This window comes from Metopolophium dirhodum, chromosome 8, assembly GCF_019925205.1.
Source record: "Metopolophium dirhodum isolate CAU chromosome 8, ASM1992520v1, whole genome shotgun sequence".
Lineage (NCBI taxonomy): Eukaryota > Metazoa > Arthropoda > Insecta > Hemiptera > Aphididae > Metopolophium > Metopolophium dirhodum.
In genome coordinates, this window is record NC_083567.1 from 15,758,095 (window position 1) to 15,902,273 (window position 144,179).

At 29.5% G+C, this 144,179-nt stretch overlaps 7 protein-coding genes and 1 pseudogene across 16 annotated transcripts; 4 read left to right on the forward strand and 4 right to left on the reverse strand.

The window, feature by feature from the left end:
* Positions 1-741: 741 nt before the first annotated feature.
* Positions 742-26,414, reverse strand: LOC132950285 (uncharacterized). 3 transcript variants are annotated; one of them, XM_061021645.1, is made up of 3 exons: positions 25,151-26,414; positions 7,800-7,850; positions 742-1,592 (listed from the first exon to the last, which is right to left on the reverse strand). In XM_061021645.1, the coding sequence occupies exons 1-3, from the start codon at positions 25,541-25,543 to the stop codon at positions 1,053-1,055; spliced, it is 984 nt and encodes a 327-aa protein (XP_060877628.1). In that variant the 5' UTR covers positions 25,544-26,414; the 3' UTR covers positions 742-1,052. The 3 variants fall into 3 exon arrangements, with proteins under 3 accessions (XP_060877628.1, XP_060877627.1, XP_060877629.1); XM_061021644.1 differs by lacking the exons at positions 7,800-7,850; positions 25,151-26,414 and adding exons at positions 4,995-5,236; positions 5,502-6,166; XM_061021646.1 differs by lacking the exon at positions 7,800-7,850 and having other exon boundaries at positions 25,151-26,294.
* Positions 26,415-29,968: 3,554 nt separating this feature from the next.
* LOC132950200 (calcium release-activated calcium channel protein 1-like) lies at positions 29,969-33,942 on the reverse strand. Of its 7 annotated transcripts, XM_061021499.1 has the most exons (5): positions 33,766-33,942; positions 33,545-33,683; positions 33,227-33,398; positions 32,433-32,582; positions 29,969-32,369 (listed from the first exon to the last, which is right to left on the reverse strand). In XM_061021499.1, exons 3-5 carry the CDS (start codon positions 33,338-33,340, stop codon positions 31,845-31,847), a joined length of 789 nt encoding a protein of 262 aa, XP_060877482.1. In that variant the 5' UTR covers positions 33,341-33,398; positions 33,545-33,683; positions 33,766-33,942; the 3' UTR covers positions 29,969-31,844. The 7 variants fall into 7 exon arrangements, with proteins under 7 accessions (XP_060877482.1, XP_060877481.1, XP_060877483.1 ...); XM_061021498.1 differs by lacking the exon at positions 33,545-33,683; XM_061021500.1 differs by lacking the exon at positions 33,766-33,942 and having other exon boundaries at positions 33,227-33,351; positions 33,545-33,759.
* A 176-nt stretch (positions 33,943-34,118) lies between these two features.
* Positions 34,119-36,689, forward strand: LOC132950203 (thioredoxin domain-containing protein 17-like). The gene is made up of 4 exons (XM_061021507.1): positions 34,119-34,364; positions 34,440-34,628; positions 34,743-34,833; positions 36,464-36,689. Exons 2-4 carry the CDS (start codon positions 34,484-34,486, stop codon positions 36,627-36,629), a joined length of 402 nt encoding a protein of 133 aa, XP_060877490.1. The 5' UTR covers positions 34,119-34,364; positions 34,440-34,483; the 3' UTR covers positions 36,630-36,689.
* A 922-nt stretch (positions 36,690-37,611) lies between these two features.
* On the reverse strand, positions 37,612-44,615 carry LOC132950202 (calcium release-activated calcium channel protein 1-like). 2 transcript variants are annotated; one of them, XM_061021505.1, is made up of 3 exons: positions 44,531-44,615; positions 43,055-43,204; positions 37,612-42,991 (listed from the first exon to the last, which is right to left on the reverse strand). In XM_061021505.1, exons 2-3 carry the CDS (start codon positions 43,190-43,192, stop codon positions 42,467-42,469), a joined length of 663 nt encoding a protein of 220 aa, XP_060877488.1. In that variant the 5' UTR covers positions 43,193-43,204; positions 44,531-44,615; the 3' UTR covers positions 37,612-42,466. The 2 variants fall into 2 exon arrangements, with proteins under 2 accessions (XP_060877488.1, XP_060877489.1); XM_061021506.1 differs by lacking the exon at positions 44,531-44,615 and adding an exon at positions 44,310-44,516.
* A 4,304-nt stretch (positions 44,616-48,919) lies between these two features.
* LOC132951327 (uncharacterized) lies at positions 48,920-75,118 on the forward strand. Its single transcript, XM_061023151.1, has 4 exons — positions 48,920-49,064; positions 50,804-50,931; positions 52,610-52,732; positions 74,214-75,118. The coding sequence occupies exon 4, from the start codon at positions 74,285-74,287 to the stop codon at positions 75,116-75,118; it is 834 nt and encodes a 277-aa protein (XP_060879134.1). The 5' UTR covers positions 48,920-49,064; positions 50,804-50,931; positions 52,610-52,732; positions 74,214-74,284.
* A 14,374-nt stretch (positions 75,119-89,492) lies between these two features.
* LOC132951328 (probable cytochrome P450 6a13) lies at positions 89,493-92,338 on the forward strand (annotated as a pseudogene).
* Positions 92,339-94,851: 2,513 nt separating this feature from the next.
* On the forward strand, positions 94,852-97,429 carry LOC132950924 (probable cytochrome P450 6a13). Its single transcript, XM_061022552.1, has 4 exons — positions 94,852-95,908; positions 96,010-96,234; positions 96,373-96,624; positions 96,686-97,429. The coding sequence occupies exons 1-4, from the start codon at positions 95,020-95,022 to the stop codon at positions 96,853-96,855; spliced, it is 1,536 nt and encodes a 511-aa protein (XP_060878535.1). The 5' UTR covers positions 94,852-95,019; the 3' UTR covers positions 96,856-97,429.
* A 5,009-nt stretch (positions 97,430-102,438) lies between these two features.
* Positions 102,439-128,165, reverse strand: LOC132949895 (SEC14-like protein 2). The gene is made up of 10 exons (XM_061021018.1): positions 128,030-128,165; positions 121,436-121,743; positions 111,864-111,936; positions 109,944-109,987; positions 108,797-109,124; positions 107,297-107,377; positions 106,978-107,177; positions 104,512-104,660; positions 104,105-104,256; positions 102,439-103,655 (listed from the first exon to the last, which is right to left on the reverse strand). The coding sequence occupies exons 2-10, from the start codon at positions 121,490-121,492 to the stop codon at positions 103,525-103,527; spliced, it is 1,215 nt and encodes a 404-aa protein (XP_060877001.1). The 5' UTR covers positions 121,493-121,743; positions 128,030-128,165; the 3' UTR covers positions 102,439-103,524.
* Between the last annotated feature and the right edge of the window lie 16,014 nt (positions 128,166-144,179).

The window sequence follows — 144,179 nt, forward strand, 5'->3', positions numbered from 1 at the left end:
TTTTTTAGTGTTGATGCAACCTTTTGTTAGTTACTCCATGTAAGGCTAACAATAAAAACAATAATATTGATTTTAATTTTACTCTGTTTTATTAATTTATAAAATAAACTCTAGTTTTCTGTTTTTTAAGCACAACTCATCAATTACTTCATCTGTTGTAATTTCAACCTCTCTGTGACAAGAAAGCATAGCCAACCCATTAAGTCTAGTCTATAATCACAAAACACATACATTTTTTAATATTTATTTTAAAATTTACGAATTCCTTATCGTTTTCTGTCCGCTGTCGCAATTAGTTTCGTGTTCTTCGTATATAACAGTATAATAGGTTAGGTACTAGCGGGTTTTACCCGACTTCTCTCGAATATAGTCCTATTTTAATTTTGTTGTTATTGTTGGGTAATATCACTCGCAGCCCACAGGATAACAAAATTATAAAATATAAATAGCAACAGTACTGCAGCTTAAACTTTATACCTAAACTAAAAAAAAGGTCAAGGGAGGGGATCTATCCCCCATATCCCCCCCCATAAATACGTCACTGCTCCTCAGCCTCATGCGGCTATGCCTCTGCGTCCCGGCTAGTATAAATATGAATACAGTTGAGATTTTTTTTCATGTTTTAAATATTGTCTGTTAATAAAAAAATTCAATATTAAGCCACACAAGAAACTAGATAATTGAGATTTCAGAGTGGGCCTAATTGATTAGATCATTTTTGCATGTAATCAAAACATTCTCTTAAAGTGTAAAATGTTTTATTAGAAATACATACATTTAATAATAATAGAAATATATAGGAATCAATATTATGTATATAAATTGTCTTTAAGTTTACATAGTAACATAAACAAAACTGTTGGCTGTATACAAATGTTTAAAATATAATATGTATAACTTCAGGGTTAACGTGAGCATTAATAGTTCTCCCTGTAGCATTATTCAATATTAATATTATTATTTTAAACAATGTACAGAAATGGATGCTGGTCCTGAAAGACTAGTTGTAATCACCTAGTAAACACTGTCATATATATAAATATAATTAAGGTCTACTGTTGTTCTAAGTCACTGACAGGTGATGGTGAAATGGACTTTGACGTAGTTGCCGCCTCAGTGTCGGGTTGTTGGTGTTGTTGTGAATCTCTCTTCTGCTCCAACAACTTCATTTCATACTTGAACAATACTTGTTCAATGTCTCGTCGAGCCATTAGTTGTAGAGCTTTGTCGGCTTTAAGGTTACGCATCCGTTCAGCCACATAGTCTGAGAATGTATTAAACTCATCAGATGGTGCATCAGGCCTAGACATTCGCATCATCTTCCTGCTACTGTAGCCTCCACCATCATCGTCTGAATAATCTCCGCCAGTTACTGGCTGCATACCGCGGTATTTTCTACACGATGACCATGTTTGTGGCTCCTGGACGTCCACAATTGGTTCCTGGTTGTGGTAATCGTCCATGGACTCATGCATCATTGAAGCCAGCACACTGTCCGCCTCATAGCCACTTGCATTTGTGTCATTTGCTTCTGCATAACTGTCCTCAGAGGTTTGACTCCAATTAAAATGTTGATTTTCTGCGTCCGCTTGCTAAAACATAACATTAATACATTTTTTAATATGACATTTACAATCTTTATATAAGGTAAAACAGAATGACCGACAAATAAAATAACTTTTGTTCTAATCAATATTTATAATTTGTTATTTATACATGTTGACACTTGTGCTTAGGTACAGTACACAATTTTTATTTTATTTTATAATACTGAAAAAAAAAAAAACTAATTTAATTAATTATTTTTTCAAAATAGACAATTTGCAAATCTAACTTTTAGATAATATTATATGGTAAAACCGTTATTACTTTACTCGTATTACTAATAGTAAAATAAATTATATTAATAGCAATAATATTATAAAACATACTTAGTAATATACTAATATAGGCAATAGGCTGACAGGCTGTCTTCGCTTAAAATTGTTTTTCTTATATTATGATTTAATAGTGACCCACATGCCCACCTTTTTCATTTTTCATCTGTTATGTCTTTTTGTTACACTATGTATAATATATTATAAGTATACAGTATGTAAATTAATTTGATATATTGTTTACTAACAAAATCACTGCGGGGGTTTTTTTTAACGATTATGGATCAATGACATAGAATTTCGTTAAAACAAAAAAAGACGTGTTTCTTTATTTTTAACAGACAATTTTTTTATAATAATTTTTAAATTTTTTAACTCGCAGGTGCACCAAAACTTTATTTTTTCAAATGGCAACTATTATATTTTTTAATGGATTCTAGTAAAGCTTTTTTTTCTGAAAATGTTGATAGTCAAATCATCAATTTTGGTTCGCTAGTTTATTAACTATAGCCCTCTAAAGTTTAGTAAAATCTGCATTAATACTTTTAATTGAAATAATTGGTATAGGTTTAATTTACAAGAGTTAAATACATTTTTCTTATAACTAACTTTTATAACTTGAAAATTGAACTATAAGGTATTGCATGTAAAGTATGTATTTAGCAGTTGAAATTCTTTAAGAATTATTTAATAATCGTGATTTTAAATAAACTATGTGCAAGATATTTAGATAAATAGTCAATCTTAATATAGGTTTGTAACCTAACTAGTTTGTAACTTAACTTAGGCATACTTTTAATCTAAGTTAATTACAGATTTTTAATATTATTATAACAAGAATCAAATACCATTAGGTACCCATTACCTTAGACCTTAGCCGCCTAATAAAGAATCCAAATTAATGCTATTGTAAGAAAAGTACGAAATAAAATTTAAATGTCCAAAACTAAAAAATAAGAAGGGTTATGAATTTCAACTCCTAAATTCATACTTTGCATGCGATACCTACCAATATAGGCCTACCAATAAGTATATTAACCTATATGGTTCAAATTTCAAGTTTATCCCACTACGAGAAGAGTACCACAAAACATTGCACTTTTTTCATTACACATTTTTCTTAACCCCCATACATACCTAAGACATTAATGTTAACAATCGAATACCATTTACCAATTAACCATTATCACTTTAGCCACCTAATAAAGAATCCAAATTTATGATATTGTAAGAAAAGTAACCGTGAAGTAATTAATTACGATTACTTATAATAACAAATTAAAATAATAATATTGATTTTGATGATTGTATGTTAAAATAAAAATAATGAACTATGTTTGCCAAAAATTTTGTTTATGTTTTTTTTTTTTTTTTTGAGTGTCATTAGATTACCAATTAAACTACTTATAAGTGTACAAAAAGGTAGTTCAAAGAAAAAATTATTTAGCTCTTGTAAATTAAACCTATACCAATTATTTCAATAAAAAGTATGAATGCAGATTTTACTAAACTTTAGAGGATCATAGTTAATAAACTAGCAAACCAAAATTGATGATTTGATTATCAAAATTTTCAGAAAAAAAAGCTTAAACAGAATTCATTAAAAAATATAGTAGTTGCTTTTTGAAAAAATAAAATTGATTTTGTTATTGGTACACTTGTGTGCTTAAAAATTTTGAAATTGTTATGAAAAAATTGCCTGTTAAAAATAAAAAACGTCTTTTTTCGTTTTAACGAAATTCCATGTCATTGATCCATAATCGTTAAAAAACCCCGCGTACAATGACATAAGATACACCCTGTATATATATATATATAATCTATTTCTTACTTTACTTAAAATACCAAAAATAGAAAATATATGTTTATTCCTCAAACATAGCCAAGTGTAGCAATTTGTTTAATTAGAACATATGTTCATTTATCTGTTTAGTTATTCCAATGGTTTATAGTTCACACTAATATACCACACAAACATTTTTACATATTTTTTTTATTACAATTTGCAATACTATAAACATAATAATATCATGAAATAGATTATAGGGCATTAATTTAGGATATGACATATCTATATTATATTCTAAGGATTTATGTCTTTATTGAATTGACAACTTTCTAGTTTCTCCTCTTCAAATCATCATAGGCGTAACCATGACAAAATAGATGGATCGTATCATTACAGTTGTAATAGTTTTTTCAGTTTGCGCATCTTTTTCACAGCCCATGTTGTAGTTCTCCACTTCTGATTGGTTGATTCTTTTTCCATGTTATATATTATGGATGTATATGATTGATAGACAATAAGAAGTGGAGAACCACAAAATAGGTGAAGTAAAGAGCAGAGAATGCATATCAAAAAACTGTGATAATACCAGTTAACTATTTTGTCATGGGGCTAACATTTTTAACATCAATATGAGCTGTGGGAGGGGGATTTGATCCTACACAGTTAAAAAACTGAATATTTTTGGGGGGCTAATGGGAAATTTGGGTTCCCTGTGATTTGCACTTATGCAAATCATTGATATAAAATGTTCATTAAATAATGTTCAGATGTAATAGCCATTTAAAATCTTATCTTCCTAATGTTGCATTGTCTTAACTTAGAAAAAAAAATGTATGACATATTTGTGAAATTGTGCGATTTTAAGTGACTTAATAAACGATATGAACACTCTTGAAGAATAAGGCTGGTATTTGATAATCTTTTGCAATAAAAATTCAATGTATATATATAAAACACATGTGTAGGTATGAATATCAATGCTTTCCAAATTGGCATGTTGAGCTAGATTTTATGCATTTCATGCATTTGCCTATACCGGTTACCAAAGTAGTTTTCAATTTATTATGAACATTTTGCATATAGATTTTGCAGCTAGATCACAAAGATGATATGCTCGAGACTGAATGCAGATTTATATGTATATATAGTAGACATGCTTTAGGTCTTTTCACTTTTGTGTCAAAATTCTCAATCAGGTGTGAAGTTTGTTTCTCAGTATTACAAATTGTCAATTATAAAAGTACAACAAATTATTGACCAATGAGTATTCATAAAGATTTATACAAAAAGCATGCATCATGCGAATGTTTGTTATGGATTTTACTTACTAACTTGTTAGCTATATTGAAACCATTTGGTAATTTATACTCGGGCCGTAACATTTCAATCATTGCCCTGAATTTTGGGGGTTTGATTATTTTCAAAGAATTAGTTGTATAAATCATCCTGGCCACCTGACCATCAAGTCTTTTTTTTTCTGAATTTGTAATACTACTACATGTTTCAAATTCCTCTTTATCAGATTGATTTATCGGCAATGACAAAGGTACATATTTTGTACTTTTGGCCACTGTAAATAAAATAATTAAACATACAATTTTGTATTGCATAAGATGATTATCATTGGTTTTATAACAGACTATTACTATTATAATATCAATGATTGAATGATACTACTCATATGTGTGTTCCATATCTATATTGTCTTAACGAGTAGGTATTCTAACCTAACCTTTTAAGGCAATATAAAAATAAATATACAGATATTAACTTCAGGTCCTATAATACTGCTTACTGGTAACTTCTAATGTTTTCATTTTTATCATTCAAGTTACCGTGTTCAAAATTAGAATCCGATGATGAGTCTTTCCATAAATTTGTAGTTGCTATGCTATTATTTTCCACAGGATCATAGATGCTATACTTTTTTTCAAAAGTTTTGTTTTCATTAACGAGCGGTGTACAGGCAATCTTGTGTTTTATCATCCTTTCGACTAATGCTACTATTGACAGTTTACAGTCCTTACACATAGCTCGTTTCGATTTTCCAACCGAGGTAATTTCATCGAAATGAGTCCACACGGGGTGTTTTCTTCTACCGGTCATTTTCATGACCATTCGTTGTGGTTGATTCCTTTGTAAAGTGTTCATTTGGAACCTGATCTGATGACGACCACAATAAAAGCCGCAGCTGTCTCAAAACAATGGTTTAAGGCCGCAACTTGCGACACCGATACTCGTATATTCGTAGTAGTAAAAAATAGTCCTGAATACCTCCAGGCTCCAGATACCAAAGAACAATGTTGATGTTCTATGAGAAATGGGAATACCGTCTTATCGGTTGAAAAAGAAACGTTATCAATTGAAAGCACTTGATAATTCTGTGCACGATTTAAGATAATATACAGGTTTCTCGACGAAACTTTTTTTTTTGGTGCTCGAAAAGATCTTGTCATAGCAAGAACTACAGTTTTTCAGTTTCAGTTTACAGCTTTTGAATTAAAAGTGATTCCTCTTGGTACTACAAAATATATGAATATATAGATATACAATATTACGTCTTGGAGCGCTAGTAGCTTTTCTCATATCGTTGATCAGCTGTTAGAACCAACATTTTCGCGCACCACTTTTGTCGTGTATGAGCATATAGGGTCGTTGAGTAACCTGTGTATCTTAAATCGTGATTTTGGGCTTAATTTATCGGCCGTGTTTGGACCATTGATATATACAACAACTAGATAGCCGTCTTTATACTACAGTAGTTGTGAGTTGTGACCAATGTTGAAGTCGGCTGCCATTTATAAATCAGGCAATTTTTATATTTATATACATAATATACTGTGATAATATTATTTTGTAAGCATTGCCTGCTTTGAAACGGCGGCCGACTTCAATGATAAGAAAGAGACTGATGTCTAGTCTGTTGTTGTATACAAGGTCAAGGTGTAACAGAAAGACTTGACGAACAAAAAAAAAATTATGTGTAATGATATGCTCACCATTATAATAAACTAAAATTTTACAGAATAATAAACAACGGCCAGACTGTCGTTTGTAGAAATCGGTCGCATCAAATAAAACCATTAACAACGACAATATTAAGATATCGGCACGCACTTATAACGGTGTAACGTAGGATGTGTGTGACTTTATTTTATGCTGACGCCAAAGAATAATCTATTTCCCAGGCTCACGATAACTTTTTGATAAAGCCGCCTACCACTCTCTGGTCAGCATCCTCGCGTCGTCCCTTAAACCAGTACATGAGCACCAACCACCTGAGTAACAACCTCTCAAGTCTCAAAAAACCGATTTCAACGAGCGACAACTGCTAATGCGAGCAATAATCAGTGCGTTCTTTAATTCAATTTGTGTATTTGAAGTATTACTCTGTTTTATCTAAAACCTAAAACTCCTACAATATTATCTACAAACAACTGCGAATCAGGTAAGGCATATATATAATATAATATTTTATGTTGATTTCAGTTAATATATTCTATGTGCTTTTTTTTTTTTCATAAAATTATATTGTACGGTGTATCTAATTCTCGAATACACGATCTCGAGAGCCCTCCGAACACCTTGAGGAAGGTAATAGCGTAATTTTACTATTTTAATATAACTATCGACAGGAGTCGTCCTATATTTAACTTATTTCTACGTTATTACAGATGCTACTTAAACGTATGACAAAAATTGTTAACATTTTATGATTAGTAAATAATTTAAGAAATATACTCATGTTAGCAAATTCCCAAAAAAAATATTTTGAAAAAAGTTATTACGTTCCAAATTCATTTAATCAAAAAAATATTGATATTTTAAAAAATTCTAAAAATAAACTACTTGACTTAGATAAATTTTTTTACTATCAAAATTGTTCTTATACTCAGATTCACAAATTGGATATTTTGAATATATCCAAAAAAATTTAAATCAAATTTAAAATTTTTTATTTTCAGTGTTTAAAATTAAAAATAATTTTGTATAATATATGTGTAGCGGAAATAATTATAATTTAAATATTAATTAGAACAAAAGTTATTTTAAAAGTCAGTTCTATCTGTTACACTCTGTATATCTATGGTATGGACTACACATCAGCTGTAGGACGTGCTATCAATTATTACCATGCAGCAGTGATCAGCTGTAACCGCGCGGTACTGCGGTAGTCGGGAAAACTGTGAAAAAAATAGAACTCCACTTTATTTTCACTTATTAACATTTTCTAAAACCTATCCATGTTAGGCCCAAGCTTTTAGAAAAACTCTAAATATTGAATGTTTATTCGTATTATAATCGTATATAAGAAACGGTGCAGTACAACAGTAAAACAGTATCAATGACTGTTATTATTAATTTATTGATTTAAATAAATTAGGCAAAATTAAAATAAAAAAAACTTTTTAATGCGTTTTAAATAAATTACTTTTGAGTTTTGAGCAATTATTGTTCATAAACATGCTTTCGTATTTCCAACATACCTAATCTAGATGACTTATGCCGGGTTCCACAAAACATTTAATGAATCAATAGTGAGATAATGGTCCCTTAAACAAGATATAGTGGGCCACGATTGGGCCATTAAATTTTTAGTGAACCATTAAATTTAATAAATTGTTTATGCAACCCAGCATTAATGATAATGATGGTCTGTCTCATCTTGCATGGTCGTAGAAACAAATGGACAAGTTTTAAAAAAGTGTCGCATTGTATTAACAGTGTAAACTTATAATTAATATCATAAATTTAATTTTAATATATTTAAAAAAAATTAAAAACTTCATTCATTTGAACTTTGCATTTAAAATTTCTCATATAATTGTTGACGTAACTGCCTAAGTCTTAGAACGTTTTACGAATGTCGTAAAAAATATTTAAATTTCATCCATGTTGTAGCGATCTCTTAAAACAAATCTAATGTTTAATTGTCCTATCGATTATATATTTTAATTGCGTTTAGTATAGTCGGTCTAATGGTTATAAATCGATAAGGTTTTTAGAAAAACTTATGTGACGCCACAACGGTGGAGACACTACTAAAATGTATTTCCCACCGATTCTTATTACAGCCGCCCCGCGGCAAGTAATTTTATTAATTATATTTTTAGTGTTATGCCTATAGGTATCGTATTTTTTGTTTATAAATTAGGATCGTTACATTAGTTTTATACGGTTGATATAAAAATAGAAGCAATAAAGGTCACGTAATGTAGTGAAATAAATTATGAACTAACATAAATATATATATTATAATTTATTAATATACCTACTATAATAAATAATAATTACTACATACTTTAAAGCAAAAGTGAAATAAAATAAAGTATCGACCAAATTAAACTGCTGGAAATCGTTAAAACAAGTGAAGCCTATAGGTACTTCTCCACAATGGAAAAAAATGTTTTTTAAGATTTCCATACAATTTGAATTATTTTAAGTGGGTCATTATGCAGACATTTATCTGCATTCCTCGACCATATTCATACTTGTTATCGTTTTGTATGCGTTATAATATGATGACTTTAGAAGTTGAAAGTCATATTATCGTTGTTATATTACATGACATACAAAGTATTTATTTCAAGTTTAAACTATAGGTCAATAATATCCATTAATTATTAAAATAGAAACATAAATACTATAGAAACAAAATTATTTCAAACTCTTATATCAACAAATACATTTCCCAAACCTACAATTATTCTCGTTGAATTGTACTATCAAATTTATCATGCATCAAGTCATTAACAGATTTCGATGACTGAGCTTAAACATGTTTATCACGCTATAGGTTTGATATATATTCGTAATTATTTTAGGTATTTATAGCAATTTTCGTAAATATCGAAAATATTTTATAATTTATTATATATTTTCATAATTAACCTACCAAAGTGTTATAGGTACAAGGATTGTTTTCAAACATTAAAATAAATGGTAACATTTATTGAAGAATATGCGTGTGTCGGCACTAGAAGATTTATATAACTGGGAATTCCGTACGTGAATTATATCAATAAACAATAGGTTCTGAAAATATATGTGGGTCTGGGAGTAAACTCTACATAAGAAATTACAATAGGTGGATGTGATTTTCTTTCATATAAATTTGCTTTTAGTTAAAAAATTACAGAAACAGGCACCAACCCACGATAGCTTTAGTTGGTAAACCAATTTTAATTGTAATATTATATTATATTGTTATTATTGGTAAAATTAAGTTATTATTATTAGTTCTTCTTCTTCTTGTAAGATAGACCATCCCTGCAAACAGATTTACCACCATCTATCTCTATCTCCTGCAACTTCTCTTCATTGTACATTTAGTTCTACTGCCTTAACATATTATTTTATGATACGATCCTCCCATCGTAACCGTGGTCTACCTAACGATCTTTTCCCAATCGGATTTTCTTTAATAACCGCCATAATAAATGAACCCCCTTTCCTCCAAGCGTGCCCAGCCCACATTAATCTTTTCCTTGAGTAAATATAATTCATTACTATGATTCTTATTATTAATTATGAATCATAAATTATATATGTGTATCAATAAAATGTCAATATTCTACATAGTATACATAATATTTTAAAAGGCCCTGTGCCAGTGTGATATTTTATTCAGCATGTCTAGTATTAGAACAATTGTTCACTAGTATAGTATTACTGAATTTGTATTATTTTAAAAATCACATAATATCTTACATGTAAAAATAATTACAATTGAGCACCTACCTAATATATTATTATGAAATAAAATTAATTATATTGTAATTATTGTAACATTTTTTTTTTTTAATTCGTTTATAATTTAAATATGCCCATTTCACGCAATGAAAAAAAATATCATGTGAATATATTTATGCAGTTATTATGAATTTAGTAAGTTTAGAATAATTGTTAATTATTAAATATTAAATGAAATAGGGTTTTCACTCATACAAATACGAAATCTAAGTAAATAAAAGTTTTAATAAAACGAGTACCTAAACGCTAAATTGTAGGTTACTGCCGAATGAAAATTATTATTATATTAACAAATAACAAGCTATTGACGCACAAACAATTAACTATTACCTCAAAAACATTTTTTTATTTTTTTTTTAAACCATTTGTTCTGATAAACAAAGTATGCATTGCTGATTTAATTATTTAAATCATGTAGTTGCCAATTGGTAGCTTCATTTCGCAGCAAACAAGGACTGAAGGACTGTATAAATATATAGAAACATTTATAAAAACTATACAGTATGTACAATACAGTATTACAGTATACAAAAACAGCCTATGGAAATATTACATCCAAAACAATTAAACATCACCAATAAAAGATAAGTTAGTTTTAAATGATAATTAGACATAAAGTATAGTTTAAGAAAGAATTAATATAATATTGTAATAATTTGATAAAATTGATTTTTGTTAATCGTACTTTTTAAGCACTTAGTAAGATGAAATTAATATTAACATTAAACAAAAAAACTGCATGGTTTAGAGTCCAGTTATTTTAAATCATAACTCATAATACGTATACGTTTATAAATTATAACTTATAAGTTATAACTTTAGAAATACCGCACACGAAATTGCTATAACGATTAATATTGATTCAAATGCTGAACAAAAATGTTCATATTATGATAATTAATTGACGAGTTGTTGTTTTCGTATAGAAAATTCATTTATACACAGAACGGTGAATCGAAAGAATGATAAAAAACGAATAATTTTCGGTGTGACGAATTTAGAAGAATATACGTTTTGATAATGCGTTAGACAACATAATGTGTACAAAAAATAATATCGGATATTACTATATTAGCGTGTTTACATATTGACATATTGTTATTCGCGTTATCTATATAGAAGAGGTATACCTACCATACAAGTAATTTCTGACTTCTGTGGTATGATAATGGTACATTATATCGAACCTTTTACAATTAGTTGATGATAGGACGCATTTGTTTTATAAATCATTACAGTTTGTTAAATTACGAGAAAACAATGAATAAGCGATGAAAAGGCATTGTTTATAGTTTTAAATGACTATTGCAGTATTGCTGTTATAAAATCATTATCCTTCGATTTTCGAACAGTTCATAATAATATGATGCGTGCCTTACTGAAAAATATTCTGGAATAGGTATAGAATGTAATAAATTAAAGTAAAAGACTAAATCTAAAAAGAGAATAGTAAAGGAAAATAAATAATAATACTTCTTATTGCTTCTAAACCGATTCTAAACATTATGATGAATTCTCGTGGTCTGTCTATCTACCGGGCAATAACGTAGTCACGAATATGGAATGAGGCCCCCCTCAAAACACCCAAACCCCCCTAGCTACTGCCTACTGGTTATTTTCGACCACAACTTTACACATCAAATATTGTTGGTCCGTTGAATATGGATAAAAAGAAACCTGTTGAACACTTGTAGAGCAAAGAGTGGTAAAGTGAACAATTTATAATTTTGTTTTTAAATGGAATATTTGGAAAAATGAATATTCTTTTAATTAAACAATTTAAATTTATTTTAAATAACAAATAGGCTACCTATGTAGCTTTATTATAAATTATTATTTATTAATGTTTATTATCATATTACAACATTTATTATAATACAATATATATAATGCATTTGTGTAAGAAATGAATTATTTTAATTATGTTATTAACGATATCAGGAAATAATACAGCAGAGTAACTATTGTCAATATGAGTCATTCCCCATTAAGTTCAGTCAAGGTTATTAAATTATAAAAAATTTCGGTTGGATTTTCTAAAATATAATATATGCAATAGCGATAATTAATTATAATTTATAAGTACCTATTTACATTTACATTTTTTTTTTTGTATATTGAGATCTGATTGAATATATTACATAAAATTAATTACAATATATAACTTATTAATTTAATTTATAAGTATCTATAGTGTCCTAGCAGCGGTGGTAAAACGAAGAGAGTGGTGGTGATGAGGGGGATAGATCCGCCTCCCATAACATTTTTTTCAATGTTTAAGAGCTGATAACCATACATTATACTTTTAATAATCAAATGGTGCATGTTAAAAAATCAGCTATATCTCCCCCACCCCTTGATAAAATCATTTGACCGCCACTGTGTCCTAGTATAAATACCTATTATAATTAATAACTTCTAAGTTTGCTGCAGGTATGTTGATGTAAAATTAAATTTATCTAATCCTATATTCCTATATTAAATTTATATTCTTGAGGGTTCCTCTATATATATAATATTTTACTTAGAAATCGATTAATACCTATTGTTATATTGGCAGGTACCCAAGTCGACATCCAACACCATAGAGACAAGCATCATAGGGACTGTCAACCATAGGGATGCATAAATTTGAAATTGTGGAGCAGAAATATAATTATTTTTCCGTTGTTATCATGACAGTACCTAATAAAATATTAAAATCAACGTGTAAACTGTTTACAAACAGAGGAAAAGTCTTTTTTTTTATATAAATTATAAAAATATATTATGCTAATATTATTTTGATAACAATAATGATAATTCAACAGAATTGTCAAACTCCTCACTATATAAAAAAACTCTAATAAAAAATCATTAATAATAAATAAGGTAGGTATAGTGAAGTTTTAGTAGTTTCATATTTTGCTAATTTTACCTCCTGATTCCTTATAGGTAATTTATCCACCCTACAAATATACAATAATATAAGTATAAAGTATATGCCGACTTGAAAAGTATTTAAAATATTACAAGTAAATTTTTATTTTATCAACAAAAACATAATTTTACTTTAGTATGTTTCGAAAAACATGACAAATCAAATATACAATATACACATTATAACATGTATATAATATTATATAACATTAAAAAATAACAACAGTCGTTATATAATATATAGATATTATAACACTATTAAACAGCTCAAGTAATAAGTATTAAGTAAAAAGTAAAGTAATAAGGCTATAAGTAAAAGGGTGATGGACTAAAGTTATAGAATAAATAATAATTAATAGTACTAAAGGTAACTATAGATACTATACGTACAGTAGAAATCGTTATAATGACGTTCAAGGGACCAAGGGAAATAGGTCGTAATAACCGATAGTTATAACTACCGATAACATTTTACATATAAAACGTATCTACCTCTGCATTTTCGGGTCCTTTACTTTGAGGTCATACAACCCAAAATGTTAATCGGTATATTACAACCGGTGTCATTATAAACGATTTCTACTGTATAACTTATTGGCAGCATCATTAGTGTTCGGTATTGTTTGTCGAGTAACGTAGGTACCTACTGTTTGTATATAAATATATAATAATTAACGTTAAGCTTTACATTTTTATTACGATTTAACGTTCAAAGTATAAAAATTACCTAAAACAAATAAATGAGCCTAGGACATAGGTAATATGTTCTAGTCTAATTTTGTACAATATACAATTTAAAGAAGCTGTTTATTAACTGGGTGAAAAAAAATTGTTTAAAACTGCTGCAAGTTGTTAAAAATATACTTACAAATTACAGTTTAGTAGGTTTTACTGTATAAAATATAAATTGTAATGTTAAAATGAAAATAAAAAGCGGGTAAGTGAGTGTCGCTCTGCTGTACAGAATAGGTTACAAGTGGCCAGTGGGTCATTGTAATGGATGGTGTTAAATTTGAATTCAACGATATAAAATCATTGTGTATACGAAAAAGTATTCTGAGTGAAGACAGTCTAGAATCTTACGGTATATTTGGTCTATCAGCCAATTACAACAAAATAACTTAAACCGTTATCGTTGGTTTAATAATATAAGTAATTTTGTGCAAATTTGAATTTAAAATGTCAGTGAATAATAACTGTGTTTACATATTTGTTGGTTACAGTATGAACTATTTATGAGAATCTTTGTTTTACATTTTCAATCCTTAGCTATAAAAATTGAGCATTTCATAATTTTTTAATTACAATAATTGATAATTTTCGAGATTTTGATAAATGTTGTCAACATTTGAACTTTAAATAATTATAAAAAAAAAAATGCCTATGGATCTTTAATATTTATCAATAGCTATTATAACAACTTATAAGAAACTTTGTATTAATTATACAAATATTTAAAAAATGTATTGACATTCATAGAATAAAAAACTAAAGATTTTGAAAATGTCATCATGTATAAAAAATGATAAAATAAACATTTGATGAAAATGTCAAGCACTTACGGTTATTTGTTTTTGAATAACAACAAAATAAGAAAATTGTTTGGTCAAAAATCGGTCGATTATTTTTTTAGTTCATAAACTATAATATAATATACAGTTTACATGTTGCCCCTATAATATACAATAACTACTATTACACACTTTTACATTTTACATTTTAATAGCTATATTAGCCTAAATGACAAGATATAATACATTAATACAATACAGAAAATTATATGCAATCAATAATAAGTAATAACTATTTTATTATCTATAACCAACAGGAACCATTTGAATAAACAAAATAATATTCAATTAGCGTGAGCCAAAATTAAATGCTTGCGTGAGCCACCATACTATATACTCAGTATATAGCACATCTAGGGGTTTAAAAAATAATATATATAAGCACTCCCCGAGTCTCTAGGAATCTATTGATATAACTTTTGTTGAAAACTTCTTAGCAGTTTCTAAGTCTATATAGAGGACAAACAGACAAACATTAATAAAAAAAAGTTAAAAAACATAGTGATTTCCTGGGTCTTGAAGCCAGCAACAAATAGGAACCACAGGGAAAATTCCTATTCACACTCTGTTTGGTATACCAACGATGCAGACGCGCGTCTTGCGTTTATTGTTGATAAAATAGTATTTTTTAAACTCGTTCAAAATTTAAAAAAAAATTAGTAAAATCACATTTACAATATTGTTAAGAGTCCGTTAAAATCGTACAAAATATATTTATGAGCTACGGCTGGTACACAAGATTTGAAATTAAATAAGAAACCATCTGCAACTCTTCAAAAAAATTAAGGACTCCTAGTAATAGAAAAAATAGTTTGTTTTTCTGAGGAATAGACAAGTAGTTACGTGTTTTTAATTTTAAAAACTTTTGGCAAATATAATTATACGAATAATTATATTAATATCTATAGGTATATACTAAAAAAGAAATATTAAAAAAAATTAGTCAATTAGTCTTTTACCCACACTTAAAATGTGTAAAATAGGGTTTTAGTAAAAATATTAGTAAATAATAATAACCAAATATTTTTGTGGTGCAAGCAAACAGTTCAGCACTACGAGTAACTCATAAACTGGAAATCATTCGGCCTACGTTAAAAATATTAAAAACCTCATTTTGATAATAATATGGCAATTCGCAAACAAAACAACATTGGTTCTTATGAACGAAAATTTGCTATGTTGACTATGTTGTACGTTTGTAATACGGAAACAACTCAAGCTAGTATAGCATTCTCTTCATCAGTCATCACCTTGTCATCACTCATCAGTGAGCCAAAAAAGAAGATTAAATTATAGTGCGAAGTATAATAAATAATAATATATTGTAATACTGTGTCTTAACTATTAACTGGGCTTCAGCCTTTAACCATCCATACGATTGCAGTTTTTGTTTAACTATAATTGCATAAATAAACATAACAAAGGTAATAGTATTAATTGATCTAGTTTCGTTGTATTCATCCCAACCTACGCTATCATAAATTATAATATACTCATATAGGTAATTGATAACTGTCATATTATCTTATTTATAATCACCCGCAAAGAGTGGATTATGAAGAACGCCCAGTATGGTTTTTGTAGTCGAGTATTAAGGTTAATACATTGTTGGACTAAGTACCTATGATTTTTGTGTATTTGTTTTTAATTGATATTGGTTTAAGGCATTTGAGACAACGTATAAAGATGACACTAAAAAAACAACGAATAATGTAATACACATAAAATTATAAAAAAAATGGTATCGGTCATTATTATATATAGATTACTTATGCATACTATCCATAAAAGAATAAAAAAGAAAGTTATTATGGCCGCAGAAAAATATGTAAATAAATTTAAGGCTCGTGTTATGTATTTGGTATTATATATAAATATATAATAGTCCAATGGTCCATTAAAACTAAGATTTTGTGTGAGATTGAGCCAACTTTTATAGAGTATCCAGATAACAATAAAACATTTATATGAAAACATTATAGATGTGCATAGGTAAGTGATGTATATCAACGACGGAGTATAAAAAGAAACATAAAAAAAAAAATCCAGTCTCTTATTATTTTCAGTTGTATAATAAACGTTAGTTATCATATTATACTGTACCTATGTCTATAATCTATATAATTCGGAACTAGATAAAAATAATACCGCCGATGTCAAATAATTAGTTTAATAAATAGTTTTAGTAATGTAAGTATACCCACGTATATCTCACGCGTTTGAACGCTTTAACTACACAGAGTCACACATTTTATAATATTAAATTTTTCAAACAATATTAGTAGTTCGACCAGAGGTCAAGTATACAGCAATGATTCATCATAAATAGATCTCTCAAAACCGTGTATACTTTATAGAGTATACAATGATTTAATGATTAGTTAATTGCATGTGATGTTTTTAACAGAAAAAATAATAGAAACCAAACAAACCTAATTTGTTTATTCAAGCGAACAGTATAGTAATGCGTAATGACTGTATATAAATGAGGATCCCAACAACAGTTTTTAAATTATATTACATTTTTATTTATTTAATTTTAACAAATCAAGGAAGTATGACATTGAAATTAATTTGAAGCGAATAAGAAGTAAAAAGAAGTGGCGTGGTCAACAATAGATCTTTAGACAACGTAATTAAAAAAATTATTTATTATTTTTTTTAAACATTTTTTATATAGAACAAGAATTTAGGATGTACGAAAATACAAAAACTTATTTAGCTAAACAAACTCAGTTTAAACTTAAACTATAGCTAATGCAACAACTGATGGAGTGAAATTTTGTAAGCGTGTGTTAAAACTTAAAATATATATCTATATTTCATTAAATTGTTATTTACTTATAGATAGTTAGTAGGCACCTAATAGTTACAATTAATAACTCAAACAAACTTAGGCATACCGAAATACTTGACCCATGATGCAAACAATTATTTATTTATGAATCGAACCAATGGCCGTTGATTATTAATAAGTAAATAGTAACCATCAATTTCAATAAACTTTAGGATAGGTATCTAATAATTAAGACGACGCTGCCGCCGCATATTGTATTGTCTCCGTCTTACAAATGTACAACATAACAAAAACTGTTTTGCGCGGGAAAGAACCGAGAAGGCTATAATATAGTCATAACTAAGAAACGAGATTTTCGCCACATAAAAAGAAGAACTTTGGCTGCGCAATCTCGTTTTTATTTTTTTCATATCACTTATACGAAAAAAGTTCTTATTGTTTGTGTTTTTCAACCTTGAATAACTTTTCTTATAAATTCAAATATTATACCTACCTTTATGAACACTGTAAATTGTCTTAAATATAATATTTTCAATAATATTGAATCTGCCTGATACCCAATTCGGGTTTCGTGTTTCTCATTCGACTTTACATCAAGTGCACAGATTAGTTGACAACTTGATGCTATTTCATATTCCGTGGAACGAAAATTATTTTGTACGTGTATTTTTACTTTTTAGAAATCTATCAAGCTTTTGATCACGTTTGGCACGATGGCCTTCTGTATAAGCTTAAAAGATTCCTCCAACTTGCTTACTACCTAATTATAAAATCGTATCTCACAGAACGTCGCTTGTTATGCTGCTAACAAAGCGATAATTTCCATCAACAATGATCCTCTCACTGCCTCTACAAATCTGCAAGATCACCTTGTCCATATTAGAAACTGATTTACCAAATAGCGTTTTAAAGTTAATCAAAGCCTTAGACAGGCTCCGTATCATAATGTTTCTCTATATGGTACTTAAATTCCTTGCTCTAATACTTTTAAATATCTTGGTCTAACACTCGATCAAAGACTTACTTGGGCCCACCATATAAGAACTAAAATACTAGTTCTAAATAATCACCTACGCATGCTAAAAACTGTAATATGCAATAATAAATACACCTCCATGGGGTGCGGGTGTAAGGCCCTCTTAACAGAACCAGCTGGTACCTACATAGATGTAGAGGCAACTAAAATATATTATGTACCCTCATTGCGTCATAAGCATAAGTTAAAGGTGCGACGAACGACCTCGGCATGAAATATTGTTTTCTTGGAAAAATTAAAGTTTACACTAATTCATATTCTAAAATAGGTTAGGTTAGAGTCACTTTAATGTTATAGGAGTACAGGACACACTGTATAGTATAGTATATGTTTAGTTTTATATCATCAAAACGAAGACAACACAATTTAACGACCATCAAAATCTATATAAAACTCGTTTGTTATTTGCTAAAATAAATTGCAATGGTCGGAAACTTAAATCATATATATATAGCCAACCATATGTTAAAATTTAATGGGCAGCAATTTTATAAGGGACACCCTTTAAAGGGAAATAAATAAACCAGTATATTATGTGTCTGACGAAACGAATAAAAAATATCGTCTTAGATAATATACTTTGCATTCAAAAACTTTTATGGTATTAATTAATTATTGATTTCATCTATAAATATAATTCCGAAAGTTTGTCTGTTTGCGAAATTGCAAGGAATAGCTGTTATTTAATATACGAACGGCTTAACTGAGCGACACAACATTTTTCAAGCCTTCAAGTTCTCCATTCTCCTGAAAACGTTATAGAAACATTTTTTAAAAAAATGTCGTCACAGCAAAAGGAAGTAAGTACTAGTAAATAAAAAAAAATATCAATATTTTTTTTATTAAGAAAAGTGCATACAATATTGCAATATTGATGATTTCCTGATAACTACAGTGGTAAAAGTAATGATATTATATAATAAGAAATTTTTGATGAAGACATGAAGACGTGTTTTATGATCTATATGTAATTTCGACATTAACATATTTATGAGAATGACAATTATTGAATAAATTGACTAAGAAGATACGAATTTATATAGTCTTTACTTAATTTTGACCGTTATTTGAGCAATATACTATTGTCTATTATAATTCATTACGGAATTTTTTTTTTTTATTTTTTATTAATATTATGAAATATTTATTTTCCTCAATCTTCCTCTATAACAATATAATAAAAATATAAATATAGGTACTACTACTGTAAGCATAGCTTGTGACGGAGTAGGAGTTAACATTATTTTGTATATAATATAATAATAACAAATGAATACAATTAATACAATAAAACATTTCATTTAAAAATCAATAAAAAATAATGTGGTACAAAATAGATACAAAAAAATTATTTGTGTATTTTACTGGAATGCACGAATTTTGAGCAAACTAAATTACATCTATATTATGAGATCATGTTCGTATAAGAATATCAAATTAAGACAATTTATAGCTTGGACATAGTACTATATTACTATTGACGGAAATCTAGTTTCAAGAATAATTGACAAAATAATTACAGAAATAGACAACGATACATTTAAAATGAAAATAATAAAAATGGAGACAAGTTTAATAGAAGCAGCACAGAGAAGATGAGCTGTTTAACCAGCTGTTTTAGTTTATCTTTGTACTACCTATCCAAAATCCTATTTAAACTAATACATAATATTACGTATTATAAATATTTATAGAAAGACAATGTCATATATTTTTACATATAAATTGTGGACCGGCGTGCGGCACAATGATTATTGCCTATTGCAGTTGAAGTTTATTGAACTCATGTCCACCGACACTAAAGGTGCACTTCAACCGATGAACCAGGGCGCAATAAGGAACCTGAAAACTCATTACTGGAATCATTCGATAATGAGAAACACAGCCTACATTTTAGGTGTTATCATATGCACAGGAATTGGCTATTTCTTCTTAACAATATTGACACTATAGGCAACCTATGACGCGCAGTCCGATAATAAGGATAAACAGACAAAGTAAAAATGCCAATTTTTTTCTATTTTGTTTAATTACCTACATACTTTGTAACATAATTTAAAATTATTTTTATTGGATTTAATAATTTATATTATAAAATATGTTATAAATTTAAAACACTATGGAGAATGGTGACAATTGTGTGAGACTATGTAAATGTAATACTACGCATACCTAACGTAAGTATTTTAAATAACAGTTTAATCTTAACCTTAGAAAGGTACCAAGGAAATTTTCTTAGCAAAATGCCAACAAATGTAATTTATTTATTTTATAACAAAACGAGCCGTGGCCTAAAGTACAGAACAATATATATAATATATATATATACAAGAAAAATATAAACTCAAGACATTGTTTACATATTATTAACAGAAAGAAAACAAATAAATTTAAATTATGGCTTACACCTTTTAATACAAGGGGATTTTTTTTTAAACGTAAAATCGTTAATATTATTATCGTATGGTAAAAAGCGGTGACGGATTTAGGATTTTTTATGGGGGTGCTAGGGTTAAGGTCTCGTATTCTGTATACTCCATCCTGGTGACAAGACATTTTTTTAGTACTCAAAATGAATATGCTAAATATTTGTTTTCCTGGAAGCAGTATGCCAAGGGGGTGCTATAGAACCCTCCTCTGGATCCACGCCGGGTAAACGTAATTACGTAATGTACCTAGTAAAAAATATTTACTTTAAGTTTCAGTGCGTTTTCCATAAGTGAAGATTATATTATGTCTTAGGTTACATACATGCATACACGGACACAGATTGTCTATATTCTACCATAAAATATAACACCTTATTTAGTAATTCACCACCTATATTTACTTAATATTTTTCATTTATTAAAACTTTTAGGATAAAAAAAATCATTAGTATAAGATTATAATATATGACTCAATTACTATAAAATTAGTTTAGTTATTATACTATAGTAATTATAGAATTAATAATATAATTTATATTAGATAATTAGCAAAACTTATTATAATTAATTTTTATAGATAAGTAATAAGTTAGTTTTGTTTAGTGTGGCTATTTTCTTAGATTCTTACAGTCCATTAATTTATATGTCTATGATTGAAACACAATGTTATTTTTAAATACTAATTTACTGCGGAGTGCAAAATCTGATTATCTAAATGAGGGGATAATTAATATTTTTGCGTCAGGGAGAGAATAATGCGGTTGAGTAGCAATTTACTATTTTTACTTAAAGTTTTTAAAATTTTACGACACGTAATGACGTAAATCTGAATTCAAGTATACATGTATACTACTTATATATACATATAATTTAACTATTATATCTAATTGGCTTGAAATTTGAATCAAAATTGTATCGATGATCGTTTCTACGTTTCCACGTATTAATAATTAATGATCATCGAAGGAATTACAATAATAATATCGTATATTTGTCGACATCAAACATTTAACCAAACATAAATTATATTATAAATGTAGACATTATACATTGATAAACGTCATAAATCATTATACAATAAAGTTTAAAAAAATTGTGCGAGAAATATGATAAATAAAAAACCGATGGTAGATTGCACACTTCCCCAGTTAGTACTATAGAATGAATTATAACACTAAACTCCTTTGTCGGTTATAGATTTTAAACTGCATTATCAAAATAATGGTATTTCGAACAAAACGAACGAGTGGAAATAATGTTATTTTTCTAAAAAGTAGGACGCAATGATTTCATCGTATTTTGTACCAAAATATTCTAACTTACAGTCCAACGACACGTTTAACGCGTTTATCATTTAGGTTATACATTTTTTTTTATTGTAAGAACCTAAATTACACTTTCGAGCCGTCAAATTATGCGTGCAAAGGCAAGAATACTTTTCACCGCTTATTGTTTTTAGAATAATTACGTGTTTTTATTACAGTTAAATAGAAGTAAATCATAATTCATAGTTAGTCAGCTAGTATACTGTAGGTTGGCGACTATACATAATATTAATTTTAACTTTTAAGGGTTGAAAGACATTGAACAGTTTTGCGTAAGATATTGAAATTGTACATTAGATTACGGTAGTTGCTTTAAGCGTATTCGTATACCGGTATTCGGTAAGGTAAAACAGTAAAAGACCATAGTGGTATACTCGCAACTGGGTCACCTGTTTAATTTTATTCCTACAGATATAATTTAGTAAATTTGAAACTACCAGAAGTTTGACGAATATTCCAGTTTTTATTTAATTATTGTAATTCAAAACAACATAGTATATCTAGGTATCAACAATGTAATTTAGAGACTTGACATTTACCCTAATTACTAATTATAAATTATATTTATAGTATACAATATTAATTAGTTTAATTAATTAGTAATAACAAATTAGTATAAAAGCTAGAACATTCTTTTTTTCTATTTTATTACAATTTGAATTACAAAATAAACTTGTGAAGTGGACCCAAGGGGGGAAAATGATATATAGGTATTATTATTTATTTTTTATATAATAAATAGATCTTACGTCTTAAAATCCACACATTTATAATACAAATAAAATTGTAAATATTGTTATCAAATCTTATCTATAATAAATAATATAATATATTACCCAAAGTTATAATAATATGTAACTGTATTTGTATTAAAAAAATACGTAACTTCCCCTATTTAATATTTGTAGATCCGCGCCTAGCTAAGTTTAATTTAAACACATACATAAAAATGTACTGAAAAATAAAATAAACTCCTTGCAAATTTCTAATTATATAATAATATAATAATTAAAAAATCTCAAAACTCAACCGGGCAACCTGGCTTTTTGGAAATTTTTTTATCGACTATATTATGAAAAATTACTAATTATCTGAACAATTGAAAGTGGTTATACGCAAAAAATATCACCATTATAAAAACTCTATTTGGCCAAGTTAACAATTAACAATTAATATTATATGTATTAACAACCCCCCCCCCCATTAGACCAACTTCTGCGGGCGCCTATGTAACACATATTTACGAGAGGGGTTTAAAGTTTGATGTAAGTACAACGTTCACTGATTAAAAGTAAAGTATAATTAAAAGTAAAAACCGTAAGACAACGTAGTTTTTATATCTATACAAATATAATTCGTGATCCCACATATATATCTTAATAACAAATTATAATAATAATCATATATTACGTCATTGAAGTATAGGTATACAAAATACATATTTTACAATTTAACAATAAAGCAAAATTATGACACCCCCCCCCCCCTCCCCTAAAAAATGCGAGACTAATACATTTGTCGGGATGATGACCACATGCACAGAGACGAATAAGTCATAACAATTATCTTCTATTATAATAAATTACGTATAATATGGTCTTGGTACAGACGGTTTTCAAACTCGAGAGTAAAAACTTGGCGCGCGTGGCGTATCGCCCTGATCCGAACGAACCCCGCGGTGCTCGTCAAGCGGACGGAGCAATCATCATGCACCAGCGGTGGGCGGGCGTTAGGGGCGGCGTGATACTATATACCGTCAAGCGCAAGCGTCGCGCCGTCTACGCTGAGCGATAAGCGTCGCCAACTCGCAACGGTAACGTTAACAACGTACACAACAAAGCAGTGCGCCCCACGATGCAAGCAGCGAGCGCTTATTCACGTCTCGGCCGCCGGTTTTACGTGATTCCGAAATCATATCCAGTTTTCGTTGTAGTAATCAACCCCTGAAGGTTGAAAAAGCAGCTGAAACCGATAATGATACATATTTGCATCTATCTAACTACAGTTTTATAGACTCGAAAATGCTAGAAATAGATCAAAACTGTTGGCATTAAAATATTCTCACAAGATGTCACAAACCGTAGGTAGAATGCACAGATTTTTGAAGAAACAGATTTCAATATTACTGTATTGTAGGGCATATAGGGTATTAGTAGGGCCATGTATCCTCCGGGGTAGGGGCACACAATTCAAATTAGCACGGGTACCATATTACACGTAGGTATATCATATAATATCATCATGATTATCCTATTGTTACTTATCGAAAGTCGTAAACTATTTAACTATATTTCGATTAGACAATCACTATAATATTACTGTCATAGCTTAAGCGACTTACAAACGTAACACGATATTCGTAAAGGATTGCGCAAACGTCATGTCTATAAATGGCGGGAGGGGATAAACCATAAGCAAGCTCTGTAATAGATTCACCACCGCTGTTCCCACCTACAACTATTGGAACTAACCGGTTGATACTCGTCGAAATATCTATCCACCACATTGTACGTAGATCAACGGACGGAGTTACACCGTAGCACATCATCAATGCCTTTGTAGAAATTATTTTTAGTTAAATAATAACGGTCAACAAAAAGTAATGACATCGTCGAAATAGTAATAATATTACATTAACACACTATATTACTCACGTTTTGCGCGACCATGCCACTCAACATGGCTCCGGACGCCCCCGGAGCAGTGGCGACGCCCGGCGAACAGTTGTTGATCGGCTGCGACGTGTACCGGGACTGATCGTTCAGGAAACAGAGCAGCTGGTAGCCGAACCACTTGGGGTTGTAAACGGTGCCACCGGATTCCCGGGCCCGTTTCACTTTGACGTTCTCCCGGCTGAACTGCACGCGCAACGTGCATATCTTCTTGGCGATCTCCTCCTTGGGACACTTGAGCTTGACGCTGATTTGCTCCAGGGACTCATTCTTCATACGTTTGTTACGGTAGTGCACCGAACTAGTGTCCCACAGAGCCGGACGGTTCCGGAACAAGTCGATCAGCTGGATGGTCTGCTCCCGGTACCACTCCATAGCCGCCTCAGCACAGGGTTCGCGGACCACCACCACCGCCGCCGCAGCCCCTCGACCTCGCTCGAAGTGCGACGGACGAGAGTGGAAAACCGTTGGGTTTTCGTTTCGAATTTCGGACGGTTCGAGTGGTAGTGACGCGCATGCGGGGTCGGTCGACGGTGTTAAACCAACAAATAACAAACGCCAGATAAACAAATGACAATAATAATACCGTCGGCGGCGGGGGATTTTTTAAATAATAATAACAATTATTATTGTAAAAATAGTATAATATTATTGTGCCGGCCGGCCGACAACGAAGAAGACGCAAGAGGAGCACAGTAGGAGAACAAACGACGGCGGAAACGGGCGCGCGTTTCGATGGTTGATGGCAAACTGCACCGGCCTTGGGTTTAGTTCACGTTATAAAACAATGTTTAGTGAACAACTGCCGGCCGCGGCGCGTTGTTGCCGCGGCGCATGCGCACCGGATTTCGATCAACAAAATAATGTTTTCCGTTTGTACATCGGGAAAAACAAAAACCCGGTCGTCGTCGTCGTCGTCGCCGCCGCCGCCGCTTCCCAAGGTTGCGTCGAAAAAAACACTCGCCGTGTCACACGCACGCACAAAGCGGCGGGCCGGGCGACAACAATGACATCAACACGGCGACGACGACCGAGTGGCGGCGTCGGCGCGACGCGCAGTAGTATTCCAACAATGCTCATTACTCGCCGCTCGGGCGTCGGGCCGGCCGCTCCGCCGCACAAGCGTTTTATTATTGTCGCCGCCGCCGCTGAAGAGGCAGCGTTCTCACCGGGGCGTTTATCTCCCAAAATATTCACACCCCCTCCGCCGGCGTTACAGCCACCGTCACGACCACGGTCAATGGCGTACTAGTTGTAGATACTAGAGAGCGCGCCCAGCATCAGCGTTTTATAGCTGCCTATAACCATTTTTTTTTTTTTGTCATAAATGTTTTCGGAAATCCTTGAGGACTCCGGCAACCCTGAGAATATTTTTATTATTATTATTATTATTATTGTTATATCGCGTTTTACCCTTTTCGGCCCGTCGGCGGGGAGTCCTAGCAGCAGCACAACGCGCGTTATTATTACTTTATCACACAACAATAGGTACCACCGGCTTGGAAAGAATAAAAACCTAGAGACGTATATTATTTTTTATTATTATATTCGCACGCAGATATACAATTACCTACCGCTTCGACGTGCGGGCAGGCAACCCCCCGCTAATAATAATCGAGATCCACACACAATATTATAACGACGACATTGAGAATGGCGGGCGAACAAAAAATAATCGATATCGACGAAATTTTCGAACGACGCAGCGTCCGTCGCCTGCAACCGACCGCCGTTTAAAACTATAAAACTTGTTTTATTCGTCGTATATTATTATATTTTAATGACGATTATAAATACTAATAATAATAATAATATTGTAATTTTTAGATTGTTTACCGAGCGAGGTATAAGGGCGGCGACTGCGAACCGACAGACGGCGACGAATCGAACACGATTTTAGAATTCTTTTTTTCGTAAAACGGGTTTTTGAATTCTGTTTTTTAACGTCCCGTTTAGTTTTGTCGAACCATTATATTATTATTATTCATACGAACCGATTAACCGAATAATACATTTTACACCGTACGTCCGTGCCCGTGCGTATTCGATTATTGTCGTAATAACTAAATGAATAAAGGTTAAATATCAAATCTTACCTCAAAGTAAGAGCTAGTTTTTCCTCTGGTTGGCTCAGGTACACGTAATGTCGGTTTCTTTGTTATTTCTTCATGAACCAAAGATAAAATAAAATTGAACTGTTCACGATTTAGACGAAAAAAATCCAGGAATTTTTCATCGACGTTATTAAGATGTCTATTAATTACATTTTTAAAGAATCCTTCGGAGTCCCTTGTGGAAAACAAACTGTTGAAAGGTTTTCTTTTTTTTGGAATTAAGGTCATAACTCATAAGTAACTCAATTTCAATTTCTTCATCACAAAGCAACAATTCACAAATAATATTGTTCAAATTTAAATTTTGATTAATTTTGAAAAATTAAAACTTATGCGTGTAAACTACGTATGAAAGAGACAACGGTCACAGTGCTCATGATATAAAAACAAGGTATGATCATAACTTTTTGACGGTCAGATCCTTCGGTAAGCACGTGACGTAGAGTAGTGTATAGTAGTAATAATTTAATGACAATATGATAATACGGGTAAGCAAGTGACGTATTGTGCGGACTTGAACCAAATCTGGACTTTTGCGATCATACCATGTTGCTTATATCATGGCAGTGCTTATGATTTAATTTTGTAAAATCAAACTTAGAGAGTGGGATAAAATAATAAAATCTACGGCGTCTGACGCTACAGGGAAATCTGAGTGAACGCGCGTCTTGACGTCGTGTCTGGACGCCGCAGGGAAACCGTACTTATAAGTCCAACAATTGGTCTCTCGTTTGGTCACCGATTTCCAGTTTTGGTTTTATGCGATTTGAATAGGCATATCTCAGTCAGCGAGTTAGTGGGCAGAAAACTTGTAGCTCTAAAAAAACACTAAATAGTAAATATGCAACTTCCGCACTTAAAGTTATACCTAGTATTACGCACCTATTATAATATATGCACTAAAAATTGTTTTCTAGCGATTAATTAAAAAATATTAATAGTTAACAAAATGCCTAAAATAAGAAATAACAATAACAATAAAAATATAAATAAAATAAATCACAAACAGAAGGCGTAGTTGACCGCTTAGAAACACACATAATGTAAAATGTGAATATGTCGGGTATCTGGTGGCTGACCTGTATGGTCGCGTACTCGCGTATCGTTCATATTTGTGCCGTGACAATTATCTATCTATAAATAAAATTAATAAACAGAAAAATGAAACTAACAGGCCAACCGCTTCTAAGAAATCATTAGGTGGATAATATTATGATAAAAATGACAAATATATTTAAGAGGACGTCGCACCCACAATGTGTTGACGTGTTGTCTCCGTCTGACATACATACGACATAGCAAATGTTCGTTCACCAGTTTCAATAATGTGCTGTTTATCTTGATATTAGAGTGAATTGACCTATTATAAATGTATTAAAATTTAAAGGTAAGGGCCCAACGAAGCCTTTTATTGATATTATTAATAAGTAAGGTATGATAATTTTGAAATGTACAGTTTCAAAAATGTCATTAACTCATAACTCACTAAAAAATTAAAATATCGTACAAAACCAACGAGAGAACACAGATACTTAAAAGTTTGATAATGGGTCAATTCACTCTTAAATCAAAACTGACAGCACCCTATATCCCTATTGAAACCATGATTAAAGATAAATCACGGTATATCTTTAACCGTGATTGAAACTAGCGAACGAAAATTGTCTATGTCGCACGTGTCACGTGTGTAAGACCGAGACAACACATACGGGTGTGACGTCCTCTTAACTAAAATACCTTATATGAAAACATATTGATTTTAAACAGTATGATTAGAAATTGAAAGAAAAAAGCAAAATATGCATTTATATGCAGAATAAAATTACAAAACTAGCTTTGTCTTAGCATAAAAACGTATTTGTTTCTTACTCTGCCATTTTTGCGATTGTGTAAATCAAATATGCAAATGCAGTCCTCTGCTGTACGCATAAGTATTACACATTTACACAAGAGAGAAGATCTGTATTATTTCTATATCGTCTGAATGTCAAAACAAACCCAGCAATGGTATATGAATTTAACATTTATAAACTATAAGATAAATAAACGTATAATGACAATAATAATTAATAACTAATAATGTTAAAAATACCATAAAAACGACGATTAAAATGTTTTGTAATATTATAATAAGCACTGTAGGCAGTTAAGATTGTCGATAATGTTTGTTAAGAGTCACGGCATTTATCAACGGGAGAACAAAAACCAATCTTATTGTTGTAATGTGAAAAAATGTTACACAACATCAACCTAATACTAACTTAAAACGTTTTTTCTGGAAATGTGATTAATTACACAGTAATACTATTTTAACGTAGCAATACGTAGGGTTATTAGCAGCACTATTAGTTCTAATGATAGTTAATAACACGGTTCATACTCTTGCATCTTGCATTTTAAACAAAACCAATCTTCTTAATTTTCATAACAATATGTCAATACTTATATAGTTAAAACAACACGCTGCAACAATATTATATTATATACATCATTATTTAGTATTTACTACATCAGTCATCAATTCATGAATCATGACAGTTGACAATTCAAAGCAGTCACACGGACTGATTGAAATTATTGGGAATATTAATTGTAAACAATATAAGCGAATGCGATTAAAATAATTGTTTTTAGGTTCTTAAGAAATAATAAATAAGAAAAACACATACGGGCTGATCTACGTTCTATTTAACAACTACATTTATTGTCCAAGTAGATTTTTGTGTAGCTGAAACTTGAAGCGTAACTTATTACATATTTATATTTTACTAAATTACATTTAAAGAAAACAAGTAATTATTTTATTATTTTTATCAGTGTACAGTGATTTTTAATTTTTCTAATTTTTATTTCATAAGATGAATAATAAATTTCTAAACTAAAGATGTAGAATATATAGGTACTAAATATCTACAATTCTTTCGTGAAAAAGCGTTTCAAAACATAAAACGGTTAGTTTAGTAGAGTACTAACCATTAGTCAGTAGATCATACATTTTGCAGGATACCACTTACCATTTTTTTGTTCAATCTTATATCCGATGTCTATATGCCATAAAAATTACTTTTTTGGAAAAGCATTTTGCTTCTAAATATGAATAAAAATAATTGTCAACAAAAGACCATTGTGATAAATTAAATTAATACTTTAAACTATTTTTTTTTTTTTGTTATTGAAGTAATCTACAATCTATACATGTTCAAGTATAATAAATAGGTTTGATGAGTGACGAGTAAGAATGATATGATAATGAAATATATAACTATGTCATAAATAACTAATAGGATAGCCAGTTAAATGGATCACTCTGTATTTAAACGCACTAAACAATTGTTTATTATAAAAAAATGGAAAGAAAACTATTTCATAAAGTGTTATTAATATCGTGTCATAATATCATGTATCGATTAACTGATCAAGGTTGTACTCTTCATAGCAAAAACAGCAATTTAAATATTTTAACATTTATTATTGCTTACCGTCTGTATATAAAAATACATCACAATCTTGAAAAGTGTACAGAATTCTAATAAGTACATATACATTACATACATTAAGCATTAACATAAATGTCGTTAGAGACAAGTATAGAATTGTTACGGATAATTTTAACAAATAGAATGAGTTGAAATCATTGTTTTTCTTATAAATATATATATATATATATTATGCATATATAATTTAACACAGAACTATCTGAACAATATTATTATAAATGTCCACATGAAAAAAACAATGAATAAGTAAAAAAAAAAAAATAATAACAATAATAATATAAAACAATTGTTATAAGTTAAATAAAAAAAAATGCTATAAATCTTTTTTGTGTAGAAGATGAAAAACACGTGACAGGCAAAATATTCATCGATAAAAATTATATAAAAAATATATGGTGAGAAATACAAACTAAAAATAGGCTTTACCTAATATATTATGTTATAATTAAAAATATTAAACCAAACTGAAGAGTTCTTAAAACTGTATTAAACTGCATCAAAATAATATAGTTAAAATACCTAAAGGCTTCACTTTTTTAAGTTAGTATAATTATAACATTCTTTATTTTGATGTAGCATATTTGATCACAGGCCAATAAATGTCAGGGTAAATAGTAACATATTATGGAAAAAATAATAACAATGTTACTAGATAATGCTTAATTTGTAGATTGGCAAAGTAATATAGATTATATTACACTGTTAAAGTTAAAATATATACAATTTAACATAAAAGTTTATTCATGTAAAACTTAAAACTTTATAATTAGTCTAGGAAATGTTGAGCTCCGTAAAGAAAAATAATATAAAATATAATATAATATACTATGTGTAGCTTGTATTCATTAAATCTTTATAATAACAAGATTAATTTATAGGATAAGTTAGATTTATGGCAAATGGTAAAAAAAAACTTTATAGGCAACAGTCAAGATAATAAGTCAAACACAGTAACACATCATGTGAACATTTTTCAAAGTTTTGTTTAATAAAGCACCATTAAAGTTATATTTATTATAAGAACTGAAGGGTTATTTAGAACATTTGCCTCACTTGAAGGTACTGTCAAACAATTTGTGTGCCTGACGTATTCAGTAACAATCCATTTGTGCGTTCTAAGTCACCAGCTTCAATCTGTTCTTTCAGAAGCTCTAATTGTCTAATACCACTCACAGTCACTTCATACTTATGGGCTACCATAGATTGATAGAAGTGTATTGCAAATGCTAAAAATATCACTAGGACAGGGATCAACATAATAACGGCAGACCATGCTGCATATTTAGATATATCATAAAATTTAACCCAACATAATATAGCAATTTCAGCTAGGAACAATAAAAGACCAAGAAGTGTTGAAAACGCCCATGCAGTTTCTATATACCAATGTAGGCGTTCATGTGGAGCTTCATGTACGAGACTTACCGAATGGAGATTACATACGGCATCAATGTTTGGTAAAATACATGTACTTATCATTAGAGCCAACATGTGAACAGCAACTAAAAGGGTGGTACATATAGCAAATGCTATAAGCATTCCTTCTGGTACCGTAGAGTCTTCGCTAATTTGCATCTCTACCATTGCCACCTATAGAATGGTATTTGATTATAATTAAAAGATTATTTTATAGGACAAAATATTTTAACATACCATAGCAAAACCTGATAAAAGCGCTGATGTTTTGCTTGAAGCCTTGAGTTTAGCTCTACTTAATTGAAGTTTACGCCAAGAAAGAAAAGCAGGAGAGTTGAGAGGGACACCGGCTTCTGTAACGTCGCACTGCGACATGTTATTGCCCTTCTAAAAATAATATACATCAAGTTAGATTATGATTTTCTTAATGATAATAAGCTAATTGATATTTAAATACCAACACCGTAGGTATGTATTATATTCAGTAATAATGAAATACTAATGCATTACAATATCCAAAAACAATTTAGAACTAGTTTATTAGTCACTTAGTCTAATTTAGATTTTTAATATTTGATTAAAAACATTTTTTTCAACAACAACAGGATTGTGAAGACCACCTGAAATTGGTTTTGTAGTTGTTTATGGTTAAAAATTAGTTCAAAAAAATTCGCAGACCATGGTTATATAGGTATTTGGTATAAGTTAACCACACCTCAAATATTGTTTTTACATTTGCATGTTGTTAACAAAATATATAAATATATATTTTTTAGGTAGGTATATAAAATTAAGTTAAAAAAAAAAATGCCAACTATTGATAAATAGTTTTTTGCGGCCAATGTCTTATTATTATACATCATAAACCAACTGAAATCAATCCATTCATGCATGAAGAAAATTAGGCTGCATCATATCCAATTTCGAAGCGCATCAAGGACTGTAGACATCATTACCAACATATGTTAGATTAAAATGTTAACGTCAGTGACAATTTTACATTTCAAATTGTTGGTAGTATATTAACGAACCTTTTGATGGTTGTTAAAGTTATTATAACAATGCCAATTAAAGTCTTGGTCCACCAAGTTATCTTTGGTGCCGTACAACGTGTGGTGTCCGGAACTGATCGAGAATGATGACATCAAGAACTGAGCTAAGTGCCGCGTACCCAAATATGTATATAATGTATATATATATTATCTACATATAATATTATATTAATCAATAAATTACGGTAGTCTAATGTAAACAATAATAAAAATAAAAATTTAAAAAAACTGATGCAACATGAATTAATGCAGACTGGACTGACGAGTATTAGGATTAAGCCTTTAAAATTCACCTACGTGTGTGTATTCACTGGTGATTCGTCAAAATATCAGCGATTAATGTTATAATCGTAGTCTGGTATTAAAACATTGTCGCGCGACGAGGTCTGTCGGGACTCGGATAATGTGGAACCAATTATCGAGTGTGATTAAAAAACTATTGCATTTATGTGTAACGATTTCCAATTAAAAAAAAATGTAAAATCAAACAATATAAACAATGAATTTTTATTACTCACGAGTCTGTAAAGGACATATGTAGAGATCTGAAGAAAATAGAACTGGTGCACCGCTGGACGTAGCGATTAGTGTCGTTATCACACGCACACTAACGAACAAACGGCCACTGTAACACGACAGTATGGTGGCGAGGGCCGAGCAGAGAAAATTTCACAGTCGTCTCTCTGTTGTGCGAAAATTTTTTGATAACCCCAGTAACAATCACAAACGAATGGGGGAAAGGCCACGGAATTAGATAGTGGCCCAAGCATGTTCAAGGTCAGCTGTGAGCCGCACGAATGCTCCTCACCCAATCGTCGGACGTCACTGCTATCACCACGAGAGTTGGGAGATAACAACGAAAACTACAACAGCAGCAACAACAACAACAACAACATGTAACAACTAACAAGCAATGTTGATGTCGAAGTGTTGAACATACCATAATACTATATTATTTTATGTTGTATAAATTGTATATAATATTTCAGTCTTCAATACTTGTATTAGTTGTAAATTGTAACAAGTACTAACAACCACGAGCCACGTCGACGATTGCGAAAATATTCATAATTCTACTTGATACCAGCTCTAATAATAATATGTCCTATAAATTATAGTAATATAATTGTCGATTGATAACTCACTTGTGTTTACTCACTTAAAGTTGTATACTTCTACTACTCTTCTGTAGGTTTTTGTGTGTAATATTGTATAATTCTGTTTGAAATACTGAACATGGTCCACTCGCACCGTACAAAAAACTATGATGAGTTTATTGCGCTCATGAAAACATTGGAGGAATCAAAACAGCAGACTTTTGTTGTTTTCACGGGTACGCCCAATGAGAGTGGTGAGAGTTGGTGTTCAGACTGCGTTTTAGGTATGTGATCGATAGTTATTGCTTGATACACTCATTTTTGGCCATAACAGTAAAATAACAAGTTTTAATGATGTTTTTTTGTTCTTTTTTTCAACAATAATTTAATTGTTACAGCCGATCCAGTCATCAAGAAACAGATTGAACACAATGAGGAACATCTAAAAGACACAAATATTGTATATGCTCAAGTTGGCACAAGAGAAGAGTGAGTTATATGCTAAGCATCTTTTTATAGTGTATTTTTGCTCAATATTAGGTATATATATATTACAACATAATAAACCTGCAAATATCTACTATGTACTAACATTGATTAAATATTCTTATATTGTTGTATATTTAAACAATGGTAATGGTACTCATAAGTACTTGAAAAGAGAATAAACCATTTTAACTATTATTTGTAATGAAATACCAAAGTAGGTGTTGTTAGAACATTTAGGTTATCTTTATACTTAGATTTTAGTATATTATGCATTTTAAACCAATAATTAAACAGTGACAAATAACTGATTCCATTAATAATGTAAAAAATAAGTGGCTACTGCTCTGCTCAGTTGCGTATTTAGGTTTATGTAATTTGGGGGAGGGGGAATCGGATTTTAATGATTTTATCCAGTTGCACCGCTTATAAAGGCCTTAAGTTAGGACTCCGAAAACATTTGCATATAATATACAGCCTATGAGGGGGGGGGGGGGAATGGGGAAATCATGAAAATAATAAGTTCAAACACTCATAAAAAATGTATGTTCCTTTAGGTAAACTTTTTTTTTTTATTTGTAGAAAAACTTTTGTAAAATCTTCTATTAAAATTTTTAATCTTAGCTATGAAAAGAAAACTTTTATGAATTTCTAACTTAAAAATAATTTACAAAATAACTAGCTCAAAAATAGTAAAAATGTTATAAATTATACAAAATGCTAAAATAAAAATTTAGTTGAAAATTTCAAGGGTACGGTTATTCAGTTTTAAGTTACAGAAAAAAAAAAAAAATCGATTTTTTTCAAAATCATAAAAACTACCTGTTTTTTTTGTTTTTCTTGACACTTTCTTAAAGTACTTAAAATTATCAATTTTTACCTCTTAAAAGTACAAACTAGAATCACTTTTCTATCAGAAAAGATGCAATCTCAAAAATCGGAAGATTTTTACTACTTTGAATGTCGCTGAAAGACAAAAAAAAAAAAATTTTAAATCAATACTTTCTTTTGCTCCTCTCAGAATCTAAATTGTATTAACCTGAATTTTATAAAGATGTATAATATATTATGTTTTATGAATAAAAAATAACTTAGGTATATGGGTACAAAATAAATATAAAATATTACCTGGTAGCTGTTGAGCGAACCACTATATTATTCTCAAATAATGACGGGTTAAAAATTGTGTTATTAACAACTCATTTATTATACTGCAACAATTATTATTTATTATCATTATATTATTATAGCTTGAACTCCTAATTTTTTCAAATTTCTAATTAAAAAGTTAAAGTCTCGTTTGAAATAAAATCAGGATTAATATTGGTAATAAAGTTATTTAAATGTTAGTGTAATTAATACTGTTAGTGTAATTCAATCATTAAAATTCATTAAAGTGAATTTAATTTCATATTAAATAGTTAATACAAATTAAAAGACATTTATACTCACATAAATCTTATGTAATTAACGATTATTTATAAATATGGGCACATGGTATTAAAAAAGTAAAAAGTAAATTAATTTAATAAAAATTAATAATTCTATGTACATTAATAAAATATTATTTTTTTTTTAAAACTAAAATTTAAATGTCAATAATTATTAATTGTATGTGTTATTTTTCTTACAGATGGAAGAATATCAATGACAATCCATTTAAATTGGACAAAAAAATACGGTTGCAGTTCTTACCTACGCTGCTTAGATGGGGTACATTGCATAAACTCCAAGTGGAAGAATGTTTAAAACCTGATTTACTTAACATGATCTTCGAAGACACAGAAGATGATTCTTAAGATATACACAACTTATTAAAAAATATTGTTAACTATAATATAAATGTATTTATTTATTTATTATTATTTTTATTGATCTTAAGCATCGGCAACTATAGCCATTGGCATTTTGTGGGGGGGTTCCGGTTGTTTGAAGAATGCGTGTATGTGGGGCTAGGATTCATCAGTTGAAACCCGAGTAGTCACCCATCAGGGAACTATCAAGGCGGCTGATGCCTCTAATGTCTAAATGTCCTACCTATATTTCTTCTTTCAATACCCATCTACGATCTACAATTTTTCTAAAAATGAAATTTTCCCTGAATGTTTATATTAAGATTTTCTATACACCACCAAAATATTTTGACTTGTTTAAGCTGTTTGTGGGCATTTTCAGTTTCCATTTTTTAAGTTTTTTTTTTCTAGAAATGTCAATAAAATGTTAGTTGTTGGGTCAAAAAGCATGAACATAAATACAAGACTCCTGATATATTGTTACAATAACAGTTGAAAATTTTAAAATAGATAGGCACAATTTTTGAAATTGAAAATTGAAAAATGATTTTTCTACTTTATAACTAATAACTTTATACTTTTTTTTGAAAAACATATTATTATGCAATATATTTAACGAAGAAATGTTATACATTTTATAAAACTAGCTCATAAATTGAATATTTGATATTTATTTATTGTTCATACTGATATTATGCGGATATATATATAATTCATAATTCTTTTTTGATTGTAATTGGGTAAAAAATTGAATTAAACAATTAGGTATCACTGACATACATTTTATTCCATTATGTCTAGGGTCACTGGTGCAAGGTATATAAAATAATGTTGTAATAGAAGCTGGAAACTGCAGTCTATTCTAATTTATAATCCAATTATTGTACTAACTGTTAAATTCATCATTGAATGATTATTCAGAGGTCACTTGGGGATAAATGCCAAAAGTACAAATGTAAATTTAATTTAATTAATTAAAAAAACATTTAGTGCAAAAGAATTACTGCTAATATTAAAGTCTGAATTATTATAAATAAATAAATACAAATAATGGATGTTTTAAAAGCTTTCAAGTTTCAACTATTAACATTCATTGTAAATAGTTTTGATTGACTTATATGTAAGTACCTTGTACCTAACTACTATAAAGTTATTATTTCTGAAAAAAAATCTGAAGAATATAATACAAGGATTCTCATAAACTGATCTTACAGTAGACTGAAAATAGGTACCAAAAATAAATTTGTACAACATTTATACACCTCCCAAATACAAACGTTGACAAAATTTGGTATTTTAACAAGATATAACGATTTTAATTCTCTGGTGTAGGTTCTATATCCGATTTACTGTATAACCTATATGACATTAAATCTAAAAACCAGTACTTAATCATATTTTTTTATAATCAAATTTTTATTCCATAAAAAAATTTTCCATATATTTTGAGCTGTTTACAGCCACTTTCAGTTTCCATGTTTTTTAGTTTTTTTTTCTATAAATATCAATAAAATTTTATTTGTTGATTAAAAAAGCTTGACATTTTAATAGAAGGATCCTAGTATATTGCTTCAAAGGCAGATGAAAAAAATTAAAAATCCATAGTCACAATTTTTTTATAAGCATTTAAAGTTCAAATATTGACAAAATAAGTAAAAATGACGAAAATTTGCAAATTATTTTGAGTTAGCAGTTGTCGCAGTTCACACACGTCACGAATTCTGCCGAAAGAGTTGATAATTAAAGTAAGTTTGTTTTCATATTGTTTTGGGGCTTAAATTTTCTTTTAAGGCTTAAAATAAATATTTAATGTCACGAAAAATGTGCTATCCAAGTGTCATAAACGCATATTTTAATTCCAAACTAGAAATGTATAAAATACAGCGTCGTCGTTTTTCCAGTCTCCGGTCGTAGAATATTTATAATTAATAGGTGCATACGTACCTAAAATAGACATACCTATACATATCGTATGTTTTGGTTTAATTTAAATAAATAAATATTATACGCGTTTTAAGTTAAAGGTAAATATTAATTTAGTGTAACATACTTAAACTTATATTGTTCACCTAATATCTATATTCTATATCATAGGTAGGTATTATTAGGAACGTATAAGTGTATAACCATGTAGTACACCTAAACAAATTTTTCACGGAATGGTCCACTGTCTAACTTATAATGTCTCTAAAAAATTACTGTGTTTATAATGGATTTTTTATAATTTTTGGTTACTGTATGAACTATCTATGAAAATCCTTGTTTTGTATTTCCGATATTTAACAATAAAAGTTGAATATTTTATACATTTTTAACTACTAAGTAATTTGGAATTTTTCAATTTGATAAATTTTGTCAAAAATATGAACTTTAAATGTCTATAAAAAAATCATGCCTATGATGTAGTTTTAATATTTATTTTGTCAACTGCTATTATAAAACTCTTGAGGAACTTAGTATTAATTTTAGCTTTTTGACCCAACAAATACAATTGTATTGACATTTATAGAATGAAAAACTAAAAACATTTCAAATCATCATTAGATAGAAATTAAAATTTTTTTTTGAATTTAGAAACACTTAAGGGGATTTTGTATGAAAATGTCAATTCTTAGATATGAATAGAAATATTTTTATGAAATTCTTACTCGAAAATGTACTATATTTTCAAGTATTTTGACAGACCAAATAATTTTGTATCGACGATAATTTTAAAATAAAACTAATAAGCCTCGAAATTGTTTATTCCTATAAATAGCTCAAAAAGAGTCGCAATATTTCAAAAAAGTTATAGTGCATATAAATTGCTAATATAAACATTCGTTGACAATTTCATCTATATTCAGTTATTTTTCAAAAAAAATGGAAATTGACAATGTCCGTAAACAGCTCAAAATAAGTCAAAATATTTGGAAAATGTTATGGTGTATAGGAAATGCAATTATAAACATTCAGTCAAAATTTCACGTCCCTACGGTCATTTGTTTTAGAGTTACACCAAAAACTAAAATCGATTTTCTCAAAAACAGATTTTGCGTAAAATTTCCCGTTTTTCCTTAATTTTTCTTTTGTTTTTCTCGTCACTTTTGAAAACTACTGGGAAATTTTTACCTTTGATCCCCAAAGTAACTAACTAACTAACTAGATTCACTTTCCTATCAGAAAAGTTACTGTTGAAGAAAATTCAAGCACTTTTACTGTCCTAAAAGGTGATGACACACAAAAATAAAAAAATATGTGTTGAAATACATCTGTCAAAAACGCAATAGTTGCTACGTTACTGTTATTACTGATAAATTTGTGATAGTCTTTGGCAGGCAAATGTGTACTCTGAATTAAAAATAGTTTAACTTCATTCAGTTAGTTAAAAAACCTTTGCAAAACATTTCCTTTGCTCAGCCATCTCACATTATTATGAAGTAATAAATCGTCAAACTGAGCATCATTTTCTTGAAGAAGTGCCTTAAATAGTCTGTGCTGGAATGAAGATTTTGCACGTATAAAATTAACAATACTCATTACTGTTTTCATAATATTTTCCAAACACGAATCCAGTTTGCAGCAAAGGACGCTTTGATGAATGATACAATGGTACGACAAAAGATCGGAGTTGCCTGCAACATTTATTATTACAACAGTCACCCTTAATAATTAAATAAAATTATTGGCTTTTTCTCTCAGTCTGCGGGCCGGTTAAAATGCATTCGCGGGCCGCCATTTGGTGACCCCTGCTCTAGACGTTCCGAAATTATCAATACCAGAACAAGAATCGGTCATACCAACCTCATCCACATACATATCATAAAACACGAAGAACAACCTTTCTGAAGCCAATGCAACGAACCGCTCTCAATCAAACACGTAGACGTAGTCCTAGACTGCCCGCTATATGTCAACGCAAGAAACATCCTCAACCAACCTTCATCGATGGAGGAAGCACTAGGAGAACACAACACGCACTTAATCCAAAGCTTCTTCAAATCAATCGGCATCGACACAAAAATGTAATATTAAAATAAAACACAAAACTAACAAATATAATGTAAATATATAATTCTGTAAAAACCACTTATCCCATAACTATGTAACCTTAATTCATAACTCAATTATCTATCCATTATGTAACCACAACCACAGGCTAATGACCTAACTGTTGAAGCCTTTATTCTCAATAATAAAAAAAAAAAATTAATATAATAATATTCAGATAAAATAATAAAGATAGAGTTTCTATAGCATACTCTAACCTAACATTGGTTATTATACAAGATTTATTGAATGCTTCAAGGAAATTCTGATGAGTACTCGGCATCTATAACGATGGAATGATAAAAGTGGTTTTAGATTTAAAAGCTGTAGAGTGGTTGTAAATAATATAATATTATTGCTGTCGTTAATGCCCACAGATAAATCTTTGGAAATGTGTACCTATATTATTATAAGCCATGTCTTATTTTCGTTAGACAGGAGTAGAATAATAATTAATAACAGCTCGCTCTTAAAATCATGTCATGCTGATATAGGCGGGTGTATGTTTCTATAATTATGCACTTCCGCGAATTCGGTTTTTTTTTTAATATTTTAATTTCAAAACTAATAAATATATACTTATCATTCTAAAATATATTATTATAGTTGATATTCAAATATGATAACAAATTATTAATTTATATAAACAAATAATAATAATGTATTCAACTTAACCGACTACCTTATTAATAATAACATTATTGCAATATACAATACTAGCTGATCCCGCGCACTTTGTTGCCCGTAAAAAATGACAACTCTTAAAAAAATTGTGATTGTTCAACTCCTTTCGGGTGTAACTCGTTGCAGTAAGGGAAACTTAGACATCCTGATAGGCAATCCGACTATTTCGGATCGCGGACAATGTGTGACAGCATATTATTATCAAGTAGGTAACGACACGCTGAAGAGCGGCTGTAAGTGAAACCCAGCTGCCTGTGTAGGCAATGTGCGAAAATTCGATTTGATACTTGCTTTTACCTGATTCGCCCGATAACCAATGGCAACCAATAAAATAATAAATACTAATTTATACTAATTATTACTCCTATAAGGAGCAACCATATTTTATAAACAAAAATTTCCGTCGTAAATCTCAAAATTCCTATTTGAGCACCTCCTCGGGTTGGACCACTTGTACCTACCGGGTCCAATTATGAATCTAAACCTTCCTCTTGAATCACTCTATCAAAATCCGTTGCGTATTTTTAAGGATCTAAGCATACAGACAGACAGCGGGACTTTGTTTAATACTATGTTAAGATAATATACAATATCCTAATTCCTATCCGCTCAAAATCGTTTTTCGTATGCAAATATACAATAAGTAATAATATTATATAATGATTGAATTCAAATTCAACACCATCCATTACAGTCACCCACTTCTAACATACTGTATAGCAGGGCGACTTCCACTTTTTTTTTTAATTGATCACCCTTTTAAATTCTAAGCGGTATTGGTTTTACAATGATGTGTTTTTTTTTGTTTTTTCTGTCTGTCAGCAACATTTTGGATAGTAAGCATGCTTTGATTTTTGAGATCAGCATCTTTTCTGATGGAAAAGTGAACCTAGTTGGTACTTTTGAGAGGTATATTTGTAGCTTGTATTCATTAAATCTTTATAATAACAATATTAATTTATAGTATAGGTACGTTGGATTTATAGAGAATGGTAAAAAAAATGTATAGGTCAAAGATAATAAGTCAAACAACATTTTTCAAAGTTTTGTTTAATAAAGCACCATTAAAATTATATATATTATAAGAACTGAACGGTTATTTTGGACATATGCCTCACTTGAAGGTACTGTCAAACAATTTGTGTGCTTGACGTATTCAGTAACAATCTATTTGTGCGTTCTAAGTTATCAGTTTCAATCTGCTCTTTCAGAAGCTCTAATTCTCTAATACCACTCACAGTCACTTCATACTTATGGGTTACCATAGATTGATAGAAGTGTATTGCAAATGCGAAAAATATCACTAGGACAGGGATCAACATAATAAGGGCAGACCATGCTGCATATTTAGATATATCATAAAATTTAACCCAACATAATATAGCAATTTCAGCTAGGAACAATAAAAGACCAAGAAGTGTTGAAAACGCCCATGCAGTTTCTATATACCAATGTAGACGTTCATGTGGAGCTTCATGTGCGAGACTTACCGAATGGAGATTACATACGGCATCAATGTTTGGTAAAATACATGTACTTATCATTAGAGCCAACATGTGAACAGCAACTAAAAGGGTGGTACATATAGCAAATGCTATAAACATTCCTTCTGGTACCCTAGGTTTGTCGCTAATTTGCATCTCTACCATTGCTACCTATAGAATGGTATTTGATTATAATTAAAAGATTATTTTATAGAACAAAATATTTTAACATACCATAGCAAAACCTGATAAAAGCGCTGATGTTTTGTTTGAAGCCTTGAGTTTAGCTCTACTTAATTGAAGTTTACGCCAAGAAATAAAAGCAGGAGAGTTGAAAGGGACACCGGCTTTTGTAACGTCGCACTGCGACATGTTATTGCCCTTCTATAAAATAATCATCAAGTTAGATTATGATTTTCTTAATGATAATTGATAATAAACTAATTGATATTTTTAATACCAACACCGTAAGTATTATTATATTTAGTAATTAGTAATTTCAGGTGGTTTTCACAAACCAGGCTTTTTTTCAGTAGGGCTATCTAAAAACTATAGCCCTACCGAAAAGACGCCACCCGGGGCGCTACAATCGCAGCTCATTTTTTCGCTGGTCGTACTATTATACTAATTACAATATAAATAAATTTGAAATAAATAAATAAATAAATATCCAAAAACGATTTAGAACTAGTTTATTAATCACCAAGTCTAATTTAGATCTTTAATATTTGATTAAGAATTTTTTTTATCAACAGGTTTGTGAAAACCACCTGAAATTGGTCTTGTAGTTGTTTATAGTTAAAGGTTAAAAATTAGTTAAAAAAAATTCTCAGACCATGGTTGTATAGATATTTGGTACGAGTTAACCACACCTCAAGTATTGTATTTAGTATAATACATATAAATATATAATACATATTATATAGGTAGGTATATAAAATTAAGTTAAAAATTAATGCCAACTATTGATAAATAGTTTTTTGCGGCTAATGACTTATTATTATACATCATAAACCAACTGAAATCAATCCATTCATGAATGAAGAAAATTAGACTACATCAAATCCAATTTCGAAGCACATCAAGGACTGTAGACATCATTACCAACATATGTTAGATTAAAATGTTAACGTCAGTGACAATTTTACATTTCAAATTGTTGGTAGTATATTAACGAACCTTTATTTATGGTTGTTAAAGTTATTATAACAATGCCAATTAAAGTCTTGGTCCACCAAGTTATTTTTGGTGCCGTACAACGTGTGGTTGAGAATGATGACATCAAGTGCCACGTACCCAAATATGAAATATGTATATATATATATATATATTATCTACATATAACATTATATTAGTCAATAAATTACGGCAGTCTAATGAAAACAATAATAAAAAGTAAAAAGTAAAATCTTAAAAAAAACTGATGCAACATGAATTAATGCAGACTGGACTGACGAGTATTAGGATTAAGCCTTTAAAATTCACCTACGTGTGTGTATTCACTGGTGATTCGTCAAAATATCAGCGATTAATGTTATAATCGTAGTCTGGTATTAAAACATTGTCGCGCGACAAGGTCTGTCGGGACTCGGGTAATGTGGAACCAATTATCGAGTGTGATTAAAAAACTATTGCATTTATGTGTAACGATTTCCAATTAAAAAAAAATGTAAAATCAAACATTATAAACAATGAATTTTTAATACTCACGAGTCTGTAAACGCTCGTTTACACGTGATGAGGATCGCACAGCCGAGAAACTAGTTTTGTTGCTCAGCCTAGTACTGAATTTGACAGAGTCAGCGTTTACATACATTTTATTCGATGGACCAAGCGACTTCCCCCACAACCATGAGTAAATTACATGATCTACTCGTCTTCACTACTGGGGGGGGGGTTAAATTGTCACGTATACCTCTACTACTCTTCAGGTAGGTTTTTGTGTGTAATATTACATAATTATATTTAAAATACTGAACGTCTGAACATGGTCCACTCGCACCGTACAAAAAACTATGATGAGTTTATTGCGCTCATGAAAACATTGGAGGAATCAAAACAGCAGACTTTTGTTGTTTTCACGGGTACGCCCAATGAGAGTGGTGAGAGTTGGTGTTCAGACTGCGTTTTAGGTATGTGATCGATAGTTATTGCTTGATACACTCATTTTTGGCCATACCAGTAAAATAACAAGTTTTAATGATGTTTTTTTGTTCTTTTTTTCAACAATAATTTAATTGTTACAGCCGATCCAGTCATCAAGAAACAGATTGAACACAATGAGGAACATCTAAAAGACACAAATATTGTATATGCTCAAGTTGACACAAGATAAGAGTGAGTTTTATGCTAAGCATCTTTTTATAGTGTATTTTTGCCGAATCTTAGGTATATATTATATTACAACATAATAAACCTGCAAATATCTACTAGGTATGTACTAACATTGATTAAATATTCTTATATAGATGTATATTTAATCAATGGTAATGGTACTTGACTAATTTCTAACTTAAAAATAATTTACAAAATTTTTAAATTTTCTTATGGCTATAACTAGCTCAAAAAGAGTAAAAATATTTCGAAAATGTTACAAATTATGTAAAATGCTACAAATTATGTAAAATGCTAATATAGTTTGTTAGTTGCTAATTTAATTGAAAATTTCAAGAGTACGGTTATTCATTTTTAAGTTACAGACAAAAAAATCAATTTTTTTCAAAAATTGGTTTTGCATAAAAATTACCTAGTTATTTTGTTTTTCTTGACACTTTCTAAAAGTACTTAGAATTATCAATTTTGACCTCCCAAAAGAACAAACTAGAATCACTTTTCTATTAGAAAAGATGCAGATCTTGAAAATTGAAGGATTTTTACTACTTTTAATGTCGCTAAAAGACAAAAAAAAAAAAATTAAAATCAATACTTATTCTTTTGCTCCTCTTAGAATCTAAATTGTATTAATCTGAATTTTATAAAGATGTATAATAATATAATATATTATGTTTTTTGAATAAAAAGAAACTTATATGGGTACAAAATAAATATTTTTACTTTAATTGTATTAAATTACTAAAACCTAAAATTATAACTAATATTTTGTAGGTAGGTATCTAATTAAAGTTGTTAATATAATTATAAAAGCTATATAGTATTATAATTGGTCAGCTCCCATTTCGCCGCCATTTAATTTCGCCGCGGTACCGTTTCGCCGAATTTATTTTTTAAGTAACTCTTTAACTCTCAACTTAAGATTACTCAACAATTATTCATTGTGTTTAATTAAATAACTAATATTGAACTGTCATGGTCTTAAAATATAAAATGTGCCTAATTTAAAATATTGACGATGAAAATCATTAATTCATCAATTGATAATACTCATAATAATATTATCCCAAATCTGCTAAATAATTTGATTTTTTATACTATTTTTTTTTTAAATATTCCTATTGTAATGACGTGAAGTGTGAACTATGAGATTGTGATGCGTGGTAGATAACACCAGTGATTTGAACGCATTGATATTTGCATAAATGCATAATAATCATGACTGTCAGAACTAGTAAAAACTCTTTTCTTCCACACCTCAACTAAGAAGAAAAATATATATTTATATAATATATTATACTTGCCTATAGTTTAGTATTACCTATTAATTGTTATACCTTTACGTTTTATAATATACGTATTGAAATTTTTTGTTTAATCCTACATAAATTATTGTATTTAAAAAAGTTAAATATATCTTCAATAATTATATATAAAAAAAAAATTGTTTTCTAAATATTCTGATTTTTTTATTTGCTTAACTATTATACAAGGTGTAACAGAAAGACATGACAAAACAAAAATAAAACTATGCTTTACTATGATTACTCAACAGTTATTCATTGTGTTTAATTAAATAACTAATATTGTCCAAATAATTAATCCATTTCATTTGCGGAGGATCGCTCGTCACTCTTTCTTTAAGACTACAAATTCTTTGTTCCAACTTAACATATTTGTTGTAAATTCTTTTTACTTTTTTTCCACGTTGAAGAAGTTTCATGTCATCCTCAATTTTGGCGTGTTCTTTTTGTAATATAACTATAAATTCAAATATACTGGGATGATTTCGACCTGCTGCTTTATTTAATGCATAATGCCAACCTTCTAAATTATTCGTTGTCCGTCTATCTGTATTAGTCCAGTGGTTCCAAATATATCGGCTAAATCTAGGTGTTAAATCGTCTAACCATGTTTCAATATAATAATTTAACAATTCTTCCACTTTTTCATTATTTTCTGGTTTTTTACTCTCTATTATTAACCATTAATCGTCTAACTGTTCAAAGTCTAATTGAAAAGTTGTTGGCAATAGACATTTTCCTAAGCTATTAGCTTTTGCTATTAAAAGGTCAATCATTCGATTATATTTAGTTTCAGATTTATTTGGAAGTAAAGCATACATTCCTGGGAATACTACATCAAAATATACAAAATGTAAAGTATATAATTGTAAAAATATGTTTGGTACACTTTTAAAAGTACCATCCATAAACAGAGTTTTATGGTCACACATTTTAGAAAAAATTTCTGGCGTTCCAAAAATTAAAATTTTATCATCTAAACCATCGTCACATAAAATAAAATTTCTTCCATCTAATGTTTGACGCCATAAACCTGGTATATGTAGGTCTTTTCTATTTTCAGGTTGTGGAGGCACTTTCTTACGTTTATTTCGATGAATACTTGATTTTACTGATTGATATGTTGCTACTGCTTCTTCTCTTTCATTTTGGGTTACACAATTAGTGATTTATAAATCTATTGAAATAAATAAGTAAATTTATACTTAGCGTAGGTATCTACTACCAGGCGCGGACTGGTAAAATAGGGCACGGGATGCTACACAATTTAAAGGGCAAATAACATAAATTGTTGGGGTGAATTTAATACATGTAGATTATTTATAAAATATTAATATATTTTATTTTGTTTTGAAAAAATATTGAATGTACGTTAAACACGTAAATAAATACCAAGTTACAAAAAACTTTCAATCAAAGTTGTATAATATTATAGATTACTAGTAATCGTAAGTTGGTAACAATCTGTTGTTCTGTGTTCATTAGGTGTCTAGAGTCTTTAAATATAATATAATAAATAATATTAGGCAAATATATTTTAGGGCATCCCAGCCAGTCCGCGCCTGGACCAGTTTGTATAGTTAAATTTGGCATGCGAACTATAATTGAAATAGAAAACCAGAATAGGTGCATTGCAGATGACAAAGATTTCTGTAAAAGAACATACGAATTATCAATATACCGTATAGGTACTAAGGATTCTCATAAATTGATCTTACAGCAGCCTTAAAACACCAAAAATACATTTGTACATCATTTACAAAATTTTAGTTCCCTATTATGGTGTAGGTACTAATACAAACAATAAATTGCTATTCGAAAAAACAATTTCGTATACCTATTATTATTTACTAAATACCTACAACTAAACTAAAAATAAACATATGATTACATATACTGAGTGCCTATAAAATAATATTATATATGAAAATTGAATCTTTATTACGAATACTTATCGTTTACACAGACCACCAAGAAAAAATAATTAAAAATATTAAAAAATAAAGAACACATCATTGTAAAATTAATACAGTCATCGATCCGCTCAGAATCTAGAATAATGGACTCGGAGTTTTAGAAATCTAGTTGGTATTATAGTATTTGATGAATTTACTATACCTCTAAAATCCAGTAATAACATTTTTATTTAATAATTCATAAAATACAATATGCTCTTAAAAAAATATTATTGTGCTTCTGATATCTATTCACCACCTTAATCAATAATTAAATTGATAAACGAAAATAATAATTTAAATAATACCCATATCATATTATTATAATCAAAATTATAAACTATTTTGGTTCATTGTCATATCAAATTTCAATGAACAAATTGTTCCTTAACACGGAACTCTTTGATACAAAAAGTTGCATTATATTATATCCGTGGATTCATCATATTGATGTACCTAGTATAATATCTATCATTTATTTATTTATCTATGGCAAATCTCAGAGTCGTTGCAGAAGACACATTCGACTAAAAATTCTAAAATTTCAATAAGCAAAGAAGATATTCTAAGTTCTGGCTGTATTCTGGAGCGTTTCCTCATGGGCGTCGCAATTCACACACGTCACGGATTCCGCCGAAGGAGTCGATAATTAAAGTAAGTTTGTTTTTATATTCTTTTGGGGCTTAAATTTACTTTTAAAACTTAAAACAAATATTTAATGTCACGAAAAATGTGCTATCCAAGTGTTGTAGGCGCATATTTTAGTTCCGGACTAGAAATGTATAAAATACGCGAGATATAAACGTCGTCGTCGTTTTTCCAGTCCCTGTTCGTAGAATAATTATAATTAATAGGTGCATACCTTTATAGGGTACTCAATATATATAAATATATATATATGTTTTGGTTTAATTTATAGAAATATATGTTATAACTTATAACTGATAATAGTCATAAGATACAATTTTAATTAATAACTGGTATTTTTTTTCCAAATACAACGTTATAAGTTAAAGGTAGCTATTAATTAGTGTCACATACTTAACTTCTATTGTTCACCTAATATCTATATTCTATATCATAGGGATTAGGGCCGTATAACCATGCACACATAAAAGTAATATTCACGGAATGGTCAACTGCTTAACCTGACGTGTGCGCACTTATGAATAACATACCTCCTCATATACTCGTATAGGTATATAAATATACCTATATAAATAGTGTAATACTACATACACGAATGTGTTACCTATTATGTCCCTAAAAGTTCAATAGTTATTATTATATTTATTTATTTTTTACATATAGGTAGGTACATTACAAGACTAATTAAAATCACATTTATTTTTATTTTTTCGAACACAATGTTTCAAAAATTATTAATTAATATATAATTTATTGGTATAGTATTAAATTGATTAATGAAATAAAACAAACACACCTACTATAATTATTAGTTATAATAATATATCTATGTATAAATTATTAAAATACAAAACGAACAAACGAAAAACGATTCTGAGCAAAGACATCGTTAACTAATAAATAATATTGAGATTAAAGTAATTTATTTTACTATTAGACATTAGCACCTACAATAGTAGGTTAAAGTCATTTTTGCCCAAATAATAACATTTGAAAGTGTCATCGTGTCTATAAATTATAATAATATTAAATATACTCTAAATGTTTCATAAATCCGCGAATACTTACTATTTTTAAATTACAACAAAATAACTAAAATCGTTATTTTTGGTTTTAATATGTAATTTCGTCCAAATTTTAACTTATAATATCTGTAAAAAGTAACTGTGAATACACTACCTATACACCTATCTAAATTATATTTTATATTCGTTTAAATTGGACTTTTAATTTTTCTGGACATTTTATTAAGCTACGATTTTATTTAGTTATTTTGTTATTTAGGTAATACATATTAATTAATAGGTATTTCTTAAATTTTTTTTATTATTTTATTTGAAACATTATTTTTAAATATTGGGATCAATAAAACTATTTTTATTCAATTACTATTTTATATCAATTAGAATTTGTTAATAAACCAAGTAATAAATGAATGGTTACCAAGTAAAAAAAACCATTATCTATATTATAAATTTGAATTCAATTTACCGCATTTGCGTCTAGTAGAAACAAATAAATGTTTTTTTGAAGATAATGTAAAAATATCCATCATCCATCGGTTAGGACCATATATATATTTTCTATGATTAGGACGGTGAGGTTATAATTATAAATAATCTATGGCAAATGACAATCGTCTGAGACGAACAGCGATTCCAATACGTACTCACATATTTCGTTCCATTCTGGTTATTAAACTAGGTGCCTATTTTTAAAAATGTCATTAATCTCAATACTTCCAGACTGAACTTTTGGATCGGAGATATGAAGACGCGCGCTGCATTTTCCTTGGCGGAGATGCACAGCTCTGACACTAGACAATATTATACACTCGAAGGGAACGCGTTTCGCCGGAAGAATAAATAATTACGTAAGTCTTGTCCTTCTATTCTGTTGAGGCGGTAGACCTAATGTAAATATTTATTGTCAGACAAACTTATATACCCGCTAGACGTAGAGTAGTTTTTAAAATCCAGTTGTTATAGGTGTACAAAAATTAGGATATTATGAAAAATACCTTAAATTATAATACTTTGCCTACAACTGTTAACTTATTGTTATAGTAGAATAATTTTTAAAATTTTAAATCAATGATTAGGTAATGCTTTTATAAGTTGGAAGGTAGGTTTTTATACCTACCTAACAAAATAAGAAAATACATAATGATTGATGTTATTTAATATGATTTGTAAGTACATAGCAGATCATACCTATAACTTGGTGACGATTATTTTTGTTTTATACGTTCTTCGTAATTCAGTTCCGTCACGATAGTTTTAGTTTTCGTTAAATGTGAAACATACATTTTTTATGCATACGGGATACGAGCATTAAATATTTGGGTTTTAAGAGAACACTTCAAACGTACGTTTTATTTTGGGGGTTTTACGGGATATACCTATAGGAAATTTTCTTCAAATTTTCACATTTCACTATTTGATATTGTGATATTATTTGTACCTAGGTTAAGTTTCTGTTTTAGAATCGATCGATATGTTACCTAGGTATATCACATTCTTTAATTTAAATTCTGGTAGTCGAGTATTGGACAAGTACCTACGTAACTTATAATTCGTATCGTAATTTAATTATTAAAGAAATGTAATTTCCCCAACAGTGTCTAGGGCCACCGGCAGCTGCAGAATGCATTATAGAATGTCTATAAACTTGTGGTCTAGTATATGGTTAAAATTGGCATGCGACCAACAACTGGGGGCTTGTTTTGGAAAATTTAAATGATCTAATAAGGTATATCTCATTATTTGAATTAAATTAATTTTTAACCGATTGTTGTGTTAATCAATTTTTTAATTTATTTTATTCAACACACTCGTCTCAGTTTTCTAGTACCTCTAGATTTCTCACAAAATTCATATCGATCATCTCAAAGCAGTCATATTCAAAACCAAAAAAATATGTATTTTTATCTTATTTCAATCTTTTTCATCGAACACCAGAATATATTACACATCATAAAGGTACTAGTATTGTATACTAGATAAGTTTCAATTAGCGAGATGTAGAGAGAGATGGAGATGGAGCGAGATGTAGACGGATGAAGATAGCTGTTTCTTCGACGACAGCGTGTGCTGCAGTACAGCTAGGTTTCACTGGCAGAGTCGATGTTTATGCATAAGTTTGTTTTTATATTATTTTGGTCTTACATTTACTTTTTAGACTTGAATTGAATATTTATTGTCGCGGAAAATCTGTTAACTAAGTAACGTAGAAGCATATACGTTTACTACTGCCTACCAAAGGCGCAATGTATAATAATAATAAATTATACGCCAGTCCGAACAATCCAAACGCTGTCTTACTCGTAGTCGAGTTCTAGTTGATAACTGACTTGTGAATAAATGTAATTTTTGTTAGGTATAAAAATAAAACTAATAAATCCTTAAATACAACATTTAAAAATACAAACTCTGTGTAATAAAAATTAATATTAGGTATTTATTGGTAGGTTTATATAATATCTGTAGACTGTAACTAGGTCATTAGAATATTGTAGAACATTTTACTGCATAAGATGCGTGTTATTTCAGAAATGGTATTCGTCAGTGAACATTTTCAAACTGGGAACAATATATCATAAGCAGATTGAAATGTGTGAACGTTTCAGTGTTTTGAAGACTAAGTTTCGTAGCAGATTTTGATTCCGTCACGGGGTATGTATTTTCTTATTTCTCAGTAGGTTTTTTTTTTATTATAGTTAATTGATCAGTGGATGTATTGCCCGAAAATTTTTAATATTTGTATTGTAACTATACCGGTATAACACTATTTGGGCTATCAATAAAGTCGTGTTCAAAATTAGAAAATTGGTGAGGTATAATATTTTTTTAAGCAATTCTTTCGAGTAGGGAATTCGCTCAATGATATTTAAATATTTTCACCGATAATCAAGTACGATGACTTGTAGGTAACTAGAAACTGGGTGAATAGGAATTAGGTAGTGTGTAATATGGCGAAGATAAGGAAATGGGTCAACAGGATTTCAGAATGTTTGGTGTATGAAAGGGAAAGATGAAAAATAAATGTAATGTTAGGGTAGGTAAGTGGAGTGAGGGTAGCAGATATGAGAATAATAAGTAAGGTGTTAAGGTACAAAAGAGGATAGAATAAGAAACTAATCAATTAAGGGTAGTGTAGGGTAGTGTACATATTGTAGTGAAAACAAGAGAGAATAGGTTTAGGTGGTTCGGCCACTGTATGATAAGAGATAGTGTGAGTGTCTATAGAAGTTAGTTAATTTAGGTGGGAAATGAGGGGCGAGAAGACTGAAGAAGAGATGGATAGACAGAATACCGATCATATGGAGGTGTGGAATGAGAGTGGCTAAACCTGTATATAGCTGTGAGAGACGGGGGAAGAAAAAGTGTAAAGGTAGAATAGTTATGTTAACAATGCCGAATACGTAGGATAAGATCTTGAATTGCAAAGGCCACTAGCTTCAACTAACCATAGGTTTACCTAACTAACCTTCTTATGACTCATTAGTACACTTTGAATAAAAAGATCCTGAGTTGCTGCAGGTTGCCGAACTTGGTTGCCGTGTTTGATTATCAAGTTGATCCTCTGATTGTTGACACCATGGATAGTCCACGCCTATGTTAAATACATTTGAGGCCGCGTTCCCGGAGGGGAAGGCAATTGAGGCTCCTTTATATTGATAGTAGATACTCGATATGAGTATACTTTATTTGGCCTCAATTGTTCCCCTCGAAGGACGAAGACCGCTGATAAGACCATTATGTCCTATCCATATCTTTATTATCTATGATGGAGCCATACCCAGCTCACTCGTGTAAACTTGTTGCTAGTTGGGATGTCAGCGCACTATTTGTTTTCCATCTTTGACCCACGCGTAGCATACCAAATGTACGATTAAGAAAACACTAAAATGATTGTGCGTGGGTCGGAGAGAGAAATAAATGGTGCGCTAAAAATCTGACATCCTCTTAAGTGTTAAATATTTGCCTGCATGTATGCACTAAAAACAGGCAAATATATGCACTGAAATATTCAAAAATATTAAAAATAATAAAATATTCAAAAAAATACTGAATGAAAACGTTTTTATTAAAATTTTTTAAATTAATAAATAATAATTCAAATTAGTTTACAAAAAAAATTCTTTATTTACACACTTGGTAGGTAGGGTAACGGATGAACCGAAAATATAAAAACATTTTAAGAAAATAAGCATAAATACGAAGAAATCATGAAAACATGCAATTATATTAACTAACCAGAAAAAAACGCATATTGGTAACGGTGTTGTAATAATAGGGATCTCCCCAAAATAATACGTACTAATAGTTCAAACAAATCATAAAAGCCAACTGTAATAAATATTAATTTATGAAAAAGTATATTAAAAAGCATTATAATTATAAATGAAACAAAACTATCAACTATGGACCGTGACATAATATAGGTATTTCTATATTTTTAGCTCCATAATTTCTGTTAAAATATTAGGAAAATGTATTAAGTACCGTAAATGTGCTAAATTTGAGTTATTACTTAAAATATTATATTCATAACAAATTATAATAGAAGGTTAGGTACTGTTATTCCACATACCTATATTATAGTTTAATTTAACTACAACATTCTATAGTAGAGTCTGATAAAATTTGGTTCCACGACTTTGATCATACAAACTTTAAATACTAAACTATTGGTCTGAAATTTAGTTTATATAGATCTAAATAATCCAAAACATATAATGTTGCTTCAAAATATAAAAATAAAGTGTCTTGTATTGTAGTAGGTAGGTAACTAGCAAAAAAAAAAACTAAAAAAAATCATACTTGAAATCTATGTATAATATATATATATTGTAATAAACGTTCAAATGTTTACTTAGTACATTATAAAAAATTAACTTAAGTTCATTATAATACATTATAACAGGTGTTCAAATAAACATTTCATACCACAAATTTTGTTAATTCACACAGTCTCTCTTCAATTTTAAATTTTTCTTCAAATTATCTACAAAACATAAATGTTTAAAATTATCATTTATCTAAAAGAGATGTGCCGGGTCGCCACATTACTATATCGAGGGGCCATGGTGCAAGTGTCGTCCATAAATATCATAACATATATTATATTAGTTACAAACTCTTGAATTAAGAGTTATGTTTGAGAATTTAATTAATTTCCTAAAAGGAAATGCCTCAAGGTTGCCTTAGTAGATCGAGGGACCGTTGTTAAAGTGCCGTCCACCAATAAAGTACCGGGAAAAAAACGAAGAATTCAAATATAGAAGGTACTTATATCATATACTTTTATCAAAGTATGATTGTGTTAGTCACAGTCTTGTAAATGATATTGTCTTATGTTTTCCCAATCTAATTATACAAAATACTGAAAATTAATGAAATCACAAATATTAGTACAATAGAGAGACTGTGCATTGATTTACAAATTTGTCTTAAATTTACTTTTTGCATAGAGAATATGAAGGTGGGCAGGGCTCTTAATATCAGAGTGTGGGGGACAGGTCTGGGATTTCATATTATCAGACTCGTTAATCGCTTTTATGTGCTTCAAATTGTTTACACGAGTGAGCTGGGCATGGCTCCATCATAGATAATATAGATATAAAATAATGGATAGGACATAATAGTCTTACCAGCGGTCTTCGAGGGGAACTAAGGTGTCAACAATCTAAGGATCAACTTGATAATCAATCACTTATAAGTTCGGCAACCTGCAACTCAGGAACTTTTTATTCAAAGTGTCCTAATGTAATTAGTCATAAGAAGCTAGTTTGGTAAACCTAAGATTAGTTGAAGCTATGATGATGATAGACGACTACAATCACTAGTCGAGAGCTTTGCGATGATGTTTTCCTACTAACTATAAAGGTATTCGATATTGTAAACATAACAATGAAAGAAAATATTTAAATATTATTAATTTGGTTATGTTAGGTTAGGTTAGGATAGGACAGTAAATTAGACGTTAACTAATTATTATAGTTTTTAACACGGTCTTAAAGACTGTCAGCTAGAGTTGTACCAGTATAGTTATTAAAAACTTAAATACAGCCAACATTAAATAATGATTTTTTTAACACAACAAATTATAAAATGTATTTTAAAATATAACAAAATATAATTTTTTTTAGGATTTTATAAGGTTTTCAATACTTATGAGCTTTTGTAAATAGAAAATGTATAAAATCAATAGTTTTAATTTAATATATAGTTTTGTGTTTTATTATCCTACTGTCAAAGAATTCTCAGGGTTTTCTTTCCACATTTTTTTACATTGTACTATATCTAATTTTTTTCCACACATATTTACAAAGACTAAAACAGATATCTGACTATGTTTTTATTTGCATTTAGACTTTATAGTTTTTTATTTAATATTGACTGTAGACCCAGCCAAACACAATATTATTTTAAATTAAACATTATTTTGTGTCCTTCATAAATTACAATCACATAATAGAGTCCGTGCAGGACCTTTTTCTGATTTAATTTTTTTGCATCCTTTATAAATTACATTCGTTTTTATACATTTTCTAATACATATATTACGGTGATACACCTCTGATCATAATAACTGTTCGTATTATTATAGTGTAAACAATACCTACCTAGTTTTTGGATTGTAGTTAATATGTATTGCAGTATTTAGCTTCCAGCGTATTCTTTTGTTTAGTGTTATTTCACACAGATTTCTCACACAATTTTTTTTTCAATTCATTGAACTCTAGTAGATTTTTTTGTATAAATATTTTTCAAGATTAACCGGCTATACCTGGGAGTACGCTGAGTACCCGTGTACTCATAAAGCGTATTCCTACAGTCAAATTTTTTCCACATTTTTTTTTTGTTTTCTAAAATCAATTTGCCTGCAGGCGCCAACACCTCCCTTCAATTTTTTTTTTAGTACTGTAACTCTAGTTGAATATTTTGTGTTGACTTGAAAATTGATAACTTGGTGCCCCATGAATAATCATACTTTAACGAACTAAATATTTTGAATAGTTTTTTCTAAATTTTTTTCCAAATTTTTTTTTGTTTTCTAAAATCGATTTGCCTGCGGGCGCCAACACCTCCCTTCAATTTTTTTTTTATGATTTTAACTCTAGCCAAATTTTTTTAACATTGAAAATCTGCTACCCTTTGAGTAATTCTTTAATGAACTAAATATTTTGAATAGTTTTTTCTGTTTAAGATTCTGGGCATTTTAGTTTGTACTTTATAATGCGTAATCATACAGTAAAATCTATTTGCCCGCGGGCGCCAACCCCTCCCTTCAATTTTTTTTTTTTTGTACTGTAACTCTAGTTGAATATTTTGTATAGACTTGAAAATTGATAACTTGGTGCCCCATGAATAATCATTCTCTAATGAACTAAATGTTTTGAATAGTTTTTTCTAAATTTTTTTCCAAATTTTTTTTTTGTTTTCTATAAACGATTTGCCCGCAGGCGCCAACCCCTCCCTTCAATTTTTTTTTTTTTTAGTATTGTAACTCTAGTTGAATATTTTGTGTTGACTTGAAAATTGATAACTTGGTGCCCCATGAATAATCATACTTTAACGAACTAAATATTTTGAATAGTTTTTTCTAAATTTTTTTCCAAATTTTTTTTTGTTTTCTAAAATCGATTTGCCTGCGGGCGCCAACACCTCCCTTCAATTTTTTTTTTATGATTTTAACTCTAGCCAAATTTTTTTAACATTGAAAATCTGCTACCCTTTGAGTAATTCTTTAATGAACTAAATATTTTGAATAGTTTTTTCTGTTTAAGATTCTGGGCATTTTAGTTTGTACTTTATAATGCGTAATCATACAGTAAAATCTATTTGCCCGCGGGCGCCAACCCCTCCCTTCAATTTTTTTTTTTTGTACTGTAACTCTAGTTGAATATTTTGTATAGACTTGAAAATTGATAACTTGGTGCCCCATGAATAATCATTCTTTAATGAACTAAATATTTTGAATAGTTTTTTCTAAATTCTTTTCCAAATTTTTTTTTTGTTTTCTAAAATCGATTTGCCTGCGGGCGCCAACACCTCCCTTCATTTTTTTTTTCATGATTTTAACTCTAGCCAAATTATTTGAACATTGACAATCTGTTACCCTTTGAATAATTCTTTAATGAACTAAATATTTTAAATAGTTTTTTCTGTTTAAGATTTGGTTAGGACATTTTAGTTTGAACTTCGTAATGTGTGTTTCTAATTTAATTATTTTTCAAGATTAACCGGCTATACCTGGGAGTACGCTGAGTACCCGTGTACTCATAAAGCGTGTTCCTACAGTCAAATTTTTTTCAATTTTTTTTTTTGTTTTCTAAAATCAATTTGCCTGCAGGCGCCAACACCTCCCTTCATTTTTTTTTTTATGATTTTTACTCTAGCCAAATTTTTTAAACATTGACAATCTGTTACCCTTTGAATAATTCTTTAATGAACTAAATATTTTAAATAGTTTTTTCTGTTTAAGATTCTGAGGATTTTAGTTTGTACTTTATAATGAGTATTCATACAGTAAAATCTATTTGCCTGCGGGCGCCAACCCCCACCTTCAATTTTTTTTTTGTTATGTGAGTGATGTGACTAGTTGAATTTTTTGTATAGACTTTGAAATGTGCATTCCTACAATAATATTTTTTTTTAAATTTTTTTTTGTTTTCTAAATTGCATTTGCTTGCGAGCGCCAACACCCTCTTTCAATTTTTATTTTTGTTATGTAACTCTAGTTGAATTTTTTGTATATACTTTTTGAACATTGATAACCTGGTGCACTTTGAATAATCCATCATTAATGAACTAAATATTTTGAATGGTTTTTTTCTGTTTAAGATTCTGGACATTTTAGTTTGAAGTTTTTAATTTCCATTTTTTTTTATTTCCTTAAATTCTTTTGCCTTCGGCTGCCAACACCCTCTTTCAATTTTTATTTTTGTTATATAATTCTAGTTGAATTTTTTGTATATACTTTTTGAACATTGATAACCTGGTGCACTTTGAATAATCCATCATTAATGAACTAAATATTTTGAATGGTTTTTTTCTGTTTAAGATTCTGGACATTTTAGTTTGAAGTTTTTAATTTCAATTTTTTTTTATTTTCTAAAATTCTTTTGCCTTCGGGCGCCAACACTCTCCTTCAATTTTTTTTTTAGTTATGTGACTAGTTGAATTTTTTGTATAGACTCAAATGTGCATTCCTACAGTAATATATTTTTTAAATTTTTTTTTGTTTTCTAAAATGCTTTTGCCTGCGGGCGCCCACACCCACCTTCAATTTTTTTTTTGTTATATGACTAGTTGAATTTTTTGTATAGACTTTGTAATGTCTATTCCTACGATAATATTTTTTTTTAAATTTTTTTTTTGTTTTCTAAAATCGATTTGCTTGCGGGCGCCAACACCTCCCTTCATTTTTTTTTTTATGATTTTAACTCTAGCCAAATTTTTTAAACATTGACAATCTGTTACCCTTTGAATAATTCTTTAATGAACTAAATATTTTAAATAGTTTTTTCTGTTTAAGATTCTAAGGATTTTGGTTTGTACTTTATAATGAGTATTCATACAGTAAAATCTATTTGCCTGTTGGCGCCAACCCCTCCCTTCAATTTTTTTTTTTTGTACTGTAACTCTAGTTGAATTTTTTGTATTGACTTGAAAATTGATAACTTGGTGCCCCATGAATAATCATTCTTTAATGAACTTAATATTTTGAATTGTTTCTTCTAAATTTTTTTCCAATTTTTTTTTTTGTTTTCTAAAATCTATTTGCCTGCGGGCGCCAACCCCCACCTTCAATTTTTTTTTTGTTATGTGACTAGTTGAATTTTTTGTATAGACTTTGTAATGTGTATTCCTACAATAATATTTTTTTTTAAATTTTTTTTTGTTTTCTAAAATGCTTTTGCCTGCGGGCGCCAACACCCTCCTCCAATTTTTTTTTAGTTATGTGACTAGTTGAATTTTTTGTATAGACTTTGTAATGTGTATTCCTACAATAATATATTTTTTAAATTTTTTTTTTGTTTTCTAAAATGCATTTGCCTGCGGGCGCCAACACCCTCTTTCAATTTTTTTTTGTTATGTGACTAGTTGAATTTTTTGTATATACTTTTTGAACATTGATAACCTGGTGCACTTTGAATAATCCATCATTAATGAACTAAATATTTTGAATGGTTTTTTTCTGTTTAAGATTCTGGACATTTTAGTTTGAAGTTTTTAATTTCAATTTTTTTTTATTTTCTAAAATTCTTTTGCCTTCGGGCGCCAACACTCTCCTTCAATTTTTTTTTTAGTTATGTGACTAGTTGAATTTTTTGTATAGACTCAAATGTGCATTCCTACAGTAATATATTTTTTAAATTTTTTTTTGTTTTCTAAAATGCTTTTGCCTGCGGGCGCCCACACCCACCTTCAATTTTTTTTTTGTTATATGACTAGTTGAATTTTTTGTATAGACTTTGTAATGTCTATTCCTACGATAATATTTTTTTTTAAATTTTTTTTTTGTTTTCTAAAATCGATTTGCTTGCGGGCGCCAACACCTCCCTTCATTTTTTTTTTTATGATTTTAACTCTAGCCAAATTTTTTAAACATTGACAATCTGTTACCCTTTGAATAATTCTTTAATGAACTAAATATTTTAAATAGTTTTTTCTGTTTAAGATTCTAAGGATTTTGGTTTGTACTTTATAATGAGTATTCATACAGTAAAATCTATTTGCCTGTTGGCGCCAACCCCTCCCTTCAATTTTTTTTTTTTGTACTGTAACTCTAGTTGAATTTTTTGTATTGACTTGAAAATTGATAACTTGGTGCCCCATGAATAATCATTCTTTAATGAACTTAATATTTTGAATTGTTTCTTCTAAATTTTTTTCCAATTTTTTTTTTTGTTTTCTAAAATCTATTTGCCTGCGGGCGCCAACCCCCACCTTCAATTTTTTTTTTGTTATGTGACTAGTTGAATTTTTTGTATAGACTTTGTAATGTGTATTCCTACAATAATATTTTTTTTTAAATTTTTTTTTGTTTTCTAAAATGCTTTTGCCTGCGGGCGCCAACACCCTCCTCCAATTTTTTTTTAGTTATGTGACTAGTTGAATTTTTTGTATAGACTTTGTAATGTGTATTCCTACAATAATATATTTTTTAAATTTTTTTTTTGTTTTCTAAAATGCATTTGCCTGCGGGCGCCAACACCCTCTTTCAATTTTTTTTTGTTATGTGACTAGTTGAATTTTTTGTATATACTTTTTGAACATTGAAAATCTGGTGCACTTTGAATAATCCATCATTAATGAACTAAATATTTTGAATAGTTTTTTTCTGTTTAAGATTCTGGACATTTTAGTTTGAAGTTATTAATTTCAATTTTTTTTTGTTTTCTAAAATGATTTGCCTGCAGGCGCCCACACCCACCTTCAATTTTTTTTTTGTTATGTGACTAGTTGAATTTTTTGTATAGACTTTGTAATGTGTATTCCTACAAAAATATATTTTTTAAATTTTTTTTTGTTTTCTAAATTGCATTTGCCTGCGGGTGCCAACACCCTCTTTCAATTTTTTTTTTTTTGTTATGTGACTAGTTGAATTTTTTGTATAGACTTTGAAATGTGCATTCCTACAATAATATTTTTTTTTAAATTTTTTTTTGTTTTCTAAACTGCATTTGCCTGCGGGCGCCAACACCCTCCTTCAATATTTTTTTTTGTTATGTGACTAGTTGTATTTTTTGTATCGACTTTTTAATGTGTATTCCTACAATAATATTTTTTCTAAAATTTTTTTTTGTTTTCTAAAATGCATTTGCCTGCGGGTGCCAACACCATCTTTCAATTTTTTTTTTTTGTTATGTGACTCTAGTTGAATTTTTTGTATATACTTTTTGAACATTGATAACCTGGTGCACTTTGAATAATCCATCATTAATGAACTAAATATTTTGAATAGTTTTTTTCTGTTTAAGATTCTGTACATTTTAGTTTGAAGTTTTTAATTTCAATTTTATTTTGTTTTCTAAAATGCTTTTGCCTCTGGGCGCCCACACCCACCTTCAATTTTTTTTTTGTTTAATGATTAGTTGAATTTTTTGTATAGACTTTGTAATGTCTATTCCTACAATAATATTTTTTTTTAAATTAATTTTTGTTTTCTAAAATGCATTTGCTTGTGGGCGTTAACACCCTCTTTCAATTTTTATTTTTGGTATGTAACTCTAGTTGAATTTTTTAAAATTAATTATGCATAGATATTTTTTTTTATAGAAACACAATTTTGTGTTTTGGTAATTTGGCTGAAGCCAATAGTGTCAATTAATTTTTATGTTCTCATATACTTTTGTAGTTTTGTACATTAATACTCAATATATTTATTCTATACTTTTATAAATCTTTATTAAATCTAACAGACAAACGTATAAATGTATAATATATACTTAAACATTTTACACTTAGTATCTAACCAAATAAAATATTATTATTTTTCCAAATGTGTTGTGTTTATGAATGTTTCCAATACTATTATTATGTATTATGCATACAGCAGTATTATTATTATTATTATGAACCTTTTACATAAAAACATAAATAATACACAAATACTACCAAATATGTTTAGGTAGTTATTTATTATTTTGTAAGATATCATTAAGATTAAAGATCATTTAGATAATCTTTACATTTGTAATTAGTAATTACCGAATAAACCTTGGACAAATTACCTAACAAAAAAAATTATTTATACATGCATCTTTTTTTTGTCATTCAGTACAACATTGAAGTATTAATAATAAAAAAGGTGGGCTAGTGGATGTCGCTCTGCTGTACAGTAGGTTACAAGTGGATCACTGTATAATGGATGGGATTAAATTTGAATTCAATGATATAATATCATTGTGTAAGAAAAACGATTCTGAGCGGAGACGGTATGTCAGTCTAGGTTTAAGACATTATATAGGTACTTATGTATAGTATTAAAAAAAATAGTTGACCTATAATAAATTCCAAATTAATCATATCACAATATCCATTAGGTACTTATAACGCGTTATACATCAACAAAAAACCGTGATACTATCATAGATATAATATATTAGTATACTTTAGAAGTTTCAAGTACCCACGAATAATATTATACAATCTCAACAAAATAACCGAAAAAATATTCTAAGTTTTTTCTTAACTCAAAATAATTTGCTAATTTTCGTGATTTTTCATTATTTTGTCAATTTTTGAACTTTAAATGCTTAACCACCAACAATATTCACTTTCTAATCGAACAAGATACTGAAGTTGAAAATCGAAGCATTATTTCGAATACTTATTGTGTACATAGACAAAAAAAAATTTAAAAAAAACACATCATTTTAAAATCAATACATTCATCGTTCCACTCAGAATCTAAAAACTAAATTATCAGTTTGTTTTATCTTATTTTTCTATTTTACAAAAATAATAGCTTTAATAAATTCAAAACATGACATGGTGTCTGTAATAGTCAGTGTCAATGTTTGTTTTATTGTAATGACCAATTAATTAAATAATACCATTGAATATGAATTATGAACTTAATTTTAAAAAATATTAACAATAATTGTAAATAACTTAAAACACTCACAAAAACATATGAGGAACCCTCAACTTTTTTTTTCTTCCAATAATAAGAACTAATGTTACACTTTGTATTAAATGTTCAATGTTTTTGACAAAGCAAAAGTTTTTTATCAACAATTATTAAAAAAACAACAAAAAAATTCAAAAATTTAAAATTTCTAAAGTTCTCAAAAAGAGTTAAAATATTTTGAAAATTATTCCATGCATAAAAATTGCTAATATAAACATATTTTGGTGAACAGTTCAAGATATACGGTTATTGGTTTTTTAATTTAAAAAAATAAGAGAATAGATTTTGTCGAAAACTTGGTTACTTATTAATTAAAACTATTAAAACAAGTACGGAGAATATGTTACTTTTTGACACTACAAACTACCAACTAGAAAAGATATTAAAGTTGAAAATCTTGGTATTTTTACTGCTCCGAAATATGACGACAGACCCAAAAATAAAGTCCAATTAGTCTAAAATTAATTTTTATGCCTCATAAAAATTATCAGTGTTTAAACTTATTTAAATATTGGTGTTAAATTAAAATAATAATATTCAAAAGTATGCGTTTAATTTAACTTGTGGTTAAATTATTTTTGTCTATATATTTAAAATAGATACTATTTTAGATTCTGAGCGAAGCGATGAATGTATTGATTTTACAATGTGTGTGTTTTTTTTTTTTAATTTTTTTAATTTTTTTTTGTGCCTGTCATCGATTCGAGTTATCGAGATTTCACTGCATACCTATGCAAAGTGCAAAGGCAAACGACGACTAAATTGAGTATTGACACATAAAATCGAATGGCATTTATTTTGACATACAAAACGTTTATAGCGATAACAAAAAAATAATATAATGACTTGTAAAGGTGCGTAGGTATACAATTAATAGATAATACATTAATCAATAATAACAGGCATATTATATTCTATATGATTACGTTTCAGTACAGAATAAGACAAGTAGGTATAATTAGTGATAGTAGGTATATTAATTGGCCAGAATGCTTTGGCGAACTATACAAAATTAAATTAAGAAAGTTATGAATTGTTAATGATTGTAAACGCGATGGACATTATTTATATTGACAAAACAAGGGAGTAGGGACTAAGGGAATTTGGAGTGAATGGCACTCCAGTAAGTTTAAATCATTTGTATGAACTGAAATCGACAAATTTTACTTAAATTTTTTTCTTTTAATAAATAAAGAAGTAAAGTTTATAAAAAAAGCAAAAAGTGCCAACGGCATGTAGTGTTGTTCCCAAGCGGTCACCCATCCAAGTACTAACTACGCCCGACTTCAGTGATCGGACGAGATCTTGTGTATTCAACGTGGTATGGTCGTTGGCGAATGTAAGTCGAAAAATTATAATATTTAAATAAACTATCTAACAAAATGTTATTCATGTTTTTATATTATTTTACAATAATATAAGTTAATTATAAGTAAATAATGGATTATTAGGTTTAAAATATGATTCTAATATGTTCTAAAAAATCCAAAAATATTCTCTCAATAATCCTTAAACTATAGTAATATATAATATATTGCTTTACTGCTCTAGTTATATGCTTTTTTTCTTCAAATAGTATAAATATATATTATAATATCAATAACTGAATTACCAGTTATAACAGTGCCGCAACAACCGCAGGGGCAGCCGGGTCAATGCCCCTGTAGAGGGCTGCTAATCGTTGGCTCATGGGGCCCCGAAGGCGCACAGCATCTACTTTAAATTTTTAAATAATTGCATTGTAATCTAATGTTTAAATCAAATAAAATATATTAAATAAAAATATCTATTTTTATAATTTATCATGTTATCTAATTTGTTGTCGAAGAACAAGGGGCCCCTATTTATCCATAATAATACCTATATTTATCTTTAAAATTATATTTTTATAGTGTTTTATTGTTTTATTGTTATTGAGTTACTTTTATGTGTGGAAAGCATTAATTAATATTTATAATAAAAAAAAGAACACTAAAAGTGTAGTTATATTTTAATAACAATACACTGGTCAGCGGGCCTTCACATAAAATTTTTTAGGTTTTTAAAAAAAAAATCACCATCATTATTTATTTTTGTATAGGTAACCTATAAACAAATATTGTATACATATACCTCAGGGTCCAATACATTGACTTTGTCCGGGACCCCAAGAATCCTAATTGTTTTACTGGCCGTAGACAGTGCCGTATATACTTAACCAAAACTCGTTTGTCAGAATTTAAATAAGAAGGGAGGTCAATTAAAAAAAATTAAAATTTGGAAGTGACTCTGCTGAACAGTAGGGTACAAGTGGGTGACTGTTATGGATAGTGTTACATTTGAATTCAATGATATAATATCATTGTATACGAAAAACGATTCCAAGTGGAGACGATTTGACAGCCTAGGATATTGTATACTATACTTATATTGATATTATTAAATATTATTAATACCGTAGCCGGTTAAGTTGAGTTATTATTATTTGTTTATTATCATATTTGTATATAATAATACATTTTAGACGTTTCAATTACCCACGAATAATATTAAGTTACAACGAATTATGAACGATATTTCAAAAATTAATTGCCGAAAATCATTAGTTTTTAACTGAAAACGACAGAGAAGTCTGAATTTGGCGGTCAGTCTTATTTTTAAGTCATATTATAGCTAATTGAACTTTTTGGTATTTTCAAATAATATATCCGGTGTAGTCACTCGCACACTGCGCTTGCTCGAACAATTAAAATCAAAAACATCCCTCGACTTGTTATGTAAATCCACCATGGGTGGGTGTCAGAATTATTTTTGCATCATCAATTTTAAAACGTTGATTTACCTAGATTAAAAAAAAAATTAATTTGTTGTACTTAAGCTCGGTAAACTTTAAGCGTTGTACGGGTGCGTAAAACACCGAAAATCGTGAACTTCGTAAGGCTGTACCATAAATACCAATGGCTTCCCGGTAGTAGAGTTTTGGACAAGTACCTACATAGGTAACTTATAATAATTCATATTGTAAATGAATTAGGTACCAAAAAAATATAACTTCTCAAACACTGTATCTATTGACACTGCCGGGAGAATGTATTAGAATGTCTATAAACTTACGGACCAGTTCAGGCGTGGACTGGTAAAATAGGGCACGGGATGCTACACAATTTAAAGGGCAAATAACAAAAATTGTAGGGGCGAATTTAATACATGTAGATTATTTATAAAATATTAATATATTTTATTTTGTATTGAAAAAATATTGAATATACGCTAAACACGTAAATAAGTACCAAGTTACAAAAAACTTTCAATCAAAGTTGTACAATATTATAGATTACTAGTAATCGTAAGTTGGTAACAATCTGTTGTTCATTAGGTGTCTAGAGTCTTTAAATATATAATAAATAATATTAGGCAAATATATTTTAGGACAAGGGATGCTGTAGCATCCCAGCATACCAGCCAGTCCGCGCCTGTCTATTACAGTTATCTATATATATATATAATTATTATTTTAAATTATTATTATTCTTTATTTTGAATAAATAAATAAATAAGAGTGGTCAATAAGTAACTCTTAGCTATTTGCACAAAATTTTTATGAATTATACCTACAAAATAAATAAAATACATATTATACAAAAATAATAAACAAAAACGAATATTTCAAATGCCTATAAACAGCATTAAAATATGTGAAATATTTCGAAAATTATTTATTAAAATTTTTATAATTACCTTCGGAATTGGTTCAAGAGGGTTTTCTTTTGCTCTCAAACGAAGTTTGGCCTTAAAACGTTTTTCTTCAATTTTAACTGGACGAGGACTGTGGTTATGATTACAAAACTTATCGGAATGTACAGTGAATTCATAACTACCGCTTATAAATTATAACCACAGGTTAGCAATACTAACTTAAAAATAAAAAGTTATAAATTAATATAATAATTGCTTAAGTCGTATACAACCGAACGCAACTTAACCTAATAACTATTAGTTGTTACATCTTATAATACGTATTTTGGGTATAACATTTAATTTTACACTTTTAATTTAATTCTGAATTGAAAATGTATCCCTCATACAGTTTTTTACTGTTACTAAAATAAACATTATTGTTTATATGTAATATTATACCCACTCAGCACTCAATATTTTTATAATTGGCAAGAAAACATACATTTGCACCACTAAACACATTATCTTTCTGGAATTATTGTTAGAAGCAATCATAATAAAATATACAGCAAGTTTATAATTTAAGTTAATTTTTTTAAAAAATATTAAAAATATTATCGATTTCTTGTTGTAAATTAACAAAATTGTTTTAATACTATATTAATTAAACAAACAAATCTGAATTCTTTCAGTACACACTATACCAGTGGTCGGCAACCGGCGGCCCGCTTTACATTCTACGACAACGACATTTAATCGAATATTATATCAAAAAAATCATATTGTATAAAATATATAATTGAACGTTTCTATCAGTCATATTTTATAATGGTAGATATACCTTGACAGTTACCGATAAGATACCTAGAGTAGATACGACGAGTGTATTTGGATTATAATATTAATTTTCTATTCTGTTCAGTAAAGTAAAACGTTGCGTTTTTCAACTACTCGCCAATCCATTTAATATTGATTATGAAGATGTTGATGTTGAGCTTCAAATGGAAATAATAGATTTGCAGTCACAAGATATCTTAAAAGACTCATTCAAAGCATCTCCTTTAATTTTTTTCGTTGAACTTCCGGCATCATTTTCAAAAATTAAAAATATGGCTGCAAAATACTTCAGTATGTTTGGATCCACTTACGTGTGTGAACAGGCCTTTTCTCATATGAAAAAATTAAAAATCCATACCGTTCACGTTTAATTAATGACCATCTCCACCATGTACTTCGAGCCAGCACAAGAAATTTTAATATGGAAATTTAAAAAATAATAAACAATACCCAACAACAAAAATCAAATTAAGCCTAAAGCAGTTGTAATTTCTATACTTTTATATTATAATTATTATATTATTAAAAACTGTAATTTTTATGCTCTATTATTTTAAAGTTTTAAACGGTTATTTTTTTCTTTTTACCTTCTTCAAAAGGTTGCCAACCGCTGCACTGTACTATATTAATAACTATCAGGCACATCATAAGAATTTTTTTTCAGGGTGTTCTGAGTGGTTCAGATACATTTTGTACATGAACAATGCCACAACAGACTGTTTTTTTCATAAGCTACAGTGATTACTTAGATAAATAATTTAATTTATTTTAACACAACATAGGTAGAGTAGCACTGCACGTACTATGTTTTAAATGTATATTCTAAGTTATAAATAGATATTATATAATATGAACTTTTAATTAATTAACAATGTTTAAATAATACTACCTATATGGCTATATAATGTTTTTTTCATATAAATAAGGAAATATTTTAACACAGACGTTTAACGACTACATTAACAATGAAGTACAATTTTGACAATTTTATTTTAAATATAACTACTGTTAATGTAAATTTTGAAAATAGTTAACAAATAAGTAATAACAATGGTTATGATTTATTAACATAATTTTAAATTAACTATGTGAATACCTAATTTATCCAAAAGGTATTATTTGTTGACTAAAATAAACAAGAAAATCAAATAAATAAATATAAGTCTTGTAAATATATTATAACTTATAAGTGTAACATAAGTCGTAAATGTATCCATATATAATACACTATAATATATTATATTCTGTATTCTGGAACACAGTTGATAAATTATTATTTAAATCTATAATCTATTATAATGTTAGTGTCGCACAAAGTCCTTACTGCCGACCCAGAGGCATCGACCGACTCGGCTACACTTAAATAATATTTTATCGTGTTGTATTGCTCCACGCTCTGACTGAACAAAATGATAGCGCTAAGCACCACCACGCAAGGCACGGATGAGAGTGGGTCCTTTATACGTAACGTCAATATAAATAAGAATGAAGAACTCAAGGTAATATGTTCTAATGGCGAGCCAGAAGCACCGCCCTAAAATTAATATGTAAGATTACAATGTTTTACATTCATATGAAATGGATGGGCGCCCACTAATGGATATACATAGGTAAAATTAACACGTAGGTACAAATGATACAAAATAATAATATAATGATACAATCACCGGTCTCCCTGGTACCCGCAATGTTGCCACTCGTTCACCTTCCGACTGCTTAATTGGTCCATACGGCGAGTCGACGCTGGTGGACTGGGAATCCCAACGATGGCCACTGACGGGTGGCGCACACTAATAATTCGGACGTCGCCGATACTCCACGCAACACAATGGCGACGGCCAACAACCAGATACCTGCCCGCGTACACCACGAGACAACGTACCACAGGTGATCGACGGGTAACTAATATGGACGGATTGACTTAACACAAGCGAAACGCCACGGCCGATGAATACTTAACACGACACATTCACAACATCGATCACGCAGAAAAATAGTCTGTCGCGCAACACGCGGACGTGACAAAGGTGCCGGGGCCGTTGCAACAGTTGCAACGAACAGACAGAGGGTCACTGACTAGACGTTGACGGGTTCGCGGTGAGACGGCAGGCAGTGACCGAGATGGCACAGGCGGGGCGGGGGTATCGAATATTCTCGACGTGGAGTCTACCGTAATGACCGACGACAATTATTGTAGATAACAGGCCGGCGGCCAAATAACGTTATCGAGGATTTTACAGATATCCGACAGTTAGTTTAACAATTAATATAATACTTACTAGAAAAAATACTTTTTAAGAGTATTCAAATACAGATACCTGTTTTAAAAAGTATGTAAAATACGCGTATTTAAGTGATTAAGAAGTATTTGAATACTTTTGCTCAAGTAGGTACTTAATGAGAATTTATCATAGCTGATCTGAGTTCCAAAAATTGAACTTTAGATTTATAGTTTTCTTAAAAATACTTGAAATCCTAACTTCATCAATATTAGTCTTATCGACTTGAAGTCTTTCAGATACAAAGCAGTCAAGCCTTTTAAATTGTTTGATATGTTTTTCAAATTCGTATTATATCGAAAACGTAAATCATTCAATATTGGTCGTATCGACTTAGTCTTCAAGATTCAACGCAGCCAAGCCTTGAAATCAAATTTATATTCTCAAAAAAGCATCGACATTAAGATTGACAAAAGGAAATTTCCCGTCAAATTAATTTTTGAATAATTTAAATTTTGAAAACATTTTTGAATTTATCATGTATTAAAAAACTAAAATACCCAACCAAATGTACCAACATTCCCTACTAATCATACGAATGGCGATACCAATATAAAAATTAATTTATGTAGGTATTCTATGAAAAATATCTATTTCCATATTCAAATATTATTGAATAATTCAAAAAAACTTCAAAATCAATATTTAATATTCAATATTTATAAAGGCAACTGCCTTTTAAGAAACCAAAAAAAAATTTTGAAAAAATTTAACTGTAGGACTACACATTACAAAGTACCTAAAAACTAAAATGCCCAGAATATTAAACAGAAAAAAATATTTAAAATATTTATTTCATTAAACAAGGATTATTCAAGGGAACCCGATTGTCAAAGTTTAAAAAATTTGGCTAGAGGTAATATCATAAAAAAAAAAATTGAAGGAGGGTGTTGGCACCCGCAGGAAAATGCTTTTTAGAAAACCAAAAGAAAATTTGGAAAAAATTTTACAGAAAAAAATACATTTCAAAGTTCAAACTAAAATGCCCAGAATATTAAACAGAAAAAACCATTTAAAATATTTATTTCATGAAACAAGGATTTTTCAAAAGGTACCAGATTGTCAATGTTTAAAAATTTTGGCTAGAATAAAAATCATAAAAAAAAAATTGAAGGAGGGTATTGGCGCCCGCAGGCAAATGCATTTTAGAAAACAAAAAAATAAATTTGGAAAAAATTTACTGTAGGAATACACATTACAAATTTCAAACGAAAATGCCCAGAATCTTAAACAGAAAAAACTATTTATTTCATGAAACAAGGATTATTCAAAGGGTACCAGATTGTCAATGTTTAAAAAATTTGGCTAGAGTTAAAATCATAAAAAAAAAATGAAGGGAGGTGTTGGCACCCGCAGGCAAATCGATTTTAGAAAACAAAAAAAAAATTTTCAAAAAAATTTAGAAAAAACTATTCAAAATATTTAGTTAATTAAAGAATTATTATTCATGGGGCACCAAGTTATCAATTTTCAAGTCAATACAAAATATTCAACTACAGTTACAGTACTAAAAAAAAAAAATTGAAGGGAGGGGTTGGCGCCCGCAGGCAAATCGATTTTCGAAAACAAAAAAAAAAATTTGGAAAAAAATTTAGAAAAAACTATTCAAAATATTTAGTTCATTAAAGAATGATTATTCATGGGGCACCAAGTTATCAATTTTCAAGTCAATACAAAATAATCAACTAGAGTTACAGTACTAAAAAAAAAAAAATTGAAGGGAGGGGTTGGCGCCCGCAGGCAAATAGATTTTACTGTATGAATACTCATTATAAAGTACAAACTAAAATGCCCAGAATCTTAAACAGAAAAAACTATTCAAAATATTTAGTTCATTAAAAAATTACTCAAAGGGTACCAGATTTTCAATGTTTAAAAAATTTGGATAGAGTTAAAATCATAAAAAAAAAATTTAAGGGAGGTGTTGGCGCCCGCAGGCAAATCGATTTTAGAAAACAAAAAAAAAATTTGGAAAAAAATTTAGAAAAAACTATTCAAAATATTTAGTTCATTAAAGAATGATTATTCGTGGGGCACCAAGTTATCAATTTTCAAGTCAATACAAAATATTCAACTAGAGTTACAGTACTAAAAAAAAAATTGAAGGGAGGGGTTGGCGCCCGCGGGCAAATAGATTTTAGAAAACAAAAAAAAAAATTGGAAAAAATTTGACTGTAGGAACACGCTTTATGAGTACACGGGTACTCAGCGTACTCCCAGGTATAGCCGGTTAATCTTGAAAAATATTTATACAAAAAAATCTACTAGAGTTCAATGAATTGAAAAAAAAATTGTTTGAGAAATCTGTGTGAAATAACACTAAACAAAAGAATACGCTGGAAGCTAAATACTGCAATACATATTAACTACAATCCAAAAACTAGGTGTTGTTTACATTATAATAATGCGAACAGTTATTATGATCAGAGGTGTATCACGGTAAGATATGTATTAGAAAATGTATAAAAACGAATGTAATTTATAAAGGATGCAAAAAAATTAAATCAGAAAAAGGTCCTGCACGGACTCTATTATGTGATTGTAATTTATGAAGGACACAAAATAATGTTTAATTTAAAATAATATTGTGTTTGGCTGGGTCTACAGTCAATATTAAATAACAAACTATTAAGTCTAAATGCAAATAAAAACATAGTCAGATATCTGTTTTAGTCTTTGTAAATATGTGCGGAAAAAAGTTAGATTTAGTACAATGTAAAAAAATGTGGAAAGGAAACCCTGAGAATTCTTTGACAATAGTATATTAAAACACAAAACCATATATTAAATTAAAACTATTGATTTTATACATTTTCTATTTACAAAAACTCATCAGTATTGAAAATCTTATAAAACCCTAATAAAATAATATTTTGTTATATTTTAAAATACATTTTATAATTTTTTGTGGTAAAAAAATCATTATTTATTGTTGGATGTATTTAAGTTTTTAATAACTATACTGGTACAACTCTAGCTGACAGTCTTTAAGACCGTGTTAAAAACTATGATAAGTAGTGAACATCTAATTTCCTGCCCTATCCCAACCTAACCTAACCTAACCAAATTAATAATATTTAAATATTTTCTTTCATTGTTATGTTTACAATATCGAATACCTTAATAGTTAGTAGGAAAAGATCATCGCAAAGCTCATGACCGGTGATGGTAGTCGTCTATCATTACCATAGCTTCAACTAACTATAGGTTTACCTAACTAATTTTCTTATGACTTATTAGTACACTTTGAATAAAAAGATCCTGATTTGCAGGTTGCTGAACTTATGTGTTTGATTATTAAGTTGATCCTTAGATTGTTGACACCTTAATCCATGTTATGGATGAAGCCCATAGATAATAAAGATATGGATAGTCCACGCCTATGTTAAATACATTTGAGGTTGCGTTCCCGCGGAAGGCAATTGAGGCTCCTTTATATTGATAGTCGATACTCGATATAGGTATACTTTATTTGGCCTCAATTGTTCCCCTCGAAGACCGCTGATAAGACCATTATGTTATATCTTTATTATCTATGATGGAGCCATACCCAGCTCACTCGTGTAAACAGTGTGGGTCTGGGCACCATACTCTGATATTAAAAGCCCAGCCCACCTTCATATTATTGTCTATGCAAAAAGTAAATTTAAGACAAATTTGTAAATCAATGCACAGTCTCTCTATTGTACTAATATTTGTGATTTCATTAATTTTCAGTATTTTTTATTATTAGATTGGGAAAACCTAAGACAATATAATTTTTCGGGGAAGGCGTCCCAGGCAGCGCTGGCTATAGGACGGCTCATGCCCAACCTTGGAGGACCCTCACAGTTTAAGAGAACGCTGCTAATGTTTGTGGTGAACAGCAGACTGCTGTACGCCTGTCCAACGTGGGCGGAAAGAGCATGCAAGTACGCTATCTGTCGAAACCTTATGATCCGGGCACAGAGGATTGCGGCTCTCAGAGTCACGAGGGCGTACCGCACCGTCTCGGCTGAGGCAGCCTTATTCCTGGCGGGAACTCCTCCGGGTGATCTTCTTGCTTCGGAACGCAAAAGAGTCCGAAGTAAACTTGACGATCCGGACAGAGCTGATTCAAAGGATGAGATCCGGAGAGCAGAGCAAGACATCTTGCTTGCTGCCTGGTCGAACAGATGGAGTCGGGGCGTTAGAGGAGCCTGGACGCGCACGATTCTTCCGGACCTGATAAGATGGACGAAAAGATGCCCCAAAGACCTCACGTTTCATGTAACGCAGGCCCTTACGGGACACAGGTGTTTCAGGTACTACCTACACAGGATGAAGCGCGCCCCTGATGCGGCTTGCCTGTACTGCCAACACCCTGAGGACACTGCGGAACACACGATATTTGATTGTGCTTACTGGGATCCGCTTCGGCTGCCAGTGAAGATGTTTGTTGGTAACCGAAATATAACCCCGAGAGACGTCCAGGATTTGTTGTGTGGCTCCTCTGATGTCCCGTTCAGCGAGAACGACCGGCTACGGGCTGCCTCCCAACGTGCCACTCAGTCCTTTTATGACAAGGTTGACAACATTTTAAGCTGCAAGGAGCATGATGAAAGGATAGCTGAGACCGAACGAAGAGCGAATGCAGTGGCAGCCGCTCCAACTGACTGACTTTATTATTTATTGTATCGCATTGTATTGCATTGTATTGTACCTATTGTATTAATGTTTATTTTCAAGGTGAAGATACCATAATTAGTTATGTGTTAAGAATGTGCATGTATTAACGTTTTTATTAAACATTAATAAACGATACGGAAAAAAAAAAAAAAAGACAATATAATTTACACAAGACTGTGGTTAACACAATCATACTTTGATAAAAGTATATGATATAAGTACCTTCTATATTCGAATTAATCGTTTTTTTTTTCGGGTACTTTATTGGTGGACGGCACTTTAACTACCGTCCCTCAACTTACTGAGGCAACCTTGAGGCATTTCCTTTTAGGAAATTAATTAAATCCTCAAACATAACTCTTAATTCAAGAGTTTGTAACTAATACAATCATAATATAATATGAGTATAGTACATTTCGTAATATTTTTTTATAATATTTACTGTTAGTGAAATATTAAGTTTGTATTTCTAATATAATATATGTTATGATATTTATGGACGACATTTGCACCATGGCCCCTCGATATAGTAATGTGGTGACCCGGCACATCTCTTTTAGATAAATGATTAAATACTTAATCAAGTCTTCCAATTTACTAAACATTTATATTTTGTAGATAATTTGAAGAAAAATTTAAAATTGAAGAGAGACTGTGTGAATTAACAAAATTTTTGGTATGGAATGTTTATTTGAACACCTGTTATAATGTATTATATTGAACTTAAGTTAATTTTTCATAATGTACTATAGTAAACATTTGAACATTTATTACAATATACGTATATTATACATAGATTTCAAGTATGATTTTTTTAGTTTTTTTTTCTGAAAGTTACCTACCTACTACAATACAAGACACTTTATTTTTATATTTTGAAGCAACATTATATGTTTTGGATTATTTAGATCTATATAAACTAAATTTCAGACCCATAGTTTAGTATTTAAAGTTTGTATGATCAAAGTCGTGGAACCAAATTTTATCAGACTCTACTAGAATGTTGTAGTTAAATTAAACTATAATATAGGTATGTGGAATAACAGTACCTAACCTTCTATTATAATTTGTTATGAATATAATATTTTAAGTAATAGCTCAAATTTAGCACTTTTACGGTATTAATACATTTTCCTAATATTTTAACAGAAATTATGGAGATAAAAATATAGAAATACCTATATTACGTCACGGTCCATAGTTCATAGTTTTGTTTCATTTATAATAATAATGCTTTTCAATATACTTTTTCATAAATGAATATTTATTACAGTTGGCTTTTATGATTTGTTTGAACTATTAGTACGTATTTTTTTGGGAGATCCCTATTATTACAACACCGTTACCAATATGCGTTTTTTTTGGGTTAGTTAATATAATTGCATGTTTTCATGATTTCTTCGTATTTATGCTTATTTTCTTAAAATGTTTTTATATTTTCGGTTCATCCGTTACCTACCTACATACCTACCTACCAAGTGTGTAAATAAAGAATTTTTTTTGTAAACCAATTTGAATTATTATTTATTAATTTAAACAAATTTTAATAAAAACGTTTTCATTCAGTATTTTTTTGAATTTTAAGTGCATATTTTTGAATATTTCAGTGCATATATTTGCCTGTTTTTAGTGCATACATGCAGGCAAATATTTAACACTTTTTCATTGCATTAAATTCACAGCCCTGCTAATTACTTTTATACTTTTACTTCCAATCATAATAACTACCACAGTTAATGTTAAATGTCAAATTGTCAACAATCAACTGCTTCTTCAACTTGATAACACTAAGAGGATGTCAGATTTTTAGCGCACCATTTATTTCTCTCTCTGACCCAATCATTTTAGTGTTTTCTTAATCGTACATTTGGTATGCTACGCGTGGGTCAAAGATGGAAAACAAATAGTGCGCTGACATCCCAACCGGCAACAAGTTTACACGAGTGAGCTGGGTATGGCTCCATCATTATGGATAGGACATAATGGTCTTATCAGCGGACTTCGAGGGGAACAATAAATTGAGGCCTAATAAAGTATACTTATATCGAGTATCGACTATCGACTATCAATATAAAGGAGCCTCAAATGTATTTAACATAGGCGTGGACTATCCATATCTTTATTATCTATGGGCTTCATCCATAGCATGGATTAAGGTGTCAACAATCAAAGGATCAACTTGATAATCAAACACTAAAGTTCGGCAACCTGCAACTCAGGATATTTTTATTCAAAGTGTCCTAATGAGTCATAAGAAGGTTAGTTAGGTAAACCTATGGTTAGTTGAAGCCAAAGAGTCAATAGGACCTTTGCAATTTAAGATCTTTTCCTACGTATTCGGCATTGTTAACATAACTTTTCTACCTTTACACTTTTTCTTCCCCCGTCTCTCACAGCTATATACAGGTTCAGCCACTCTCATTCCACACCTCCATATGATCGGTATTCTGTCTATCCATCTCTTCTTCAGTCTTCTCGTCCATCATTTCTCCCCTAAATTAACTTCTATAGCCACTCTCACTATCTCTTATCATACAGTGACCGAACCACCTAAACCTATTCTCTCTTGTTTTCACTACAATATGTACACTACCCTACACTACCCTTAATTATTTAATTTCTTATTCTATCCTCTTTTGTACCTTAACACCTTACTTATTATTGTCATATCTGCTACTCTCACTTCACTTACCTACCCTAACCTTACATTTCTTTTTCATCTTTCCCTTTCATACACCAAACATTCTGAAATCCTGTTGACCCATTTCCTTATCTTTGCCATATCACACACTTCCTTATTCCTATTCACTCAGTCTCTAGTTACCTACAAGTCATCGTACTTGATTATCGGTGAAAATATTTAAATATCATTGAGCAAATTTCCTACTCGAAAGAATTGCTTAAAAAAATATCATACCTCACCAATTTTCTAATTTTGAACACGACTTTATTGATAGCCCGAGTAGTGTTATACCAGTATAGTTACAATACAAATATTGAAAATGTTCGGGCAATACATCCCTTGATCAATTAACTATAATAAAAAAAAAACCTACTGAGAAATAAGAAAATACATACCCCGTGATGGAATCAAAATCTGCTACGAAACTTAGTCTTCAAAACACTGAAACGTTCACACATTTCAATCTGCTTATGATATATTATTCCCAGTTTGAAAATGTTCACTGATGAATACTATTTCTGAAATAACACGCATCTTATGCAGTAAAATGTTCTACAATATTCTAATGGCCTATGCGTTACAGTCTACAGAAATTATATAAACCTACCAATAAATACTTAATATTAATTTTTATTACACAGAGTTTGTCTTTTTAAATGTTGTATTCAAGGATTTATTAGTTTTATTTTTATACCTAACAAAAATTACATTTATTCACAAGTCAGTTATCAACTAGAACTCGACTACGAGTAAGACAGGATTGTTCGGACTGGCGTATAATTTATTATTATTATACATTGCGCCTTTGGTAGGCAGTAGTAAACGTATATGCTTCTACGTTACTTAGTTAACATATTTTCCGCGACAATAAATATTTAATTCAAGTCTAAAAAGTGAATGTAAGACCAAAATAATATAAAAACAAACTTATGCATAAACATCGACTCTGCCAGTGAAACCTAGCTGTACTGCAGCACACGCTGTCGTCAAAGAAAAAGCTATCTTCATCCGTCTACATCTCGCTCCATCTCCATCTCTCTCTACATCTCGCTAATTGAAACTTATCTAGTATACAATAATAGTACCTTTATGATGTGTAATATATTCTGGTGTTCGATGAAAAAGATTGAAATAAGATAAAAATACATATTTTTTTGGTTTTGAATATGAAAGCTGTGAGATGATCGATATGAATTTTGTGAGAAATCTAGAGGTACTAGAAAACTGAGACGAGTGTGTTGAATAAAATAAATTAAAAAATTGATTAACACAACAATCGGTTAAAAATTAATTTAATTCAAATAATGAGATATACCTTATTAGATCATTTAAATTTTCCAAAACAAGCCCCCAGTTGTTGGTCGCATGCCAATTTTAACCATATACTAGACCACAAGTTTATAGACATTCTATAATGCATTCTGCAGCTGCCGGTGGCCCTAGACACTGTTGGGGAAATTACATTTCTTTAGTAATTAAATTACGATACGAATTATAAGTTACGTAGGTACTTGTTCAATACTCGACTACCAGAATTTAAATTAAAGAATGTGATATACCTAGGTAACATATCGATCGATTCTAAAACAGAAACTTAACCTAGGTACAAATAATATCACAATATCAAATAGTGAAATGTGAAAATTTGAAGAAAATTTCCTATAGGTATATCCCGTAAAACCCCCAAAATAAAACGTACGTTTGAGGTGTTCTCTTAAAACCCAAATATTTAATGCTCGTATCCCGTATGCATAGAAAATGTATGTTTCACATTTAACGAAAACTAAAACTATCGTGACGGAACTGAATTACGAAGAACGTATAAAACAAAAATAATCGTCACCAAGTTATAGGTATAATCTGCTATGTACTTACAAATCATATTAAATAACATCAATCATTATGTATTTTCTTATTTTGTTAGGTAGGTATAAAAACCTACCTTCCAACTTATAAAAGCATTACCTAATCATTGATTTAAAATTTTAAAAATTATTCTACTATAACAATAAGTTAACAGTTGTAGGCAAAGTATTATAATTTAAGGTATTTTTCATAATATCCTAATTTTTGTACACCTATAACAACTGGATTTTAAAAACTACTCTACGTCTAGCGGGTATATAAGTTTGTCTGACAATAAATATTTACATTAGGTCTACCGCGTCAACAGAGTAGTAGGACAAAACTTACGTAATTATTTATTCTTCCGGCGAAACGCGGTCCCTTTGAGTGTATAATATAATGTTTCAAATAAAATAATAAAAACAACTTAAGAAATACCTAGGGTTAATTAATATGTATTACCTAAATAACAAAATAACTAAATAAATTCGTGTTTTTTTAAAAATATTTTCACGCCCCCCCCCTCCCCCTTACGAAATTGTGTCACTCCTCCTTAGAGTGGTGCGCCCCTTAGGTTAAGAGCCCTTGAAATAGTGCATGTTAAAAAATCAGCCATATCCTCCCAATTCCACCCCTTGACAAAATCATTTGACTCATTTAGCTACTTTATGAATTAAAAACGATACATTGAACGTACAAAACTGTACCTACCTACATAATAGTTATCAACCTATTAACCCATCAATAATATTATATTTTTTATTGTGTACACTAATCGATTGGTATATACAAAATAACTTAAAGTTATAAATAGGACGTGGATTTAAATGCATTAAAAATAAGATAAATGCCTTAAAAATACGATTTAATGCACTTATATTACAAAGCTTAATAAAAATGGCCAGAAAAATTAAAAGTCCAATTTAAACGAATATAAAATAGAATTTAGATAAGTGTATAGGTAATATTTTAAAATAAAAAAATTTGACAGTAATTCCATATTGGCAAGTGTTGTTTTCTATAACTGAAGACTGAAGTTATAGTATCGAACATAATGGGTACGTAAAAAAATAGAAATATAAGAAAAAAAATTACCTTTATTTAATTGTATTTAATTTTTTTCTAATAAGTTTTTATAAAATTGACTTTATCCCATATAATTATTGTTCTAATTTCATTTTTAAATTCGTTGATAATATATGAAACGAATTCTTTGCTTGGAAAGCTATGTTTTAGAAAATTCAGAAAATGCAGTTTATATTTAAATATTATAAATAATAATTTCTGATGCATTGATGCGGAAGAGTGAGGGGGTGGACAATCAGCTGAACCGAAATCTAACATCTTAAACACTTAATATAAAAATTTTTCACACACGTGTCATGGTATGAAAATAAAAAAATATTTATAATTCATATTTATACCGATTTTCTACCGAAAAAATAAATTACTTTAATCTCAATATTATTTATTAGTCAACGATATCTTTGCTCAGAATCGTTTTTCGTTTGTTCGTTTTGTATTTTAATAATTTATACGTCGATATATTATTATTACTAATAATTATAGTAGTTGTGTTTGTTTTATTTCATTAATTTATTTAGTACTATACCAATAAATTATATATTAATTAATAATTTTTAAAACATTGTGTTCAAAAAAATTAAAAAAAAATGTGATTTTAATTAGAGTCTTGTAATGGACCTACCTATATTTAAAAAATAAATAAATATAATAATAACTGTTGAACTTTTAGGGACATAATAGGTAACACATTCGTGTATGTAGTATTACACTATTTATATACCTATACGAGTATATGAGTAGGTATATTATTCATAAGTGCGCACACGTCAGGATAGGCAGTTGACCATTCCGTGAATATACTTTTATGTGTACATGGTTATACATCCCTAATCTCTATGATATAGAATATAGATATTAGGTGAACAATAGAAGTTAAGTATGTGACACTAAATTAATAGTTACCTATAACTTATAAGTTATAACGTTGTATTTGGAAAAAAAATTACCAGTTATTAATTAAAATTGTATCTTATGAGTTATGACTATTATCAGTTATAAGTCATAACATATATTTCTATAAATTAAACCAAAATATTTATATATTTATATTAAGTACCCTGTATAGGTATGCACCTATTAATTATAATTATTCTACAAACAGGGACTGGAAAAACGACGACGACGTTTATATCTCGTGTATTTTATACATTTCTAGTCCGGAACTAAAATATGCGCCTACAACACTTGGATAGCACATTTTTCGTGACATTAAATATTTGTTTTAAGTCTTAAAAATAAATTTAAGCCCCAAAAGAATATAAAAACAAACTTACTTTAATTGTCGACTCCTTCGGCGGAATCCGTGACGTATGTGAATTGCGACGCCCATTTGGAAACGCTCCAGAATACAGCCAGAACTTAGAATATTGTGATTTATGAAAAATAAAATTATACGAAACGCAGTAAGTTTTTTACTCATATCTTCTTTGCTTATTGAAATTTTAGAACTTTTAATCGACTGTGTCTTCTGCAACGACTTTGAGATTTGCCATAGATTAAATAAATAAATGATAGATATTATACTAGGTACGTCAATATGATGAATCCACGGATATAATATAATGCAACTTTTTATATCAAAGAGTTCTGTGTTAAGGAACAATTTGTTCATTGAAATTTGATATGACAATAAACCAAAATAGTTTATAATTTTGAATTTGAATTATAATAATATGATATAGGTATTATTTAAATTATTATTTTCGTTTATCAATTTAATTATTGATTAAGGTGGTGAATAGATATCAGAAGCACAAGAATATTTTTATAAGAGCATATTGTATTTTATGAATTATTAAATAAAAATGTGATTACTGGATTTTAGAGTTAACATAAAGCCATAAACGTATACAGTAAATTCATCAAATACTATAATACCAACCATATTTTTACAATGATGTGTTTTTTTTTTTTTTTAAATATTTTTAAATATTTTTTCTTGTGGTCTGTGTAAACGATAAGTATTCGTAATAAAGATTCAATTTTCATATTTAATATTATATTATAGGCACTCAGTATGTAATCATATGTTTATTTTTAGTTTAATTTAATTTTAGATATTTAGTAAATAATAATAGGTATACGAAATTGTGTTTTCGAATAGCAATTTATTGTTTGTATTAATACCTACACCATAATAGGGAACTAAAATTTTGTAAATTATGTACAAATGTATTTTTGTTAGGATTATTTGATATGAATAATTATTTTATTACATATCGGTAAGTCGATCAGAAACTATATTTACACTGAATGTTAATAGTAAAAAGCTATTAAAAAATCTATTATATGTATTTATTTGTTAATAATAATTAAGACTTAAATATTAGCAGTAATCTTGTTCCTTTCACAAAATGTTTTTAAATTATTTTTAATTTAATTTACATTTATTCCAAAGTGATCTCTGAATAATCATTCAATGATGAATTTAATAGTTACATTCTCGGTTACATTAATTGGATTATAAATTAAAATAAACTACAGTTTCCAGCTTCTACTACAACATTATTTTATATTTTATTTTATGTTTTTAATTTTTTAAACGCAGTCTGCACCTTGTGTTGGTGATTTTACACGTAATATAATAAAATTGATACTAGTGATGAGTAAGTACCTGATTGTTTAATCAAATTATTTACACGATTATTAACTAAAAAAATATCTATGAAGTATAAACATCCGCATTTCCATTAACTATAAATTCATAATTGTATGAGCTATACATGTTACATATATTTTTCGAAAAAACTATTTAAAAAAACAAGAATAATTCCTATTTGATGTCACACGGGTTGAACTAGCAACTGACTGCTACGACAACTGTGCAATTTTTTTTAAGCATAATACGTTTTGAAAACGTCCAGAAAAGAGTTTGTTTTAAGACTGTCTGTCTTAATAACAACTAATTTAATTTAGAGTGTATTGTTATATTATATTATAATGAAATTAATAATTATAGTAAAATATATAATTGCAAGACATTTAATACCTATATCTATAGCCATCTAGGGTATAAACTACACTAAAAAAGGTGTAAGTATGCTAATAAAATATATGAGGTGTATAATATATTTATGTATATAAAAATATAAAATATAAAGATTAATAACATTGTATTGTTTTAAATACTTCGCGCAAACCTAAGGTGATACCCGGCGTATAGTATAACATGCAAAAAGGTGCGTATTAAACTTGGCGTGGTGAAACGAAGACGGTCTCGCGTATTTTATACATTGCGCTATTGGGATTAAACTTATAAATGCTTCTACGTCACCTAGTTAACAGATTGTCCGTGGCAATAAATATTTAATTTAAGTCTAAAAAGTAAATGTAAAATAGTATGTAATAATATGAAAACAAACTTACTCGTAAACATCTACTCTTCCGGTGAAACGTAGCTAGAGTGCCGCCATCGCCGAAGAAACGGCTATCTTCATCCATCTTTATCTAATCATCTCACTCCGATGAGCTGAACTTGAAAGTATCGAAATATTTTATGAAAATAACCTGATCAAACGAAATTTGCGAGTTTGTGTTACAACTTATTCGGTTTAACGAACTGTCCGTTTATATTTGTGGCCTATTATTTTTTTGTTCACTGAAATCAAAATATACAATATATTATATTTATAATACAATAGTATTGCTGAAATTATTAGAATTGTTAACAGTCGCCGACGAATTTCGACAATTGACGATTGCCATAGATATCATAAGATTTATTATTTACTATGATAAATCCAAAGAACTTATATATTATTATATAAGTACTCAGTATACCTATACGGTATATTTATAAATCGTATTTACAGAAATCTTTGTTATCTGCAATGCACCTATTCTGGTTTTCTATTTCAATTATAGTTCGCATGCCAAATTTAACTATACAAACTGGTCCGAAAGTTTACAGACATTCTAATACATTCTCCCGCCAGTGCCAATAGACTAAGTGTTTGAGAAGTTATATTTTTTTGGTACCTAATTAATTTACAATATGAATTATTATAAGTTACCTATGTAGGTACTTGTCCAAAACTCGACTACCTGCAAATCATTGGATTTTATGGTATAGCCTTACGAAGTTCACGATTTTCGGTGTTTTACGCACCCGTACAACGCTTAAAGTTTACCGAGCTTAAGTTTTACAAATTAATTTTTTTTTTTAATCTAGGTAAATCAACGTTTTAAAATTGATGATGCAAAAATAATTCTGACACCCACCCATGGTGGTTTTACATAACAAGTCGAGGGATGTTTTTGATTTTAATTGTTCGAGCAAGCGCAGTGTGATACACCGGGTACATATGAATATACCAAAAATTTCAATTAGTTATAATACATATAACTTAAAAATAAGAGTGACCGCCAAGTTCAGACTTCCCTGTCGTTTTCAGTTAAAAACTAATGATTTCCGGCAATTATTTTTTGCAATATCGTTCTTAATTCGTTGTTACTTGTAATATATACATATGCCTATTTTAAAAATATTATTCGTGGGTAATTGAAACGTCTAAAATATATTATCATATACAAATACGATAATAAACAAATAATAATAATTCAACTTAACCGGCTACGGTATTAATAATATTTAATAATATCAATATAAATATAGTATACAATATCCTAGGCTGACAAATCGTCTCCACTTAAAATCGTTTTTCGTATACTATGATATTATATCATTGAATTCAAATTTAACACTATCCATAACGGTCACCCACTTGTAACCTACTGTTCAGCAGAGTCACTTCCAATTTTTTTTTTTAGATTCTGAGGGAAGCGATGAATGTATTGATTTTACAACGATGTGTGTTTTTTTTTTAAATTTTTTTTTGTGTCTGTCATCACCTTTTAGGACAGTAAAAGTGCTTGAATTTTTTTTAACAGTAACTTTTCTGATAGGAAAGTGAATCTAGTTGGTACTATGGGGGGTCAAAAGTAAAATTTTCCCAGTAGTTTTCAAAAGCGACGTGAAAAACAAAGGAAAAACGGGAATTTTTTACGCAAAGTCCGTTTTCGAGAAAATCGATTTTGGTTTTTGGTGCAACTCTAAACCAAATGACCATAGGTACATTAAATTTTGACTGAATGCTTATATTAGCATTTTCTATACACCATAACATTTTCCAAATATTTTGACTTATTTTAGCTGTTTACGGACATTTTCAGTTTCCATTTTATTTTAGTTTTTTTTTCTATAAATATCAATAAAATGTTATTTGTTGGTTAAAAAAGCTTGAAAATTTAATAGAAGGTTCCTAGGTTATTGTTTCAAAGGCAGATGAAAAAAATTAAAAATCCTTAGTCACGGTTTTTATTTATAAGCATTTAAAGTTCAAATATTGACAAAATACGGAAAAATCACGAAAATTATCAAATTATTTTGGGTTGAGAATTCATAAAAATTTTCCTTTTTCAATCTAAGATTCAAAAATGTAATACAAGATTATCCATAAGTTTACCTACCTATATCAAAAAAAAAAATGTCTACAAGAAAGTCAAATTAAATTTTTATGAACGTTTGAAATTCATATTTTTACAACATTTGATATTCACTCGATTTCTCATGTTACGATTTTCTTATTTTGTTGTAATTAAAAAACGTTTATGACTGTAGATACTTGAAAATTTCACTGAATGTTCATATTAGCATTTTCTATACACGATAAAATTTTGAAAATAATTTGATTCTTTTTGAGCTGTTTACGGACATAGTCAGTTTTCAATTATTTTAGTTTTTTTCTATAAATATCAATAAAGTTTTATTTGTTGGGTAAAGAAGTGTGAACATTTAATATTAGGCTGCTGATATATCGTTCTAATAGCAGTTAAAAAATATTAAAATACATAGGCTCAATTTTTATTCATAAGCATTTAAAGTTCAAATTTTGACAACATTTATCAAATTTATAATTTAATAATTATTTTGTAGTTAAAAATTTATAAAATGTTCGACTTTTGTAGCTAAGGATTAAAAATTTAAAACAAGGTTCCACGAAAATAGGTTATATATAAATTACTTTATTCACTATAATATCATCAAATATACTTGGTAATATCATAGGCTGACGGACCGTTTTCGCTCAGAATCGTTTTTCTTATACAATGATATTATACCATTGAATTCAAATTTAACACCATCCATTACAGTAACCTACTGTACAGCAGAGCGACATACACTTACCCACCTTTTTTTAATTGACCACCCTTTTTATTTAATTCCTGATAAACGAGTTTTGGATAAGTACCTACCTACATAATAGGTACCTGTCCTACCTATATTAATTAAAAACTATTTTTAACACGACGTATTTACTTATTATTTTTGTCTTTTAGTTTATCTAATTTTGTATGATTAAAATATGTTTCCTTTATACCCAAATAATTTTTAAGTACCTACATATAATATAGAACTCAATTTTATTTTAACAATAAATACTTTTATTAATACAGTGTTGACTTTGTAGATGGGTAGTAATAAATTAACTGTACATTCAGGATTACATGCATTCAGGTGAATAATTATAAGATTGTAATGATAGATGTAAGATGTAAGATGTTAGATGTAAGATGTAAGATGTATTGTTGATTCATCAATACGATGCTGGGTGGACTTGAGGACTTCCCATGTTCAGCGACCGGCGTCGACCCGTTTTGTGGCACGGCGGAAACTTCGTACAGCTGACTGTTCGACAAAGACACTGTAATATTATTTGAAAAATTTTATTTCTACTTAATCGTAATAACTGGGTATAATGAGTTTAATATTATATTATATTACAATAAATATTAAGTACCTATATTATTAGCTTCTAATAATTGGGACGTCATTTTTGTGTAGATATTGATCCGGACAAAATGATGCTGGCCCAGCGCTATGCCACGGTTTATGGCGTACCTATCCGATGAAATTGTTGGGGACTCTTTTAAACTGGGCAATCTGATAAACGGTGACGTGATCGTTACTTCGCGGCCATCATAGGGTAGACAAGAATACACAAAAATGTAGGTCATCGGGCTGTCAGCTGTATGATAAAGTCCTGGAAGTGGGAATTACAATAGCCCCTAAAATGCTGTTACACCTCAACCTTAATAAAAACAAAGAATGATTAAAAAATGGCAACGGAATTGGCCTACAAATCTGAAAATAAGTTTATGGACAGATAACTTCTCAACGTAATATTATGACCGATCCAATAATAACTTTCCATAGGTACATCAGACCTATGTGCGACGGCTGCTCACCAACGTACCGACATCCACCAGATAACTTTGGTAAGTTTTCAAACTATACCGCTCATTCTTGCGGAATGCTAAAGAAAATTAATTTATTAGATAAATATTATACCATAACAATTTTTAAATATAGATGTTTTCAACTATCACAGTTATGCAGATGGATGTCGGCCGGTTTGGGAGCGACGTCTGATACGCCATTGTTCTTATGGATTCAAACATAAATAATATATTATTATAATATTTTTATATGTATATAGGTACGGTTAGGTATATTAAATTAATTAAGTAGGTACTATATTAATCTTAGGTTAAATCCATCGTCACAATTATTTTTATAAACATTTAAAGTTTGAATTTTGACAAAAGCCGTAAATGTGCAAATTATTTAGAGTTAGGAATTTCTAAAAAATTTTTTTTTTAAACCTAAGATTTTAAAATGTAATACAAGACTCCTTATAAGGTTATCTACTTTTATCAAAAAAAAAAAAAAAAAATGTTTATAAGAAAGTCAAATTAAATTAAAATATTGGATATTCACTCGATTTACACGCGTTTGACGTTATATTAATTATTATATTAAATATATTAATAATTAATTTAAGTTATAGAGGATAATGTTTTAATTTTCTTAATAATTGACCCTTATAATGATGATCTAATAGACGTAACACCAAGACGTAGGTACGTACATATTAAAGATAAGAAATTGAATGAAGTAATATAGGTACCATGTCTGATACGACAAAACTCCTACGATTATAAATTATAAAATTATATATAAATCAATATTTAATTATAATACGATCATATGAATATTGGTATCATATACCTATTGGCTATTATGCAAACAGAACATTCAAAATCAAATATATAGTTCATATTATTATGACATTATGTAAAACTGTAAAAGGTTTTAAAGGTAAACATCACGTTAATTGTTTGAAATTCCAATACAACTAAAACCAACATTCAAGTAGGTACTTAAAAAAATATCAAATTCCACCAACAGTTGAAATTGCACTAAGATAAATGCGAATTTGGCCGTTGAATGAGATGCAAACAACAGACATTTTTTTATTAATTTTTATTTTTAGTATTCTTCTTGGTTTAACAGCGCACCGATCAAATGCAATCGTGTGAACCGCAGTCTGTTAAAACTATATAGCTTAAGCATAATAAAACCCATTTGACAATTCGAGTGCCAGAAATAAATTACCGTAAGCTCGGTGTATTTTAATACAATCCACACTGTTTATAGACAAGTTACAACAGTACTCGTCACACGATGCAACTTTCTGTATATACTTTTTGACGTAATCTATATAATTAATCATGATAAGTAAACAATCACAAGAAGCGCATTCTATCGCTAATAGTACCAGTTATATACTTATATATACGAACGATGCTGGGTGCGATACCGTTCAGTCATTCAGTCATGTGGCAACTGCCCGTTTGCAGTGTCATTGATAATACTATAATTCCTACTTGTTACAACCTTCGAACGCGATGATTTCGTGGATGTTCAATTGTCTGTTTGATTAATTTACTCTGATATGCACTACAGTGATCAGTTTACTGTTTTATTATTATTCGACGTCCACGTACGAAAAATGGAGAAAAGCGAACGTGCCGCATTCGAAGCCGGTACCGTTTTTCGGGAACTTCTTCAGATCGACATGGGGTTTGAAACCATTAACGACACGTACCATAATATTTACAAACAATTTCCGAATAAAAAAATTTGCGGGTTTTACTAAATGAGGACGCCGACCCTGATGATTTGAGACCCGGAACTCATAAACAACGTGCTCATCAAAGACTTTTCGCACTTCACAGACTACGGGCTCGACATGGACCCATCCGTTAACTTTTTGAAGAGCAGTTTGTTCTTCACACGGGGCCAAAAGTGGAAGATCATGAGACAAAAGATGAGCCCGGGATTTACTTCACCCGGTAAACTCAAGCTGATGCACAGTCAAATCAAAGATTGTAGCAAAGAGATGATTGATTATACCGATAGGAAATCGAAGACAACTGATGAGTTAGATGTGTGCGATATTATGAATAGATACGCCACTGATGTAGTTGGGACTTGTGCGTTCGGTTTGAAATTAAATAGCATGACAGACGAAGACAACGAATTTCGCAAATATTCAAAATTGATATTTAAAACAACGTTTAGGGCAATTTTCGCCAACATGTTGACATTGATTTCACCAAAAATCTCGAATATTTTAAAAATAAAAACCAGCTCACCAGAAGTTATGGAATATTTTACTGCATCATTTCAAAGTGTAATCGAGAATCGAGTACAGAGAAAAGAACAATATAGTTAGGAACGATGTGGCACAAACACTAATGGATTTTAGGAAAGAATTTGTCCTAAACAATACCTCGCATTCTGAAGGTGAGAAATACGCTATACATACCTAGTAACTTATAGAAAAATTCTGTTGTTCACATTTAGTTTCAATTTCAAATTAACTTAACCTAACCTAACCTAACTGATGTAATTGGGACTTGTGCGTTCGGTTTGAAATTAGGCAGTATGACAGATGAAGACAACAAAAGTTTACAAAATTGTTATTTAAACCATCGTTTAGGTTTATATTCGCGAACATGTTGTCATTGATTTCATCAAAAATCTCGAGTATTTTAAAAATAAAAACCACCTCACCAGAAGTTATGGAATATTTTATTTCATCATTTCAAAATGTAATCAAGTACAGAGAAAAGAACAATATAGATAGGAACGATGAAAGAACTTGTACTAAATAGTCTAAATAATAACTCGTATCCTGAAGGTGAGATATATAGTATATTAAATCGTAAAAAAATTAGTGCATGTATTCAAATTTTGTTTAAAATTATCTTATAATTTATTTTTTTTTCGGCAGAGAAATTTACAGAAATGGATATTATATTAAATGCTATTTTAATGTACCTTGCTGGTGCTGAACCGGTATCCGATACGTTGGGTTTTTGTTTACACGAATTAGCGATGAATAAACATGTACAAGACAAATTGCGTAAACATATCAACACGAAGAGAAAAGAACACGGTGGTGAATTTACTAACGATTATTTGATGGATCTCCATTACGCTGACATGGTTTTAACAGGTAACCAGTTTTTATGCATTCTGGAAAATCTATACCGTTTATTAAAATATTGTTTACTTAGATGTATAATTTAATAAAATAAAATAAACAGACACATATTTAAATATTTTGTTAAAATATAATATACTTATTTAATATAATATTTTAGAAACATTGTGCAAATGCAACGGGACGATTGTTTTATTTAGAAAAGCTACTAAGGCTTGCCAAGTCCCGGACTCGTCATTAGTTAATGAAAAAGGCCAACAAATAATAATACCGACTTATAGCATTCATCATGATCCAAAATATTATACCAATCCTGACGTTTTTGATCCGGAAAGGTTTTCTCCGGAAGAAAAATCAAAACGACCTAGTAGCACTGAATTGTTATTTGGGGACGGACCTCATTTTTGTATAGGTAGGTATTAAATTTTTTTGATCGATATCATTTGTTTTTTGAAAAATGCCGCCCGCGGCCGAGGTATCGAACTTGAGTCGACTGCGTCGCAACTGACGCCTTAGTCCGCTCGGCCACTCCGTCCCCCCGTTATTGTATTATTAAAGCTAATAATGTGTAAATCCAAAAATTAAAGTACCTAGGGTATATACATTAATTTCTGTTATAATCTAATCTATACCACGGACTGAGATAAACTTTTTCTCGTTGTCTCACAACGAAACGCCAGAACTCTACTAAGCCAATTTTTATTAACTGAATGTTTGTGTCCGTACTTAATTAAAAATACTTATATAGATTAGGTTTAATTTAAAACTTTTAAGTTTAATTTCGTATCCTAAATAAATCAAGTTTAAACTTAGAATAATTAGTTTTTAAACAGAACCTAGGTTCAGATTAAAAAATGCATATTTAATAATAAATTGACTACCTTCATACGTAATAAATTACTTAAAATATTAAACAAACAAGTTAGTAAAGCTCACTCTGCTAAGGTGCTAAGTTCTCAGTTTCTAAACTTATTTTAATACAACGCAATAAATTATAATTCCATTTACAACTGATGTAAGTACAGAAACTACAGACAATAGTTTAATAAAAATCAACAATATAAATGAACAGTCGTAAATCGTAATTATAAAGAAATATTAAAACAAAAATAATATTATGTGTCTACTTGGCGTATTCGGTATACAGGGAGTAACAAGACTATTTGACAAATATAGTAACGTTTGTAATGGCAATTTGTTAAAGAGTCCTGTTACAGTCCTTCATCGTCATTGACTAGTTAACCATAATGGATAATATGTTAAATTTGAATTCAATGATAAATTATCATTGTATACAATGATACATACGATTTAGAGTGGGTAGTGAAGACGGTCTAACATTTTAGTAACCAAACGATTAATTTAATAATATATAGTATTAAAATATGTTCGTATTCTTATTTTTCCAATTAATAAAAAGTATTAAAATACAAAGAAGTACCTACTTTTGACTCAACAAAGAACAAAGTGCAAACTATTTCCTATTTTCTACCTGAAAGGCTGAAACCTCAATTTTACAATGACACTTTATTGTAAATTCAATACATTCATGGATTTGCTCAGAATCAAATATACATATAATAAATCCAAGTACCTATCAATAACAAATAAATTAACAACATATAAACCCATATATAGTTTTAATTTACCTATGTAAATTATTTAAATTGCTGAACGTGGCATTATATTGAACGATATACTTTAGGTATATAGAACCTTGCGTGGCGGAAGTTTATAATGCATTAAAAAAAAAAGCTTAAAATGATATGTACAAACATGTATAATATTGCGTATCGTAAATAAGGCGAATAGGAATGATGTAGGTACGTCATTTATATTAACCACCAAGGATGAACCAATGAAATCGAATTAAGAGCGAATGCTGAGTAATAAATTATGGTCGATAATTGAACCGTTCAGTTATTGGCTACTGTATATACTATACTAGCTGATCCCGTTCACTTCGTTGCCCGTTGAATGTATCAATTCTATATGACTCAAACTTTGTCCAATTCGCTATTTAATATTCGGTGTATGGTGTTCAAAATTTATCTTAACTTTTCCGTTGCCCGGAATAAAAATTCTGATTCGCAGCAGTATATTATCAGGTAGGCAGTCTACCTACGGTAGATCGCGGACCCCGTGCTGTTTATACGTAAGTGTACGATTTAACTCTAAAGTATCAAAGTTATAGCAAGTTTGTCGTATTCCACCTATAATGGATTAATATAAAATCCTAACCTAACCTAACCGTGCTAAAATCAGATGAATAAAAAAAAAAACCATATTTAAATTAGCCACCTTCTTCCCATAGGTCGAATCTACACACAAACATTAATTTATATATACATTTATTGACAACAAATAATAATACAAATCAAGAAACATGCAAATATTCCATGTTAGGTTGTGTGTTTCAAAAGTATTTAATTTATAAAAAACTTTATAATTTTAAGATGTTGGTTATAACTTGTTTTAAAAATTAGGCATACTATTATCAGATAAAAAAAATTAAAATATTAAATTAAATTTTAACTTTATAAAATTACGTCTTGAATACGTCTTGAAAGTATATATTACTATAATGGATCTGAAGCGCATTTTATAATAAATATATAATTAACTAGGTAATGTAATAAAGTTTATCTAATTAAACAACAATGTTTAAATCAAAAGGTCAATAAATACAAAACATATAGTAATATGTATATTATGATATGGTATAGACGTTTAGTGTCAAAAGTGAAATTTTCTGTCTGGTTTCTATTAATTTATATAATATTTAATATAATAATATTCACACTTGAAATCAAACTGTAAATGTAAATGTAATAATAATTTACATGTTACACACGTGTAATGTACCGTATAATATGTGGGTGTAGCGTGTTAAGCGCGTACAAAATATAATAGGTAGGCACATATAATAATATATTGAAGTACCGAAATAATATTTAGATTAACTATCTTATACAGTGTGTCCCAGAAGTCCCGTATCACCCTTAGTATCTCCATGGAAAATCAATATATTTAAATACAGTTTTTTTACAGTAATAAGTATGGAAATTCTAATTGAATAGCATAATATTCGATTTTGTTTTTCAAATCTTTTTTTTAGGCAAATAAGGTTTTTAAATGTCCAAGTTAGCCATTTTTTAAAACAGTTCAAAAAATAAAAATATTAAAATGTAATAAAAATTGCCCAAGTTAGAGCTAATTATTATTTTGAATTTCTAAGAATAATAGTTATGTTACTTATGAATACGGCATTAGCAAAATACGATTCGCATGTTAATTATTACAATTACGCTGTTTTTTTGGCTAAAATTAAAAGTAATAATTAGCTCTAATTTAGGCGATTTTCATTAAATTTTAATATTTTTTTTTTGAACTATTTTAAAAAATTCGATCAACTGATGCAATGTATGGTAATTTCTAAGTTATATATTATTTAAACGACTTTGTCCGTTGAATGAGATGCGATCTTCGATGAGAAATTATTAGTCATATTCATAGTTTAGCTGTACACTGAACAAATGCAAACATGCAAACCACTGCAGCTTGTTAAAACGATAAGCTTAAGTATGTAACTCTTCAACAGTTCGAGTGCCAGTCAGCTACGGTAATTAGCACGTTGTTTTAATACGACAAACTCTGTTTATAGATAAGTTATATCTATACTCGATGCAAGTCTCTATATTAACCTACGGTATGACGGCTATGACGCATTAGTCATTACGTCTGTATACTTATATGTATAAGTAAATCATGAATAGTAAACAATCGGGAGAAGCGCAATCAATAGCTATATAGTTGTACAAAAGAACTTGGCTATGGGTGCGCGATTCTAGTCAGTTGTGTATGATAACCGCGAGTTCGTGCAGAGTCGGGAACAATACTAACATTTACAACCTTCCAACACGATGATTTCGTGGATGTTCAATTGTCTGTTTGATTCGTTTACTCTGATATGCACTACAGTGATCGGTTTACTGTTTTATTATTATTCGACGTCCACGTACGACAAATGGAGGAAATCGAACGTGCCGCATACGAAACCGGTACCGTTGTTCGGTAACTCATTCAGAACGACGCTGAGGCTTGAAAGTATTAACGATACGTTCGATAAAATTTACAAACAATTTCCGGATGAAAAATTTTGTGGGTTTTACCAGATGAGGACGCCGACTCTGATGATTCGAGATCCGGAACTCATAATGAAACTGCTCATCAAAGACTTTTCGCACTTCACAGACCACGAGTTACCAATAGACCCATCTGTAAACATTTTGGCGAGCAGTTTGTTCTTTACAAACGGCCAGAAATGGAAGATCATGAGACAAAAGATGAGCCCGGGATTTACTTCCGGTAAACTCAAGCTGATGTACAGTCAGATTAAAGAATGTAGCAAAGAGATGATTAACTATATCGAAAGGAAATCAAAGACAACTGATGAGTTAGATGTGTGCGATATTATGAATAGATACACCACTGATATAGTTGGGACTTGTGCGTTCGGTTTGAAATTAAATAGCATGACAGACGAAGACAACGAATTTCGCAAATATTCAAAATTGATATTTAAAACAACGTTTAGGGCAATTTTCGCCAACATGTTGACATTGATTTCACCAAAAATCTCGAATATTTTAAAAATAAAAACCGGCTCACCAGAAGTTATGGAATATTTTACTTCATCATTTCAAAGTGTAATCGAGTACAGAGAAAAGAACAATATAGTTAGGAACGATGTGGCACAAACACTAATGGATTTTAGGAAAGAATTCGTCCTAAACAATACCAATTCTGAAGGTGAGAAATACGTTATACATACTTAGTAACTTATAGAAAAATTCTATTGTTCACATTTAGTTTAATTTCAAATAAACTTATATATTTTTTTGTTTATGTAGAGAAATTTACTGAAATGGATATTATTTCAAACTTATTCTTAATGTTTATTGGTGGCTCAGAGCCGGTATCCGATACGTTGGGTTTTTCTTTACACGAGTTAGCGATGAACAAATATGTACAAGACAAATTGCGTAAACATATTAAGGAGAAGAGAGAAAAACACGGTGGTGAATTTACCAACGGTTATTTGATGGATCTCCATTACGCCGACATGGTTTTATCAGGTAACTACGTTTCTACATGCTAGATAACCTAGGATGTGTTGTATAATATATTGTTACTTGTGTATAATTTTTCCAATAAAATAATCAGATACATATTTTATTATTTTGTTATTCTGTAATATTTTAATTATATTTCAGAAACATTGCGCAAATACAACGGGTCAATTACCTTATTAAGAATAGCTACTAAGACATACCATGTACCGGACTCGACATTAGTTATCGAAAAAGGCCAAAAAATAATAATACCGACTTACAGCATTCATCGTGATCCAAAATATTATACTAATCCTGATGTTTTTGATCCGGAAAGGTATTCTCTAGAAGAAAAATTAAAACGACCTAGTGGCAGTGATTTATTGTTTGGGGATGGACCTCGTTTTTGTATAGGTAGGTATTATATTTTTATGCTCAGTATTTATTTTATTACTATCGATATTCTGATTTGCAGGTAAACGTTTGGCTGAATTGGAAGTGAAATTAGGTCTGTCAGAAATAATTTCGAAATTTGAGGTTTTACCGTGTGAAAAAACTGAAAATCCCATTCAATTGGTAAATTCTGAAGGTCTTAGTAGACCAAAGAATGGAATTTGGTTGAATCTGAAACCGATCGTAGTTTAATTGTTAGTCAATGACTGTGAATAGTGCGGCGAATATGTTTTTGTTAGTTTGTTATATTTGAGCGATTTAACTTTAATTTGTTAGTATTTTATAAGAAATGTTGATTTTATGTTTATATTACATCTGAACGTTAATGTGAATATTTTTAAATATTCATATGGGATTAATATATTATTTGTATAACTTAATTTCTAATTTCCATGTGAAGTATAAGTTTATACTTACCACATTATTATGCACAAATCAACTATATTTAGCCATTTTATGACATTGCCAATGGTTTGATAAGACTTTAACTTACAATTTAATCAAAATATCGATGTACATATTTTATTCTTTTAACCTTCTTGTTTATTTTTTCCCTGATAATCATTAGATATTATTAATTTATAAATTGGTCTTGATTTTATATACGTCATCAGCTGAAAGATTCAAAGCATTTATTTTGTAAGGCGCTAATCTCCAACGTTATATTATTGTAATTATTGTTGCGACGCATAGCGTGTGTCGTGTATTATTATTATTATTCTAAAAAATATAGGAAGGGTAGCAGCTAGCTAGCCGAGCACCGTCATATTTGTGAGTTATATATATTTATTAGTATTATTATAACATAGCTGTTGAGCCAGAAGACCTACAAATTATTATTATTTCTAGCACAGCTCAAATAGCTGTAGCAACAAATTATTATTATATTCGTTCGGCCAGAAGGCCCGTGTATTATTGTTTATAATCACATTGATATTATAATGATATCATATTACAATTATTTGTTTGCTGAAATTATACGCTGATATTGTGCCTAAACCCTTACTGTTATACATTTATTCATATAGTTTTTAAGCACACACCCACACAAGTACACACCTACACGCCCCACCCCCACAACTAGTAATCGCAGGTTTTGCTCGGCGTACCTGTCCAATTCCTGTTGAGTACTAAACCATATACACACATAGCACACAGGTCGGGGAGTAGTGGTGTAACGGCGCATGGGGTATTTTGGTGACCGGGCGGCACGGCCTATCATTATTATATAATATGTAATTTGTATTCAAGTAAGACGTCAGAATGACTTAATGACTTGTATCAATTATTTAATGATATGGTAATATAATTGTATGATATAATCAAGTACGCATTTTGTGAAGTAATAAGCACTTAAAATAAATATTTTACACAATTATTAGGTACAATTGTTTCATGTTTACTATTACGATTATCATAGTGTGAAGTAAGTACTTAATTACAAATTTTTTACACAGTTAGTAAATACTACAAATTTGAAACTAAGATATAAAACTCATTAACGTTGTTTTTATCATCAATTATTATAACAAAGTGATGATTACATAATATCTGAAAACTTTTTAATTATTTATATTTACCTACTTTAGAACTTTTTTTTACTAAGTAAAGAAAAAAACTTCATTAATAATTAAAAATGTTATATTCATCGCAAATTGTATAATCATTTTAAATTTATAGTGTGATATTTTCTCAGTTTTGATCCAATATTTAATATAATATAAAATGGAGCCAAAGAAATAAGGGAAGAGGTATCGTTATGTATAGGGCACAAGCAGGAACACTTAAATGTCTATAATGTTAAAGAAAAGAAGTAAATGAGGTCAACGAGATTAAAGGAAGTAATGAAGTATGTACCATGAGTATATAATATTATCGTCGTTGAGCGAGTTATTGGAGATTCAGTTAGGTGTGATGGGTGTCATGACTCATGAGCTCCGGAAAATAGGCAGTTCTCGTGGGGGGAATGTTGAGCTTGAACGCTGAAAACCTAAGGAATTTGAGTTGGATACGTTCTATCTGCTGGTAGTTATAACTCATCACAATTTTGTTTATAATATTTATACGAATACTTTAATACCTATTGAAACATATTTAGGACAATAGTTAATGATCAAAACTTTCTGTTATCTGCAGTATATATTATTTAACTCTATATTTGCTGTCTTTATTGTTAACATTCTTAAAATTGTATATATTATACCAATGTTCTAATTTTGTGCTAGTATCAATCAATTCGATAAATATTTTATGTATTTTTCCGATATTGTATTACCTTGTAAATTACCGTATGGCGTCAATAAATAAAAAAAAATTATATATTAAAATATTTGATCATTTCATATTGTTCTATGATATTAATAACAATTGAGATACGACTTTTTTCTCAAGTAGTCCACTAAGAATTGTCAATAATAATAATAATAATAAACAACAATAACGTCTTTACTCGACATATTATAAAATAATCGATTAAAAATGAATAAAAAAAATAAAACTCAAGAACCTTGGTACTATAAAAAGTCAGTGGAACTTTCTATTCGAGTATTTAAAATTTAAGAGCTCTTCGAGCATTAATAACAAATGTAACAATGTAACATACATAACATTAAATCACATATTGATAAACAATGGCACACAATAAACGTGATGTAACAAAATATGAGTTATATATATATATATATTTATTGATCATGTAGCCTGGCAACTATGGCCATTAGCTGTTTGTTTTTGTTTGTAGGGGAGGAATTGTAGGTTAGTAAACACGTGTGTTTTGGTTTGGCAGATTTTTTAGTTGGCACCCGTAGATATCTGCCATGCCCGGGTGGGGGATGGCGGCACTTCTCTCCGGACACCGTGACTTGCCCGAAGAAAAATGACGCCCGCGGCCGGATTCGAACCGGCGCCAGTGTGCATCGCAACCAACGCCTTAAGCCGCTCGGCCACTCCGTCCCCCGAGTTATATATTATAAATATCACTAAATCGCATTATCACCTACTCCACGCTATTATATAATGATATAAAATATATAACATGATGCACATGGGTAATGACTAATGAGCATCTCAGCTTTTCTTAAATTATTTTAATTTGTTTTACTACCATCATATATTGTATTATTGAATTATACTATTTGTTTTTGATTACTTAATGTTAGTATTGAATTTTTCACTTAAGTAATGTTATCATAAAATTATATTACATGATGTTCCATTGCAGAGCTCCCAGCCCGTTCATGAATAATAAATTTAAAAAATAATAAATAATCACAAAAAATGCACTTGCAGACACGATGCTGTTAGTGTTTAAAGAGCTAGCTTAATTATTATTAGATTATTGATTGCATTTCATAAAATAATTAAATTTGTGTGTCAATATTTAGATTTTATTTATTTTAGATTTTTTAGTCCAGTATCTAAGTATATAATTAAATTATTTTATGAAATGCAATCAATAATGTAATAATATTTAAGCTAGCTCTTTAAACACTAACAGCATCGTGTCTGCAAGTGCATTTTTTAATTTTAACAAAATATATTATGTGTAGGTTTATTTTATTGATAATATATAACTGTATAAGTAAACAATATTAATTAATGAAACGTTAGAATCATCAGGAACGGCATCTTTATCATCACTCCTCGTGTTCATTTTCACATCGTTTCAATTTCAGTAGGTACCTAAAAATTTTTCCCCAATTTTGAAATCAATAATATGATAAGTATAAATATAATAACGACTTGCATTTATCAATTTACTAAAAAAAATGTACTTATGACATAGACAATAGACATACATATCAAAATATGTCTGATAAATCTAACCTAGGTATCTACTGTAAGAAGCTATATTATTAATCATTAAAATAGAAGTAAATCTACTTTCAAAAATATATACTCAGTGACTCGTTGATCAATATTGTTGGTTTCAAACTCTTTACTCGACCAAACTCCATTTTTTTGGTTTGATGCACTATATAATTTGCCAATTGAATTGAATTTTTATTTTGCTTACACGATAAAACTTAAAATTTAGAGATTATTTCTAATTAACCTAATTGTAATTTTATTTTAGCATAGCCATTCGAAAATTAAATTTCATTCTAAGTAAAAGTAATATTTTGAATGGTGGTGAATGCTGTGATTTGGAATTGTTGATTCAATATTACTAATGAGTAATGGTGTATTTTATAGGAATTTCGACATAAGAGTATAAAACTATTAATTACCTACCTATGGGTACCACCGTATGCTTGATTATTTATTTATTTTCGTTTATGTCCTCTTTTTCGTGTATAATTGTATCTTGTTTGAATTTCCAAAAAAAAAGCCATTGTATGGTGGGTGCATTACTTCCGGAAATAATTTGTACAGTGCTTCAAGGACACGATTTATCGTACATCGCCTTTGCATAAAAGATGGATACATGACGGTTACTGGTTGTATAAATTCACCGATGGCTGTCTCCTTGCTGCAGTGTTTAGTCATTATTAACTGATCTTCATCATCGATGCTTTTATTTACGTTCTGGTTTGTGTTTTTTTCAATTATACACATCATTACATTATCGTAATTTTCGGCCGGGTTGATAACATTTTCTTTGTAGCATATCCGATGGCAATATTCGTCACAGTCTATGCATCTATAGACCGGTTTAAACATATTTATTTTACTACAGTAAATACATTTATGAAATCCGAATGAAATATTGGTTTTTTGGAAATTATGTACCCGGTTCATGGCACTATATTATTTTGAAATTGGTGTATTTAGGATTTAAATAAATAAAGCTCGCCGGCGTTGCCATAGTGAGTATTTCACACAGATAGTTTTATAGGTAGGTAACTCATATGTTTTAATCGATCAGTACGTTTCAACCAAAGAGAAAACAACATTTTTCGATAAATACCGTTTGTAAATTGCTGTCTGATAATTTAATCTGACATTTTGGTTTTGTCATGGTGCGGTAAAAACTGTATTTCTAGTTAAAATACCATCGTAAAACGGCCGAGAGCCATGGCGCACTCGCGTGGTTATATATAACTTTAACATATTATTAAATTTAATTATAATACCTACATATCATAGAAATTCATAAGAATAACAAACGTGTTTGAGACATAATATTACCTGTTATGTTTAAAGCGAACTTTCATCATAGTTCGTATTATCTTCAAAACATAGTCAAATGAGCTCATAGAATGGAGATATAGATTACCTATATTATGCCTTACAGGTGTGTTGTACGTATTATAAATTAGACTAAGAAATATTTAAAAAAAAATAAAACGTTGGTACTATCATAATAATATGTAGAAATAGTTACAGAAAATATGTTAATATTTTATAACGTGATATAAGTAGATAATGATTAACAGTATATATAAATAATATAAATTTTATTTATTTTCTATAATGCAAACCATTGTCCATAATCAAACGTCATGTGCACAATTTGGATTTTTTTATCAAGAATTTCAGTTTTTTTTTTTCGTCTTAAGTTTGTTGTTACTTTTATGGATCCAAGTTTCATGATCGTCGTCGTGAAAAAAAGGTTGAAAATTATTGATTTTTAACATGCAGACATACAGTATTATGTAGTCACTTGTCTGGTTTATAGCATACACATTTGGGCATTTATTTATGTATGACTTACTGAGCATAAAATTATGCAGTTCTTAAAAAAATTAAATGCTTTATTTTAGTTAATTATAATGATGGTAGGTTAATATACAATAATAATGTATCATTAAAACATTTATATAACACTGTAGATACAAATTAAGAATAATAATAATATATTACGGTTTGTATTATTATACGACATACGTATATAGATACAAAACAACAATTCAGAAAACAAATGTCTACTAAGTACATAATAATTTAATAAAATATTTTCTCCAAAAAAAAAAAAAAACAATAGTAGTTGTACACTAGTACAATATCGATTTTGGAAAAATAATTTTAACATCATTATACTTACATCAATAACAAAAAATGGTTAACACTAGACTCGTATTATAGACATTCGGATATTAACAACTTACGCACTCGCGTCTTATCTATCTATATATAATTGGTATGTTTAAGTTTTTGGCCTTTATTTTAATTTTATAATTATTGTGAATACTATACATACTTATGTATAACGCATAGTTTAACACGGAAAAACAAATGTATTATTTCAAATATTTTCCAATAGGAAGACAACATATTATCGGCATCGAAGAAAATATATCAACTTTGTTTTTGAAAATATTACAATTGAACATTTATAATAAAAAACACGTGAATTAATGTAGGATAAAATATTTAAATATTTACAAATTATCATCGGTTTTTTACGCGTCTTAAACATAATAAAACAATATCCATACCTCAAACGCTATCGTCTATTAGAGTAAAAAAAAAAGAACCTAAACATATCTAAAGAACTCTAACAACTTTGATTTGCGGATGTAGTGGCGAACGTGTGGCGAACGTGGACAATATTGGTAAAAATTAATTATATTTTAACAATAATCGTTTTTATTATTATTTATCGTCACTATGACCATCCTATATTACTGTTGAACTGTCGTATGTTGTTATAGGCATACCATACATAAACGACAAATATTAATTTATTTTACATATTTTTCGAGCGTATATATCTGGTGTAATATGTATTACTGTATTAGGCCATTAGGTATACCTAAACAATTTTAAATTGTAGTTAAATGTATATAAAATTTGATTAACATTTTTAACGGTTTTGATGACGTATAATATAATATATAATTATAATTACTGTTACTATTACATAGTCATTACTTATTAAACGCTATATTATACTTCTATACCGATCTTATGTGTAACTTATTCTTCCATATTCACCATCTGATCGATCGTACTGATGGTTTTTTCTTTTACAGGCAATGTGATTCGAACGTTGTATGCAAGTTTTTTGCCACGTATGAAACTGTAGCTGTTGTCGAATACCACGGTATCTGTTGGAACACAAATCATTAGACAATTACACATTATGTTGGCGATTTCGAGACGCATATAGGTACATCTAGGTACATCATAATAATCATTTACGGCTAACACAATGATTACTGGCGGCGACGAGAAATTGCCTAAATTTTTCCCCTTAAATAATAGCCACTATAAGAGCCGCCTTAAAAATAAAAGTTATTTTATAGAAAAATAAGGCCTGAATGAAAATACACTAGAATTACCTACACATTTACACGTATCTTTAATTTTACGAAAAATACTTATAAAAAATACTCCTTGAAATAAATAATTATGAATGTTTTCTGTCGAAATATAACCATTAATCATGCAGTATATTAAATATATAATTATTTATGTGTTTTGTGTGTAAATAACTTATTAGCTTCAATATAATATTATTATAATAATATAGATTAGTAATGAAAAAACAAATTACATTCTCCGGTATGTTTGCATTTGATTACTCCGATCTCTTCAAACTCGTGGCATGCGACTTTCTTTATCGGCATAATTATTGTTTGTATATTTTCTGAATCTGTTGCTAATATACCGAATTTAATATCATGTCCCTCGGTTTTGAACTGCCACCTTATGTACAACAGTTATACGTTACACATTTATAAAAAAATTCAACTACATTCAAACTTCCGTTTCTGAATATTTTTTAGTTTTGAACTGGCTAAAATATATTTCTCTATGTAAATCATTATATTTCATAAATAATAAATGTATTATTATAATATATAACTTTATAAACATTAATAATATTAATGAGTGTACTTTTTACTTGATATATTTGCCAACAGAATAATTTAACAATTATATTAATATTGTAAAATTTACCTCAGAAAACTTTGTGGTACAGTTACTGTATATTTCAAGTATAGTTTATCGCCTTTCTTTATATTTACTAAGGTCATGTCATCAGAATTTGTAAGCTTTTTGTCATTTTTTGAATATAATTCTTTTGGAACTTTTCCTCCTTGATTTATCTATAGTAATATAATAACACATTACGATTAATTAATGACAAAAAATAGAATGTTCAAACAATAATACAATGTATGATAATATTGATGTTCGATATATCATGAATTATTGTTGAATATTAAACCATGTTTGACTCGTATAGTACCTATAAGATAACGTTTGTATACCTTGATGGTACCGCATAGACTATATTATTTAGGTTATACACGTTATAGTATTCATAAATATTTTTGTAGCCAAAACTCATACCCGTTCGGAATTTAAACGTAAATAAATCATCTTAATAAAGTGTCTAGGTATTATAGAAATGTATAACAAAGCACAAGCAAATGGCTTAAGTTTGTATTTGAAAATACCTAAAAAAATAGGCACTAATGGTGCGCGTCGATGACGGTCCGTTTGTGATATGAATAAAACGATACAAACCGCGTGTAATATAATAATATATTATATAGTGAAACCGTATTGAATACAAAAATTAAGAGAGCATTACAAAAACACGCGAATTCAATATTTTTATTATTTACGATTATTAAAAATTGGTTAGTAAATAATAGCCAAAATCGCACACTTTTGCATCACCACCGTCTCCCAATCTTATGAAAAGAGTAAACGACGAAAACCGTACCTACAGTACGAAATATTATAATAATTTATCAACTATGGGAATGTGTAAAAGAAAATTTTTTGAAACCATTACATAAGTCAATCAGAATTGCGTAGTAAGAATAATCTTAGGCAAAAAATCTTTAGAAGGTTCAACGAAACTAAATTATATAAACTTTTAGGTGTTCTTCCGACTAAACAGTTATATTATATTAAGAAAAACGCCGTATTGTTCACAGGTAAGCAATATATAAGGAACAAAACCATATAGTATCATATCATATAGTTGATTGATGAAGGCTAGAGAACATATCGAGTTTATGACTTACCTGAGTTATACATAAAAAAATCATTTGGGAAATTATTTGTAGCTCATTTGGGTTCTAATTATTTTAATAATTCTATAAATATTTTAAGTGGCCAACGATATCAAATACAATTTATCATTATGGATAGTTAAAAGAAAAAAAAATTTTTGTATAATTGGCTTTTTATAAATAATTATTACTCAGTGATATCCGTAGTTAATGATATTAATTGTTATTGTTATAATATTTGTAAATGTGTTTTTAGTTCTTAAGTAAGTATAGGTATTTAGTTATGTTCTAACTGTTACTTTTTATCAATTGTATTTAATTTAATTTCATCTTAAATTTATTTTTTAAGTTTGCTGATAACTCTCTACTCCACCACCTAGGCTTAAAGGAGTAGATATATTCTTTATCTCCTTATTATATTTACGTTTTATATGTATTTGTAATAAATTGTAAAGAAACTATTCAATAAAAAAAAAAATTGCATTTCCGATCGCGATTGTTTTCAATATCAGTTGTATACTTGTATAATATATTATATTATTATGTAGGTGTATTGTGCAGTGTTTATATACGATATTAACTGCCATGGTATATTGTATATAATGTATATACCTACGTATTATAGCATTACACTCATGATATTAAAATACGAAACGTAATCGCACGTGCAGTGATAGTTTACGAGCGAAATAGTATCCTGGTAATAAGTAATAACTAATAGATAGGTATACATAACTAATAATAGTAGGTATAGCGTCCAAGACTCCAAGTTAATTTAATATTATGCTTACAATGACTACGGGACACCGGCAGAGTCGATCGTTCTTGTGAAATACTGTATATACTTACCTACGCTCTTCGTATTTTTAACGATAGTTCCTTGCGCGAATATCCTACGTCGGTAGCATTAAAGTAAAAGGATCGAACAAACGACCACGGAGGCGGACTGTTCACAAAGCGCATATTATACACAATTTACGGTCATGCATGATAAACGTAAATATTATGATCCGTTTGGACGACGTGCGAGTCAGATAGACGACTCGTGAACGTTTATGAAACGCGTATTAAGCTATTATATTATTATGATACGTTGTTAGGTTTTTTTTTATGGTTATCGTCATAAAAAGCGATAAAAAAAATTCATTGCACGTTTCCGCGGACCGCTATCAAAACAAAACTGAAGGTAATTATAGGAACAAAAAAATCGGTTAGTCATTTTGTACTCGCGAGCCTTGAACATTTTCTGTTAGGTTAGGTTAGGTTTGGGTGCGAAAGATCAACAGCGCGCTATAGGTATAGGTATACAGCTGTGCATGTCTATACGCAACTCGATTTTTTGGTGGAATTTAAGGAACGCGAAATCAATATATTTTTTCGGCGTGTTCCGACTTGCCTTGGTGATGTATCTGGGGTCGCCGTCAGGATCCCTCAGATCGCCACCCAAAAACGCTGGATACTGGTCGCTGTCGATGGATCTGGCCAATGCAGGCTTCCACTTGTTTGGTTCTGCTTTATATATTATGAACTTGCTCATTGTGTTGCCAGTAAGTATGTTTTTAAGTATGTTGAACGCAAAAGAGAACACTTTGGGAGCTGAAAACCGTAACAAATATATATATATATATATAACTTAATATACGACTATGTACATGGTTTTGTCCGGGAAGTGATCCGCGGTTAGAAAAATGATATACGTAAAAAATTCTACACACCATTAATCGCGTGACATGCCTTCAATATTTCTGGGTAATTGGCCTCGTACATTTGTAACAAGTTGATAATCATCTCGGCCGCTATACACAACATAACAATAAATTATTGCCAATGTCACATTTTCGTTCACAGGTTCCCTTATAAATATAATTAGTATTCCCTTATATACAATATTAGTAGTTGTGTATCTCAACGCGGCGAAGTAATTATCGTACACCATCGAGCGATCAACGTCAGCCGTCAGGCAGAAGAATTTGTGTGACTCAACGCACGAAAAGAAACGGATCAGAATTCAGAATAATGTATTGGGATGATGACGTATGTATATTTTTTTTAACGATATTATAAAGCGCAATGGGTTTCAACCTCCGGATAATATTATATTATATTATTGTCCTACTGTCCTAGACGATCGCAAAACGAACAACTGTACCGATAGCTATCAATCAATAACGGCTCCTGTTTGACACTTATAGAAAGTTGCCTAAAAGTTTACCGTGACATGGTTATTGCAACATACGTGGTCATGCGGTGTTTATGAGATAGGTTTTAGTCGGACAATGTCATTTTAAAAATACTAATATAGTTTTACGCGTTCAACTTTAATATAAAATATATCTTATTCGTCAAGAGTAAAGCAAAACCACGAAAACATCACGATCATAAATCTTAGTCGTAGTCGAGAGAAAATGCTGACTTTTAATTATGACATTAATTGTTGTGTTGTTGTTTAAATAAAGTGACTTGTACAATTATTAATTTGTACGTAATATTAAAGTTGTATTATGGTGTCTAAATAATGGAGTAGGTATAGTTTTAATACAAAAATAATGAACACTATGATGATTTAAATTGTATAAAGCTATAACTATATAAAAACAGTAAAAAGTATAAATGACAATATTCAGTGATGAGGTGCCATAGGTACCTATTTACTTAAAACAGACATACAGTACCGTAGGCGGAAATGTATTTGGGCGGGGGAGCATTCATTTTTATAATAATAAAACACATATCACTTATAGGTAATATAATATATATAATTATATTTCAATTTTTGTCATAGATTCTCAAAATTCTCGATAATTCAAACTCCGACTAGTTTAGTAACTAAGAACCGACTGCGTTGATCGTATTTGAATAATATAATATTAAACTATTAAATTATAGGAACTTCGGAGTTGGTGATTTGATTTCGACTTTATAATACGTTTTTGGTAAAAAAAATCTAATATTTTACACTTTTTTTAAATTATGACTTTTTGGGTTTATTAATTTCTTTATTGACAATGACAACCTATACATTAAACCTATTCATAAAAATATTTAATATTGAAACAACGGTTTTTTTTCCTTTTTTTGGTTTTTAACTCAAATTTGAAACGTTAATATGAGTGACTAATGAATATATAATAATATCAACTATGCTCTGCTCCTTAATAAATAAATGAATAAATAATATGGCGAGAATACTGGTATAACGTATAAGGGTAATCTACCTGGTCTCCACGTGAATTGCCTAAGGTTGAAGTCGGTCAGGTCGACGATGCAGCAAACCTGCGACGCTTTTGGACCGTGCTTCAGCGACGATTGCCTGGCCACTTCTAAGTACGAGTCAAGCTTTTGTGCCAAGAACCTGACCATGTCTTTCGGTGGGGCTGACTTGAGCAGGCCACACAAGTCGAACCCGGCGAACGGAAGCACGACCACGGGCGACCCTTCCTTGTCATATCCGCTGATACCGCTCGGCATGTAATCGACCAGCACCTGGGGTGGTTTCCAGCCGTCATCTTTGTTGATCGACCACTCTTCCCGCCATTTCATTGACTACAATTTAATATAATATACACTATACAGTATACATCATATTATATTATATAAGACTTGAGAAAAACATTTTTTTTTTTTTTAATGTTCAACGAATTTATTCATACTATGCAAACATAATTATACTCAGAATATGATTATATATTCGAATAACAAGATAACTGTTGGAAAACAGCAGTGGTGTAATTGCGGGGGGGACTATGACTTGCCCCCCCCCCCCCAGAAATGTTTGTGGGGGCAAAAGTATCATTTTGCCCCTCCAAATAATCCACATTTAAAAAGTATTCTTAACAAGGCTGTTAACATAATATTATAATATTAAAATATTTTTTTCTACAAATTACTTTATAAAAGTTTATATTTATTTTAGGTTTCTCTTGTTGAATAATATTAAGTTGACGTAGGTATTGTCAATGTTACTGTTATTGCAATAATCGCATTATTTGTGACTATTATTATCCGTGATTTGTGAACACGTTATTATCTTGAAATCGCGATTATGACTACAAGAACGGCCGAATGGGAGGTTAATTTTTTTGCCCCCCCTAGATTTTTATCCAGTTACGCCACTGGACAACAGTGTTCATAAAATATTTTTGATAATATACATCATACAGTTGGTACATAATATAAAGACAATTGTCGTATTATACCTACACACAATTTAGTATTCTGAATATTTTGAGAATTTACTTAATTTGATAAGATTATTATTATTCTTTTTTACTTGAATATAAACACCTAACAGTTAAGTCCTCACTCAGTCACTCTTGATTGGGGGTTTCTACATTGTTATTATATTAAAAGTACACTACTCACTGTTCTCAACATCTCTTCTGCTAGTTTTGGATCGAAATTTCGAGCTGTAAAATACAAAATCAAATAAATGTAATATTAATCAAATAAAAATTTCACAACCTATTTAATTCAATTGTGTTTATATATTGGATTAATTTATTAGTAAAAATTATTTTCAAAAGTCTATTAAATATGAAATAAAAAAATGGCAGATGTCTAACCGTTGGGTTGTTGAGATATTTGCGTATGTCGATTTAGAAATAAGTGCAATGTGCATATATTATTTTTAGAATATTGTTAATAACTATGAAGTCAAAATGCATTAAAGTCAAACTTTTGGCTACCTATATTTTCAAGTCTATTTGTAAATTTAATCGACGTTTGTGATTTTTGTTGTGTTACCCACATATGCTTTGCAAATTACAGGTATTACCTTGCTGGGTACTCTCACATTCAGAGTCCTCTTTACAAACTTAATATTTAATATTTATTTATCAGATATTTTTCGACTATAAGGCCATATAAATTATTATCTGATGAAGTAGGTCAGTATTGTTGTGATATTTGGTCGTCATAGACGGATGTTAGCAATGTATAATTTATGCGCTCCGGCAATGATATAGTGATACTTAACTTTACTGCGTCTATTGTTTATTATTGATTAGACACACCTACTTGTAATAATCGGCCACCTAACGCCGACATTTGAACGATTTTCGATTCAATTAAATATTTAAACACGAAAGGTCACACAAAGGTAATAGCGATTTTAATAAAAATGTCATTCACCCAGCGCCCTATTTTTTTGCTTTATTCGTGAGATTATCAATTTAAATTTAGAGGAAAGAAATTAGTGCTTCGTTAAATGAACTATTCATGTATATGGGAATGGGACACCTACCTATCTATAACGGACACTTTTGATGATCCTGTGACTGTCCGTTATATACAGCCATACAGGTCTCACCGTATGTAGAAATATAGAAATGGAAAATGTCGATAAAATACTGTCATAGGTAGTCAGTTTTTAACGAACCAGGAACCCTGCAGGATGATGCCATATAATATATTTAAATATAGACAACAAAAATACCGCCCCATCGATAGTGCGCAATGCGGATAACTTGAAAAGGCTTTACACAATTCACCGATGAAACCAATATTTGTTTTGCTCCTATTAAATCACACATATTATTATTGTTATTATTATTGCACGTTTCACTCAAGTCAGCAAACTTATGCGTAAGTACATTATAAAATAAGTTCATTCACGGTTATCGTTTGTTAACTATTTCAAAATAGGCATGTGCACTATATTAAGGGGATTGCATGTCACGTATTTTTCGTACGTTTTAGACCAATAAGCGGTGGTAAATTGCACATACTTCTGAATGTCCGATTTTAATTTTTAATATATGTATGAATTCTTTGGCAAAATAACTAGGCTTTCTAGGAAGTCGATTTTCAATTTTCAATTTTAAAGAACCATACAATTTGGATATTTTTTTAAAAAATTCAATGAATTAATTGCATTACATTTGTATTTATTTTGAGCTTTTTGGGTTTTATATCAAAAACGTGGTTCCTACAAAGCATAGTCTAGGAGCTTACGAATTCAACACGTTTTTCGAAATTACAATCAAACTTCAAGAAGTATGTTTAATTTACTACCGTTTTTGGTAGTTTTTATAGATTTGTTGACATGTGCGTGTGTGTGCGAGAGTGGCACACGACGGATTCCGAACGTATTTACGTACACTAATGATCATTTACTTCGAACACAACCACACTGCGTAACGAGTAAAAGACATCGAATTGCCTATACGCGACCCCTTATTAAATCACCGCCTTCAATCCCCTTAATCGTAAAATATAATAATATGAAGTACCGAATGTATGACGCTTGTCTTTTATAAATCATTTGAAAAATAAAACTATTACCTTCGAGCCATCTGAGTAAAAAGCAGTCGTCGTATTTATCATCCAATTTCAAATCAGCAACGCTCCTTCGCAACTGAAACAACGCGAATGAAATATTATATGATATTGTTTTTATAATTGTATTATAATATCATACACACAATATATTGGCTTGAACCTAACAATTAACCAACCGACATGACGTATTTTAATATAATATTTACAATATAGGTACATAATATTATAATATATTAGTGCATGGAGTGTATTTTTTGTTTTTAGTACATTTAAAGAATCGATAGTGATATAATGGTCCGTTAAACACGATTTATAGACACACGATTGGTCCATTAAATTTTAGTGAACCATTAAATAAACCGTTTGGTTAGGTATGCACTCGGCATTCATTTCACCGTGGTGAATTAATATAATATAGTGATAGGTAGTGTTAAATATAAGGTGTTGTGTGTATGCGATCTATCTCATGCAGCATGCAGGTATAGTCGTATACCTTTAGTATTTCAGGCTATTTATATAGGACGATTTGAATGGAATTGTATTATATATGTATAATTTTCGCTTTGAATCAATTGTATTAGGTATTTATTTTTAAACAAATTTTTTACATATATATGTACAGGGACGAAACGTTTTTTTTTGACATTATTACTTAAATTCATCTCTTGGGTAACATTATTTTTAATGAATTACGTTAGAATAGTAAATGGTGCCAAACACAATATAATATACCTACGAAGGCACGCCACGGATAAAATAATTAAAATAATTAAAATAAAATAATTTCTGGGGTTGTTTATAAATCATAATAAATATCAATTAAAAGTTATAATATATTAGTAAAAATTGTTTTCGTTTAAAATTTGGTGTTGTGGATTAGTGGAAAGGGGAAAGGATTCAACCCTCAGTATTGATACACATTGATGTCTACTGCGTATTATATCTAGTAAAAAATGTTCAATGTCTAAAATAAATTTCGGTATGAAATCACCAATGTGTGCTGTGTAGTGTACGTAAAAATGTTCAAGTATTAAGTGAATATAAAAAACTATAATTATTATAATTTATTACCTAAGTGAAACGAGTGTTGTACTACAAAATAATATGTATTGAATATTGCAATCACGTGCATAAAATAATTGTAAACATTTTAGTTGCTTGAAGATATTATTATACATTTTATTTAATAGAAATTTCTAAAATTAACAATAATTTATTATTATTGTTTTTTTTTTTAAATACCTCGGCCGCAGTGACCGTTGGCAATGATTTGCAGATATGGATTTACACGAGGATTACAAAATACACCGTTAACAATGACACATATATTACATTATACCTATAAATGAATTAGTTATTAGTTAAGGAATACTATAAGGTTTATTGTGTAAATTGACACCTCAGTATTGTTGTATTTTGTATGCTATATTACTATATATTATAGTATAAACCTAAAATATAAATTTTGATCTACTCTGTTGATTAATAGGTCCATTTTATTTTTGTAAGTCATAGTCCACTGCGCAGTATGTATTTACTAAATTTGAGTTCGTTTGTACTATTTTAAAATATTGTAAACTGTATTATCGGTAACTACTTTATAACTACGTACTATATTCGATATATGTATCTATAAGCATAAAAATCATATTAAATCGGTAAGACAAAATTTTGTTTGCTATTCACTCATCATGTATATATATATAAGTATATAACAGCAGTGGTCGAGTAAAAATTAATGTTAAAAATCATAAAATATATGACGTGTATATTAATATTACCTATATTATACCTAATTATACGATTACCTATACTATATTATTATAATGCACGTTGTAAGTTATTGCATAAGTAGGTACATGACGTCGTCTACGATAATATAGAGTTTGTCAATAATTTATAAAAGATCACATATTTTGTTTTCACCTTCCAAATAATTATCCTTCTCGAGACGGCGTGCGCCCGCGTCGGTTATATACAACTTGTTATACGTAAGTCAATGCTATATAATGTTCGATTGCGGATAGTAATGTTTATAAAAAGTAAAAACCGTACGCAATAAGATAACATAAGCAGTGACTAATGTGTGTGTGTGTGTGTGTGTGTGTGTGTGTGTATGTGTACCTATAGCAGTTCCCGTTGGCTACCTCTGCCGCAGTTGCCAACGCGTGGACCAACTTAGGCGGTGAAAGTTACATGGATTGTTTTTTTTTTTTTTAAAGACGAGACTTGTTACACAATCGACAACGTCGTAAATCATTCTCGAAAATCATTCGGCGATTTAGGTAACCGCCCCTCCAGCATCACGCTGTACATAAACGATATACCTACATAAACATCACGCGTCTTCTGATAGATATACATTATTATGTGGTTGCCTTAAACGCACACAAACATCAAGCTGCGGCGATACCGAGTATATAATGACAACAATAATAATAGTAATAATAATAATAATAATAATTAAGTATAATTACTCAATTTCTTATTGAAATCTTATACTATAGCGGTAATATTGACGTGTGCCATAACAAAAAAAAAAAAAGGCAGATGACATTGACCCGTTTGTCGGTGGCGGTGCAAGTGCTAAATTGACAAAAGATTGAACGAATTTGAATATATAGGAATGTATGCCTACGTCCTACACCTATATATTATATACAATGATAAAAGTATAAATCGTAAGAATCGCATTTTTGCACAACATAAATGCCCAATGACGAACAATATTTATCAAAATAACAGAACCTCCAAACAAACAGCTATTATAGTATAGTAGGTGTGAAGGTTTTTTTTTTAGCGGAGTTGTGTTTATGTTTCAATTTGAGTCAGCAAAATATAATCATTCAATAACGCACGCAACGCATGGCTTACGATAACAATACGTATATAATAACTGCTATGATAATAAAATTAATGATACTAAGGTGTTTTGCACAGCATATGTATTATATTAGTTAGATATAAATGATTAAATTTAACTTTAAATAGAGTACCATCTACCTATCTACCAAGCGATCTAAATGTTTGCTCAAAATTACTTTTAAAATAACTTACATTTAGTATAGGCGTGAAAATAATATTTAAAATAATTTTTTTAATACACTTTATTTTCCGTCCTTACACTTCCAGGAAATCCTAATCGCAGGTTAAAAAGGATAGAAAACTTTAATATATAATGCCACTAAAAAATATTTAAAAGAAAATATATATGATAATTTAAAAAAATTAATCGACTAGCTAAGAATCACTAATGGGTGGCTACTTTAATCATACCTTTCATGTCATATACAACTCTCATCATATAAACTTATTGTGCTAATTTGTATAAATTGCTTATGTCAAATACAAATATAAAAATAATACACTTTATACAAGTACTTATATACGATAAAGACCCGGTATGAATTTTTCAAAGATAATTATTTTTAAATATCTCGATGAAGACAAATCGCTGTGCCGTTCAAGAAAATGATGTATTGTTTAAGGTTATATATAGGTACTATAAATGTTGTATAGTGTTGTGTTGCCACTGTTGTATAATGATAACGACAATAAAGCATAATATCTACAACGTGCATTGAATATACTTTCAAGAAAGTAAAATTAAATTTGACTTCGACAATAAACACAGGTAAATCAAGAGTTGTTTATCGTGAATATGAATACGTGAGCTGTAGTCGATAGAATGTTGAAATAATCACTGCGAGTGTAATATGACTTATGAGATAATAACAGATGTCTTATAGAGATCTTCTTCTAAAATAAGCAACAAAATATAGCATGTTAAGAACATAATATTATATACTTTCTTTCTATTGTTGAATAAAACAAAAAAATAATTAAATCCGTTATACAAATATTGTTGAGTACAAATTGTCCAACTAAAATGAATAATTATGTACATATTATTATGATTAAAAATAATATGTCTTTCTAATTATTATAATATAATAAATTATATTTAATACCTATCTAAAAATTAAGTACTGCGAAGGGTATTTTTTAACTGGACGTTTTTTTATAATAACATATATAATGATGATATTAATAAAAATTCGTAATAAAGGTCGTATTTAAATAAAACTAACACGAAAAAACTTTATATTTTATGATGTATTAAAAAAATGATTGTGCAAATAGACATATTATGTCCAAAATAATATCATTAAAATGTTTATCCATATTTTTTTATATAAAAAACAACAATATTATTGTACTTACTGTTTATAATAACATGTTATCATTACATATGTATTTTTATCTCATTTAAATCGCTTTATTTTCACGTAATTTTTTTTTAGGCTATTATTTTACCGCATATCCGCAGATAATGTGCAGTAGTGACTAGTCACCAAACGATGGCTTTAACATTAAACAGACTACGGACTCATGGTTGATATAATATACAAGGCCAACATTTTGATTTCCTGATCGTTATTATTTGTTATTCTGAAGATCACATAGATTTTCAAGCAATAGCCGTTGCGATGAATACAATAATAAATAAGAAGAAAAAATAATAATTTTTCGACGGATAAGTCTGTTTTGGATAGTAAACATAACGATGAACGATTTCCATCAAACAACCAGAACTCTCTACTTCACCACAAGCTTTTAGCTTAAAGGAGCAGATTTATTTTATTGTATTTATTATATATGTCATAACTGTATTTTAAATAAATAAAATTATCCAATCAAAAAAAAAGAAAACTATTAACGATTATAAACGAGGGTATATAATATGAAGAGCATTATTTTATTTTTCAATGTCGGATGTGTGGAGTTAAAAAAAAACTATTTCCATTATATTCCGGTTTAAATTTGCTCATAATATTATGATTTTAACTTTTGGATTTCGTCTACTGATTATTTAGATTTTCATCATGGAGGAAATAATAATTATTGTATACTACAATATTCCACAATATTATAATATTAAATAAAAAAAAATATTACATTCGAAATGCCGAGAGTAAACCTTTATACTGCATAAATAAGATTATAAGCAATAATAATAATAAATAATAAACAAAAGCACACACACACCACATTCACCTTGGATTAAAATTAAACTATTTGATATAATTTATATTATCTACAAAACATTGTAGTTATTTAAGTTTAATTTTAATTTCTACTAATTATTTTTAACGCGGCTTTCGGAATAGGCAATTTCCATACACGTATGATACAATAAAATATTTGTAACAGAGATAATTGCTTGTTTATGTAACCGTAGAATAATATTAAATTCATGGATTCGACTGATCTAGTGCAGTAATAATATGTATCTATACATAATATTGTAATACATTTTTAATTTTTCTTGTTTCATTTATAAGGTATTTATAATTTTTTTTCCTGGGTTCCATAATTGACTAAGATTTTATTTAAATGGATAAAAATATCATAATATTATTATTTATTAATTATTATATAAATAAAACTGTGATAATAAATTATACATAATCAAAATGCATGAAAATTTAAAAAAGACGAATGACGAGATTACGAAAACAATTAATGTTATACAGTTGGCATACTTTTCACTAATAATTATAAGTGTCTATATTTCATACGATTTTGAAATATATTTTTCTTGTTTGTATGAGACGGTAATTTAACTTCACGACGCGGAACCGCAAAGTATATAAATTAATAATTACATAAAAATAAGGTCGAAATTGCTCATCCGGGGGGCTATGACGTGGTGAAGTCAATCATATTTATCTCGGAGCCGTCAAAGAAGGGTTTTAGCGTACAAATTCGCACACATCGTGTTTGTTTTGCTCAAAAATCAATAACTATGGTCTACGCGTTAAAAAAGGTATGGCGAAACTGCAAATAATTCTGGAGGGCTCGAGTCTTCTCACGAAAAGGAGAACATTTCTCATGCAATGACTCCTTGACGGCTTTTTTTCATGTAGGGGCCTTTTTAAAATTTCCCGGTAGGCTACAAAAGGCGTATACACGTATGGGGCTACGGGTCGAGTGAATTATTCTACTGGTCGCTGTAAAACTAATATTATACCTACGTAAACTATTTATTGCATTTCACATCACCTACCTTCTTTTTCACTTCATAAACTCATATCTCGTAAGTATTTGGTGTACTAGCGTATAGCCATATAGGCATGGCGTCCAGTCTACTGCCTACGGTAACGTTTTGGTGATGACTTATTTTTTGCTTATTGAGTCTGTCTCCAGGTCGGCCGTCTTGGCTGCCCTAACTGCGACTCGTGTGACTCGTTATATTCTAATATCATTAGAACCGTTCCCGCCGCAAAACAAGTCCGTCCCGACTTTATATACCTACTTACCTAAACACCTAATATTATTCATTTTAATAATATTGTTATATACTTATACATAGGTAGTGTCGGTTCGCGTTCTGCAATCGTTATGAATTATTATTGTGTATATACCTAGTCATTACTGTTATTAAAAAAAAGCTGTAATCTTATCGCGTAAGGGGGCCGCCGCGGTGGTCACGGACTTTTCGTTTTTTGGTTTGCGGTTCGTTAAACCGCCTCGTGGCAGATCGACTGTTTTGTGAGCGGAGAGTGTGCTGCAGTGGCAGCCGCCGTTGCCGATCGCGTCTGTCATCATTAGTGTCGAGAAAAACGAAACCAGACGCACCGCAACGAGTAAATATGCGCGCGCACGCTAATTAAAACGGCCCCGGTTACGAAACTTGTAAACTTGTATAGGTACACATTCGGTCACAATTTATTATAATAATAATAATAATACACGCGTATATGCAGTACGATAAAATAATAATAATAAAATAAACGCCGATGGTATTACATATTTTATTTAATGGTTTTACACTTTTACTACAACGAATGCGTGTACAGTACAAAACGCTATCGTAAAAATGGTAACCTATTGGGTACTATAGTACCTATTTGTATATCATTATATAGGTACTTTGAAAAGTATATTAAAAGAATTTTAAATATTATGACGATAAAACTATCGGTGAAATTAGAATATTTGTTTCTATAATTCATTGTTTTTTTTTTTTGTACTTTTTCTAGTAAGTACTACTAAATACCATACGGTTTTGCATGTCATTTTTGATATTCGAGGATTTTTAACAAAACTTTTTAATAATGCCATGTTTTTGTTATGGTATACGCCACGACGACGTTTATTATTATAATTACTTTTGTCTGATAAACCACCTATCATTAATATTTAATATCATAGTTATTTTTAATACTGATATACTATAAACTTTTATGAATTTGTATAACTTATTTTTGCATAAACAATGAAGAATTATTTCTTTTACCAACCAGTTTCCGTCATGATTAATTAGTATAATATTTATTTTTAATGAAAAATAATGTTTTATTTACTAATATACCTAGTACCTAATATATTATAATTATTATGTAACAAAAACATAACGATGTTTTTATTTCGCATAGTTAATTTTTAATAAATTTTTATGTATATTTTTGATCTGTAAGTGTGTAATTTATCTTCGATTTTAACTTCTAATAACTTCTGAACCCTAATATTATAGTTAACAAGTAAATAAAAATTGTTAAAAATAAATAAGCTTGAAAAAGACAAACAGTCATTTTTTGTGTTTTTGAAATTGTTACGTATATAATATTATGTCATTTATCTTAATAAATCTGATTATAGGTACTTAGAATCGTTGATCTGTATTCATATTTTATCAAAATGTTGGAAAATAATTATTCGCATCGCGGTTATAAACCAAGAATTACGCTAATAAAATACTCAAAATTCGCATTCATACGGCGTACGATTGGCGAGTAAAGATATATTGTGTCGTTAATAATTCATCAACCAGTATGCATGCATTATGATAACATTATTATACCTAACCTTTACAAGGATCAAATAAATCGAATTCGTATTTCCTTGTATGCAATGTTGAATGTATATACTACAACATTACTACATAAACACATAAATATGTAATATACTTGCAAGGGTGCCAATATTTATAGTAACGCAAATCCTGCATTAGAAACATTTATTAAATTAATAAATCGTTAAAAATATATTATCTTCGATATAGTTATTTCACGATTTGAATTTGTAAAATTAAAATAAACCCATCGTTAAATTTTTATATGTGTATATCCACACTAGATTAAATAATATTATTAATATTTTTTTTGATCGAATTATATTGCGACAACAATAATAAAATACAATTTCGGGTTCTGATGCATAATATTTTGGGTAGGTACTGACTAGAAAAAAATCATAACGAAGAAAAATAAGAGTTAATGAACTACGATGTCATATAATATTATGACGGTCGACAATTGTTGCCTGTCGGGCGCTCTAATATTATTTACATTTTTATTAGTCATTTATAAATAGATACAACAGGTGATTTCAATCATAATATAAAATACACTGTACAAGGGTAAGAATTTTGTGTTATCGTATTTAGCCGTTGTTTGTATAAACAAGTTACATAATAAGTACTCTAATAGAAAAACTGAGAAAAATAATAATTTTAAATAATATTTGACGTGGATATATTATTATCATAGGTGTGAATAAAATCGGAGAGAAATTTTTCCGACTCTAACAATAAGCTTACTCACACAACAATATTGGAAAATATAAATATTTTTACAACAATTTATACATTTGGATTTTGCAATATTTCCAACGAAACATTTTGAAAATGTTGTGAAAATATAAGCCGATAAAATATTCTCAAACATATTATCAGAAAATGTCTAACACTTATCCAGATCAATATTGTATTACCATGTTTGACAATATATTGTCAAAATATTAACCAATACAATATTTTCAAACACATATTATCAGTTATTACTAAATCTTTAATCGGCTTACACGCAGATCTAGTAAGATTTATGCTTGCATTTGGCTTGGTCACTTGGAATCCAACTTAAGTTGACTTTAAAATTAGACCTGAACAATTCTAATGACGTTTTTTTCCTATGATTGTTCATACAATGTGTATGGTATATTGGTATGTAAACCAATTATTAAGGAATAGTCGCCATACAAAATCAAATCCCAACTTTAGAGTCAAGGTGGCAATAATAAATAGATATAATATTTATTGACAAATTAATAACAATAAAATGTACTGACCAATGGTCAAAAATACTGAAACATGGTTACTAGGTCTTATAACACCCGTTACGCACAACTATTTTTTACGAATTTAGGTAAAATTATTTCATTAAATACAGCCCACTAAACCGAATGGTAATGTTCTGGAATAACATCTCTAATTTTGATTTATATTACGATTGGACTAACAAATTAAAAATGATACGAGCTACTAATATTTAATTTTATCATTAATTTATAATGTTATAAAGTCTGCAACTTGATTAATATTTATTTATCTCACACTGTAGGTGTGTATTATAATTAATATTACCTATATTTATATCATTTCTGAAGTTGATTTTAAATTGTACACGTGCCGTAATATTATTGTCCCATTAATAGCAGTAATACACGGTGCACTACATTACCATTCGAGGGTATTATCTTATGAAATAAAAATAATATAAATAACATCATACCTTCATCAGAGCGAATCTCTGATCATCGCTCAGATCCAAATCGGTTCTTCTAGACATATTTCGTGTGATATTTTGCAGTCGCTCGACGATTAAATTGAATGTGTGCGGCCTTACAAAACGGACGACAATGATAATATAACAAAATCTTATAACACCTGAGACCGGCGAATGAAATGAAAACGGAACCTAATTCACATTCACCGCCGAGTGTACTCTGTGCGAACTGCCGACCGATCGACGACGGCAGCGGCGGCGGTCGACCAAAGGAAATGCAAACGAGGAACTCTTCGCCCTACCACCGCGTACACCTAAAATAATAATATCATAATATTATATCTGATGCTCTGCCGAGACGACCTTAACACACTAATACAAATGCATACTATAGACAGGGCCGACTGCAGGGGTCTAACTGCAATAGTAATAATGTGGATTTGTGCGAGTGTGCATCGTAATAATATCGTGAAATTATAATAGTATTAATAATAGACGACTGAAAATGGCTTATAATATATTACGCCCGTACGGATATTATATTTAGTCATCGAAAATGCGTAAATTTATGTACATCAATAGATGCTAAGCTGCCGTGCCGTGCGCAATGTACCTATATAATATGATATTTTAAAGTACCTATAATATTATTACAAGATTCTGCGTGAAGGGCGTGCAGCAATAAGGAAAACATAATATTATACGTATATTATGGTAAATATTGGGTATATATTAACATAGTATATTGTAATTGCTTATTTGTAGTTGTTTGTCATATTATAACACTATAGTGTAAATGTCGTCTTATGTGAAAAAGGTGTTTAGACGTTAAACGTACTTAGATATGCATATATTATATTATATTGTTTGTTGAAAACTGGTAAATAGGAAAATATAGCACTATATAGTATTATGATGCTTACCTATATATTTTTTTGATAGGTAAATATACCATGCATGAGTATCATATGCTGGGAATCGGGATATTCATAAAACGTATTAATGCTAAGTACTAAACTATTTATACTTTTAAATGTAAATTGGAACAGTTAAAAAAAAAAATTATTAAAAACTATTTTGTATAAGTACCTAGCTATGTTTACTAACAATGTTTCGAGTGTGAAAAAGATCGGCGATGAAAAAAAACTCATAGGTACCTATATTAAAAAATATCTAAACCCTAAATATAGAATAAGCGATGACGGTATTTATTTTACATAAACGCGCGCACACGTCATGTGTGTTTTTTTTTATTTAAATTTTTTTTGTGTCTGTGCACACGATGAGTATAGACGAAATAATGTTTTGATTTTCAATTTGAGTACCTTGTTCAATAGGATAGTGAATCTAGTTAGTGCATTGGGGAGTTCAAAACTTAAAATTCCTAGTATTTTCAAATAAGCGCTGGTAAAAACAATAAATTAAGAATAAACAGGAATTTTCACGCAAAATCAGTTTTTGACAAAATCTTAAAACAAATAACCGTAAATGCATGACATTTTCACTGAATGTTTATATTAGCATTTTTTTTACACCATACAATTTTCAAAATATGTTGAGGTGCTTACAGACATTTTAATTTTCCAAATATTTTATGGTTTTTTTCCTATAAATGTCAATTAAATGTTATTTGTTGGATCAAAAAAGTTGACATTGTAATACAAGGTGCCTAATATATTGTTACAAAAGCAGTTGAAAAATATTAATATAAATATGTATAAAAATACATAGGCACAATTTTTTTATTTCAAATTTCGACAAAATGTATCAAATTTAAAATTTAAAAAACTAGGTAATTTGATGTTGCTCTGCTGTACAGTAGGTTACAAGTGGGTCAATGTATACATATTATATATAATGGATGGTATTAAACTTGAATTCAATGATATAAAATCATTGTATACGAAATACGATTTAGAGCGGAGACGGTTTGTCAGTCTGGATTTTTTATATTGTTATTATTAATTATTAATTATTATAGCCTGTAAGTTGAATTCATATTCTAATAAGTATTATTATTATTTTTTATTCGTTTCTATGGTGATAAATAAAATTTATTTAATTTATTTAATTTAACTAGAAATTAAAATCCCATTTTTAGCGGTTTTTCGTAATTTGTCGGTGGTTTTACCTGTGGCATTAAATAATTATTGAAAAAATCGAAAAATGACATTTCTAAAGTACCATTTTGATCCAATTTTCTAAAAGATAAGGTACTATTTGCTGAAATCGAAGCACTCCTTCTGGTAGATATTTTGTATACAAGATAAAAAAAAAAAACACCGTTGTAAAACCACTGGCTCCGCTCAGAATCTAAAATGATTTTGTAGTTAAACATTTATAAAATGTTCAACTTTTATAGCTTAAGATTGAAAATTTAAAACAAGGTTCCTCGTAAATAGGTTATTCTATAACCAAAAAAATAAATAAAAAACAGGTTTTTTTTTATAGTTATTTTACGTTCAAAATTGGACGAAATTAAATACTTAAACGAAGAATAACGATTTTAGTTTTGTGTTATATTTCAAAAATATTTTCGTGGGTACTTGAAATTTCTAAAGTATATTATTATATACAAATATTGTAATATGGAAATAAAATTAATTCAACTTACAGCGCTACTGTATTAATAATAACAATATAAATATAATATAAAATTTCCTCGGATGACAAACCGTCTACGCTCAGAATCGTTTTTCGTATACAATTAATATACAATGATATTTTATCATTGAATTCAAATTTAACACCATCCATTACAGTGACCCCATTTGTAACCTACTGTACTGCAGGGCGACATCCACTTACCCACTTTTTGCTCCTTATTTGTACATAAATACATTCAAGGAAAAAAATACATCAATGTTAATCACTATTTCTATTAGATAACCGTTGTTATATTATTGTTATTATTAATTATTTATTATTATCATAGAAATTGCCATATTTTATTTCCAATGATAATAATTAATGCATTATATTGTATTTCTGGACCACTAAGTTCAGATTACCAAGTCAGGGTGGAACTTTAAAATTTAAATTAATAAAAAAAAATACATTCATCGCTTTGCTCAGAATCTAATACTTCAATACATTCAACACACAAAGCTACAATAATTGAAATGAGGAAAAGATTGCGTAAACTCTATAAATGAATTGCATACGAAATTATAAACGAACACTGAATAAATCTAAATCTAATTTTTTTGATGCCGACTGTAGTTATACATTAATTATAATAATTTTTCAAGAAACCAAATATGATTATTGTAATTTATTATTAAACACTTATAGAATCTATAAGGCTATAAATTTGGACTATTTTTTTTATCTTTGTCTTGCTAAATTCAATCAAATATTGTTTAAATCGTCATTGATGTCATAGGCGATATACCATAGCTATTTCATAATATTATAAAAATCTATTGAACTTATTTTCTTATTTCCTAACACAATTGTTGATACATGATATTATAATGAAATAGGATTTTAATAGCTCAATAGTTTCTTATAAAAAAACTCCTTATATCATATCAAATACATTTTTTTTCTAGGCTTATAGGTTGGTTCAATAACTAATTAAGTACGTATACTTGATATTTTCAATTACACTATAAAATACAAAACTTGACCATGACGAATAAAATTCATGTAATAGGTAGATAATGGGATATGCGACTACAATAATTATGGCTCATCCCAACATTCTAATGATGCGATTATTATTATGTGTGTTGTTCAATCATATAACGTCTTTATGATTACGATAGTGTAATATGATACTGTAGTAGCGTATCTAGAATTTTTTCACGGAGGGATATAAAGATTTTTATAGATATATTTAGACATACATTATTATATATTCATATTATTATAAACATGTTGTATAGCGCACAAAATTCGGTCTCCTAGGGGGGGATATGATATGACCCCCACACCCCCCGTAAATACACCACTAATATGATAGGTCCATTTTAATCAAGGGACTTAACCTAACCTACGGACCAGAGTACTGAATTGTGTTTTCCTTTTGAACCATGTAAGAACGCGATTATGTAAAGAATAAGCAGGACAGTAGCGAGATCGACGGTCACTGTAAGTTAACACGCTAACGTATAACCAGCTAAAGAAATAGTGATTTCTTTTAGACAATTATACATTGGAAGGTATAAACGAATGAAACTTTATATTTAACCATCCACCTATGGATAATCCTCATAGCAAAAGTAACGTTCTATAATCTCGTGTATATGCTAAATATTCACAAAAAAAAGTTTCAAAAACGTTATTATTTGTCTATCTCAGGGGGTTGGCGAGACCTGTGGCTGGACCAGTCCATTTATTTTATACATATTTGGAAAAAGTGTCGATTGAATTTGAAAACTAGGATTGAACATTTACGGAAATGGTAAACTAATAAATATCTAAAAACAAAACGATGTTTGTCACGCGTGCCTCTTACTATCTGACTCAGACACCTATGTGGCATCTCAACTCCCAACTGTCGCCCGCGTAATCAATACTATATACATTTTAAGTTTTAACTGTCAATCTTATTCTCATTTTGTAATTTGAGTCTGGGGCAAGGGTCTAAAGTCTACACCACTGCAGTTATACAGTTAAGTCCCATGACCTGTATATTCTTTTTTATTTTTGTACTATAGTGAAATCGCCGAATAACCCTTACAGTTAAGTCCCAAAAAATTAATATAAAATAGTACTATCCTTGTCATTTTTACAGACTTAGGACTGCTATCAATAACTACGTTTTTATTTGACATAGTCATTTATATAGGTTTGGTTAAAAATACGTTGTTTATTGGAAAAAGTTATAAGAAACTTCCTTGACATACTAGCAGCATCCCGTTAGTTTATTACTATCATAGTCTTGAATTTTATTTTTACAACATTTTCTTTTTCTTATATTTCTTTTTATTGCAGATTGGAATTGCGTGATTACTAATTTTACGTATGTCTCATTTTAGAATTGTAGTACATCAATGAAATATTCCAAAAAGATATTCACTATACATATTTGGATGACTTGAGCAAAATGACTCATTTAATTTCGGGTGGAATACTAAAACGATTATTTTTTTATTATTATTAACTGGTTGTAGCTGTGGTTGTCTAAAATTAATATTTTACCCACTTTTTTTGGAGGAAAGAAAGCGTTTATGGTTATTTAATTTCCATAAATAAACATAGAAAAATCTTTTACAAATTTGTTTTCTGGCAAATCATAAATAAATTCGAGCCATCGACCCGACAACAATACTCAACCATAACTGGATTTAAAAATGGGAGACCAAAAAAACTTAAAATGTACTTAAGTTTTTCAAAATACAATTTGAAGAGACCTAATTTTTGAATTTTTTTTTAACAGCCCTGACCTTTGTGAAAGCGACAACCTTGTATATGAATTATGAGTTAGTGGAAACATTTTTTGAATAGCTACACGTGACGTCCACGAAATTTTAAACCGATTAATACTTACAAAACTTTTCTTTTTTTCACTTAACATTTTAATTACTTCAATTTCGGACATTTTAAATAAGATTGAACTAGAGAATAACTGAATAACCATAATGAATAATACGAAACAGCTGCTATCATACTTGTGTCCGTGTGCATAGTTAATTTTAGTGTCACATAGCTATATAAGACATAGTTTAACATGTCTTATACCTTATGTGACACATACATTGACTATGCATACGGACATAAAAGTTCAATAATAATATATGTAGTACCTAACTAAAATCGAATTTCATGTATATCTTTGTGCCAATAAGATATGATTGTAATATATAACAAAAATATATCTAGGTACTACTTCTATATATCCGGTCTCAATTTGGTTATAAAATTATAAAATTTTAATATGATAAAATTATCAAATATCAATTTGATATAGTATTCAACAGAATATAGAAAAATATGCTTAGGTTAGGTCATGTTTTAACTTTTAAGGTACCTATTATAATATTATGATACAATAAATGCATATTTATTGTTAAAAAAAATTACCATGAATACAATATTAAATTAATTTTGTATTGAAGAACGTTTTAAAATCGATATTAAAGGTATGATTCGTATAGATCGCACAACAACAGGGATTAAAAATTTAGCAAATATGATTTATTTCTGAATAAAATATTCACTTACTTCAACCTTCTATAGGTAGTTGTTAAAAATAAACAATTGATTATAGACTATATTATTATTATAATTTAGGACACAATTGGACTATAAATTAGCATACTATTCATATGCACTCTACTAATTATTGTTTTTTTATTTTTTTCAAACGTGTTTTCTAAGATTAAAATGTATTTTTCACGTCGTATTATTGATGTACCTATATATTTATTATTTTATATTCAAATGTATTTAAAAATGATTAGTTTTTAAAGCACATTATTTATAAAACCACACTATTATTATGTTATTTTCTGAAAAATATTAAAATAGCAAAATGTAATTTATTATTTTCAACATAAACTCTTGGACGTATAAAACACATCTACTATATGTGGTTATGTGGTTATGTGGTTGTATTTGATTCTTACATTACAAATTTACAAAAATACTTACTCTTCGGAGATCCTATCCCTAATACCAATGTTTAATGATCATACAACAAAATCTTTCGTAATACTCGACGTTCAACGTGTATTATATTGTTATATATGTTCTTGCAAGACTATACAATCGTATCACTGCAGCTTCACGAATCACGAATGAATAGATCATAATATGTTATGACCAATATAATTATTATAATAGAATATTAGTTATTATTAAATAATTGTATAAGTATTAAAATTAAAATTACGTTATAATTACCTACCTAAATATTGTACGCATATCATATCGAATAGAAACCACCTTCGAATAAACTAACACATTTTAGTCTACGTGTCGGTGCAATATGTAGTACCATGTTTAAAATATTGTTTTATATTGTTGAACATTCATAGGTTGTAACCTATAAGTTATAACAATAGATTTGCGAAATTACATCGCATCGTTATTAAACCTATAATGTAAACACTAAATTACTAAATTGTTAAATGCGTACGCATGTTCGTTCTTGAATTAGCACATAGGTATATGTAAAGACTTAAACGAACCTCCAACAATTACGAGTAAATAATTGAAACTTCCACATTATATATCATAATATTCAAGTTTTTTTTAAGACCAAACCATGGCTGGTATACATAATGTGCGCAGAAGTTATTATACGTTAAAATATGACGTAGGTATTATAATATTATATAATATGTGTGATGAGTGTGTATTAAAGTTGTTATCTTATCAAACTCACTGTACCTTATCCTTATACCTATGTTATTATTGTATAGGTATAAGTTGTACCTAACTACTAATTATTTCAATGTAACGATGCATTTTATGATGCGACTTATAACAATATTATAACAAGGACAATTTTTTTGTTTTCATCTCACAGAAGGACTTGGGTAATTGAGTTGAACCTGCAGCTGTATAACAAATTTAAATTATACTAGATGAATACAACATATTATTATTTTGTAACTTTGTACTAATATTACTCGTGTGAAACAATAACTCACCGTAATCCCTACTCATAACAAATTTCGTATTTCTTGTAGCTTAGATAATTTAAAATTATATTGTCCAAATCATAGAATTTATCCTACGTATAAACATATACATATTATATATTTATATAGTATATATAAACAAATGTGTAGGTCGTCCTTCTTGCTTTGATCCCCACGGCCGCGGGATGGTGATGGCTGATAATAAACAGGACCATTTGAAAATTTTGCCGAAAACGCAATTGACTACCTAGTAGCAATATTATATTATGTATTTTTAAAATTAATTCATGTTAACCTTTTTACAATTTTCATTACCTACTTCTGTAAGGTACATTTTTTACTATCCTATTTTTAGTGTAGATATTCGATAACTATATAGTATATATAGCTCCTAATATGTATCACGATATTGCAAATCAAAAGCAGTTGGAATCCAGCACCTTATTCAAGAGTACGATTATATTTTGACAACATATAGAACTCGTCGTATTAAAATTTCTCGTGAATGTATATAGTATATTTTTAACTAAAATATATTAATTTGGTAAAAAAATATTTGAAAACGAATAATAAGCAACATCGTTATATTTAAAAGTATTTTTCAAAAATATTTCATAGTAGTATAATAGTACAATTTGTTCGCAACGAATAGCCAAAGTTTGGCTACTTGGTTTGAAACTCATATCGAAAGTCAAACATATTTACATTGTCTTCGAGTTATAATAAGTTTAACTACCATAATACTCATAATTATTTGTAGCACAGATTACTAATATTAAATTACTATTATATTTATTTTGGGCATATTTCTTTACGAACAAGTTTGTTATTGAAACTTTCACATTTTTCTATTTACGTAGCCTCTGCAGGTTAACTGCAATGATAAGCGCATTTTTCCGCTTATCACAGTGATTTAACAGGCAAATTAGACTTACTTGTGCATACATACATACATACATACATACATACATACATACATACATACATACATACATACATACATACATACATACATACATACATACAATATACATAGTGCTTATATAGTGCATACAACATATAAATGCATATCGAATCGACGGTGAAGACGGTGAACTTATATACTTTCAATACATGATATGCATTATTGTCAAAATATGACCTTAATGAACTAAATAACTCTCAAACCAGTTTAGAATAGTTTTTAATAGTTTTAATGTGGTGGACGGTGTTGTTTTTAGTTTTTTAGAATCTGAGCGAAGCGATGAATATATTGAATTTACAATAAAGAGGGTTTTGTTTTATTTTTACTATTTTTTGTGTCTGTGTACACGATAAGTAGTCAAAATTGACAGTAGTTTTCAAAAGCGCAGGAAAAAAAAAAAATTATTTTGCATGATCCAAAAACTAGAAAATATAATACATGGTTCCTCATAAATTGATGTAAGAAGTTAAGTTAGGTAAAAAAGTTGAGCGTGAATCCACAATAATTTTTCATGAGCGTTTGAAAATAAAATTTTTACAAAATTCGTAAAAATCGCCGAAATTAGCAAATTAATTTTGAGTTCTTAAAAATTAAATTCTTAAAAATGTTTCATTCTTATATCTTAGATTTGAAAATTTAATACAAGATTCTTAATATGTTTGTCTAAATTTAACACGTCTATTACAGTAACTCTCTAGACATCTAATATACAGCAGAGCGTTCCCCACTTAACCGCTTTTTTTTATTATAATTTTATTAGTTGTGGATATCTACTAAATCACTAATTATAAATACTAGGTAGTAATGTAGTATTTATAATAAATGTTACTAATATACTAAATATAAGCGACTTAAAATTTATAACACGAGATCACTCATGTTATTAATGCGTAATCTTTCAAGCATTTTTTTCTTCAAAACGTTTTGTATACCTATAAGTTGTTATTAGTTATAGGTTTATAACATTTACAAACTATGTAGGTAGGCACTATAATAACATTATAGAGTAGTAGGCGTGGTAAATCGAGTTCTGATAAAATATGACGATTTAACATTGTAGCTTTTAAATCTATACTAAAAATTCATTATTATATAATATATTCAGTATATTATATTTAATTATCAACACACCACTATCCTGCTCCGAGATGAGCGAAGCTAGTAAATTAATGAGTAAATTAGTAAATTAATGACAATGCCTTTAATATTTGGTTTCTACATATGTCTTCAGAAAAGATTTTTTTTAAATTAATTATAATTTATATAATGTTTTATGACAATAATGATGAACACAGCATAGTATTACGTCTGACTGTTTACATTTTAATTAGTTTGTTTGACAATAATATAATATAAAAATGTCATACTCGTGAAAGTTAATATGTAATTAATAATTAGGTAGGTATATTATACAATATTTTCATTAATTATTAAGTAGGCATATGAATTTAAAATTTTTTTAATATATGCGTGCTTTTTAAAGAGCTGAGTCGTGGTACATGATCAAATCAATATTGTATCACACTCTGCAATCTGCATGTTCAAAATAATAGTTATTTCGTGATTATTATTATTTATATTTTTTAAGTGTTACTGTTTAAAGCTTAAAAAATTTTGATTAGCTTTTGATGAGCGGAGTAAAGTGAACAGGGGATCCCCGTAAAATGTTGGTTCACTACTCTAAAGTTTAAATACTTATAACTATAATGAATTATTTGTCGGAAATTCGATTTTTATAGATTGAAATATTCTACTTCAAAACAGGGTATTAACATGACGTATGGTGTCATAAAAAAAAAGTAAAATTCAAATAAATTATAATTTTTGTTTTGAAATTTTTTGAAATTATGCAAAAAAAAAAAGTTGAAAAAGTGGAAACTTTTTGAAATAATGAGCTTAGACACTTGGATGGATCACCCCCTGGTGGCCGGTATGTAAGTAGGTACTTATTATGCCTTTTTCCTAGTTAACAATCTACATATATTCTTGTAATTATAATTACAAATTCAACTGAATATTTTAAGGATAATATTTATTGCAATAAGTCCCGAATACTGATCGTAATCGTACGACATGCGCAAATATCCGGATATGTACCTGGGTTATAGTGTGTAAAACAAGAAACACATTATCATACGATGGATTATTATATTATTATTTATTATCGTTGCAGGAGAACGGTGCGCTGCAGTGCGTCCGATGTCCAAGACGACACGCGCCTTAACTTTTAAACGCTTTTATATTATAAGGTCACGGACGACGGGCACATTTTTCGTTGTTTTTCTCAGAACTGCTGAGTCCGAACAAAAACACCGGATGGACCATCACGTCATAGCATATCATGCACTTTATACGTATCGCACATCATATCATGATATTATATATATTATACTATAACTACAATTAAAAATATAGAATATATACAGGTATGCGTACCTATATTATATACATATTATTATAGTCACACAGATATTAAACAAACATATTATAATATGTATATATATTCACGATTGCGCGCATTATATAACGTAGTCGCACTTACTATTATTATACGTACATGGGTCTCTATGTATTAAAAAGGTGTTTGGCTTGTGTGTGTGTTATTACGTATGGTTACGAGTGTCGTGTGTGTGTATACGAGGCGCAAGGTCGGCGGACTGGGCCCGTGTAGTTTGGTGAATAAATTGTGTAACGCGTCCATTATGTGTTTTACGTTTATACATATATAATATATTAAATTCGTTTCTCCGACATACGTCGTGTATGACGGTTAGAAGTACCAGGTAACTGGCATCAAAAAAAATAAACGTTTACATTATACTTTGTACGTATGTAGGTATACCGTATACGTGGTTACCCCTCGGCAATCGCGCGTAGTCCGGCTACAACTGCAGGCGGACGAACAGCTGGTACCTATATGTATTCCTGTGCCCGTCAACAAAGTATAGATTATTATGGAATAGAGTGTTGTATAGCACAAACGATATAATATGTATTTTATATTATGCGTGGAACACTCGTGCGGGTTCAAATATTGAAAAAAATAATATGTGCACAGACAACGCGTACTTATAACTTATGAGTATAGTGATGCGCGCTTGTGCACATGCACAAGTAGTGGTTTTTGATTTTTGATTATTTTTTTACCACGTTGGAGGAGAGATAGGTACGCGACTGTAGTTATATCTGCTTGGCTATATATTATAGAGATTATGATAAAATATGTTACCAGTGGTGGAAAGGAGAGGGCTAGAAGGGGGGGGGGAGCTCTTAGCCAAGCCAAAAATAGTCCACATTAAGGAATAATTTTTTTTTTTGAAATTTTCATGTTACAGGTAAATCAATTTCTATTAGTAATTAATGTTAAAAAAAACCAGCAAGATAATAATAGTGGGTGGTGCAGAGGATTTTGGGTAAACCGTTTCTATGATTGGCTTCCTTAGCTCTCGAAAGCGTCACATAGGTACGTAGTCATGTGGGAAAAACATAATCGTTTTAAAACAAAATATCTTATGTATTGACGTGGGGCGTGGTTGGTAGACACTAGACCAAGTAGACCACCATAATATTGTAACCCTACATATATACATAGTTGCGCGTCTAAATTGCCTCAATGTTGAGGACCCGATGCAAATATATTTCGCCCATTTGTTGAAACTCAGCCTCACGAATGTCAGTCGAAAACAGTTTGATTTCCATATAGAAATTTTAAGTATACGTATCGTATTAAATAGGAAAATAATTATTTGTTATCATTTATTTTAAACTTTAAAACCAAATACACATACATCATACCGTGTTGTGACTCGTGTTTCGTTCCACATATACAATATATATAAGCACCTACCTATAGGCTATAGGTAACAAAATGTTGGTATGACACGTCAGCTGTTCATACAATTTATAAGTTACCTACCTATATTCAACACTAACCGACTCCAGATTCGATCACAGAATAACACTGTGCGCCGGTGAAATGTGAGTCGCGTGGAGTCTGCACCACGAGGAAGAATAATAATAAGGAAATAAAGGAACAACAAGTTGCCGTTGAGTAGTAGTTTCGTTTGAAATCGGTGTAAGGTTCCGAATCGCGTGTATGCCATCCCGCATTTGTATTGTATATTCTGCCGATTGGCAAACGGCTACAAGCGGTCACGTCGATACATCGTTTGAAATTGTCGGCACCACAAAAAATATCATAGGTATGTATAGCATACAGTAACTCGGCGAGCCACACCTTGTCGGTCGCATCACGAACGACGTGAAGAAAAATGTCGCGGCGACAACTGCGTTTTTTAACGACTGCTGACTGCAGACGACGCGGATATTATCGCGGTTACCCGCACGCGAGATTGTATACCGTACTGCAGGTATATACAACGTAGACCGACGAGGTCACCGAATGTATACCGCGGACCAGGCAGGTGACCGCCGTCCACACATGGTTCACGTCACTCGCGATCGGCAAACCGCAATATTTTCCGGGTCCTAAACGAAAACGGCGATGGCCGCCGACAATTTTTCTCCGCACGCCGTCCAATTCTCAGCGATTTCTTTAATACTGACCAATGGAAAATGGAAAATTTATACATCGTATTCTAACTGCTGGGGAATTTCATTTAAACCCCGCAAATGAATTTACATGCCAAGTTTTGAAATTCGCATGACCTTCCCTCTCCTTTAAAATCAAATAAGGTTCCGATTTCAAACGAATAATTATTTCACTCAAAATGTACCAATCTTTTGTCAATCATACCGATCGACCTAATAACGCGATAAGACTTCTGAAAACTGATTTGAATTCGTTGACATATCTTCTTGAGATTAATCAGGTCACTTTGTTAAAATTGTGATCCTAAACTCCTATAAACACACATGCACATAGACTAATGCATACATTTACATGACCTGCATGCAACCAATTTGGAAATTGCCTATTTTTTACTCCTTAAAACCTGTCCATTTGCAATCATAAGGGATCCATAAACATGGCTTTTTATACATTTCCTATTATAAATAAACATTTTCAAAAAAAAAAAAGTTCTTTATAGTCAATATTTAGTTTACCATTCCAGTAAACTTTCGAGCCAAGTTTTGAAACTCGCTCGAAAATCATTCTCACGCAAATTCAAAAACATACAAAATACAATATGTACTATGGGACAGGAACAGGTCTCACCAGCCCTATTTTTATTGTAATTGACTTCAATTTCAGTTTATCTGTAATTAATTAAATATTTTTAACTGGGTTTAATAAATAAATAAATAGATTGAATATATTTTATGTATTGTTGACGTGCCGAATTGTTTGTACTAATCTTAGTACGCAGCAATCGAATTTTTTTCCTATACATTATCTAATCTGTACTTAATGCGGCCCTATTGAACGAATTTGGTTGAGCGTACATACAATAATATAACATACATATAACATACATGTAATATTATAACGTTTTAGATTCGCGAATAGTTGTTGTGCGTACTTACTACCTTGTACCTATAGTGTTTTACTGTTTACTCTACAGTCTCTACGAAGCACTAACGTGTGTTGCAGATAATCTGATTTGATTTCATGAGCGATTTTTCTAACCAACAAACGTCCATATTTCTATTTGTATATCCACTCACGTGACACACACAGACTCCTGGAGTTAGTGTTATATTTATACTTTCTCTTTTTTCGTCTACGCACACTAACACAGCATATATACGTATCATAATATAATATACAAGTTTCTCATTCCATATAAATAAATATAATATAATAATGATATATATATATATGTATTATAAATATTAAATAGACATACCTATACCTACATATATATATATATATTATGCCACAGAGTTACCCTATACCTACCTATCTCAAGAGCTAATAATTTTTTGGAACGTTATAACTTAATAACTATATTAACTTTTATGTTTTTTACTATTTTTTTAGCTCTTTATAATATGTTTGGTTAACCGAGTATAAATCCGGCGATTTATTATAGGTATAGGTAGTAAAAATCACGATTTCGATTTTAATAATAATATTTATTGACACCAAATTAACAATAAAATTTTAGTATCATATATATGATAACATAGAAGATACATTAAAATATACATTGATCCTCATTTCAAAATCAGCGGAGCTTGTGCTGAAAAGAGAGAGTTTGTGATACGGATTTGTATTATTATTGATTTTGATAACAATAATTGCATATAATTTTAGTATATTGTATGATTTACAACCAGTGCCATCTTGTGTTCAACGTAATTATTAATATTTAAAGAAATTTGAGTTAGTTCTTTTTCCAGGCCATTGGCATATGTATTTAGTACCTTTTCAACGAAAAAACGAAAAATTGATTTTTTTTGACTTAGTACCTTTTCCATGTCAACGCCTCAATTGACAATCTTGTAATCGTTGTTAATTACTGATTATAATAGTATGTACTTAGCTGACGAAAAATGGCATCAAAGATTTTCGATTAATCGTAAGTATAAATAATATTAATTTGGTAGGTACCTAGGTTCTAAAATAAAGATCACAAGTAGATCAATTGGTCAGTTCGCCCAGTTCATCGGCTCAGTAATGCCGCCCTTGGAGAAACTAGGCGACATTAGCCGGCAAATCCCGATCGTCTGTTTGGACCCTAAAAATGCCGGAGCCAGAGAACTGGGCGAACTTACAGGCCCCGCGAAAAACGCCACTGCAGTCTGCAGTTTATCACAATCTAACTCTATGTACAAAAATACTGGACGGCAGACGCGTAATGACACATATTGCACAGTCAGTGGAATTTTCGGGCTCCTTCCATAAATATAGGTAAAGGTATAGGTATAGGTATATTATTTATATAACTGGTTTTTATACATTATAATATATGACCAATGGTCATCCTTATTTAAATTAGTATACTAGATAGTTAAGATTCTTAAAAAAATAACAATAGCCTAAACTATTTAACATTTTTGTCCTGAAAACTTATTTTATACGATTTACTCGTATAACAATATTTATAATATCTGAGGTCTGCAGGTATGGCACGGTGGTTGAGTTCAAGTCAATCATTAGCCAGTGTCACTATAAATCCAGGATTGGTGACCACCCGGGTTCTAGTGACAAATCCTCGCCACATATACACATTTACACGCCTGTTCTAACCAACCATACCCTCCCCCACAGTAACAATCCTATTAAAAACCTATGAACAGCTAATGACCATAGTTGCCGGGCTTAAGTTCAATAAAAAGTAATATATTTATATTGCCGTAAGCAAATTGTTTATCTGGGGGGAGTACACTGCAGCCGAGAACAATAAATAAAATATAAAAAAGCGAGTATGTGCAGTGGGGTGGAGTAGGTCAGCGATAGTGCAAGTTTGTCCATCGTCCCTTCGGTCCTCGGACAGGATAGTGTATTATTACAGTATTCGATTTGAATGCAATGATTGCATTCGATATAAGACGATTCTGAGCGGACGTAAGAAAATTTACGAATCATAAATATAATAAGTAACCATTAATTATATTAATATACCTAGTGGGAATTAGGTAATTTTTACATTTTATTCGCTTCTATGGCGATAAATAAATAGCGTTAGAAAAATAGGTTTTGAAAATTAAATTTTGGTGGTTTTTTCCGTGGCGTTAAAAAACTAAGCAGAAAGTCGAAAAATTACCTATCTAAAGGATTGAACCATATATTGATCCAAATTGCTAAAAGTTAAGATACTATATGTTGAGATCAAAGCACTTCTTCTGATAAAAATTGTGTTAACAGGATAAAAAAATAAACATCATTATAATAACTAGCTTATACGTAACCATTTATGAACATATTTATTCATATTATATAGTATATGATATTTTTGTAGTTTAAATATTATCACATGAATGAATACCAAGACAGGCTGTTATTTACGTATTATTAAAACGTACAGTACACGTGTGGTAAGCTATTTGAAAAAAATAATTTACGAGATTTTTCCAGGAATCCAAAAACAATATATCTTTGCTATGTGTATGTTGGTTTTTAACAAAATTGTCGTGTATTCGATGGTATTGTGATTTCGCTTATCTCTGAAATGTTCTATTGTGTATACATTATGACTGTATGAGTACCTATGTCTTATATATTATTATAATTATATATATTACCATATTGGTAGGTCAATTGGCTATGACTTCAAGTTTCAACCGTATAATATTTCAATTTTTTAAGTAGGTACGCATACTTTGGCAGTTTGATATAATATTATAGATAATTATTAATAGCCAATAAAAGTACCTCTATATGCGCAACTTAATCAGTAACGTAGATTGTGCATGCGAATATAATATTATATGCGTTGCACTTACGTGCATCTTCGTTTTGTTTGCTAAACACGGGTAATTTATCCCACTTCCAAACATTGTTACAGATTTTGTTCTCGGAACGGAACCTATGAACCTCACTAAAATAAACATTAAACATTTTAATATTATATTATGATATATAAGTACCTATACAGGCTACATTGTAAACAGATCTATTGTATTAATATTATTAAATATTAATACGGTATAACTATAATTCTGTAAATGATTCTTTTAATACTCATCAACTAGAAATTTATTTTAACGTACCTATTTAAAATTATTAATTTGATTCCATATAATATAACTTTTTGAAAGTAAATTTAATTTTTAAATTTTAGGTTTAGTATTTATAGTTTTTTTAACGATTTTCCTTTTTTGAACGAAAACATACGTTTTAATTTCATATTCTGCAGCAGAATATATTTCTGTAAATTATAATAATATACATTTCGGATTTTGATTATGTTGCTATATTACAATGGTAGTTATAATTGCTAATAATTATTAGATGAGTGAACCAACATTTTGCGGAATAGGTAGTAGGTACCCCTTTAAAACTTTAAGTATGTACTTATAGGTTATAATTAACTTCTCGTCGGAGATTGAAGCGCATAAATTAGGATTTTTATAAAATCATAAAACTAGAGTATTGAAAATGAAAACTGGTTTCGCCGACATCTTTCATATTTTCTTTTGGAAATCTCAACTCAATCACGGTTGTCGTTTGAGTGATAATCATAATATTATATAGTATAATTATGTAGGTACCTATTATATACGAATAAATTACCATGTGATCTGTCATCTATGTGTTTTTATGGCACACTTCTTTCACGTATTATCAACGTGCATGGGTACATAACGTAATTATATCGCAGCATGAAAATAATAAGACATTAATACGTAATATATAGGTAGGTAATTAAGTAAATTGTACACCTCTAGCTGTGGCATAAATACCACACTAGTTCTATGATATTATTTGCACAGTAGAACAAAATTATCATGTCGATGGACATCGAACATTGTATTTATCATATTTTATTATATAGCTAGTTTAAGTAAGAACCTGACTACTGCACGTGTACTCGGTGTACAGTGTGTATGTATGTATATGTATATATATATTATATATAATATATTTTATAGTTTACAATATCAATTTGTTATTTTTTGAAATTGTTTACAGTTAAACCATCGACCCTGACCGGTATAGAGTTGTAGAGAGCGAGAAAGAGAAGGAGATAGAAGTAAAAACTTCAACGTAATAATAAATGTATAATTATTAACTAAGTCGTAAAAACTATATTTAAATGAGAGAGAGAGAGAGAGAGAAAACATTATTTCCAAAGATTCGAGCAAATTACGGCAACAATTACTGAATCAGAAATATAATATACAAGTAATAAGTATAGAATGGTGCCACAAACGTGGAAAATTCAAAATTCTTAACTTAAAATTGAAAGTTAAATTGTACGGATATACTTATAAAATAACGTGCTGAACAACATATTAGGTATAGGTACTTAATTTTCAACATCGCGTATAAACAATATAATTGTATGCTGTACAATTAAATTAATAATTTTATATTAAAAACAGTTTAAAATTCCTCGGCTAAATGATACTTTATTCGCAATTTGCATTTACGAACGTATACCTACAATCAATTATTTTCTTTATGATGGTCAATAATGTTGTTTTTCATAAGTTTTCATCATACACCATGTATCGTTAATTGTATAACTAAATACGCCAGTTCATGTATTATATATAATTAATCGGTGGAGTACGATTGTACGCAGTGCCGGAAGAACTAAGAACATGATTTTTTTAGATTGAAATACTCCGAATAATTCAATGTTACCAAATGGTCCTTGGCCCCAAACAAAGAACAATACAAATTTAATTTTAATTAACATCACAAAATGTAGAAGGGAGTAGCTATACTCTGTCGGCCGTATATCAATTGCGCATCGTCCGTGTTTACCTACCTGTGCCAAAATATCGTAGGTACATCGTATGCGTATCAGCGGTCGATTATTGTTTGCGCATTGTCTATTTACCTGCACCAAATTATCGTAAATCATAATATGCGCATCAACATGTTGAAGAATTAGAAGGGTATAAAAAATAATTTTTGGCTGAAAATTCAATGATTGTCATATATATCACATGTAATGAATAGATACAATTATACAAACAATTAAAAATAAATTGCATTAATTAAATTTAATTGTAGTCATAATTATATAAATGTATATTATACATATAATATTATATAGATAATGAATAATGTAAGATTTTTAAGTTTAAAAATAATAAAGATATATATATCAATACGTTTTTGTTAAATAAGCATTTTAAGTTCAGATTTTGAAAAAACATCAAAATCTCAACATTTTTTTATTTTTATTTTTTTATTACCTAGTAAAAAGTTTTATTTTATTTGTAGTTTTTGATGTTAAGAAGCTCGTTGTAACTTGTAAATGATAGATGCCACTAGAAATTTAGAAAACAACTTTTTTTGGTATACACTATTTTTCAGTTCTATTGTTAAATAATATTAATGCGCAAATGATGTACGACCTTTTAAACGATGTGTAACTGAAAAATCGAACGATGCCCAACTGTCTTACCATTAAGGTCAAAATTAAAAACGGTGATGCGCAATCCTCAGCCGGCGACTTTGTCCCACGAGAGAGCATGTCGGTTCTGCACATCCCCCCACGTCAACCTCCGATAATGAATTGAATCCTGGTTAGGTCTGTGCCACTGTTTGGTCCTATCACCAAGTGCCAACTATAATTAAAAAATTTTATAATAATAACTCTGTGGGTTTATACTTTTTTTTAGAAATTATTGATTTTTGTTTTTGACTCCACTGTTGATATAAATGTGTTAAATTGGCCCACCAACTACAAAAAGCCAGACCACACTGGTATACACACTATACTTGTGTACCGTGACGGACTGGTCGTTCCCAAACGAACAACAATTTAGTTTTTGCTTCAAAGTTGTACAGCTATAATTGGTATAGTAAGACATTGACAAAAAACAATGTCTGCCCTGATTTTATTGTAGTACACGTCTACCTAAAATTCGAAAATTGTTGCTGAAATCAAATTGGAGATTTCACTCTTTCGTAAGCAGAATTCACGTACGGTTGTCGTATATATTAACGTGTAATTATAAACAAACTCGATTAAACAGGACTTATGACGAAATAACATATATTAGGTACCTAAAGTGTAGTCCTGCAGATTGAAAAATATCATTGATTACATGTCTCTCACAATATATAATCAATCATGGTAAACCAATGGACGCGCGGATCATCGACACCGGTAGAAATTATATTGTATTATATTATTATTGTACTTTCGAACATTCCCAATGTTTCAAAATGATGTACCACAGCCCTGACGAGCTGGATAGAAATTTTCGATAGGTTTTAATACCAAAGACAAAATTTCCCATGTCGAAATCTACGTATCTATTTTGTTACGGAATAGTGTTGGTTTCATTCGATATCACCAACAACAGAGGGATAATATTTTATATTGGTACTATATAATACATGACGTATAGGTGGTTCATACCGTGTCCCATATTCGTTTAATATTTAAATAATTTAATAAAAATGGTTGAAAGGAGCTCTACATTAAAATATAGGTAATCGTTTAAAATCACTTTTATTATCACTGGTTGGTTTCACTGAAACGAAATGATGGAGTATTGCACCTATATGTATCTTAAATTTTTCAAAAACTAAATCTTCAAAAAATATTAACTTCACTGTGTGCTTCACAACACTACTGTTGCATACATTGATAATTGAGTAGTTGTTCGTGAAATAAACGTTCATTTGGAAACAATAATACACATATATTATATGCATATTCTAGAAGTTCGGAACATTATTAAACAATTTATAAGTATAATATTAGAATTTTTTTTAGACGACCTATACTTTCGCTACTCACCTAAGTCACTAAATAGTTATATTTTAATGGGTCACAAACTCACAAATAATGTATATAATCATTGATCAATGGTATTTATCTGCATATTATTAGACTATACAATCGGGCGTTATCCGATTTTAAGGCTCGAGGTTGAATAAATGCGGTTGTCTCCGTCTTACGCACGCAGCTGTATACTTGCTGTTCAACACACTCGTTGTAATTAAACGGCTTAATTAACGGTTTGCGTACATTGATAATGACCGGCTATTATACAAAAATGCTTTAAAACAACATTTTACCCACTTGTATTTTGTTCATATTATCTTTTTTTTAAACGTTTTGATTTTAAATAGCCCATAGGTATTAATTAATGTAATTGTTATTACTTGTTATAGATATACTTTTAGAAACGTATAATATGGAAAATACTTATATTATGCGTACTTCGATGCCAATAACCCACGTATCGACGCGAACACTAGATAACAACAACAACAACAACAACAAAAATAGCAATTATATTAATCGAGTGAATAAAACTCTTACCTAAATATATATTGCATAACAAATATTACTAATAGAGAAATAAAGTAACAATAAATAATATTAAACGATCCTGTGACAATCTTAAATTACGACCCTGAAGTTGGCCCCCCAACTTTGACATAGAAAGTCCAAACTAAACTCCAACTTTATGGACGTATATAAATGTCTACCTATTCAGAGTTCAGACCTAGTTTGTTAAAAAAAACTAAACACCCCGCCGAATCAATCCAGCGTAACTTGGAAGAGAAATTCGCAGTGTTCCCTACATCAGTGAACCTGCCGATATTGCATATACCGTGTATATTTACCAATTGTTGAATACTTTTTTCTGTAAGTGCATTCATCAGTACCACGAATCTGAATATTTTGACTGCAATTTCAATGAAATATATTTTAATATCTACCAATTTTCGTTGTATAAGCTATGTATAAAATAAGAATCATCTTCATAATCCACAATCTGAACGAAACGATATAAATTGACACTGCTTTCATTATAGTGAGCTTTCTTCTCTTTTTTTTTACGGACAGAGAAGTTTGTTAATTCCCCTCCCACATACATATACATCAAAATAAGAACCACGAATAGTAACAATAATAAAAGAGTACATACAAAAGTAGAAAATACACTTCAATAGATTAAGATTGTATAAAATATTAAAATATGAAATTTTTTAATTATATACATTAAACAAACCCAATCAATACGACTATGCTAAATATTTAGGTTTCCATATTATAAAACTATTTTTATTTACTATTTTTTATTTATAATATGTATTAATATTTTTTTAAGATATTAGAACCCGTTTGACTACTTATACATTTAATAAATAAAACATAATATATATATTTTTTTGCAATTACTTATTTATGAAATGTATTATATATATTATATATCTTATAATATTGGACATTAAACTGAGGTTCGAATAAACTTTAACACATTATAAAAATTATAATCTAAATAATTTAAATGTGTTAATAATAATTAGTATAGTGTACCGTGTACCTATATAGGAAGTAAGAACTAAGATATTTTTAACGTAACTCTTTTTTACTATGTTTATATGAATTTACATGTATATTTTTTTCCACAATGTAGGAACTAACCTATGCAATTTTTTACCTTGAATGGTCTCGTATTCTCGTGTAGGAACTTACCTTTTGTATATACCTAACATGTAAATAGTACTATGTATACCAGCTAATACCTATATAGGTAAACGCATCGAGTCGCGCGTGTATATATACGATAACATAATTTAATCGAATCGATCGCTGAAAACGAAAAAACATCTTAGACCCAGCTGTACCTAGGTGCG

Coding starts and splice junctions, on each gene's coding strand:
- LOC132950285 (XM_061021644.1), bottom strand. CDS start 5,817: ATGAACACTTTACAAAGGAATCAACCACAACGAATGGTCATGAAAATG. Junction 5,237..5,501: donor GGATTCTAATTTTGAACACG/GTAACTTGAATG, acceptor TTTTATTTACAG/TGGCCAAAAGTACAAAATAT. Junction 1,593..4,994: donor TCAATATAGCTAACAAGTTA/GTAAGTAAAATC, acceptor GTTATGTTTTAG/CAAGCGGACGCAGAAAATCA.
- LOC132950200 (XM_061021498.1), bottom strand. CDS start 33,340: ATGTCATCATTCTCGATCAGTTCCGGACACCACACGTTGTACGGCACC. Junction 32,583..33,226: donor ACTTTAACAACCATCAAAAG/GTTCGTTAATAT, acceptor TATTATTTTTAG/AAGGGCAATAACATGTCGCA. Junction 32,370..32,432: donor TTTTATCAGGTTTTGCTATG/GTATGTTAAAAT, acceptor ACCATTCTATAG/GTGGCAATGGTAGAGATGCA.
- LOC132950203 (XM_061021507.1), top strand. CDS start 34,484: ATGGTCCACTCGCACCGTACAAAAAACTATGATGAGTTTATTGCGCTC. Junction 34,629..34,742: donor GTGTTCAGACTGCGTTTTAG/GTATGTGATCGA, acceptor TAATTGTTACAG/CCGATCCAGTCATCAAGAAA. Junction 34,834..36,463: donor CAAGTTGGCACAAGAGAAGA/GTGAGTTATATG, acceptor TTTTTCTTACAG/ATGGAAGAATATCAATGACA.
- LOC132950202 (XM_061021505.1), bottom strand. CDS start 43,192: ATGTCGCAGTGCGACGTTACAAAAGCCGGTGTCCCTTTCAACTCTCCT. Junction 42,992..43,054: donor TTTTATCAGGTTTTGCTATG/GTATGTTAAAAT, acceptor ACCATTCTATAG/GTAGCAATGGTAGAGATGCA.
- LOC132951327 (XM_061023151.1), top strand. CDS start 74,285: ATGCCCAACCTTGGAGGACCCTCACAGTTTAAGAGAACGCTGCTAATG.
- LOC132950924 (XM_061022552.1), top strand. CDS start 95,020: ATGATTTCGTGGATGTTCAATTGTCTGTTTGATTCGTTTACTCTGATA. Junction 95,909..96,009: donor AAACAATACCAATTCTGAAG/GTGAGAAATACG, acceptor TTGTTTATGTAG/AGAAATTTACTGAAATGGAT. Junction 96,625..96,685: donor TGGACCTCGTTTTTGTATAG/GTAGGTATTATA, acceptor TCTGATTTGCAG/GTAAACGTTTGGCTGAATTG.
- LOC132949895 (XM_061021018.1), bottom strand. CDS start 121,492: ATGTCTAGAAGAACCGATTTGGATCTGAGCGATGATCAGAGATTCGCT. Junction 107,178..107,296: donor GGCATGTCACGCGATTAATG/GTGTGTAGAATT, acceptor TACGGTTTTCAG/CTCCCAAAGTGTTCTCTTTT. Junction 103,656..104,104: donor ATGCAAACATACCGGAGAAT/GTAATTTGTTTT, acceptor GTGTTCCAACAG/ATACCGTGGTATTCGACAAC.